Source organism: Lytechinus variegatus, chromosome 14 (genome assembly GCF_018143015.1).
Source record: "Lytechinus variegatus isolate NC3 chromosome 14, Lvar_3.0, whole genome shotgun sequence".
Classification (NCBI taxonomy): Eukaryota; Metazoa; Echinodermata; class Echinoidea; order Temnopleuroida; family Toxopneustidae; genus Lytechinus; species Lytechinus variegatus.
The window spans coordinates 14,302,385-14,416,814 of NC_054753.1; the positions used below are offsets into that span (position 1 = coordinate 14,302,385).

At 36.3% G+C, this 114,430-nt stretch overlaps 3 protein-coding genes and 1 pseudogene across 4 annotated transcripts in view; 2 read left to right on the forward strand and 2 right to left on the reverse strand.

Annotated features, from left to right (window-relative positions):
- LOC121427679 (adrenocorticotropic hormone receptor-like) overlaps positions 1–10,688 on the forward strand; it is a 21,582-nt gene extending 10,894 nt beyond the window's left edge. Inside the window, exon 2 of the mRNA XM_041624199.1 lies at positions 9,089–10,688. Coding sequence (XP_041480133.1) covers positions 9,089–9,799 — 711 coding nt within the window. The 3' untranslated portion in view covers positions 9,800–10,688. The remainder of the gene's footprint in view (positions 1–9,088) is intronic.
- A 42,855-nt stretch (positions 10,689–53,543) lies between these two features.
- Positions 53,544–58,350, reverse strand: LOC121427337 (annotated as a pseudogene).
- A 1,637-nt stretch (positions 58,351–59,987) lies between these two features.
- On the reverse strand, positions 59,988–62,348 carry LOC121427338. Its single transcript, XM_041623681.1, has one exon. The coding sequence runs from the start codon at positions 61,006–61,008 to the stop codon at positions 59,998–60,000; it is 1,011 nt and encodes a 336-aa protein (XP_041479615.1). The 5' UTR covers positions 61,009–62,348; the 3' UTR covers positions 59,988–59,997.
- Positions 62,349–63,776: 1,428 nt separating this feature from the next.
- LOC121427802 (peroxisomal targeting signal 1 receptor-like) lies at positions 63,777–112,608 on the forward strand. 2 transcript variants are annotated; one of them, XM_041624366.1, is made up of 16 exons: positions 63,777–63,867; positions 83,024–83,217; positions 86,246–86,372; positions 87,336–87,476; positions 94,277–94,352; positions 97,391–97,429; positions 97,865–97,967; positions 100,222–100,350; positions 101,252–101,422; positions 103,614–103,757; positions 104,915–104,985; positions 106,105–106,314; positions 107,136–107,301; positions 108,266–108,423; positions 108,826–109,064; positions 110,090–112,608. In XM_041624366.1, exons 2-15 carry the CDS (start codon positions 83,044–83,046, stop codon positions 109,025–109,027), a joined length of 1,911 nt encoding a protein of 636 aa, XP_041480300.1. In that variant the 5' UTR covers positions 63,777–63,867; positions 83,024–83,043; the 3' UTR covers positions 109,028–109,064; positions 110,090–112,608. The 2 variants fall into 2 exon arrangements, with proteins under 2 accessions (XP_041480300.1, XP_041480301.1); XM_041624367.1 differs by lacking the exon at positions 100,222–100,350.
- Positions 112,609–114,430: the final 1,822 nt, after the last annotated feature.

The window sequence follows — 114,430 nt, forward strand, 5'->3', positions numbered from 1 at the left end:
TTTTGATGGTACATAGAAACCCCCTTATCCGACTCGACTACAACGATGCAGTCATACATGGTATAGGTTCGTTGTTGGAAACTAGGCTGAAAACGTAGCCTATAGACTGCCCAGTGGGCAATCAATTTTTGCTGAAATCATCGATTGATCACCAGAGACATAATGAAGAAGAAAATATGTTGTTTGGAAGATTTAATATCATGCAAAATGCAGGAAACATCAATAAAGTAGGCATATCGTTCGCACACCTCAGCCATATGGTGAAAATAGGCCAAAAACGCACGATTTCTACGTGCGCACCATATTGGAAAAGGGGCTGAAATCACAGTCTATAATGTCTTTTTCAATTACTGTTATATATTTTCTTAAAGTAGAGATATAGATGAAGACAATGATATTATGCTTGAGAGAAAAAATATCAAATAAAGTACACTACAAAAGAAAATAAATTTCTAAATTGATTTTTGACATTTTTTTATGCGAGAAATCTCCAAAACTAATGATATGCAAATTTCATTACGTAATTTGCATATGTAAACAATAATTTCTGTTCGTGAAATTTTGCATATCTCTTGTGCACTACTCGAACAATACATTGTGAAAGTTTCATACAAAACAAGCATGATTTGGCTGAGATATTCTCCCTTGACTTCATGCTATGTGTACAATGTCTGAAAAATGGTGAAATAGGGCCATTTTGTAGTGACGTCATATATTACGTCATTTCGGAGGGAAGACCACGCATAGAACCCGGCAGCAATGCATTTTTGTAAACTTCAAGGTCCATGCCATCCAGCTATGGGGTCATTTGCTTGTCCGGCTTTCGGTTGAATAAACCTCCTGGGCTGCCGGACTATAAGCATATACTGAACCGTATGGGGGTAAAAAGACGTAGCTATACAACTATATAAAGTGGCTTGTTAGGGCGGGTGAGACTGTAAATTAAACAAAGAAGTATGTACAGGGTTCAATAATTGTCAAAGATATTTATGCATATATATGTATATATTCAAAAAGTATATATAAGTATTACACAGGATCAGATAATGATAAAATAAGTGGTTACCTATCATTCCAGTGTCTGGGAGTGTGTCGGCTAGGTGTGCAGGTATGAGGTAAAGTGAAGTGAAGTTCATGTGTGTGCGTGCGTGTGTGTGCGTGTGATTATATATACTTTTTTAATATATACATATATATGCATAAATATCTTTGATATATATATATATGCACTCTAAAAAATGAAGTGCTAATTTAGCTCTTAAAGAGCGTGTGAAGTGACTGCAATTCGGAGTGCTGATTTGTCTACTTCAAATTTGAACTAGACAAAGTGTCAAATACCTTTACTTTTCCTTTAAATGACTAATCACAGACATCAATGTAAATTAGAATTTTGAAAGGTGCTTTTCTCAAATTGGACCTTCTGCACATAGAATGGTGTCAAAATTAAATACAACATTGGACCACCCTTGTATTTTGCACTTTTAATCTTGTTACATTAATTGCTTAGTCTGTAAAAACAAAACAAATTGAATAATTATCTCTTATCGTATGCAAATTAATTACACTAGTTAATTAACAATATTTAATTTCACATTTTTGCCCCCAAAATGCCTTTCACTGTTTATGTGCTTGGCAAAATGACTACAACATGGTTTGGAGTTTTTTTGCAATGATACAAAACATTTGTACTAAATATTAAGACAAATTAGATAATTAACCAAATTTCTCCAGTTTATTAATTGATTAGGATGCAGATCAGAGCTGACATACACCCGTATTTCATTCCTACATATTTTCAAAATTGTTACATTTTTATAACATTTAGAAGTTCCTCGCTTTTAAATTGCCTAGAGATAGGAGGCTGACAGTTATATTACATGTTATATTAAGTTGTTAATTAAGTTTAATTAATATGCTATGATTCACCACATCCAACTGTTCCGCATCCACCGGCTCCGCCACCCCTGTTACTTCAAACCTAATGTGCTACAGTTTTTGTTACAGAACGATATTGTATCAGTCTCGTTTACAGTAATATATTTCGCCTACAGTTCTAGCTGTTCAAAGTATTTCCATAATTTCATGAGATAAACGTGTTTTCACCGGTTTCCCACAGAAGCTTTCGCATGGTGAACAAAAGATTTAATGCATGGCTGATCGTCAACAAAACAGACTGTCTCGTGAGTTTGAAAGCCAGGCTGGAGAACCTCTTCATTTTATGAAATTATTGAAATTCAAGCCTTATTTCAAATGACCAGAACTTTGTTTTTTCTTGACCATTTTCTGTAATTTAGGTATCAAATTAAAGAGGAGATATTGAACTTTTCAAAAATGTGGTTTTCTTTTTGAAACCCAGATACCCCCCGCCAAATGAGTTTTGATATCCTTTCTTCAAATTGTATTTGCTCACTCATGCGTGAATGAGAAATAATCTAAATAATATCAGATAAAAGAGCAGATTCTAAGCTTTAAATTGGTAGGTCATTTGTCTATTTTATTTATGATTAAGTAATGATAAATGATCACTAAATCTCGGTTTCGTTTTTTTTCTGGGACGCACGGTATATTGACCCCAAACAGGGATAAAGGACTATATTTCAAGAATTCATTAAGAGTATACATATTTCACCATAGTCATCTATCGCGAGTGTTAAGTGCTTGCTGATTTTGTTAGAATTACATCTAAACACATGAACCAATTGTAGTCATTGTAATCATGATTATCATATGCATCTCACTAATCAAATATTTCAAGCCGCGAAACGCGAGCAGAAAATTTAGGAAATTCAGATCTGAAGAGGGGCATTTTAGGCTTGTTTGTAGGAATTCACAAAGATCATATGTATTTTACCAACCCAATGATGCTAGCGCGAAGCGCGAGCTGAAATTTTTGTATATATTGACCCCAAAACAGGGATATTTAAAGGACTATTTTTTAAGAAATCCATTAAGAGTATACATATCTCACCATAGCCGTAAAATGCGAGTGCCAAGCGCTTGCTGATTTTGTTAGAATTACACCTAAACATATGAAGCACTTTTTGTAGTCATTGTAATCATGATTACCATACGCATCTCACTAATCAAATATCGCGAGCGAGAAGCGCGAGCTGAAAATTTAGGAATTTTAGACGTGAAGAGGGCATTCTATATGCGCTAAGACCATACACGTATTTCACTAACCAAATGATGCGAGCACGAAGCGCGAGCTGAAAAGGTTTTATATTCCGATCAGAAAAAGGGACATTTTCAGGACTGATTTTAAAAAATCATGAAGAGCGAACATATCTCACCAATCCACTAATGCGAACGTAAGCACGGACAGGAATTTTTTATACTGAGACCTTAAAATGTGGCAATCACTTTAAGTAGTCATGAAAAAGAAGCATATTTCACTACATAAAACAATAAGAACTCGAAGTGCGAGGCCGAGGAAATATATCTGGTGTATATTGAATTGAAAACGGTAGGTTTTAGTACAACAGGATTATATATCTCGTTAAACAGAAAATGCGAGCACCAGGAACAATGAAGACATAGGCCCTGAGCAAATCATGTTTCATAATTTTATCAAAAAATATTTCTTATGTAATATAACATAACATAATTATGATGTAATACAAAATTATGATGAGCAATAATGTCTTCTTTCCCACTACGTTTCTCTTCCTTTCTCCCTCTTTTTCTTTTTTTTTCTTGGGGGGGGGGGGAGACAGCCGATGGGGGGGGGGGAGCACGTCCCCCATCCTCCCCCCGTAGTTACGCAACTGGCCGGCCCATATCTTCCAGTTATTGTATTTGTAGTAGTTAAGATATAGGCCTAAAACGTGCAAATTATTTATTTGTTTGCCACTTTAAAGGAAGTCTAAAAAGTCTGAGAACTAATACAGCTATGCTAATTTTTTCCATGACGAAGAATTGACTTATGAAACTAGCCTTAATTTTCAACGAATTTAGTCATCACTATTAGCATGATAAGTATGATTAGCTTAATAACAGCTGTAAGATATAGAATTTTCAAGAATTTTTAGAAAACCTGAGGAAATGAATAACATATCGCTTCTGCAGTTTTCTATGATAAGGAATTCATTTATGACACTAGTTTTCCATTTATATAGAGTTTATTTGTCTAATGCTACTATTATGCTGCTATTACACCCGCACGTGGCAATGTTGCGTGCCATATTCCCGACTAGTTCACGACCGGTTTACGCATTGGCACTACTAGTACATGTTCATGCAGTATTTACGAATAGTTCGCCCACTGAAAGTAAAAAAGTTGGCCCCTCGCGCTTGTTTCCTGTATTCTGTAATTAAAACTTGCTTAACCGGTCCAGTTTTCAGGTTGAATATCTCAAAATGTTTTAGCTCGCGCTTCGCGCTCTCTCTATTTTGCTAGTGAAAAATGTATCATATGCATGATTCAGTGCAAATGGTCATAAACAGGTCCCTTTTCCTACCAGTTAAATAAAACTTTGAGCTCATGCTCATGAATTGCGTAGTTATTTATGCGCATTATTTATAATTATAAAAAGTGTTTATTTTCTGGTCGCAAAAAATTCAGCTCGCGCTTGCTTAATTTTTTATCATTATCAAAAACGTGATTAACCAGTCCAGTTTGAAGGTCGAATATCTCAAAGTTATTCAGATCGCGTTTCGCTCTAGCCCTGCCTGATTGCTGAGAATGTGTTCTATTCATGAGCCACTGCAAACAGTCATTAACATGTCATTTTTCAGATTAGTTTATCAAATGTTTCAGCTCGCATGAATTGCTTAGTAATATACGCATTATTCATAAAGTGCTTAGATTAGTCCAGTTTTCTGGTTGAAAATCAAGTATTTCAGCTCCTGCTTCGCGCTGTTATCAATACTTAAAGTTCAAGTCCACCTCAGAAAATTTTTAATTTGAATCAATAGAGAAAAATCAGACAAGCACAATGCTGAAAATTTCATCAAAATTGGATGAAAAATAAGAAAGTTATGACATTTCAAAGTTTCGCTTATTTTCAACAAAATAGTTATATGAACGAGCCAGTTACATCCAAATGAGAGAGTCGATGATGTCACTCACTCACTATTTCTTTTTTTTTATTGTTTGAATTATACAATATTTCAATTTTTACGAATTTGACGATTAGGACCTCCTTGCCTGAAGCACAAAATGTTAAAATAATGGAATTCCACGTGTTCATGGAGGAATGAAACTTCATTTCACATGACAATGACGAGAAAATAACAATATTTTATATTGTCTCACCTGCGAAGCAGAGCGAGACTATAGGCGCCGCTTTTCCGACGGCGGCGGCGGCGGCGTCAACATCAAATCTTAACCTGAGGTTAAGTTTTTGAAATGACATCATAACTTAGAAAGTATATGGACCTAGTTCATGAAACTTGGCCATAAGGTTAATCAAGTATTACTGAACATCCTATTAGAGTTTCATGTCACATGACCAAGGTCAAAGGTCATTTAGGGTCAATGAACTTAGACCATGTTGGAGGAATCAACATCGAAATCTTAACCTGAGGTTAAGTTTTTGAAATGTCATCATAACTTAGAAAATATATGGACCTAGTTCATGAAACTTACACATAAGTTTAATCCAGTATCACTGAACATCCTGCATGAGTTTCACGTCACATGACCAAGGTCAAAGGTCATTTAGGGTCAATGAACTTTGGCCGAATTGGGGATATCTGTTGAATTCCCATCATAACTTTAAAAGTTTATGGATCTGATTCATGAAACTTGGACATAATAGTTATCAAGCATCACTGAATATTTTGTGCAAGTTTCAGGTCTCATGATTAAGGTCAAAGGTCATTTAGGGTCAATGAACTTTGGCCGAATCGGGGGTATCTGTTGAATTACCATCATGACTTTGAAAGTTTATTAGTCTAGTTCACTAAACTTGGACATATGAGTAATCAAATATCACTGAACATCCTGTGCGCGTTTCAGGTCACATGACCAAGGTCAAAGGTCAATGAACTTTGGCCGAATCGGGTGTATCTGTTGAATTACCATCAAAACTTTGAAAGTTTATGGATCTGATTCATGAAACTTGTACATAAGAGTAATCAAGTATCACTGAACATCCTGTGCGAGTTTCAGGTCACATGATCAAGGTCAAAGGTCATGTAAGGTCAATGAACTTTGGCCATGTTGAGGTTTTTTGTTGAATAACCATCATATCTCTGTAAGTTTATTGGTCTCGTTCATAAAAAGTGGACATAAGAGTAACCATGTATCACTGAACATCTTGTGCGAGTTAGAGTAGTATTCAAAGTCAGCACTGCTGCTATATTGAACCGCGTGATGCAGGTGAGACGGCCAGAGGCATTCCACTTGTTTCATATAATAAAATACAAAAGAAATAGTGAGTGAGTGATGTCATCAACTCTCGCATTTGGATGTAACTGGCTCGTTCACATAACTATTTTGTTGAAAATAAGCGAAATTTAAAAATGCCATAACTTTCTTATTTTACATCCGATTTTGATGAAATTTTCAGTGTTATGCTTGTTGAATTTTCCTCTTTTTATTCAAATCAAGTTTTTGTTGGGATGGACTTATCCTTAATATTTCCATCCTCTTCATAGTTAAAATCGAGCTTTCAGGTTGAAATATAAATATTTTTAGATCGCGGTTCGCGCTCGCATTGGGGATAGATAGATATTACTAATGGATCACTACAAACAGTATTTCACATGCAGGTTTTTTTTGCAGACCAGTATATTAAAAATATAAGCTTGTGGTTCGCGCTCGCATGGATTACTTACTTAGATTTGCAACCAGTTTATGAAAAGCTGCTCAAAATGTTTACTTTTTTAGATCTAGATATATAGATATAAAAAATCGAGCTAGCGCTTCGCGCTCGGATGGTAATTTATAGTTAAACCAAAATAAATACCTTATATTATTTTTAAGAATTGTCTTTTTTAGGACTAACCATTTAAAAAGAATTTTTTAATTTTTGCGGCCGCGACGGGGAAAATGTGAATGAAAATAATTTGCCGTCATCTCCAATTAATAGCAGCTAGATATGGGTATGAGAAAAGAAAATGTGACAGAGGAAAATGGGGAACTCTACCACGACTCATGGTCGTCGGACGTCGCGTCGACGCGTCGGTAATCGATATTTAAAGGTAATCTGGGCCTCCATACCCTCTTTCTGGTAAAGGCCAAGCAATGCCCTAGCTCCAATGAACGCTGATGAATTGAATGACGTGTCCAATATCGTTTCCAGCATCAACTTTTATGGACCCATGAAATGCTCTCTTATTCATTCGGAGCGTTGTGGCCCAGTGGATAAGTCTTCTGACTTTGAAACAGAGGGTCGTGGGTTCGAATCCCAGCCATGGCGTAATTTCCTTCGGCAAGAAATTTATCCACACTGTGCTGCACTCGACCCAGGTGAGGTGAATGGGTACCCGGCAGGATTAATTCCTTGAATGCATGAGCGCTGAGAGGCAGCTCAAGCTAAAGCCGGGGTAATAATAATGACAACGCGCCTTGGAATAGAATATTTCTATATAGATGGCGCTATATAAATGCCTATTATTATTATTATTAGTATTATGGATAAGCACCTGGTGACAGTGCATGAACTATTCGTAAATAGTAACTTTCACTGCAAGCAATGGAAAATCTTTCAAATAAAATTTCTCGTCATAGAAAACTATAAAATAGATGTACAAGTCATGTGTAAGGCTTTCTGGATATAAATTGACAACGAAATCCGTGTATGGTTAAAGTACACTGTATGCTAATTATGCAACTTACGACAAAAGCAGAACCTAAAAATAAAAATCATTGTCATATGAATATCTCGTCATGACATGATAGAAAACCACAGAAGAATGGTATTACTCATGTTTTTTAGGCGGTCTAGATATAAATTGATAAGAAAATCCGTTATATTACACGCTTATTCTTATTATTTAATTATGCTAATTATGCAAATTACGGCACAAACGTTGGTTGAAAATAAAAACCATTGCCATAAAAGAATTCCTCTTCATATTAAATCTTAGAAAAGTTGTATCATCCATGCGAGACACAAAATCGCTTTTGCCTTGTACTTCTAGTCCAGCATACCAGAATATTTATTTAACCGAAAACTGGACAAGCAAAAGACCCCGGAGCGAAATGGCATGGACCTTTAGGTTTACACCAAAAAATATGTATTGCTGGTTGGTTTTATCCGTGGTCCTCCCTTAGAAATGATTAGTATTTTGACTTCATGCTATGTTTAGAATTTCTAACAAATGGTGAAATACGTTTTTAATAATGATAAAAATTTAGGCAAGCGCGAGCTGAATTTTTTGGCGACCAGAAAATGAACCCTTAGTATCTGAGGTTACTACAAAATTGCCCTATTTCACCATTTGTTAGAAATTCTAAACATAGCATGAAGTCAAAAGTAGATATCTCACCTAAACTATGCTTCGTTTTTTTATGAGACTCCCATATATATTATCGATTTAATGCTTAATAGGCTTGCGAAATTTCAGAAATTATCGTTCACATATGCAAATTAGGTAATGAAAACTATCATTATCATTTTTCGAGATTTCTTGCTTCAAAAACTGTATAAAGTCGATTAAGAATATTATTTTCTTTTCAATATACTTTGCTATGATATATTTCCTGTCAAGCATAGTATCATTTTGCTTTTCTATTATCTCTACTTTAAAAAAATATATATTTTAGCAATTTAAAATGACATTATAGGCTATGGTTTTCGCCCCCTTTTCAACTGCGTACAGAAATTGTGCAGTTTGGCCTGTTTTCCCCTTACACAGGCGTGTAAGCGATGCGCACAGTTGATGATTCCTGCACTGTGGCTTGTCATTTAATCTGCCAAACAAGATATTGTCATCTTCACACTCTCAAAAATGTTTGGCAACATACAGAATTGTGACTAGACATATCAGATGCACTCAGGTGACTACTGATCTAGTCAATTTGACTGATTTATATATGATGAGGATTAATCCTCATTCTGTTAATGGACAATATCTAGGATTGTAGGCTATCATTGGTAACAGATCTTCTATTTTTGTTGTCGTAATATCAATACAGGAGCTATCAACGATGTACCTGCAATTGACATTCGCAGTGTCCTTGTCGATGTCACTGGTCACTACTCTTGCCATCGCCGTAGAAAGATTCATCCTCTTTTATCTTGATCCTTTTGGAAATCGCAAAATCATCACCCCTTTTCGAGCGATCCTAGCATTATTGGTGGCCTGGGCCTGTGTAGGCGGAGTGTTTTACTTACTAGGTACCACTTTTAGAAAAAGTGTGTATGCCTATTTGGTGGGCAAGGTGATTTTCTCATTTTCAATTTTTATTATCATCACTGTTACTATATCTCTATATATGATCATCTATAAGAAAGTAACATCTGCGTCTAAAGGCCTGGGATCATCGGACACCTTCCTCCAGCGGAGGTTCAAGATGCACCAGAAGATCATCGTGACATTCAGCCTTGTCGTCGGAACGACTGGGTTGTGTTGGTCCCCGCTAACAGTGACGGAGATCTTTAAGGGGCTACCAGCAGTCAATGACAAAGCCTGGTACTTCGCCCTCGACCGGGTCTTCTTCAGTATTCTATGCATAAACCAAGTCTTGAATCCGATCATCGTGTGGTCCAGATTGACGGAGTTTAGGAATAGGCTCAAGCTCTGCAGGCGAGATGGAACGGGCACAACCAACATGACTCACCTTGCATCCGTATCAGCCAACGTGCCAGTTAATAGCAGGTCTTCTGACAATCCCAATTTCATCTAACGTAACCATGAGCTTACAAGAATAAGAAAATATCACTTTGATGCCCCCGGAGTATTTTTCCTCATGATTGTCGAGTTTGACGACCTAGTATTTAGTTTGGCGAAAGCACAACGCACACCATTGACACCGGTGCACCGCGGTGGTTACTGAGCACTCAACTATAGTTATATTGGTGTACACACGGAACCCGATTTTATTTTTTATTGGTAGTGTTTTTTGATGACGCAAGGAAGCATAGGCCCGTTTGGTATCAAATATGCCCCTGCCAAAAAATGAAGCAAAACAACAAATTATTAAAAATAAGGAGAAATGACAAGTGATTTTTTTTACGGTATACATGTAGAGGCCAACATAAACGGAGAAGGAGAATTGTGGGGTTTATGAATCGCTTCTCCAGAATTGATTTGGAGTATGTTTCGTGCGATCTAGATTTCGTTGATTATGTATTCGTTAATAAAGTGAACAGTATTCTGTGACGGGGAGGGGGTATTTTTTACAAGAAAAAAAAATCGCAGATGATGCAGGATGATATCCAAAGAAAAGAAAAGTGTTGTAGGACGAATGCACAACGATATAAGGTCCTACTCTAGGTTGAATTGATGTTCTTGTATATTCTTGGAATTGGCAATAACCATCTGACCTACTTGCATCGTAATCTTAAAATTGACAAGACTTATGAACTAATAAACCACAAAAAAGCGAACAAAATGTGCAAGATTTAATTTTAAAAGTTGACAAATATATGATTACTTTTAAACAGTTATTCAACTGTTTTAGTACGTGTACCTTGAGTGCGTTATTATTAGCTACAGCTTAACAGGGTCAACCGCGTAGCCAGGATTTCATTTTGGAGGGGGCGGTAAATGCACGCAAAGCGTGCCAACACTTACAGAGCGCGCGAAGCGCGCTCCCTAGGGGGTGGGTGCAGGGAGGGGGAGTTTCCCCCCTCCCGCGCGAAGCTTTTGGTGTTTCATAAATTAAAATGAAAGGAGCCGTCTCTCTTGTCTCTAGTGCCTATATCAGCTCCAATTCAGTTGACTTTATTGTGATTTTGAACATTGTTTTCATGAACCTTAATTTGTTTTCAAAAAGTGATTGTGAACGCACAAAAAAGGAATACATTGGAGGAAATTAAAATAATAATACCCTCGCGCGAAGCGCTGAAGCTAAAGCGTTTTATCATTTTTTTTGCCATGAAAAGGGTCCCGACTAAAGGGTCTTCTCAAAGATATATTGAATACTTCCCTTGGAAAGAGATCAGATTTGATTACAATTTAGCGACAGTGCATATCTTTAACTCACAAAACAGAGGAGAAGAAGTGTATATATGCCGGGAGAAAGATATTCAGCCCCGCGCAGAGCAATGAAACTCTGGAATTTCAAAGGGCGGACGTTTCATCAAATGCAGATACCTCTAATACCACCATCGGCTCTAGTTAAAATGATTTTCTAAGATTATTGAACTTCTTTACGAGGAAATAGTGCGCAAAAAGTTGAAACCTCTGTGATTTATTGAAATTAAAAAAAAGAGGATCCCTAATTTCTTTGACTTATCCTGAAGTGCTTCATTTTGAATGATAAAGAAACTTAAGTGTCATTCCAAATTTCAACTGAGGGCGCAAAACAGGGCAGGAGATGAATGTGAAGGGAAATGACATGAAGTTTAATAGAATTTGATAAAAAAAATATTGTACTTTTTTATTTAATACGACGCGAATTTTAGGAACCTGTTTCCCCAAAAGTTATGGTTGGTTAGTAATGAGCTGAAAAGCAGGAGAAGTTGACTTTATGGAGGTGACGGCAGAAATTGATATAAAATGTTACCCGCCCGGAGCCGACCCGACCAGAAGTTGCGCGATCAATTTAAAAAAAAGATAACGTCATATACTTTGTCCTAACCTTACTCTAATTCCATGCCCTAATGGATACATTTGAACTTTAACCGGTAAGAAACACATATACCTGACGTGGAAAAACAGGGTTAGAGAAAGGGTGGGGGAAACATGGGGAATTGCAATATTGTCATTTAACTGCGCGCAGCGCGGAAGAAAAATTCATATATAAATTTAGAGCAAGAGTGATGGAGTTTCTCTTTTAAGAAAAAAAAGAATAAAAAGAAAAAAAAAAAAAACACAAAGCTACCTTTCTTCCCTTTCCTCTCTCCCTTTTTATTTTCTCCTCTCTTTTTTCCCTTCTTTTTTTTTCTTTTTGGGGACTTTTTTTTTTTGGGGGGGGACCGCCACCACCGATCCGACCCCCCCTGGCTACGCGCCTGAACAGGGTTTTTATATGGGAATGGACCACGTATGATACAATTTATCATGATTTTTTAAAAATATATTTCTTTTACAAATCATATAGACTTGTGTGTAATAAAAAGAACAAGTATATGATGAAACATTGCCTCTACCATGTCGACTGTTCACGGTTGGGTAATAAGTAATAACATTAAATAAAAAAATAACTAAAGATTGAATGAAGAAAGGATATGTTTCGTGCTATTAATGCACATATTTTCTTCAAAAGTCCACCTCTAAATGAATGTTTTCCCCTATAAACATACCGTTTCAGGATTAATCAATCAACTCATTCAGAAAGATCTTTAAGACCTACTGAAAACCTGAGTGTCAAATAAAGACATGAAACTTAATCATCACAGTGACTGTGGATCCCCATTTTCCATGTCATTTCTTTGATTACCGTGTTGAAATATCCTGGATAAAATCTGTAACTGCCTAGCATGTAACAAGTCATAAAGATGTGCGTATCCTGAATTCCTGATGATCTCCGAGCTCAAAACCTAAAATAAGTTCACAAGGCAGGGCCATCTGTAATTATGGACATAAGCTTAGATCAAGAGTGTTTCAAGATTTAGAAACACATGTGAATATTGAGAATAACCGGAATGTTAATTACTAGTACTCTTCTTCATAATGTAAAATTTGAAAAGTTGTAAAATACCGACTTAACCATGAAGAATATATTTGAGATCTTTTGAGGCCATTTCGTTTTGGCCTGATGAGAATTTCAACTAATCGAAAAAAAAAATCATACACTGTCATGCGTGAACGTACCTCAAATATCAACCATTAATTTCCCCCTCTGTCTTTGAGTCTCATGAGATATAGTATCTTAAATATGAATCAGTAGAATACTTTATCTGAAGTAACAAATATATAGCATGACATGGGTAGGCCTACCGTATTCTGACGTGATCACTACTACGTCGGTTGATGTCTCAGCCAAAATTCCCTGTCAATGTCTTGAACTCGTTAGTCTCCATTTTCCTCTCTCTACTGAAGAAAAGTACGTTTTTCGTGATTATTTCTAGCTTTGGGGTGAACATTTCAAAGCACAGCCGGCCCATGCCTCGCTTTTTGAAAAGCTAAATTAAAATTTGTAATTTAAAAATGCCATGGAAACAAAAGTGTGCCCTTCGTTTTGAAAGTGAAGAACTTTTATTTTCATTTGGCTTGTCGATTTTTTTCTGGGACAAAATATCCATAATATTTGGTAAGAAAACATTTTTTTTTGCTTGTCATTTTTTTCCTTAGAAAAATGTACCCAGCCTGGATCCTAGATCTGCCCCTTGTAGTGATAATTAGTTGTTGTGTTTGACATATTATGTTGTGAATCTGATACAAAGAAGTAAATGAGTCTGCTCGTCTCGGTGCACGTATACAGTCAGTAGTATTTCAATGACAGGGCCACTAAAAAGGTGTGAACGATTTGTTTTTTTACTTGGGGTACTGTTGTAAAATTTGACAAGGAAAGAAACATTGTTGTCACTACAAAATGCGTTTCAAATTGGTCGCGAGAAATGTGGAAAGCAAAGGGGGCTCCACTACAAAATGAAGGTAATTTTGTTCGCGTTTCCCCATTTTACACGTCTTACAGAATACCTTTATGTGCTGCCAAATACACAGCACCCCAAGGATTTTTTTTAGGGGGAGGGGGTAAGGTGGGGTTCTTCCCAGAGCCATGTTCAATAATATACATAGTAGTTTTGATTGTAGCGTCTAGCGAGTTGTTATTATGTTCTTACAGTAAATAAATGTTTTTATGATCTGCTTTTTTTGTTTGGCAGATTATGAACGACCTCGCAGTGAATTTTGATGGAAAGTTTTTATCTTAATATTGTTCTGAGAATTTACACCCGTGTTGTATGTATATTCTTAATATTTATGGCTCTTTGCGTTGGTATTTCAAATTGGTATTAGGTGTTTGTAGACAACTAGATTGTGAAGGACGAATTTGTATTTGGTAGTGCCTACTGGCAGGCTTATTGTACACATTTAGTCAAAGTACGGTTGTTACATGTGTTAGGGTCATAGTTAGGGTTTGTTTTCATATTATCGAAGAAGGCCAGTCAACGGTAATATGACAAGTTACAAGACAAGCCCACCCCAACAAAAGTTAATTTTAATAAAACGCGAAAGGTTTACATCCGATTTTGAATGAAATGTCAGCAGTATGCTTGTTTGAGTGTTTTCTAATGATTCAAAGTGAAATTCTTCTAGGTGGACTTGATCTTAAACCATAGATCCCTTGTTTAGAGTTTTCTGGTTTGTAATGTATTTGTTGATGAAACTTTATGTCACCGAAAGATTGAAAGGAAAAAGAAGAGTAATCACGCCAATTAGGCATATGTGTAGTAATTTTTTTGTGGAAACTAGTTGTCATGTTTAGCCCTGGGCCCTGTCTTAAAAAGAGTTACGATCGATTCAATCAACATGATCTATCTAAATAAATTCTATGGAAGTCCATCCATACCATTTTTTTTCAACAGGAAACTTGCACAATTTCCTTACTAAGCAAAAATAATCATACTGATATTTCAAGAGAATGATTAATTTATACATCAAATCTTGAAAATATTTTGAACAAACATACATTTTAGATTTTGAGGTTGTGATCCATCAGATCAATCGCAACTCTTGGTAAGGCGGGGCCCAGATTTCAATAAATAAAACATGTTTTTGTGAAAATCCAATCTGTTGTGTAAACTCCTTCTTTAATTACGAATATATTATTTTAATGAATTGGATGATGATTGTGCCGACGATGATGATGATGTCGACGACGATGCGGGGATGATTATGATGATCATTATTATTATATTGATTGTGATGATCATGATGTTAATGGCGAAGATGATTATAATAATGATGGTGATGATGGTGATAATGGTGGTGATGATGATGATGGTGGTGATGATTATGATAATGATGATAGCGATATGATGATAAAGATGATTATTAATAGTGTCACTTTTCTACTCCTATTATTGTCAATGTTATCGTCATTATAACGAGTAAGGCTCTATCGCACTTTCTCCCATTAGGACCAAAACACTTTCGGTGACCTAAAACTTTTCAAACTGGTGACGAGATCGATCGATATTTCAATGGCTTTCCGAATAAAGTTACTGATGAAGACTGTGTGTTACGGTGTAAAATCATGAAATCGCCGTCTAGGCTGAATGCCTAACAGGTGAATTAGAAATCACAGATATTCTGGTTTGATCCAAGATGAAAGTACTGATGAATTCAACTAGTCTGCTGAAAGAGGATAAAAAATATTGGATTTATTTCAAACACAATTGTGTCTGTTTAAATGATTAGTTCAGTTAAACAAACTGGTAGGGGGACACAGGCTTTGTTTATTTAGTTTGTTATAAATCATCATTTCTTTCATCAGGAAACACTTAAAATTGATGACGATATTTATTTCAATGTGAGCCATACGTACTGAATGTTTGATTATGAAATGCTATTTTAGTGAATTATTCATTCGTGGGCTTTTTTATATTCATGTATTTCAAGGCAATGTCTTGATTAATAAGCAAAATTGATAAAAATACATTTCACTAAATCTTGATGGTCTCATTTCCTCTTGTCAAGGAATGACTTCATGAGATAAAAAAAACAGTGATCAGCCCCGAAGCTAGGGGTCTCAATCAAGAGGTTCGATACCTTCTCTTCACTAAGGTTTGATAAGTAAAAACAAACACAAGAAGTCATCAGTCAAAAATATTTACGAGTTTGGTTGGTGATCATATGGGAGACGCAAAACTGGGTAGAGCGTATAGGCTCACTTCATGTTTTCTTTTTATAAAGTGCATACCTAGTATAATGCATAAAGCATTTCCATATATTTGAAAGCAGGATAAAAGAACATTGTACATTGAATGCCTTGTTCACGGGCATAGGTGCCGCGGCCGGGGATCGAACCCCCGCCTTTCTATGTATACATGGTATAGCTAGGCGCCTAAGACCACTCGGCCACGACACCTTCATGTTGTATAGTCTTGAAACTGCTTGACGCCCTCTGTAGAACATTTGGCAACGGTGACTCCTTGACAAGTTCACATCAGCGGAAGATTACGCCTTCTAAAATCACGCACATCGATATTTACCCTCACTTGTAGTCCAGGGCATCTAGTCATCAATCCCCATGCAGTCTAAACAAAAAAAAATACATACTAATAAACACCCCGTCTGTCAGACGCCCTCTGTAGACTACTTTGCTATATTCTATATTAATCACATACTTTGTTAAGACTTATTCTAATTCCGTTGATTTGAAATCTTTGCAATGTTTTTATTGTCATTCACTGTCTCTCCCTTTCTCTTCTGACTCTCTCCCCTTTTATCTCATGCATGGGGACCTTAGGTCCTACATGTATGTATCTGTTTACAAAAAACATGACAAAGTAAAGAAGCCACACAAGAACATTTAAAAAGTGAGGTTAATTGTAATCATGCAATCTATAAATACACTTTAAGCATAAAAATAAATATAAATAGCAGCTATACTATATTCTCAAATAGCAAAACAAGATAAATTCATATCAGAACAAAACAGGCCACAATCAGCAATAAGTTAAGGGTTGTACAAAGAATGAGTCTCTAGAGTTAGTTACATTGGTCTAGCCTTGTTGATATTTTTAGTGATGATTCAGTTCATTCAGTTCCCCTCACCACTTCTTTTAAAGCAGAATTTAGGAAACTCTCGCTTTTTCGACTTTACTTTACCGTAATGAGCCCAAATATTTAAGGGGGTCAGACACGCAGAGCGTTCCATCGAAGATTTGGCATCTTTTCTTGATTTTGTTTGACAGAGAAGCACTGTTACTATGTAAACTGTCGCAAAGGGGATAAAACTACAAAGTCCTTTCGTGAAAAGCTCCTCTGGCGTTTAGAGCAGAACTTTGACCTTCTAGTTTTTACACATTTTTTTTTACTAAGAATTCAGTCTCCCAAAGTCGCCCCCACGATTCTGTAAGCCGGTGACATGCTTAACAGAATCTGTGACATCGGGGAGCCCGTTTAATAATTGCACTTTAAAATACGCTGTATCTGCCAGGGGAACGTTTCATCAACATTTCCGTCCTATATGTTCTCAGGTCTAACAACTTTCCTTGATTATGAATGGCTCACAGGCAATGTTACCGTAGTAACTGTCAGATAAAACAGTACCTGTCGGATAAAATGTCTGACAAGTCCTTTCATGAAACGTTCTCCCAAAATAAAAAGACGATGGTTTTATGGGCTACGAAGGGTCATCATGGGTACGTAAGCGAAATAACTTATGACGTAATGGTGTATTTTCGCAACCAATACGCAGACGCTTTCTACAACTCACCAATACCTTTAGAGGGCGCCATATGGCACATGGGGCAACATTTTATCTTCAAAATGTCTCGAGCCAGCGAGCGAGCAATAATTTTGGCTTTTGAATAATGAAAAAAAATCATATTGATATCTGTAGTTAAATTCTTTAAAAGTGGAAATTCTAGTTACAATCTGAATGACAAAGCTATAGGGTACCAAGTGGGAACGTCATTTTTATACAACAATTTAATCTTACTCAGCACGAGTAGTATGCCAAATGTAAGAACGTGAAAATATCCATTTATTGTACGGGAGCCTGCTAACCAAATCCTGAAAAAATTGCCATAAATGAATTTCTGATTTCAAGAAAGTATAATTTTTTAGGAAAAATATCGTTAGATTTTAAGCATTGCGTCTGGCAAATCGGATTTTCCAGCGATCGGAAGAGTCTTTTTTGGGAGAGGAATCATCTCAATTCCTTCATCAGATCGTTACAAAGAGACTGTCACATGACCTCTGACATCAACGTTGTCCTTTCCAAATTTCAGCAAAGTATCTTCCAAAATCGGCAGTTTCTACCTGCTGGAAAAAAAGAAAGAAAAAAAAAATTATATTAAAAATTAGATGGAGATAAATACAGTCCTAAGTAAGAACAAACTCAAAAGACAATATATCCTTCATGTCCATTAGGCTCATTAATGCATCCCCTATACTGTAAAAGAGAGCGAGAGAAGCATTAAGGCTTCTTTTTGCAGAAACTTAAAAAGCGATTCCGCTCTAACAAAGCGTTGATTTTAATAGAAATAGTTATTTCTAACAGGAAATACGTCAAATGACGAAATTGGATTTACGTACAAAAGATTATTAAATTTGTCTTTATTTTGCACAAAACAGGAACATGCACTTTGTAAAATGAATGCAACTGACGGAACCGAAGGTGTCACATACCATTTTGTATTTTTACTTTAATTTACACCTTTCCTTGCCATAATGTAAATCACGTTTTGACTCTATTGGGACGTGCAAATAGTTATTATCGCCATTTAGAATGTGATAATGTGATGCAGATGTTATTTATCATCAAAACTTTTTTTAATGAAACTGTCTACTTATTATAAGATAGTTCAACAGAAGTGGGCTGCGTCTTAGTTTTAGAATGGTTGAGGGATGAGTGCTGAGTGTTGTAGATAGAAAATATTGCAAAAGCTCTTGATGGTAACCGCCATGAATATCCACTGCTGGAAACGACGACGTGGATCCCCTCCAACTTCATGACTCAATCAAGACAGTCATAGTTGTATACCATGACCACACGGCATGCAATTATGACGTATACGTCTCGACAACTGATTGACATGCAAATCGGAAGGTCCCTACTGGAATGGTGAAGATGACAGCTACTGTGATGAGGATCGTGGTGGTGGTGATGATGGTAATGATGATGATGGCGAGGCGGAGGATGCCGATGACGTCGATGATGATAATGTTGATCAAGACGATGCTGCTGACGAATATGTTACCAATAGGGCTTGTGTATTAGTAGCTCTGGTAAGAGAGATGGTAATGATGTTGATTGTGATGGTGTTACCATGCATACTCGTGCTGATTACTTGATGATAGTGTTCGGTGCAAGAATTGCATGGGGATGAAAGTGATGAACAACGGCAGAGGTAAAAAAAAAGATCATGGTAAAAATGTAGGGGTAAAAATTGCTGAGGTAAAATTAGGCAGGGAAAGATGCTGATGACGACAATGATGATGAGGAAAAGGGAAAGGGTAATAAAGCTAGAGTGATTGTAATGATGACGACAATGAAGATGGCAATTTTAATGAATAAATTATTGTGATGTTGATCACTGGGAGTGTGTTCATGATGAACATATTGATCGACAATGAAGACGACAATGGTGATGGTGATAATGTTCATGATGATCACGGTTGCCATTCTGACCTTGATAGTTGTGATTATCATTACTTACCACTCGATGATCCCCGTTTATCGGCTTGAATGTTCGACACTCTCGAAGCGATCCCATCCAAACTAAGATTGCTTCCAGAAAGGAGTTTTAGAAGTACTAATTCTTGAGCAGTCTGTAGAAATTGTAAGAAGGAAATAAACATCGATTGAAAATAGTTTTGTTCGAGCTTATAGTACTTTTAAAGTCGTATCATTCATTTGAGTATCAAGATAAATTCAGTAAAATCAAAGTTGTTGAATTTAACACATGGCTTTTCGTACTGTAAGTAGTTGTGGGGAATTAAATGATCTGTAACATTTTTAGATTTTGAATGTCAATCAGAATCATTAACATATGGTATGCATAAAAAGAAAATTTAGAACTTCATTAGGATTTTTCCATTTGTATGTAAGCTTTAATTAACTTGGTGGGTGTTTCATGAAAGTTGTTAGCACTGACTAAATTGTCAGTGCTGACAATGTCAGTGGAACCCATGGTTTTGATTGGCTAAAAAGCACTGGCCTCTGACTGTCACTACGGTAACTGTCGGAAAAAGACAACTTTCATGAAACGGTCTCCTGAGGGTTCCATGACATTTGCTCCGGCGACAATTGCTCCGATTGAAAATCTGCACATCAAGCAAACATATGACCTGACCTCCAAAACTAAAGAAACCCCAATCCTAATCTTTACACTAGTCTGAACCAAAAACCTTAACAATCCTTACTCTATAATCTTGTGCTTTGAGGTTTTTCTGAGGTTTTAAGACCAGAGAGTTGTCGAAGGAGCAAATGTCGTGTCAACGGCCTGAGACATGCTTGCAATCAGAATTTTTAATCAGAAATCGTCGAAAACGGGTGATACGGTACAGCAATTTCATCCTATTTTCAGAGCTGGACGCCGTAAGACAAAGCTTAGCGATTAATCGCTAAATGAAATGACCATTCAAGATCATCGTTGCATGCGCATTTTGCTAGAAAAAAAATCTTTGTTGTTCTTTGTTGTGACAAACAATTAGCAATACAATAATTTTGTGCATACATCCTAGTTTTATGGCCGATCTGCACTGCTGATCCGGCGTATAGTGTGAAAGAAAGGTTAAAGGTCCTATGAAATACAGCAAAGATGCTGATTTATTCGTTAGTTTAGTGGATACTAATTACGATTCCTTCAAAATTTTACCCGAAAAACATCCCACATCAGGTTACAAGGCAGTTTTATATTGAATATTGAGCGAAATTCGCCCCACCCACAAAAATTCAGCCCGATTTGGTTTCGTATATCACGTGACAATTATGACGTCAGGGAAGGAAGCTGCTGAGTGTTGTTGACGTTTAGAGCGTGAAGTGCCTATTGTGGTTACACGTGTGGATTCAAAATAAATAAACTGAATTGCTGGAATAATATTCAGAACCTGAATCTTCAAAGTCCGAAGAATCAGACACAGCTGATGACGATGCTGCAGCCATGATCAAAACCTCATAAAAATCTTTAAAAAAAATCCGTTAAGGATAAGCTCGGTCGTAACAGCAACTACACGAGGAACGCGTACAATAACTAGGGGTCCGGCTGCAACAGCTGGGAAAGCTTTCCTTCGATTACGTCACATCGATTGACAGGTCAATCGGTCGACTCTTCCGAAAATTTTAGTGGGCGTTCCCGTTGAACTTCATTTTCATGGAATAACTCATCACCGATTCGTCGAACACAGGTACCGATGGCAAATTCGTATTGTTCAAGTGAAACTTCATAATAATGTAGGATAAGATGGAATTTGTGTCATAGGACCTATAAAGTTCCGTTATAGCATCGATTACCCTTGCGCCAAACGACTGGTGTACATGTAGAAATATCGGTGCCCGATGCAATTGTGCACCTTCAAACATTTATCCCCGCGCCAAGGGATTTCATGTTGCGACATGCCGCTTTCTTGTTGGTTCATTACACTTTTCAACTTTCTTTTTCTCTTTTTTTTTGCCTTGTTTTCCGTTTAATTTCCAATTTTAGCAGTATCGCGGATGGCTACCTACGCCATTCACATTTTCCTCACATGTAAAAATATGATTCGTTTTAATAAATATTATTTGTTTTATTTTTATTCGGTAAGAATCGAAGTGCGTACGGGAGTCATGTTATCTTAATGTAATGACCATTCTGTCTTCTCGGTCAAGACACATAAATCTCACTTATCAACGATACCGTAATGGGATCGCATGATCATCGTGCAAAGGCTGTGAAGAGACTGTGCGGTGATCAGGCGATATCCATACGATTCGTTCTTGACACAATGTGTACTCAAAATCATCCGATCACTCTACGATTTTCGCAGCCCCCTACGCTGGTAGGCCTATATACGCACCAGGATGTTGCAACGCAATTTTCGACAGGTCACAGGCTGCGGGATCAAGGTTTATGAAGCACTTTTTTTCTCCAACTAAAGCAAAATCGTAGAAAACGTAAAGCCCGTCGCACATTATGCGATCCCATCTCATTCTAAAAAATCGCTCGGCCTTGACTGGGATAATTAAGTTTTTAAGTTAATCAAATAGTGTAATTATTCGGCACACGATTCTAGTTTTATTACGACTCCGGGTACGGCCTAATGCGTATTTGACCGCGTTCGGATTTTGAACATGTTCAAAGTTCAGATGTGACCAATCATGACCACCTCGAGTTCGTGCGACCTTCTACAACGACTGCGAGTACTCGCAAGAATCCAAGAGATCGATCGTGCAACAACAAGAAAGAAAAGTTGCAGGCGGTCGTAAACTGGTCGGACGTCCATGGTGAAAGGGGCTGAACGGTCGCATGCATGCGAATGCAACGGTAGCAGAATGTTGTAAGCCGTAATTTCGATCGGTCTTGCAACAGTCTTATATTATCGCACCCAGTCGCAAAACTGGTCTCTGTACGTCTCTAGCACATGTTGTACGACCTCCAGTCGACTAAATGCGACTATACTTAGTTGTGCCACCTCTCGCACCTAGTCGTACAACTTTGAACAACACTCACTCGATGATCGCCCAACCGATGGTACGACCTGATGCGAGTGAATCAATCGTATTTCATCGCGTTTGGATTTTGAACATGTTCAAAGCAACCAGTGCAGTCAGGACCACCTCCGACCACCTCGAGATCGTGCGATCGTCTACAACGACTGCGAGTGCTCGCAAGACACCAAGGGATCGATCGTGCAACAACAAGAAAAAACTGTTGCAGGCGGTCGTAAACAGGTCGTACGTCAATTGTGAAAGGGGCTTAATGGACGTATACGGTAAATGGTGATTAACATGTTCAACCCGTTCTCCACGTTCGCGTTGATTTGAAGATTTTAAATACACAGCATCATTTCAGGAAGATTCCAATCCTTTTAATGGTTATAACACAATGGAGAGAATGTCCCATTTTTAGGTGGAAACCTTAACCCTACCTAGGCCGAGGTATTTTTTTCATTTTTTTTTTCATTGTTTTTTTCAATGAAATTTGTTGTGGACTCTTCTGAGATCATAAACAGTCATAAAATAAATACATTTGGACCAGTAAAACTAAAAATAATCATACATTTATGATTTTTGGTTGAAAACACAATTCACATTGGCTTTGTACACGAAATTACGAATTTCGAGCGATTTTTGGTCTGACTTGCACTTACAAAATGTTGCGTAATTTCGGAACCGCGTACCCGGTGGTCTCAAAAGTTGCGCAAGACTTGAAAGTAGAAAGTCAGCGAGCAGCGCGGTAAAAAACTTTTGCGCAGCGAAAATATTGTGCGAATCGTTGAGGGGGGGATCTCCGAGCCTCCCCCCCTTCCAGGCGGCGCGTTTCCGTTTTACACCCTGGCGAAGGCATTTTCCGGAAAGTAGCCAAAAAGAACTAGTAGGAAGAGTCTACGTCTACGTTTGTTTACATTATCAGCTGGGCGCGCGATCCAAAGTCCGCACCGAAGTTATCCGCAGAACATACCGTGCAGCTGAGCTTATACTTTCCATCAATACGAATGTTTGCCTTGATCATTTGCCTTGCCGATTTGCTGATATCTGTCTTTCTCTCTATCTGTCTATATCTCTTCACTCAATTCTATCTCTATCTATGTAACTGCAGTATCTATCTATCTAATAATATTCTTCTGTCTCTCTCATTCTTATCTAACATCTATCTCAAATTCTCTCTCTCTCTCTATCCATCCATCTGTCTTTCTCTATTTCTATGTAATGTAACTACAGTATCTATCTGTTAATTTGTCGCTCTTCTCTCTCATTCTTGATCTATCTGACATCTATCTCTCAAATTCTCTATCTATCTATCTCTATCCATATCTATCTATCCATCTGTCTGTCTTTCTCTTATTCTCTCTATCTATTTATCTATTTTTTAACTTAAACTCTGTTAATTTGTTAATATTCTTTGTCTCTCTCCCTCTTTATCTATCTCTCTATCTCTATCTATCCACTGTCTTTCTCTTTTTCTATTTATATCTATCTATCTGTTAATATTATTTGTCTATCTTCTCTGTCTCTCTCATTCTTTATCTGCATGTCTCTCAAATTCTCTATCTCTCTCATTCTCTAGCATATTCTGTCTGTCTTTTTTCTCTCTAAAGTTCTCTTTGTCCGTCCATATTTCTATCTACAACATCTCTCTCTCTCTCTCTATCTATCTATCCTTCTCTCTCTCTCTTTTTCTCTCTCCCCTCTCCCTCTATATATCGACCTCTCTGTCTCTCCCCCTCTCTCTATTTATCTATCTTTCCATCCATCTCTCCCTCTTTCTCTCTCTTTCTATCTATCTATCCTACCTCTCTCTCTCTCTATTTCTATCTATCTGTCTCCCTCTCTATCTATTTATCAGTCTTCTATATCTATCTTTCGGCAGCCTTCTAAGTGTATCAATCCATCAAACTTCAATTTGTCTTTCCATATTATAAGTATCTGTTTATTGATTGATTGTCTGTCATTCATTCATTTAGTTAATAATTTATTAAAAAAAAAACTATCATAAACAACGCGACTGCAATTAAAGCATATTCGGATTTCACTCCTGACTGCCGCTCTCTCTGTACATGAAGTGCCGAGGAACTCTGTGCTCTGACCAGTAACTGTGCAAATTGCATGCGGTGGTGGACTTGCCTGTGTCGCACGCTGTCATGCAACCAGCGACGTGTGTAGACTCTTCACTAGTCGCTTTTTGGCTACTTTTCCGGAAAATGCCTTCGCCAGGGTGTAAAACGGAAACGCGCTTCCAGGCCTGGATAGGGTTAAAACACACACACATATAATAAATCCCTCAAAAAGGTTTTGAAATCTGATTTTGGCCATTAATTTCTCCCAACTTCCAATTTTACACAATGCATTATTGATATCATTCAAAAGATCATTAACTTTTCTTTCAAATAACATGCTTTTTTTGGTTGATGAGGTCTGAATTAAAAAGTTGCAAAATGAATAGAAATACTCATGAAGGTCTATACAGAACAAACAATAGAGATGAAAATCCCTTCTTGTTTATAGATGTTTTGCTGTGGTTTTTGTAGTGATAGTTCTGTCTTCTGTGAGATAGTATGGTTTGAGTCGTGGTTTGAAATACCCATGCATATTTGTCTGATATGTGTTTACTTGTGCAGAGGTTTGTTTGATTCCATAGTGTTGCTGTTAAGGTACACGAAATCAAAAGAAACCGCCGAGAAACTTTCTCATCACCACAGATATAAAAGAACAGTGACTTTCAATATTGTGTCATTTTGCAACTTTTGAATTTTGACCTTACCCCACATTTCAAGGCACCTCCATGTGAACAATAATCATATTATGTAAGGTATCATTTTAAAGAAAATTAAATGATCTGTGTATTGGTATCAATGGCACATTAATGTTCACTAACATCGAGGAGGGATTATCGATCAAAGCCAGATTTCCAAAACATTTTTGAGGAGTTATATATATTTGTGTGTGTGCGTGTGTGTGTGAGTATATACTTTCGCGATTCTCTTTCGCTCGCAATAGTTGCTTCTTGGACACAACAAGGTCTTTATTGAAATGTACTTTCACATATTAATTAGATACCCCTATCCTCTTTAAAAAAATTAACAAAAGTGTTTAGCATTTTCCGTTTTTTTAGTCTGCAACGCGAAAACATTTCAACTCGCGCTTTGCGCTCGGATACTTTTAACCCTATCATTCAAAATATGTTAAAACTGTGTCGTTTCGAGGTCAGAATGTCAAAAAGTTTACACCTTCGCGCTTTTTACGTCAAATGCCCACTCTGTTCATCATACAGTGCTTAAAATGTCAAGTTTTCAGGTCAGAATATCAAGAAAATCTCAGCTCGAGCCTTATCGCTCTCACATATAGTTCATTTGAATACAATATCCTGTTAAATATTACCGGCCAACGGACAAGTGGTGCTGATTTTATTAGATACATGTACTTACCGGATCCTGAATTTCTAATAATTCTTCTTCTGAGCTGTGGAATCTATCAAATGGAAGCGGTCTGGATGCTGAAACTACGATGGCACAATACCAAACAACGAACACGGCTGCGTTTAACCAAAAAGGCGCCATCTCTTCCCCAAGCCCGCTTGTCGAAAAAAGCCCTCGAATGATAGATTCTTCGAGCGGATGACTGCTCAGGTTATCTTTCTTTATTATGTTGTCTCTATGTTCTCGTCGCTAACACTCGATAGTAGCGTTTAGTGTTTTACTTTCTTTAGTTTATTCCTTTTTTTCCAACTTTTTTTTCAAAAAAATAAGTAGTTAACCCTAAAATCGCGAGGATTTAAGTGTTGCTCCTCATAGGAGAGTCAAGTGAACTTCTTCTACTGCTCGAACCTTCTTATAGGAAGTTTCCAACGTCTGACGATAAAAAGAAAGGGCGGACAGAGAAAACCGTAGGAGAGAGAGGCGGAGGAGGGTTGGTTAGAGAGGAAGATGCAAAGATATTATATAGGTCTCCAACTTTTGTGTGAGAATACTAATCGCTTTGTATATCCGCTGTAATGTCTTTCAGAGTTTGCACTTCCTGAAATGGAGTGATACTATATATTTTAGGTAGATGGTATGGCTTCGGTGTTATTGGAGGGTTTTATTAGCCAATGGGCTATTAGGATGAATGATTGGTAGAGAAGTGATTAACATCTGTTCTAAATGGCCCAAGCACGTGTGAGGGTGTGTGGATATTTGGGTGTGTGTGTGTGTGTGTGTGAGGGTGGGTGGGTGTGTGCGGCACTTTTTATATAGCGCTATGTGAACAATAACAATAATATGCATTTATTCTGGATAGGATAGGTATTGGGATAAATGTAATAAGAAAAGAGAGTGGGAAAGACAGAAATGGGGGAGAGGGGGGGGGGGGGGGGGGTAGAGCGCGCGCTCCTATTTTCCCTTAAGGAGACTTGAAAAATTGTTATTATTATCATTACTCATGAACTGCGCTTTTCCATGAAAAAGGCCTAAAAAAAGAAAAGGAAAATGTTTCAAAAATAAAAAGTGAAGCCCCACAATACTTAGATCTGGGGTCCGTTTCATAAAACTTGTTACAATTAGGCGTACAAATTTGAAATAACAGTTATAAGCCACTGAAATCATTCAATCTGATTGGCTGATCGTAGATTTGTTATAGAAATTTTGCATTTGTTATTATAACAAGTCTTTATGAAACGGGACCCTGGGTTGGAGAACAGAAATGTATAAAGTGCCTTTTTAAAAAGAAGCGGTTATGGTGCAGATCTCCAGCCAGTTTCGATGTCAAGACGGATTGGGTCACTTGAGGCTCATACACTCCTGCTACACTGCTAAATCAAAAAGAATATTGAGGTATCTGCTTATTAAGGGATTTAAAAAACAAAGCCAGTATAATGAATCAAGGAGTGGTTTTGAGAAGTGGAACAGTTACTTGATTATGCGAACTGCCAAATTAAAGAGAGGGGAAATAAGGAGAGAGAGAGACAGAGAGGGGGGGGGAGACGAGATGGGGAGATAATGGGTGACAGGGAGAGGGAGAAGAGATGGAATAGCGATATCGAGAAAAATGTTCACATGGATAAAAATCTTACGAAGTATAATTTTCCTTTTCCTCATAATTATCATCGCATGCTTCAATTTTATGATAGTTTATTCAATTTTTGCATGGACCAGTGACCCAGAAGAAATTTCTAATGGAGTCTGTGATGCGGCCGGGTTATCGCCAGGGCACTGAATTTTTGTTTTGGGGGTGGGCGGTAGCAACCCCCTCACCCAAACACAACGCTGGGTTCGGCCTGTGCAGGTTACTCATATGTACGAAAGACTTGCATAGCATAAAGCATCATCCATTAAAAAAAAAGTTTACTTGTAAAAGTTTCGTGTAAACTTTCCTCCCCCCACACACGCACAACGTCGTGCGTGCCCGCACACGCACTTAAATCAGGGGCCGCCGAACGTTTTTTAAGGTTGGCGGTCGGGGGCTGAGGCACCCCAACCCCTAACAACCCCCTCTCCCCTAGGTCCTTCGGTCCCTGCAAAAAATATTTCATTCCTGAGGCAGTTAAAATCACACCCAGCGAATATGATTCGGTCTTCCTCGCTTAAATATTACTTCGGCCTTTTCACATTAAATTTTCCTTCGGAAGCAGTAATCATTGATATTGAATGCAGCAAGCTGTATGTAAATTGGAATGTTCAGTATGTCTAAGCACGCGACGAAAACTTGGTAAGTTATGTCACTCGTCTCAAATTTTAATGTAATTGGGTTTTTATTTTCATTTTCATTTTTTGTTCATTATTTTGTTTCTGTCTATTTACTATCCTTTTCTCTTTTTAGTGGGAAAGGGGGGATGCGTTCTCCCACTTTTTGGAGATTGATTTGATTGCCATCCCTACCCTCCGGAGATCTTAAATACATTTTTTGCATTAATGCTATAATTTCTTATTCATATAGAGTTTGATAGCTTTCCTCCTTTGTTAACGATTACCCCTTGAATCAACTCTGCTTATTGATTGGGCGGGTGTCAGTCAACTTTCGCGAGGTGTAATCTTTTACGAGTTTTGTTTACGACGATTATCGTATCATTTAATATACCTCACGACCTGTAAAAGATTAAAGGGCACATAAATTTTTATTGTTTCTGACAATTGTTTTCTTTTAGAAAAGTTTTACCAATCGGCGAAAACAAAATCTTGATATTACATTTTTTTTGTCAAACCTTTCACTTTAAATGTTAAGAATGTCAGATTTGTTGATTATGACGTAAACGGCAGCACTTCGTCTTCACAATCACTCACTATAAGTGACACAATATTATTTTACCATGTCCGATCCTATTCCCCATGATGCCGTTTCCCCCAGTGATGTGAAGATCGTGCTTTAAAAGGCGATAATCTTTTCCACGTTTTTATCATGATCATCAAATCCTAAAGTTTGCCATGTACCACGAATAGATAATCATAGAGCGAACCAATAATATCGAGCGTGGCGCCTGCATTTAGTTTTAATTCTTTGTATGATAAAATAAACGAACATAATAAGTAATCACGCGTCATAGGAAAGAAGTCATGAAATATAAATGTACATTAAAAGATCAATATCTGAGAGGTCTTCTGAATCTTGTATACCCGAACTATAAAGGTCTATTTCCCAATTAACACACGTATCCATTAACGTTTCTAAATATAATCTTTCATATAAAAAACATTTTTTTACCATGTTATCTGATTAATGTTTTTTGTTGCTCAAAGTAAGAACCCTTAATCAAACATAATTTACTTTATCAGCTGAGCAGGTATAGTTTAGTTTTAAAGAAAATATTAAAAACGACAATACTTTAATTAGAATGTTAATTGAAAATTAATAGAGTCGAGCATTTCTTTGTTAGTTTTGAAATATTTGTCTTTACTCTCTTTATGCTCTTACAGACCTTTATAGTATGTTAGCCGAGTCATATAAAGTGAACACAAGTAATTTGGTTTTGTTTTTTGCTCTAGAAATTTTGATACTGAACTAAGATGTAATAAGTTCTTCAATGTTTGTTAATGAAACAATGCTCATGTTCAACATGTTGTTATGAAATTGATATAAATAAAATAATAAAAGGAAACATATTAAGGTTTTTTGAAAATCAGTCTTATATAAACTTAATATATGTATATATATATATATATATATATATATATATATATATATATATATATACAGTGCGTATCAAAAAAAGTTTACACTTTGAAAGAATCCTGTAAAATTATACATTTGTAATATCCTGAAGGTTTTTCCACATTTTAACATTGGTACAGATCCATTTAAGCAAATGACGATATAACTGTCGAAAAATATTTCCGCTTGAGTGAGCACCACAAACTTTTGAAAAGTTAGTGAAAAATGATTTGCGCAGAACCTTGAAATAGTTATGCAAATAAAAGTCGATCTTAATCATTAAGAAAACGTGGAATTTAGCTGGTAAAATTGATTTGAAGATATCTTTTACCTTTTCAAACTTATTTCCTTGCCCAAAAGACTTCGAAGAGTGCATTGCTCCCCACCCCACTCCCACACACACCGAGACCATCGTGACGATATTTGCTTTGCACTGAGCTGTAATTTACATGAAATGGCTTAGGCTTGATTTTAATTTTGTTAATCATTGTCAAGCTTGGGAAAAGTGTGGAGAACAAGTATTAAATGAAAAATGAAACGTAAACCCACTTTAAATGATAAAAACTCAGTGTAAAAATGCTGGAGATGTCTGATATAAACTTTTGTTCAGGTTCAGTTATGTCCTCAGATCCAGCTGGCACAAAAGGGGTAAAGGTTGTGATTACTAAATGTTGAAATTTCAATTTGGGTGGCAAAATTAATACAGCCTACTTGATTGTATCCGTTTTATTTCAATTGACTAAAAGTGCAAGGGAAATGTGTGAGAAATGTTTCGAAGGATAAGTTTGATTTCGCCCTTTCCCCTTGACAGCGTCAAAATGAGCATTTCTGCGCAAACACATTTCTGCGAGCTTGACAAAAATGGACATTACTCACTCAAGTGTAACATTCTGTCAAAAATTTCACTTTCATTGGATAGATGAGACCCAAACCTAAGATTATATGTGAAAAAATTACCCACATGTTGTATATTTTTGAATTCCCAGGGCTTTTTCAAAGTGTAACCTTTTTTTTTAATACGCACTGTATATATACCTGCATAAAATGTGATTGATGATCCACCAAATTTACGGAAGAAAACAGATAAAGAAAAGGCAAGGGGTAGGTGAAAAATCCTGCGCAGGCCCATTTTCATACCTCTAACTTAAGTGAACCTGTTCATCGAAGCATGATTTTTTTTTCAATTTTTTCATTTCATATGAAAGGTTGGTCCTTTAGCTTTCCATACATATTGACATTTTTAAGAAATAATATATGCTCAATTTGGCAACCATTTCAAAAGTGTTACGTTATTTTTGGAGACACACGGTATATATATATATATATATATATATATATATATATATATATATATAATATATATATACACACACACACACATACATATATATACATGTATAGGTAAAAGAATCCAGGCATGGTCGCTAGACGTAGCTTTTAAATGTATCTCATCAGGCATATATTTATTGAAACGAACAAAACAAAATCGAACAAAACCATACAAATAAAATCGTAATAACAACAATGCAAATAAAGGGTAAAAAAATACCGAACAGAAGGATAACAAAAAAAATAACAAAAAAAATATCAAAAGAGAGGGTAATGAATTAAAAGAGATGGTTGAGTGCAATATAGAAAACGATTTGGTAACTTAAACTGTGAAGAAAAAAAAGGTTTTACCGGCAAATGAGATTAACTGATGTTTCCGCATACATTCGTAATTCCGAAGCTTCGTAATTCGAAGGTTCGTAATTCCGGAGGTTCGTAATTCGAAGGTTCGTCAATCCGAAAACGAAATAAGGTTCGTAATTCCGAAGGTTCGTCAATCCGAAAACGAAATAAGGTTCGTAATTCCGAAGGTTCGTTAATCCGAAAACGAAATAAGGTTCGTAATTCCGAAGGTTCGTTAATCCGAAAACAAAATGAGGTTCGTAATTCCGAAGGTTCGTCAATCCGAAAACGAAATAAGGTTCGTTAATCTGAAAATTGAATAAGGATCGTATTTTCGAAAATGAAAAATTATTCATTTTGGTAACAAAAACGGTGTTGTCATTACAAGATTACACGATATTACGCAGTGACGATCGATGATACATGCATGTGTTGTGGCCAAAAGCATGTATTTCATTAAGAATAGGCGACCTGATCAAGCATATGCTAATTTCGATTTTATCTGAGCAATTGCTGCTTAAGCAAATGGTTTAAAGATGCAGGGGATCAAGTGTGTTGGTCGCGTGCGAGTAACCTCTAGATAATAGGATTTGTATTGGAGGGGATGTCATTTTTAATAACAGCTTCTGCTGGTAATAAAAATAATACTATAATAATGATCCTTGTGAGATGTTGAAAGCGCGAATCGCAAGCTCAAACTAGTAGACATTTCATGTAACAAGACGTTCTGAGCAGTTTTTTAATCGTGAGAAAGATGTGTATCTTTCTAAAGAATTAACTCGAGGGCGAGCTGTAATTTGTTTATATACTGACCTGGGGCCCGTTGCATAAAACTTTTTACCTGAGAAAACTCAGGTTGTTTTTACCTGAGTTTTTGCCCTGTGCTAAAGTCAATGGCGGAAATCAGACTAACCTTAGTTTTCAGTTTTTACCAGAGTTTTCTCAGGTAAAAAGCTTTATGCAACAGGCTTCTAAGTAATCTTTTAAGGACTGCATTTAGTGACTCATGAATAGAATATATATCTCACGAACTAAATAATGAGAGCGCGAACCGCAAGCTTAAAATTTGTGATATTCCACCTGAAAACTGGACATTTTATATTTTTTTGTAACCAGGAATAGAATGAGTTCCTCAACAAACAATACTTGATGCGAGCGAGAAACGTGAGCCAAAATTTTCCGATTTTCCAACCTGAAAACTGGACATTCTAAGCATTCTTGTAAAAAAATAATAATAGCTGGGAGAACAGTTTTCAGAACTGAAGTGGCTTCCCTGGGTAAATAATATCTATATCATTATTATCATTCTAGGCCTACATGAAATTTCCAAAAGTTTGAGCACGTGATTCGCTCGCAACATCTCACAAGGATGCCCTTTTAACAGTAATTGACCAAAAAGGCGAATTTTACATCTTCAGATTTGATTTCTTTCCCCCCAAACCGCTTGCTCGCTACGCTCGCAGAAATGAAACGTAAATATATAATTTATCAATCAGTGATCACTTAATTTTTTTGCTCAATTCAATTACTACAAAACACACAACCTCTTTACACAGATGATGATCTCATGGTGAAAATATACGTTTGCACCAAATTGCCCCTATTGGCCCCTTTTTTGGCCTTGCCCCCCCCCCAAGGAAAATATATTCCGCCGCCACTGGTTGAAACACGCATCGTCTTCATGGCTAACTGCAAAAATTTCTTTAAATGTCCCCTTTAGATCAGGATAATTTCTGTTTGCGATCTTACTCGCAGTTATTATATCTAAATTAAGTTACATAGGCATCTCGTTTTGAAGATCACAAACATATTGCCCATCATATTAAAAAAATATATAGCTCGCGCTCGCATTATTTAAAAAGGGTTTATCATGTTATTACATATTTACTTTATTATAAAGCTAATTATTGACTGTTAGGACTACCCTTTCAACGAAACAAACGAAAATCAACTTTAAGCTGCCGATCGAGGAAAATGTGGCTGAAAAAATATTGCCCCCCCCCCCCCCCTATTTGACGAAAGTTAGATCCGCCGGGAGGGAGGCAGGGGCACTTGCACCCCAAAAATGAAATAAAAAAAACAGGGAAATGAATATTTTCCAAAATGGGAAAGTTCCTTTTTCAAAAATAAATATGCGGTTTTTCGTGTTTTTTCGAAATAAAATACTCTTTTAAAAGTATACAAGTTAAGTTTTCAGGCTGGAATATTGCAAATTTTCAGCTTGCGCTTCGCACTCTCATTCGATTGGTGAAATATGCATCCTAAAGAGGTCACTTAACAGGTTCCATTTCTGGTCAGTATGTTTAAGCTGCGTTTTGCGCTCGTGTTAATTTTTTAGTTAGATGCACATCTTTTTAATGACAGCAGAAATCTGCTCGGATTTTTAAAAACTTGTTTTCATTTTTTATTGAAATACCCTAAAGTTTTAGCTTGTGATTCACGCTCGCAACACCTCGCAATTATGCCATTTTAAGAATAATTGACCCCCCCAAAAAAATTTACAACTTCACCTTTGAATTTGTTTCACCAAGCCGCTCGCTCATTACACTCTCTCCCGAAAAATAAAGCCTAAATATACGTTTTGCCATAATAAATGATCAGTTCAAAAAAGGTTTTTCTCTACTTATAAATCACTATCAAACACACGATGACTTCAAGCAGATGATAATCTTAAGGGGGAAATATCACCAAAGTGTCCATTTTGACGTATGAGTTTCATTTTTTGGCTTTACCCCCCAAACGAAAATTCGTTCGGCCGCCCTTGCCTTCCCATCCTCATAACAATTGGACGGCAACAGTGTTCCCCGCCCCCCCCCTCCCCCTTGCCTCTGCCTCTGCTTTCCCGGTTTTCATTTTTCGGATTAACGAACCTTATTTTGTTTTCGGATTAACGAACCTTATTTCGTTTTCGGATTAACGAACCTTCGGAACAACGAACCTTATTTCGTTTTCGGATTAACGAACCTTCGGAACAACGAACCTTATTTCGTTTTCGGATTAACGAACCTTCGGAACAACGAACCTTATTTCGTTTTCGGATTATCGAACCTTCAGCACAACGAACCTTATTTCGTTTTCGGATTATCGAACCTTCGGAATAACGAACCGTCGGAATAACGCCACAAATGTTCGGATTAACGAACCCTTTTTCGTTTTCGGATTAACGAACATCGAGTTATAGGCAATTTACGCGTTTCGGAATTACGAACCTTCGGAATTACGAAGTGTAACCGATGTTTCAGGCATCTGGAAGGGTGGCTAGTTTTGCGTAGTAGGTACTGTAACTAAAATAAGGGATAATGATTCATGTGAAATGACAACTAGTTTCAGTATTTATTTATTTATTAACGATATTTCAACAGGATACCCATTCAACATAAAAATTGCTCTCCCTTGGTGTCCTGCATATTAAATAAACAATCACAATATATCTTGTTATACACAGTTAACAAGAGAAAATGTACATACATTATGATAGAATATAATAGTTGATGTCAGATAAGATCGAATCTATAAATATCTATTAACTACGCACATCATTAGAAAGAAGGGAATGTACAAACATAGAACATAATAATTATAATTGAATTCGGAGAAATTTACTATTGGAACAAAAAGCTGCAACCGGATTTAAAGGTTATTATTATTGTTATTTTATTCGGCACTTAATAGAAAAGAAAACATGTACAATGCAAGATTGAGGAATATTACAAAAATGCAAATAGTTTTTAGACCTTTTTTCACCCAACCAGGTAGCCTGGGTAGGGAATAGGTCAACTTAATGGCCATGGCCCACAGGCCTTCCCTCCCACACCCGATTGAGCGAAAAAAATCATTACATATAATATGGTTACAAAATAAAAAACAGGTAGGTTGCACAAGAAAAGGAATCAACTTACGTCTAGCATAACCATAGAAAACCATGAGGAACAAATATTTGATTAAAATAATTGTGCCAGAATAAGAAAACAGTTGAAGTAAATAACTTTATAATGCATGAGATAAAAGATGTAACTAAATCAGAATATTGGAAACCGTTTAGAAGAAAAAAAACAATAATAAAAATAAAAAAAAGGAAGCTTGAAAATGTGTTGTGGACCATTTAGACATATTTTTATTTATATTTTAATCTAGCTGGAACTTTAGGATATCCCTCTTGAGGACACCCAGAACATGATTAATGTTTCCTGAGACCATTTCAACTCTGCATTCATAGGGCAGGGTTTCCCATACTATGGGATATCTGTGAATTGCAGTCTGATGGAGTCTCTCTGTTCTTGCCTTTAGGTGTACAAATCTAACATCTACGTCAGAATGCCTTACACGTATTACAATATTATCTCTTGCGACTTCGCAAACTATCAAGCCATACAACAATTTAGCAAAAAAGGACACCATTAAGAAAATCATCCGAGATTTTAACGTGTGCCATTTTAATAATCGCACCCGTTGGTCATATGGCATCTCTTGACGTCGCTGTCTGAGTATCATTCGTGTTACCCTTCTCTGAATGTGCTCAAGCTTATCAACATGATTCTGAGTATAGACCATCCAAGCTGGCACTCCATAATCAAGGATGGGCAGCACAAGTGACTTGTACAGGGCACACATGAGTATTACAGACCACCATTCACTTACGTGTTTATATCTAGCTCATCAAAAAATCATTAAAAATCAATCCCTCGACAGATTTTTCTTTAATTCACTGACATTAGTCACAATTAACAGTACATTAAGACTTGATATGTTAATCAGGTACTTGCCCAGCTCAATCAAAAGTTAAATGGCCTGCAATAAGACAAACCATAATTTCGGCCATTTCATTGCCAGAAAAACCAGAACTGCATTGTGGGTAATAATAATTAAAATGACTTACAAAAATGCAGTCTAGCCTCCCCAAACGTTTCGATTATGAAAGAGTATGAACATAGCATTATGTCTATCGTTTTTCTTTTGATATACAAACATTTGATCTTTTTAATGAATTATTTTAATCAATATAGTCATGTGATCTTTACTTACGCCTGTCCGGCATGTTTTGCGCGCAGTTGAATTACTCTCATGTGCCCTATACTGTGGGTCAAATGACGAAAAGTTAAAAATTTTGGTCTCAAAAGAAAGAGTGGGTTCTCCTGAAGAGATTGATACCTTGCATTCAATACCTAATCTGACTAAACGTGTAAAAGAAAAGAAAACGTCTCATTGACACCCCTCATTTTAATGTAAAAATGCAGTATTCCATTCATATATTTTGTGCGCTTCCTATGGTATTGCAGCTACAAGTTCTACTTGCTTGATGTCCATCAATGGGCTAAATATGTATTGTGTGGATTTACAACTTCTTGTTTACATGTTTAATTTTGTTCGAGGTGATTAATTACCTTTGTATTCGCATAAAAATAAACAAAGTAAATAAAAGAAAATATATATGACAACAAACAAAGAGTGTAAGCATTTCTTTTGCTCATGTCGCCTCTCTTCTTCATTATAACCGTTAATTTGGAGGAAGAAGGGGGGGGGGGGGACAGGGTGCTATAGGCATCAACCCCGCCCTGCTTACAAGTCAGGAGGATGGGGTATGTACCCCGACTCAGCTCCACCCCCCCCCCTTCCTCCCGTAGCTTTTAATTAAATTGAATAGTATTCAAGTGCGTAATCTATGATGTATATCCTCTGACTAAGACAAGTTTATGTATTTTAATGTTTTTGTTCATCTTTCTCTGCGTGCTCTAAATATTGAAAATAGGATCCTGATGATAATTAGAAGTTATTTATCATTTTGAAATCCCTACTTATTTCATTTCACACTCTCAAACCAACTAGATCTGATCTCCTATTGGCAGTAGAAACTCGCATTTCTGCATAATAAAATGATAATAAGCATTGAGTATACATTTGAAAGCGTCATTCCAGCATAGTAAGCGATAAATGCACTAAATGCCGAGTTATATACTTATCAACTGTTTTTAAACATAACCTATCACTTTGCATAAAACTGTTTGAAGCATTCAAACCATCGATTTCTAGCAGACGACGCCCAATTCACTCACGTGTTATATCATAGCTCATCAAAAAATATTAAAAATCAATCCCTCGATAGATTTTGCTTTAATTCACTGACATTAGTCACAATTAACAGTACATTAAGACTTGATATGCTAATCAGGTACTTGTCCAGCTCAATCAAAAGTTAAATGGCCTGAAATAAGACAAACCATAATTTCGGTCATTTCATTGCCAGAAAAACCAAAATGCATTGTTGGTTATAATAATTAAAATGACATACAAAAATGCAGTCTAGCCTCCCCAAACGCCTTGATTATGAAAGAGTATGAACATAGCATTATGTATATCGTTTTTCTTTTGATATACAAACATTTGATCTATTTTTAATGAATTTTTTTAATCAATAAAGTCATGTGATCTTTACTTACGCCAGTCCGGCATGCTTTGCGCGCGGTTGAATTACTCTCATGTGCCCTATAATGTCAGAAGCGCTCGTGAAGAGAGGCCAGCCGACATACGGGTTAGGAGCCCTAGCATACGGTTACACCTTGAAACAACATGATTTACATGGTCATCCCAGTTCAACTGGGAATTGAGAAATACCCCTAAGTACTTGATACAACTGACCTGTTCAATTACCTCATCTTCTATCATGTAACTAGTGTTACCAACATTCTTTTTGCGAGGAGCAATTCTCATTGCTTTGGTTTTACTGGAATTCAACTGCATCTTAAGACTGCACCATGATACAACCCTATCTAGATCTTCCTGAAAAAATCTGGTCTCAGCTGGGTCTCTAATCAATCTATATATCAATGTGTCATCTGCAAAAAGCAGGCAATGTGATTGGACAACTCTGACTAGATCATTGATAACATATTAAACAATCTCGGACCCAGGACACTCCTTGGGGTATACCAGAAGTAACAATTGCAGGATCTGAGCAAGAACCACGGTATTGCACAGCCTGGTAATGATTAGATACAAATGACTTCATCCAATTCCACAGACTACCTTGTATATTGTAATTCTCAGAGAGCTTAATAAGAAGAATGTCGTGGGGCATGCGGTCGAAGGCCTTGCTAAAATCAAGGAACACAGTATCAATAATCGGGGTAGGAGATTTGTCAAGGGCAGTATACCATGTATGAGTTAGATTAATTAGCTGTGTTACACAGGACCTCTTTTGGCTAAACCCATGCTGGTTGGGGCTTATCAAGCCATAGGTTATCTTTTAAATATTTCTTAAAAATTGAGAGCGAATTTATGTTTTGAGATTCAGGTTGAAGACTATTCCATGATGAGACGGCTTGATAATAAAATGAGCGTTTGAATGATTCAGTATGACATTTTGGGAAGTGTAACTTATTTTGTGAGGAACTTCTTGTACAGTAGGAATGAATTTCTTTCCTTAAAGTCAATAGTCTGGACAGACATGTGGGAGCAATACTTTTCATACATTTGAACATTGAAATAAATCTAAAAAATGCGAACTCTATCTTCAAATCTATTCCAGTCTAAGAGGGCAAATAAATTTTCCGAAGGGGTCAAGAAATGGGCATTTAAAATTATCCTTGCAGCTCCTTTCTGTAACTTATTCAATTTTTAAGTATCTTCTTTGTATTTATCCCCCCAGACAATACAACAATAATCTAGAATTGGCAAAACCATAGCATTATATAAAGTGAGTAAAGTATTTTCATTGACAAATGCTTTTAACCTTCGTAGGGTTCGTAGGATACCTAACTTCCTGCTAGCGTTATTTGCTACTTTAGATACATGTTCTTTCCATGATAATTCGTGATCCTAAACAATCAAAGGATTGGACTTGTATAATCTGGTGACTATTACAAATTATGTTTAACTGAAATTCATTGCAATAAATAGAGTTTGCAAGTTGAACACGTGTACCAATAATCATACATGTTGTTTTTTCATAATTCATCATTATACGTTTTTCCTCTAACCAGCAGGCTATATTTTCTAAATCCAACTGTAATTTATTTTGTATTTCAGCTAAACTGTCACCTTCGGCATTCATAGATGTATCGTCTGCGTACCTAACTATTTTAGAGTGTTTCAATACATTAGGCATATCATTTATAAATATGGAAAATCATTTTGGGCCCACTATGGATCCCTGCGGTACTCCTTTCCGCATCTCTTTAATTTCAGAAAGTATCTCATTTATGTTAACACGTTGATCTATTAAATAGATAATAATTAAACCGTTTGATTGAGTCTGACGAGAAATCATTTTTTTTTTCAATTTTAATAACAACAAATCCAAACCTACCAAATCGAAGGCCTTTTTCAAGTCAATGAAAATTACACCGACCATTTTCCCATTATTAATACTTGTATACCAATCATTAACAATATATATTAATGCATTTTCAGTTTATTTTTTTTATAAATCCGAATTGGCTTTCACATAATAATCCAGACACATTCCGAAACGAATATAATTCTGTATTTACAATCTTTTCTCCAATCTTGGAAAACAATACTTAACACTAAAATCGGCCTATAATTACTAATTTCTTCAGTCCTACCCTTTTTATGAAGGGGAAAGTTTTTAGCTTCCTTCCATTCCTTGGGAAAAGAGCAGGATGAAATAGAATTGTTTATCAAAGATACTAAAGAAGGAATAAAAACGTGACCACATAATTTAATTAAATTACAACTTATTCCATCAAGGCCACAAGACCAATTTTGTATTTAAAGTTTTAATAGCTCTTATGACTTGATCGAAATTTACTATCGATAAGTTAAAAAGAAAATTTTCTTGGGATGAGTTTGGATCAGTTTGATGTGGTGAAGAATTAAAATCAGTGACATCACTAAAATCTTCAATCAAGTCTTTGGTAACTGACACAAAATAATCATTAAAATGGTTGGCAATATTCAGTGAATCATTATATTCATTTCCATCAAAAACAATCTTATTCAACGAAGATTTATGTTTTGAAGGTAATAATTCTTTAATACATTTCCATAATTTGCTGCTGTTATTTTTACTATAAAAGATTTTCTTATGAAAATATTTCTTTTTTATAGATTTGATCATAATATTAAATGTATTTCTACTTTGTTTATACATGACCCAGTGTTCTTCTGATTTTGATTTCATAAATTTCTTTAATTTTATCTCGTTGTATCATAACATCTCGTATATCACTTGTTATCCATGATGTTTTTCTTTAACTCTCCGTGACTTATTAGGCAAATGAGTATACGACATTTAATAAAGATTGCCTCCATTTTTGCCATAAAAAGTCAATACCTTCGTCACTTTTGAAAAAAAATCCAATCTGCACTGCATAAATCATGCTTAAAACTATTCTCATTGAACTTTTTAAATGATCTATAAGTGATATATTTGGATTATTTTTTTACCACACAAAATTCAAAAAAATTATAAAAGGATCACTGAAAGATAAGGTCATCACACCATATTCCGTAAATAATTCTGGTTTCGTACACTGTAGTATACATCAATAATACTACTTGTTGATTGCGTCATCCTAGTAGGAGTGTCAATCATTTGAACAAATTGATAGGTTTCATTCAGTGCTTCCAGAGCGTGTGTTTCTGCTAATGATCTATCTTTATCAAAATTGCAATTTAAATCACCCATAAGAACTACCTCAATATTGTCTGGCATTTTATTAAGAACATTGTCAAGTTTGTGGAAAAATTCCCTTGTAGCATTTGGCGGTCGATATAAACAAATGTACATAAAAGGTGAAGAAAATTTTGGTCGGACTTCAAGGCAAATCATTTCTAAGTTTTCACATTCAAGATCAACTTTACGAGATACCGAGAGCTCGGCTGACACGTAAACTAATACATCACCGCTTCGACTGTTGCGATCCTTGCGAAAGATTTGAAAATCATTTAAAGAAATATTGTCATTAGATATATTGTCACTGCAGAAGGTTTCATCGAGTCCGATTATTCCAACATCAGACAGTGCCGTTGAAAAAACAAAGTCATCAAATTTATTTACAGGACCTCTAACGTTGAAAAAACAGTGGAATGCCTTTGTTATAGTTTGGGATTAATCCATGCTGGTCGAATGGGCAGAGTACGGAGTGCACGTTTGCGAGGGGCATTTTTATTGCGTCAAAAGGGCACTTTTTCTGTGCTTCAAAATGGGAGAACATGTGCCCCCGCCACCCCCCCCCCCCCCCGAATCGCCGCCCCTGAGTAGCAGTATATGAAGTGGTAATTGAGCATTGCATATAGGACTGCACTACGAATGCTGATGTTTTAGTTCAAATTTAAACTAGAAAATCAGCCCTCGTAGTGCAGTCACTATAAATTAGCACGTCGTTTTTTACAGTTTAGTAGTGGTGGTGGTGGTGGTAGTAGTAGTAGTAGTAGTAGTAGTAGCAGTAGTAGTAGTAGTAGTAGTAGTAGTAGTAGTAGTAGTAGTAGAAGTAGTAGTAGTAGTAGTAGAAGAAGAAGTAGTAGTAGTAGTAGTAGTAGTAGTAGTAGTAATAGTAGTAGTAGTAGTAGTATTCGTATAGTAGTAAAAGTAGTATAGTAAAAGTAGTAGTAGCAATACTTTCGACAATTGGGGACAGGCTGGAAAATTGTTTCATCTACTTTTAACCCGATCGACCGTAACAGGGATATTCTAGCTGATTTTATTTATATAAGGAAGATGATTAATCTGATGTTTTACAAAGGGAACAGTCCATTTATATTTTGATGAACTAGGCGAGCGCGAAGCTGAAAATTAATATTGATATTTCTAATTGAAACTGAATATACATGTAGAACAATTGGTGTTAATTACAATACGAGTGCGAAGCGCTGATATATTTTGTACTGACTCGAAAACGGGATATTTCGAGCCTCATGTAATCACGTGGACTGGAAATGAAGCTCATGTGAGTGTGTAGCACGGGCGAAAAGTTCCCTTTCATGATGCGACGTGAATTTTTCTTATCATCATTCATCAATCTGCACTCTTTCCCTCCTCTTATTATTTCCTTATCTTTTTCTCACCTCCATCTATTATCTACTTTTTCTTTATTCCATTCTTTTTAATAACGCCAATATGGGTTTGCATTAATGACATATTGGTGCCAGGTAAAAAGGGCAGAGGTAAAAATGCAAAGGTAAAGATGGCACACGTAATAATGACAGAGGTAAGAATAGCAGAGGTAATAGTGGCAGAGGTAAAATGGAGGTTACACTTTGGAATACCGAAGGTTCGTTATTCTTTAGTTTGTAATTCCGAAACACGTAAATTGCCTGTACCTCGATGCTCGTTAATTCGAAAACTAAAAAGAGTTTGTTAATCCGAACATTTATGGCGTTATTTCGAAGGTTCGCTAATCCGCGAACAAAATAGGATTCGGTATTCCCAAAGTCTGATTGTCCGAAAACTAAGTTATTCCGATGATTCATTTTTTTTGTCCGAAAACGAAAAAAGGTTTGTTATTCCGAAGATTCATTCGTACGAAAAGTTCGTTATTCCGAAGGCACGTTAATCTGAAAACGAAATAAGGTACGTTATTCCGAAGGTTCGTTAATCCCCAAAAGAAATTAGGTTCGTTATTTTGAAGATTAGTTAATCCGAAAAATGAAATATTTTGTGGAGAAGCCGGGAAGGGCAAGCGTGGTGTGGAGGGGGGGGGGGTTGAAACACAGTTTCATTTTCAATCGATATACGAAAGGGAAGGCAGGGGCGCGACGGAGCGTATTTTGCTTTTGGGTAACCAAAAAGGGGCACTACGTCAAAATGGGCCCTTTGATGATATTTTCACCATAAGATTATCATCTGCGTGATGCTGTTGTGTGTTTTGTAGTAATCAAGATGAGCAAAGCCTTATGAAGTGATTTCTGATTATTTTTGTATTTCTAGGCTTTTCTGCGCTTTGGAAAAAAATCAAATCTGAATTTCTAAAACTCGCTCTTTTTGTCAATTATAAGGGCTAATTATGCCATACTGTTAAAATGGCATCCCATGCGAGATGTTGCGAGCGCTTATCGCAAGCTCAAACTTTTGGACAAATGAGAAATTAAAATTGAACATTCAGAGCAATTCTCATAATCATGAATTAATGCGAGCACGGAGCGCGAGCTGAAAATTTATGACATTCCAACCTGAAAACTGGACATTCTATGCATTTTTATAACCAGAAAAGGGATGAGTGCCTTAATTACTTCATAATAATTTAGGCGAGCGCGAAGCGCGAGCAAGAACAAAAATTCTGACCTGAAATGTATAATGTCGTACTTCAAATAGAGTATTCGGTTTCGGAAACGGCACATTTTTTAAAGGGCTTTTTTCCATCTTGAAGAAACTGTGGTTTTTTCTACGGGGATTTTTGTTATCATAACCAGCAGACGCTTTCTAAAAATGATACCCCTCCCCTAAAAAAAACCTTATCTGGAGGTTACTCACATGTGACCAAACACACGGTTCCCCAAATTCTTGATACATTCGCTCGATCAGGCTTGCAGCAATTTCTCAGAGAAAATCAAAATTAAGATGTTTGATCCAAGCGCCAATTCTTGATGCAATACATGCTTTGACCACAACATACACGAGTATTATCCTTCGTTGAAACTATATTACTGCATAATATCCTGTTGTTTTTTTAATTACAACACCGTTTTTGTTACTAAGATACGTTATTGTCGGAAATACGACCCTTTTTATGACTAACGAACCTTCGGATTAACAAACTTTATTTCATTTTTGGACCAACGAATCTTATTGCTTTTTCGGAGTAACGAACCTTCGGAATTACGAATCTTATTGCGTTTTCAGACTAATGAACCTTCAGAATAACGAATCTTATTATGTTTTCGGAGTAACGAAATTTCGGAATTACGAACCTTTGGAGTAACGAACCTTCGAAATAACGAACCTTCTGAATAATGCACCTTCGGAATTACGGATGTAACCTAAAAAGGGCAGCGGTTAAAATGGCATAGGTAGTTTTTTTTAAGTATGCATGATCATGGATAACAGAAAAATAAGAGAACGTTTTGTAATAAAATTAATTTTCTTTATTTTCACAACATAATGGATCCGAAAAAATATTGATTTGACACGTATAGTTTTAAATGAAGCAATTATAGCAATTATTGCTTTTCTTTTTATAGCAATACCTCGTTGCAGCTACATAGTTCAAGTGGATGTCAGGTTCCCAAACTAGTTTCTATGGTTACCGCATGAATTTGGAAATGTGAAGCGAATTACACTGTAAAAACCGTGGTGTTAAAACTGACACCAATTGGTGTTAATAGAGGAACACACCCTGAGGTGTTAAAATAACACCCTAGAGATTGAACATAACACCAAAGAGTGTAAATGTAACAACCATAGGTGTTGTAATAACACCTATAGGTGTAAAACTAACACCACCAATTTCACACCGGTGTAAAATAACTCGTGTGGTCCGGTTAACACCACAGTTTTTGCTGTGTAGGGATTCAAATTTTTGCGTGCTTCTATCCTAGGTACCATTCTATCAACCTTTTCTGAAGGGGAAATTCACCCTGACAAATATTGTACAGAAAAATAACAGGAAAAACATATTGGTGTAGTTTTGAGGAAAATCCATCAAAGAGATAAAAAATTATTGATATTTAACGTTTTTGATCTGTAATTTCATATACGAGCAGCTGCCCCATTATGTTATGCGCTATATAAAATGCATACTTTTCAATCTTTTAATGGTTCACGATGGCAAAACAAATTGTTTTTTCAGGAGTGAGCGGATGTGAAATTATGTGTCTGTTGATGTACTGACGGTATAATGAAAACCGTTTTTTTTTCTTTCTTTTAAAGAAAATGACATTCCATTGTTCTTTTTTAATACGCGATGTATGAAAAAGCTGTTCGCATATGACGTCAACATCGAAAATAAAACTTTTAAATTTTTTTAATGGATTTCCTCAAACCTTCACCAATATTTTTTTAAATTATTTTTTCGCCTACATTTTACAATAAACTTTATGCCAGGGCGAACTTCTCCTTAAATAAATCAAGTGCAATACTTAATTGGCAGGGGCGGCGATCCGGGGGGCACAGCCCTCCCACCCACACACTCACTCACTTATTGAAACACTGTATAAATGCCAATGTCCCCTTTTTTGCGCAAGAAAAATGTCCCCTCGCGAACGTGTACTGTTCCTCTTTAACCTGAGGAGGTGTTACCGAGTGCCATGGAATCAATGCTATTTTTTTTAATTCCCCCTCACAGACGTGTTCTGTGCCCTTTGAGAATGGCCCATTATATGTCGTTAGCAAGTACCTCATTTGCCTTCTAATACATGTAGGCACCCTTCTCGAATCAGTGCCCCTTTTACCCCAAAAGAGCCGCTCACGAACGTGTTCTGTACTCCTTTTACCTCATAAGGGCCAGTTTGGTGGTAACGAGTGCCCCTTTGAACAAGAAAACAATATACTAATTTTTAACTACTTTTGAAGAAAAACATTTGTAAGGATAATCCTACCTGCCTTGAATTTCATGAGTCACGTGAGTGGGGGTAGATAGGTAGTGGCGCACAGATGGAAGGAGGGGGGGCTTCCCCCACCCAATATCATGTCAAAATCTATCGCAAAATTGGATTGTTGTTATGAAAATGTAAAAAAGGTGCTTGCTTTCTTCGCTCGCTCGCAACTTTCTCCTTGTGCCCCCCCCACACTTTCAACTTCGCTCTATACCGCCCCTGATACTTGGGATCTAAAATGTGCTTCAAATCAGGTAGAGTGATTCGATGTGAGAAAGCTGCAAGTCCAGGGGGAAATACGATACCAAATACAAAAAAAAAACGCTTTCCATTAGTCCAACATTATAATTTCAATTCTCTTCTCAGTAACTTTCTTATTTGATATATATACATGCGGGGTAGTTACTTTAAAATTTATATTGCATGGGGGTAAAAGACCGACCATTTTCTGCCATTTTTACCTCTGCCATCTTTACACCGAACCGACATATTTGCATCTTATTTGATTCATTCTCTATATCTTTAATGATAATCCTTCAATGTGAGGATTTCACATCAATAAAATTACTATAAAATTTACAATAAATTTGTCTGAATTTGAGTGATGAAGTCATTACATATTTGGTAGGTAGAAATTGGTTAGATAGTTTAGATGAATTAGATCCAATTCCAAAGAAGAAATTTCTAATTGCCTTTCCAATGTGACCAGGGGCCCGTAACACAAAACTCAGCAAATGATCGTAGAACATTTTTCTATGTTTGATTCCACTGACTACAATGTTCAATCAATCGCAAGAAGTGAGCGTACGATTAATCGCCAGCCTTTGTGTTACGGGACCCACTCCTTAACTAGAATGCTAAATTCCAACATGTAGTTTTATGCTATTAATCAGTATGTTGTGTTTGCCAAGAATATCCATCTCTGTTTATCTCTAAAAAGTATATAATTGCCTTTGGTGAAATCATACACGTTTTTACCCTCATTTTTAAAAATTTCTTTCATATGCTTAATTGCTAGATAAGTTATCACTGGATGTTTCTAACTATTGATATAAAATATATAAATTCCGTATTCATAAACCTGTTTAGACTAAACATAATCTTACTGCTATTAAACACCGTACACAATATCTCAATGAAATTCGAAGATTTAATTCAATATAGATGTTTCTTTTTGTTTCACTTTTTCATCAATTTGAATAACATCTAACTCAAACGTACGCCAATTAGATATGCATGCAATATAATACTAAATTATGTAGTTTATAGCTTTTCATGACGTATGTGTTTCATGATTATGATAACGATATTGATCTCTATGCTAATTGTTATATATGATAACTGTTATATAGTAATGATTATAATAATATAGCATAATAATACATGTAGTGACGATATGTTTATATACAGTGACAATAATGATATAACCTATAATAATACAATTTACAGTACTCTATGCCTCATTTCCCGTATGTCAGATGTCTTACATTAGCCTTAAAATATATATATTTCAAAAACATAATTCCATTTTTATTTCTCAATGTGAACCTTCCACTTTGCGATTTAATTTTGTATCCCAATCTCAACCTTCTCCAGAACTTATAGATTTGTTTATTGAATTTAGTGCATGTATTTTAGTTATCATTACCATATCATAGCCTTTTTTTATATAAATATCTTTGGAAATAATTTTGTAACGTGCTCTAATCTAGAATTACCTTGTAAGTGCATTATACCAACATCAATTAATTAATTATTACTTTAATTTGACTATTTCATTTCACTTATGTAACTACGAAATTTATGTTTACATTGTAATCTTTGAATGTATCAGTCTCCCAACTGTTTTAACAAGGAAGTATTTTGTACAATAAACCGAAATGAATGAATAGATGAATGAATGAATGAATGAATGAAAGGTTTCGAACCTCGAACGGTCGACTGCACTTCCCCCACAATCTAACCTGGGCCACGCACACGCCACAGCATCCAGTTACTAACGTTTTAAAACAAAAGAAAATAGCTTTTTCACTCTTTGGGGGCAATTTCACAGATTTATGACATGCAAAGCGTTCCCGGATGGTTTGCGCGTGCAGATGCTTATCGATCTTTATTTCTTACCTTTAAACATGCACTTGTCATCCTTGTACTTGAAGATATTTTTCCTTTTTACTCAGATCGTTTTTTTTTAGGGGGTGCTGGTCCTTCCGTTAACAATGATACAAAAGTTTGGTCCGTGTGTTATGATATAGTCACACCGATGAAGCGGGATCCTGATCGATGAACGTTATTACTATACAGAGTTGCCGTGATGGCCGAGTGGTCTAAGGCGCCTGAATGGCTAAAAATGGAAAGTCCGGGGTTCGATCCCCGGCCGCGGCACTTAGTCTGCAATGCTCTTTTAACCTGATTTCAAATAAATGGAAATGCTATATGCATTATTGGTAACTAAGTGTGCCCTTGTTTAGAAAAAAAACTATCGGTCGGTTTGGAGTCGGTTTAATTGGTGTGACTGTAGACAGCGTTAAAAAGCTCGCACGACCGACACGATAATCGTTGCATCACTGCAATAACAATGATCATTACACGAGGGAGGAGAATTATAGGAGTTCATCAAGGTTTATCACTCAACGGTGTTATTCAGCAGTAAATCATTTTGGTGGACTGTTTATTTGTGGAAATGTTTTTCAAAAAAAGGGGATCAGCCGGGTTCTGACGATCTAGAGAGATGGATAGGTCTGGGAAGGGAGGGTAAGAAAGAGGGTGCAGGAGAGTGCCCTAGATTTATTTTTTGGCTGGGGGTGCTGAAGCAAGTCTAAATTCATGGGCGGATCCAGCTTTTGTCAATAGGGGGTGGGGGCGAAAAAAAATCACCCCATTGTATATTCCCCGATCTGCCGCTCAAAATCTATTTTGTTTGTTTCTTTGAAGTGGTATTCGTAACAGTCACTTCTTTTAAAACATTTTTTTGGGTGGGGGGGGGGGGTTAATGTATTTTGTCCTGAAAATTTAACATTCTGGGCAATGGCCTGAACACTATGTAACTGATCGAAAAAGGTACCTGTTAAGGACTGTTTGTAATTAGCCGAAAAGGCAATTACGACCTAGGAAATGAACATTCTAAGCATTTTTTTTTTATCATGAACAAGATAGGTATATAACCAAACAATGCGAGCGCGAAGCGCTAGCGAAAAAATAGACCTTCAAACGGGTAACTCTATTCATTTTTGTAAATCATAAAAAGAATGGGTAATTGGGTATCATACTCTAATAATGTGAGCGCGAAGCGTGAGGAAATTTTTTTTGATAAGGTCTATTCTAATCTGAAACTGGACAATTCAAGCATGTTTTGAATAAAGAACAAGCTGCGTTTCTCAATAAACATCCGTGTGTGTGTGTTAAAGATTTATACATAGTATTTGGGCATTCTAAATATACGTTTTTATCATCAAAATCAATAATACAAGCGCGAAGCGCGAGCTAAAAATATTCGATATTCCGATCTGAATTCGTCTTTAAGCACTTATTTAAGCACTGTAAGAAAATTGTGAAGTGTATAATTATGGATTGCACTGAATAAATGATGCAAGCGCGAAGCGTAATTATTATCATTTTGACCTAGGACATGAACATTCTGAGGGCATATTGTCATCATATGGAATGATGACTATTTTCATTTTTTCTTTATCTCAGCGCGAGATATTCCATTCTGAAAGAAGGACAATTTAGTAAGGAATTTTTGAAAATGTTATTGTATAATGACAGCTCGATATTTGTTGGTATTAAGCCTGGAAACTGAACATTTCAAGCACTTTTTAATTATGAATAGGATGCATGGGTTGTTAACAACAATGCGAGTGCAAATTGCGTTGTCATGAAAAAGGGGTTGAAGTATAGTTTGTTACAGAATTAGATGTAATTGTAGAGTTATACATTTCTTCCAATCAATATGCGAGCGCACAACACTGGCTGATAGGTTTTGACAATCAAACCTGAAAAGGGATATTTTGAGAACTTTATGAAATGCACGAAGAGATAAGGTACTTTATAAATCTGCGCGCGAGCCCAAAATGTTGATACCTATTGATTTGATTTGATTTATTCAGACAGGAAAATAAAATATTTACATGTCTCGGGTTACCAAACAATTTTTAGGAAAACCCATACAAGTTGGCATCCCTAACGAAGTACAAAACATATCGATGACATGAACCAAATAATACAAATACATAAAGACAGATAAAAGATTATAGTTTAAATACAACATCGGGGGTACAAAAAAATATTCTTTAAAATGTAGGTTTTCCCGTCCAATTTCGTCAAAATTTCAACCGATTATAAGTGATGTAATAGTTCAATTTGCAACAATTTTGAATGACCTATGAGATCAACATTTAAATACCCAAATACTTAATTCAATTTAATTCTATTGGCATCCGATATCACGGTTATCTCATTTGAACAAGTATAAAGAACGATCAAATTAAATAGCTGAAGAAGTGTTTTCAAATTCGCACCGGTACCCTCTTCGCGAACTTTAGGAATTCAAAATCATTAATATGCAATCACTTATACGATATATGGACAGTGTTTTTCGTTGTTGTTTTTTCGCTCATCCGGCCCGAAGGGCAAGATGAGCTAATATGCCGTGGCGTGGCGTCCGTCGTCTGTCGTCAGTCCACAATTTCAAAATGCTACTTCTTCCCCTTTTCAAGTCCGATTTCAATTCTTTTTGCTTTATATGATAGCACCAGGTGGGGGATTCAAAACTTCTTCACAGAATTTTGAAATTCATTAAATATGCTAATTTATGCGCATTTTTCAAAATTCACAAAAAAATGCTTCTTCTTCTTTATTTGTAGACCGATTTTGAATTTTTTTTTGCTTCCATCTGATAGAGCTTCATGAGGTTTACCGAACTTCTACACAGTATTTTGAAATTGTGACCAGAACAATTTTTATCTAATTTATGCGAAATTTATTTTGAAAAATTTACATAAAATGCTTCTTCTTTTTATTTATTTGTTGACCGATTTTGATTGTTTTCTTCCATCTGGAAGAGCTTCATGAGGTTCACCAATCTTCTACACAGAATTTTGAAATTTTGATTAGAACAATTTTTATGCTAATTTATGCAAAATTAATTTATGCATATTTTAAAAATTCACATAAAATGCTTTTTCTTCTTTAATTGTTGACCGATTTTTAGTTTTGTTCTTCTTCCACCAAACTTTAACACATAATTACAAAGAAATGTTTTTTCTTCTTCATTTGTTGATCAATTTCAATTTTGTTTGCTTTATATAACAGCTCGAGGTGGGGGGGGGGCACAGCCAGCTCGTGCCCCCCCCTTGAGAAACACAATTACATTTTTTTCGTGGACGAACTTATTCATGTTATTCTTTGGTTTATAAAAACCCTTTTTTGCTCGTCTAATTCCTAGGAAAAATGTGCCTCCTATGGGAAATCCTGGATCCGACCCTGCACCCACTCACTGATCACTTAAAAAACAACCGCTTACAACCAAGTCCTATAAGTGTTACATGAAAGTCTTTATTAGACGTAATGGAATAAAATGATTCTAACTGAAATGATCAGAAAAAATAGAAAGATATAGTAAGTTTGGAAAAAAATATTGTATAACGTAATTTAAAAACAATGCACAGAAATATGCTATCTGCATTTGGACGTTTAAAGTGCAAATATGTGTGCCGATAAATGAAATTGAAAGTAGCATTTTATTCGAAATTAAACGATCAGTTCGTCGTTGCGAAATTAAATGACAACTTTTGGCCATTAATTTAAACGAATTTCTCTCTAAATTGAATTTCTACAAAATTCAAAGAAATGATATAAAACGGAATCAAATGCTGAATAAATACAAATGAACCATGTGCAGGGGCGGATCCAGCTTTCGCCAATAGGGGGGGGGCCGAAAAAAAATTTCATCAACATTTTTTCCCGATTGGCCGCTATAAATTTGATTTTTTTTTTTTGGGGGGGGGTTAGGGGTAGTCCTATCTCAAGACTGAAGATTTAGTTTTTATTGTTGGTCTTCATATAAAATGCGAGCGCGAAGCGCGAGCTCAAATTCTTGTCCTTAGACCTGAATATCATGATCAAAGATAAGTAAGTATCCAACTAATCAATGCGAGCGCGAAGCGCGACTATTTTAATATAGTAATGTACGTGAAAAGGGACTTAATTATAGGATCGACTGTTTTTTTAGTGATTAATGAAGAGTGTACAAGTATCATCAATTAAATAATGAGCACGAGCTAAAAAAATTTGAAATTCCGACCTGAAAACTGGACAGTCTAAGCGTGTGTTTATTTAAATAAAGAACAAGCTGTGTGTCTCAAACAATTAAATGCGAGCGCGAAGAACGAGCATGAAATTTTCATATACTCACATGATAAACGGACATTTTGAGAAATTTTGGTAAGAATTTCCAGAGAGGATAGGTATCTCACAAATAAAACAATGCAAGCGCGCAGCGCGAGCTGAAAATTTTGATAGATATTAACAACATATCGAAAACTTGCATACAGTGTACCGGACATGTAAAAACATAGCAGACGACGTTTGCAGACCTCGCGATCATCGTATGACTAGTGGTGCAGAATGTTCCATTGCGGCTTTATGGGGGAAATAGCATTACAGAGGGATAAAAGGTCTTCACAAATAATGTTTCAGCGTTGATTTGCAATATCTTATGTCGATTTCATAAATTATCCTTACATTTAACATCATTTAAAGTGAAATGAATAGGCAAACTTAAATTTCAGACTTACCAATGCAGCGATAAGCTAGGATGCACCCCTCGTATACATAATGGACCCGTCACAACATTCAGAGACATATCCAATTCAGAGAATAAAATTGATTTTTGTTGGCAAAAATAATGGTATCTGATATATTTATATCCATAGTTCGGACTGACAAGGTATATATATTTATATATTCCAAATAAAATGTTCAGCACTGCAATGGAAAGAGCTAGAAAACCACTGTGACTCGAACAACACACCGACGTACACAAAAGCTCTGTCCAGCCCTATGTGTTGAATGCACGTCGAGTGTAGGTTTGCTCACTCTTCGGACATCAGTATCACAAAGAAAATCTCCTCTGATTTGATGATAAAAGTGCACTATTTCCTTAGTAACCAATCTCCATGGTTCTTTCATGAGTATTTTCCTTACAATGTGCCCTTTATCATAATCTGGGCGGAAATTCTTGATACCATCACCCAACGATGTGACGACGGATGTAATCCACCCGGGTACTATAAAAATGTCCCAATAACCCATTATCCCAATACATATTCCTGACTATGGATGGTTTTTAGTGATTTTAATGTAATAAAGTGCCATATTTCCCACCAATTGAATGTAAAAAAAATTATGGTCATCTGATAGAAGTAACATTCATTTCAGGGGGGCGGAAATTCTAACTGAATCAACGCTTGTCCTTGATACACCGATTTGTTTGTGGAAAAGGGGTATGATGCAAGGGAATTCTGCGTGTTATAAGGGTGCGCGCGTGCAGCGAGGACCTTCTGTCCGCTAGTTTTCCATTTTGTAATTCAAACAAAATAACGAACGCTTAATATGCGAGCTAAAATATTGTGTGCAAATTGATGTCAGAATTGGATATATTCAAGGGGAAGTTCACCCTGACAAAAAGTTTATTGTAAAAATAGCAGAAAAAATAATAAAAAATATTGCCGAAGGTTTGAGAAAAATCCATCAAATAATTAAAAAGTTATTAGAATTTCAATTATTTGATTTGTGACGTCATATGCGAGCAGCATTTCTACATAGTGTTGTGTTGGGATCGTTTATATCTTAGTTGGGAGCATCAATAACCACGCAGGAACGTTCGATGTACATTTCAATCAAGAAACTTTATTAATCATCAATCTTCAGCAATATATGTAGAGTTGAAAAGCATATCACAACGTACGACGATGTAGATCTTAACTCTGTGATGATCTTAAGTTATCTCCCTCAACCCTTGGGTGTACACTCAATATATACATGTATTAAAGCTTCTACACAAATTATAATCCAAGGGTTTGGATATAGGACTAAAGGGGGTTTAATTATTGGGAAGGGGAAGGCAGTTCTTTGTTCTCTGATTGGAGTTTGTTTGACTATGAACAATAAGGGTTTTAATGGCTTGGATTAAATTAATGATAAGGGTACTGAGAAGGGGGTTGAAAAGGATGGTTCTGAGAAGGGGGCATATACATTATGAAGTCTAGACTGTGTATATGTAGTGATTTATACAATCACTACATTACATCCCCTTTCTTTGGAAAATTGAGGCTCCCCTCCTTGTGGAAAAAAATTTCAAAGTAAGCAAAATCAGAGGAATAGATACCCTGGGGTCAATGAACTATATACATTATAAAGTCAATACATAGAAATAGAAATGAAAATATATACAACATAGAGTAAATACAGAAAAATAGAAAAGAAAACGATAAGTGAAACATTGACCATTGTTCCGTGTTCTCTTACGCTCATTCTCTCTCCCAAACAAATACTTCAAACCTATATACATATTTACAGTAAATTCATATTAAATAATTAGCATAAATCTTTCCATTATTGTGGTAATGATAAACTGAGACATAATGCTAACCTTACTCAAAATTTCACAACATAAATTTCATTTTTTAGAAACCAGTGCAGATTTATGCACTTCAACTAAGCAAAATTAATCACAAATTGTGCAGACTTATGCACTTAAAAGACAAAGTAAAATGCAGAAAAAAAGAAAAATTAGATTAACAATCAAGTATCAATAACATAATGTACATGTATCAAATATCCTTATTACTAGCCAAGGAAATTCAGCAATGGATAACAAATGCTTTTATAATGTAAGTGAAACAAATCTGGTACAGTTGTAGGTTTAAGTTATGTAGATAACAATGTCCTGTATATGTAATAATTTACAATCAATATATAAGCCAAGTTTGCTAGTGTGTCTCTCTTCACACCGCTATCGACCATGAATTAATAAATTCCCATCATACTCTGATGATAAACAAACCAAAGATACAAATGTGATATTCCAACATGATTATATATAAGAAAAACAGGTGCGCTCTAGGTATTGAAAGTGTGTCTATGTCCAAATAGGCCATATTATACTTCATACGAAGCATCAACATAGAAACCTGAGTCACTAACAACCTAACCTGTCAAATATCTCTTTTTACAATCATATTTAATGAAAAAAAAAAAGTTTAACAAGTAATTCAAACTTGTTCAGTATCACTAACAAGAGTATGTTTAAACCTTGTTATGTCATTAAAATGATGATCTATGATATATAACTTTGTTCATGAACAATTTGCATTCTAACACGTGTTCAATTCAACACAACAACAAACATACCGTCATCAAGATTTTGACTACAAATTGCTTGCAGGTCTTATTCAAACCATTGTGACTTAAAACATTATCTAGGAAGTAAACTCTTCCAGGAATAACAAAGGTACAATATATCTATAAAATTACAATAGGGGATACACTATAATAAAGAGATTAAAGCTTACGCATACAAAGATTTGTAAAATCTTGCTGGGGACCCTGTTATTGGTATTTGTCTATTAGTCAATATGTCATTAATTAAATCGTCCGTGCCCCTATACAAATCGACATTCCACCAAAATCTTACTTGTTTGGTGGTGTTATTAAGGCTTTGGTCGAATGAGGTCAGTAATTGTAAATGTCCATTCTTAAAACGTCCTCTATGTAGAGTCATGTTCTTATCAATGGGGGCATTCACAAGCATTTCAAACTGTTTTTCCAGGTCGGTCTTTGTCAAAGGTCTGGGGGCAGCTATACCATTGTTGTCCGCTAATGCATGCAAGTAATCTGAATCATGGATTGGGTCTGATAATTGGGTACACATAATTTGCTCAGCATTGAACTCTGGAAGTTTCTCATCATTCTCATTGATGAAGTTCACTGATGGTTTTTCAGTGTTTTGTTTCCCTTGTTCTTGAGCAGTTGTGTTCTTCCCTAAAGCTTCCTTCAGCTTTTGTATGTGTGTAATATGTTTCCTCTCATCAGATGCTTTCATGAAGCAAGGTTTTAATCTATTGAAATTAAACACATCTCGCAAGACTTCTCCTTTTAATGTAGCCAAAATGTAATGTGTTCGATCTAACACATCATGAACAACTAATGGCCCAACCCATTCAGCTGCAATCTTTTTAGAGTTTGCAGTCAATGAAGATGAGGTAGGCTTATACAAATAGACTAATTGTCCTCTGGAGTAAATGGGTGATTTTCCCAGTTTGTTTCCAATTTCTGCATTTTGTTTATCTTGCTGCTTTCTCTGTAAAGAGAGCATTGTCTTCGAGATATGGTCAAATTTCTTTTTCAAATGGTCAACATATTCACTGTATGACCGTGATAGACCAGACATAGGATTGAAAGACAAAGCAGTCAAGTTTGGGGGCTCCCTACCAAAAACAAGCTGATATGGACTGTGGTCACCGAGGTGTGGGGAAGAAAATGAATTGTAGGCATATGATGTAGTAGAAATGTATCGAACCCAATCGGTGCCAAACTGATTTAAGTTGACCTTGAGGAAATTCGAAAGGGTGCGAATGTGCCGTTCTACGTGCAAACTCCCATGATTCTCTACACTAATGACCTTCTGGTCAATATTCAAAGCTGAACACAAAGTCGTCAGTAGTTTGCTAGTCAGTGAGGATGCTGCGTCAGTCACTAGACATGATGGTGGTCCAAAAATGCAAACCACTTTCTGGATCAATGCCTCACATATCGTCTCTGCGTCAAGAGATTTCAGAGGCGCACAGATGACAAAGCGAGATATTTCATCGCATATCACCATCAGATGTCTAAATCCAGTCCCAGAAGTCGGCATAGTCTTAAAGTCAAGACTAATGCAGTCAAATGGTCTGTACGAGTCTGGTACCCTTGCATGAAATGGTCTAGTCTTATCAGGCTTGCCGCGGAATTGTTGGCAACGTAGGCATGCCTTAACGTAGTTATTAATTCGTTCGAACATATTTGGCATAAAGAAGTTGCGTCTTATTGTCAAGTATGTACGTTGGGTCCCTTGGTGATTACTTAGTAGGTTGTCATGGTATTGAGATATAATAGTGTCAGTCAAAGTCTCAGGTATTGCAAGTTGCAGTCTAAAGTCCTCATCCTTAACAAAGAATAACCTAAAAAGAACACCATCACAAAGGATATATTCTTCTGCCTTTAATTTTATAGCCTTTGCTGCCTTCTTGTCATTAGGCAGAATATCATGGGCTAAGAAATCATATACAGGCTTGAAGAATGGTGATGACTGCTGTTCTGTTTTAAGTTCTCTCAAGTCAATGGGAAGGTTGTAATCTCTGATTATCTTTCGTTTTATGATGTCAGTAATCCTATCTAGCTCCTGTTGTTTAGGGATATGTCCAGCTATTATGTGTTCTACCTTTGTGGTCAGTGGCTTAGGTGGGGTGTAAAGATTAGGAGGTACATCTCTGTAGTGGTCGTTATTGTCTTTCTTAGTCTCATTATGCCTGTCAACTAGTCTAGGCTCATGTGTAGTGTTGGAAAAGGGGGAGTTTGTCTAGAATGTGAACTTGCACTGTCTAGGCCATCAAATATTGGCGCCTGTCCGGTGGATGTGGTAGGTGCTGGCCTGTGATTGGTTAGTCGTTGGGGTTGACTGATAGGCCTGTTAGGAGGTGTTGGGTTATCTGGTGTTGTGGGCGGACCCACGCGTGTGTCTGTGTTAATGGGGCTCTGAGATTTGTTAGGGAAAATCTCAGGAATATCTATCCCCATTTTCTTAGCATAAGCTCGCGTTACCCTCCTATCACAAGATTGAACTGGGTGGAGAGTGTCCACCTGAACTAAATCACTCTCATCAAACAGGCAGTAAGAAATGGGGACAACCCTGTCAATCTCATCATGGTCCCCACAAGGGCCCGAGAAAGAAAATCTGCCAAAACAATGTCAGTTCCCTTTTTGTATCCAATTTGAAAGGAGTATTCTGATAATTTCATAATCAACTTCTGCAACCGTGTTGTGCACGGTGCTTCTTTTGATTTCAAAATCTGAACAATTGAGCTGTGATCGACAAAAGCATTAAATTCACATCCCTTAAGCAAATGCTTAAAGGCAGAAATGTTGATCAACAACCCAAAAAGTTCTAGCTCTGTCACACTATACCTTTCACATGCGCTTGGTAGTACTTTTGAGTAATAACCAATGATTCGTTCCTTACCATTGATAAGTTGAGTTAAGTACGAGCCAGTAGCAGTCCGAGAAGTGTCACTATATAAGGAGAATCGTCCTGTACTTTGGGGCATATGTAAGATAGGGGGTTGGTCATTAGCTCTTTTACTTTATTGAAGGCAGTTTCATGTTGGTCAGTCCAAACAAACTTGTTTTTCTTCCTAGTCATTTGATGTAGTGGTTTTAGAACAGATTGTATATTTGGGAAAAATCCAGCAACATAGTTAACTGCTCCCACTAGTCTCCTAACTTGTCTTGGGGTCTTTGGTCTGGGCATGGTATGAATGGCAGCGCACCTATCACGTAGGGGCTGAAAACATGCCTCTCCTGTTTCATTAATGGTGATTCTGTGTCCCATATAATCAACATCAGTGCGGAAAAGTTTGCACTTCTTTGGGCTAACCTTATAAGACCATTGTCAGAAAGGGCCTTCAATACATCTACTAAATGTGACTGATGGGTGGTCTTGTCACGGCTAAATAGTATAATGTCGTCATGATGAGCTATGAAAAATTGTCGAGAATTGGGGATCGACCCCAAAATATCATCAATCTTTGCCTGAAAGATAGCAGGGGAAACATTCAAGCCTTGAGCTAATCGCTTATAAAAGTAATGTTTACCACCATGATATGAGGCGATGCCTGTGTATTTTTGAGCTGATTTGGACAAGGGAATACAATGGAAAGCTGACTTCAAATCAGTCACACTAAGAACTCTTGTATTAGCATTGCCAATGCGTTTGAGTGTTTCAGAAAGTAGGGAGAATGGGTGATTTATTCGCTTGATTCTCGAATTGAGATAGCGAAAGTCTGTCACAACCCTTTTGTCAGTGGTGTTTTTCTTAGAAAGAAGGAGTACAGGTGAAGTATATGATTGATGTCCTACCTCCAAAATTCCCAATTTGACAAGTTTGCTAAGCTCATACTCTATCTTAGTCTTGTCAGTTTCAGTTGCAAAGTAAGGTCGTATGAACAATGGTTCATTGTCAGTCAGTTCAATATCTACCTCAAAATTTGGACAACTAGATAGCTCGCCATAGAGAGAAAATGCATCCCTGTTATCCATCAAAACGCGAACTATTTCCTGCCTTTCATCTTGAGACAGAATGCTTCCTGTCAGGTCAATGTGTTTCTTTATTATCTCCTCTTCTGTCATGTCAACAATGGGATCATTTGGGTCAAGGTGGGGGTATCTCTCCAAGTTATTAATTCTAACAGCATCTGTGTTGGAATTCGTCTGTGTCGCATCCAGATTGTCCATGGAGTTTAAAGTCATGTTAATGTCATTAATTGGCAAGTCATGGGTCACATTTATAAGATCGCTAGTATCCAAATATGCAATGGGTCTACCCTTTGCAAAATGGAGTGGTTTGTCTGTTGAATTAGTCACAAGTAGCTGTGTCTGTCCCTTAACCAACTTGACTATCATTGTAGATGGACAATGCCTGCCTAAGTAACTGTTTGCTGTCAATATGATATCAGAATTGCGCAAGTGGGGTGGGGCTTTGCCATGTATTGTCACAAATTTAGAGGTGCCAGGGTCAATGGTCATTTTGCTAGTGGGGGAAAATGAGACCTTCTTAGATTTAATTTGAATACATGATTCCTAAAATGGAGTGTACCGTCTAAATCAGAAAGGGAATTGTTGCCCAAAATCATGTCTACTCCCACAAGATTGTTCACAACCAAAGCAGATATTTCAAACTTGTGACCTTGAATGAAGACATGTAGTTTGATAGCAGAAAACGCCGTTAGGAACTGACCGTTTCCGATTTTAAACCTAACTGGTCTTACTTTCTGTTTAGGGAGGCTAGAAAGATAGGAAGACGATTGGACATAATTAGTGGAAATTATAGTCTTGGTTGCTCCACTATCGAACAAAATGAACACATTCTTGCCATTTGGTAAGCGACCTTTCACAAAGTTCCTATCTGTCAACTTAAGTTCTACGTCTTCGGTACCTAAATGAGTCGAAGTCAAGTCAATGTCAGGCCTGGTCTGATTTTTATATCGGGAAGGAAGATAACGAGCGCTGTTAATTGACTCCTTCCCGTCTTAAAAATCCTGTTGCTGTTGGCCGTAGCCCGTCCGTTGTCTGTAGAATTGTCGCTGACCATTGTAGTCACGTCGTGGCTGTGTCTCAATGTCCCTAAGTCGTCGTCGGCATTCTCGCCAGACATGTCCTGGTATGCGACAATAGTCACATGTCAGTCTTGGTTGCCGGTCATTAAAGTTACGGTTAATGCGGTATGGGCTCTTACCGCGTCTAGTATCATGATGATAGTCACGATACCGATCACGACTTCGGTCTTGTCGTCGTTGGGGGAAACTACGGTCGATACTCCTATTATGGTTGTTTCGTCGTGGTGTTGGAGATCGTCGGTTAGGAGCTCTGCCACGGTCTCTGTCGTTACTGGGGGTGTCGGTCATTTTCATTGAATTGATCTCCTCCCTGAGAAGATCAATTTCTGCCTGGGCAGAAAAGGTCAGTTCTTTTGTCTGTGGAGTCGAGTCCTTTCGTAAGTCAAGAAATAGCTGCGCCTTAGCTGCTATTTCATCACAAGTTATGTCAGAGGCTGAGGCAGACATCAATATTGTTGCACGGCATTCATTAGGCAGAGAATCAAGCAATCTGTGCTTAATCTGTGCCTCGCCGTAATTGATGTAAGACGCAGTCTGTCGAAGTCGTTGGAGATACGCCTCTGCGCTCTCCCCGTCAGTCATCGTCATTGTGTTAAAGTCCCTAACATGGCTGTATGAAGACTTAGCTGGGCTAAACCTCCTTACAAACCCGTCTTTCAAGTCGTCATATGAATTAAAAGTCAGTCCGTCTATCCATAGCCTAGCCTGTCCCTGCAATGTGCGACGGAAAGATCGGAGTATAGTCTGGAATTGGTTGGGGTCAGTTGAGTCTATATTGTGTGCGTCCAGGTAATCATCAAAAGTCAGACAATGTGCGGTCGAGTTGTCCCTATCTAGCTGATCGCCAGAAAAACGGGATGGAAGAAAGTCCGTCTGTCGTAGTGTATGTCGTGGCATATCCGATGTTGATGTTGTGGTAGTCATATTAATGGTCAAATTATTCCTGTTCAATAACTTTAAGAACTTTAAGAGGGGAGATCTACTAGTACTCTGTTTAATACAAATATAGCGAAATTTAAATTCTAGGATAAGGAATTAAATTTAACATTTGCGTGTAATTGTCGAAATCAATAAATAAACCATATAAGGAATACTTAATATCATCTCTCACTCTCACTCATGGGATGGAACAATGAAGTGTTTCACTTACCAAAGTAACGGAGCAAAGGCAGAAGAATATCGAAATGAAATAATTAAACTGGTTTCATAAAAGTTATTAAAAGTCATATGGCCGAATAACAATCACATCCATCCAACAAAGTAGTCAAGCATCAAAGTCCCTCAGTTCTGAGAATGGTCCGTCCGTTGATGTTAAGGGTGTCGCCGTGCAGTTGCAGTGTCATATATGGTTTTCGTCTGTTGCAGTCATCGTAGCTGTCGAGGTCCTTCTGGTAATCTGTCGTCCTTCTGATCATCTGTCATCCTTCCAGTCATCCGTCGTTGGTGTTTCATCTATTTTTGGCCGTAACTCTCAGCATTAAGAAGTAGTTTGGCTGAAGATTAGTTCATTGTAACTAGTCTTGGAGGTTCCTAAATTTTGTACTTCATCCAGTGAGCTGAGTAAATGTACTGTTGTATTGCCGTCGTGAACATTGGTTCAAACAAGCTCTCTGTCTTTCCTCCTATTTCATTATTAACTTGTGAAGATATTGATGAACATATATGCGTTAAGATGACAAGTCCTCTTACACACAACTCTATAGGCTTTCGACACCTACTTCAAGGGTAAATAAGTGTCAGTCCTCTATTGCTCTATCGAGTAAAAGCCGGGTTCTCCACCATGTTGTGTTGGGATCGTTTATATCTTAGTTGGGAGCATCAATGACCACGCAGGAACGTTTGATGTACATTTCAATCAAGAAACTTTATTAATCATCAATCTTCAGCAATATATGTAGAGTTGAAAAGCATATCACAACGTACGACGATGTAGATCTTAACTCTGTGATGATCTTAAGTTATCTCCCTCAACCCTTGGGTGTACACTCAATATATACATGTCTTAAAGCTTCTACACAGATTATAATCCAAGGGTTTGGATATAGGACTAAACGGGGTTTAATTATTGGGAAGGGGGAAGGCAGTTCTTTGTTCTCTGATTGGAGTTTGTTTGACTATGAACAATAAGGGTTTTAATGGCTTGGATTAAATTAATGATAAGGGTACTGAGAAGGGGGTTGAAAAGGATGGTTCTGAGAAGGGGGCATATACATTATGAAGTCTAGACTGTGTATATGTAGTGATTCATACAATCACTACATTACAATAGCGAATGGTAAAAAATCAATGAAATGTCATTTTCTCAGAAAATTGAAAATGGTTTTCACTGTAACTTATATCAATAGACAAATCATTTCACACCCGATCATGAAAAGAAAAGAAAATTAAGTCATCAGGAACCATACAACATTTGAAATTCGTACATTTTATATTACATAACACATGGGCAGCTGCTCGTTTATGACGTCACAAATCCCAAATTTTGAACTCTAATAACTTTCTTACTCTTTAACGGATTTTCCTCAATCCTTCACCAATATTTTTTACTATTTTTTTTGCTATTTTTACAACAAAGTTTTCTTCAGAGTGAACTTCCCCTTTAAGTGCCATTTAATCATCTTGAATGACATTCATTACACAGGCAATTAATGCGAGCGCGAAGCGCGAGCGATTTTTTTTAATATAAAGTCTATTTTCCAATTCTCCCCCTCACCTTTTTCTTGTTTCCTTTCGGGGTCGGGCCGGCCGTTACGAGGCTGTAAATTACACATCATGGGTATAATATCTCTTTCTTACTTTTCTTTCTGTTATTCATCGTTTCGATGAAGTTAACGATACACTTTTTTTGCAGGTTGCCAAAAATAGGGGGGGGGGGCGGGGCCGGCTCGGCCCCCTCCTGGATCCGCGCCTGATGTGTGCAGAGGGTTGACAAACTATTTCGAATTTGAACGTCCTTTCATTAATATAAATGCAACTCTGATGAAAACGGACGGAAAACCTATGACAATGATTGCTTTAAATAATAACTCAAATGTCTAATTGGAGATGTTTGTTTCATTGAACAGGGACGATTTAAATGCATTGAGAGATAGGCTATTAACTACAATTTCAGGGAGTTGATTCCACTCATTGATTGTTTGAGGATAAAATGATTTCATATAATAGTCTGTTATCTGGCATATGGAACATTCATCTTAAAAGTATCATGATTTCTTCCTATTCTATTCGCTTGTGTGTTCCTAACATTAACAATCTTATTTACAATTTCATAGTAGGAAACAAGTCTATGGTATTTCCGTTTTTTTCGAGTGATTTCAGTTTAACCTTTTTCTAACAATACGTTATATAGCTGGTAAACCAATCTAATTTGCACGTCCTCATCATCACGTAGCCGATTTTTTTTAATAGGTTCAATCATACCGTGCGCAGCTCGATAAGGATCTCATGCCGTACAATACGTGAACGAATGCCATTGATTGATACTGAAAATCTAACAAAATAAGGAAATAATGTACTGTGACACATACAGACTCGAAAAAAAAATTGTTGCCATGTATACCCCCCCCCCCCGGCCCCCTTCATTAAGCAAGGACCCCGGCCCAGGCACATGCATGTGGGCCACGCGGGGCCACGCATCGGGGTGATCGACGTGGGTACGGCCTGGATTAAATACCACATTCAGCTCAGCATTATTCGGCAATTGCGTAACGGAGACTGAGATCAATTCTTGATGAAGCTCAGTTCTGGAGAACAGTTTCGACACATTATTACCATCATTTTTCGGTAAGCAAGACGGAACTTATTTTCAACGTGGATAAACGATATCGAGGTTTTTGACGTCGACTTTTTTTGTATGACCGACCTGGCTTAATCATTGATGCAAGACAGATTTTTGCTTAATTTGTTTATGGCGTAGAATCTATAGCTACACTGTTGTCCCACACGAATATATCGGTGTCTGTACTCTTCTTCCTCCGCTCCCCTTGTTCACTGCTACCACCCGGCTGTGGGGAATCTAGAGGTAGGACTATGGTATGCCAATGTTGTACAGAGCACAAACTTTAAAAAATCATTAAAATATCACTTTTGTGACCAAAATTACTAATTTCCATACAGTTGCAATTTATTTTTCACTAGTAATTGGGAATATTTTTTTTCATTCACCAGAGGCAGAGCGCTCAAAAACTTGAATTTTGGGCATATATTTGTGTACGCCCTCTATTGGTGGAAAGTAATATGGCAAGAAAATTTTCATTTTTTGATCTCTATTTTTAATTAAGAAAAAAAGGATTTAAAGAATCAAATTTAAATAAGAGCCAAGTTGTATGAATAATAGATGTAATGGAAACTGTCAGTGTAAAAAAATCAAGCATTTGCACCAAAGAAAAAGAGAAAATAAGCCAAACATTGCCACCCTTATTTTGCCACACATGGAGATATAACTGAGAACAAGGTTATAATATTATAACCTTGTTCATTGAATGAGTGGCTCCCCTGCTGATCCCGGAGATCATACAGCTGTTTGCTGCATTATTGGATTAAAAGTATCACGGTGGTCCCCAAGTCTGCGCACCTATCGATTTAAGATTTAACATGGATTTCATTTTATTTCCCAAATCTTTCAGTTGATAATGTTCCTTATATAATTATGAATATGAGTACTACTACTACTAGTTAACCCAGCCCGGCCGGCACTCTATATACTCTCCACATACGTGCACGAGCCATAGACCCAACGTCAGCTTAAAGGGCGACGCCATATTGCCAGATTCTGGCCAGATTTGGCGCGGCCCTCACCCGGCTAACGTTAAGCGCCATTCATCTATACACAAATTCCTCTTGATTACCATTGATAAAAACCTCGTTCAAATCTTTTCCGGAATTATTATGAATAAGCGATTGATGTTTTTCCGTTAATCAAATATCCGTTATTATACCCATATTTTTGTGATATTTATAACATTTTTATTTTAATCACAATTTCAGTCCAAACGCGGGTCAGTTTTTGAGAACCCACGTTGTTTGTGCATGCCCACGTATGGCCTTACGCGTATTGAACGGAATGATGTTGGGTCGAACACCAGAATATTGTTGTGATTGTTTGTTCCGTGTTTGTTGGGGATGAAGCTATGATGGCGACCAGTCACGTTTGACAGTACCGCCAAATCGTTAAGATTAACTAATTAAGGTCAAGGTGAGATAAGAGAAATGAGCAAGACGCTTTATGGGGGGGGGGGAGGGAGAGAGAGAGAGAGGGGGGGGGAGTTAAGAGGACCCAGTGGGGATACAGTTTCATCATCAGTGCAGGCATCGATGAACAACTTAATTTTTTTTTCTTCAAAATGTGGAAAGTGACAGAAAAAGGTTAATTGGTTCTTATTTTTTGAAAAAAAAAAACCCAGAATTTATCAAGATTGCTGTTTATTCTTCATCATGGTTGTAGAATTTAATAAAGTATAATTCTTTCAAACAACTCAAATTGTGATTAATCGTATTGGATTTATTTCACTCTTTTCTTTCGCCTTGTTTTTTTTTCTTCCAAAAATCAGGGAGATGAAAAATATGAGAGCTAGAACGTAAACATATGGACTCCGTAACACAAAGGTTTACGATGAATAGCAAAAATGAAAGAACGCTTCTGATTGGTTCTTGGTCAGTATTTTGCGACAAATGCACGTGTAACATTGATCTTGATTAGCCAATTCATTTAGCGATTGATCGCTAATCTTTGTGTTACGGAGCCATGGTGAAGTTATGACGTTGGAGAGGGCGCAGCCCCATGCACTTGCAGATCCAGATTGATTTTCATGGGGGACACTTAGAGTGCCCCTATATTTCTTCAGTATTATTTTTACACGCAAAAAAGTCAAAGAAGACATCATGCCACTCATGCCACCGACAGCTGCCTCGTCAAAGGGGGGCGGTCAATTATATTGATTTTTTTTCATTTTGTCCTCGATAGGGAAGCCGGGGGGGGGGTCAATTCATTTTATATACATTTATATTGTGTTTATATATGGGAGGGGTCTGCTACTGAGCATGTTTTTACAAGGGCTTAATATAACAGAAATGGCACGATTTAACACAATAAAATGTATCATGGAGGTTAATACTAAATTAATACATAATTAATAATTGTTTTAATTGAAAATGAAAATAATGAAGGCACCCATAGATCTTAAAAATATCTCATAAATACAGGCCTAAACCTGTATGAAGTTGAACAGGCATAAAGTATAAATGTTTAGCTATAGCTGAATTGATCCCGCAACCAAATAATGTTGGCATAAACTAGCTGTTATATCAGTGGCGTAACGACATGAACGAGCAAAAAAAAATGGGGGTTATACACGATATGGCGTATCGATCAGGCAAAATTTAAAAAGAATTTAGTAAGTTGCAACCGACATGAGCATAATTTGATGTTTTGGTTACAAAATTCCAATTGAACAAGTTCGCAAGATTCTCTTTCTTTTTCCTCTTTTTTTCTGAATTGGAGGCATATGCACGACCCCCCCCCATTAAATTACAAAGCACCACTCTGTTCTGCCACTGTCTAAAAGTGGATTTAATCTTTTAGAATTTTAATCTCTTATCTAATTAATCTAAAGGGATAAGAGTAAGACAAAAAATAGTTGCAGATTACTTATTTCAAAGTATTTTTACTTAACTCCCCAACTCTGCTCTTGCTGCACTGCACGTAACGGCCCTCCACCAAATTGCCAGGCCGACTCGCCCCGTGAGCAAGTGACCGCGTTTGCGTAAGTTCACCCGAAGCCATGACTAAATTCTGACCATAAACATCACCTAACTAATCACTCTCTGACAATATTTCAAAGTGTATTTTATTACAGTCGATCCTCTGGGCCATTAAACGATAATATTTTCAATGTTATCATGACAAATAATTTTAATGAGTTAGTGGCATTGTAGAAAAAACAAATTTATAAGCAAGAAATGGCACCAGATATATCATCAAACATACAGCGCAGCGTTCGGGACTGGTGAGTGGGACGGCTCGCTTGGTGTTTTCGCCCCAACGAAAAACGTTACCATTGCGCCGTGCGAATGTTAAATCTGCGGCTCTCAATCAGAGACTTGAATGTCTCTTTTTGCATTATCGAAAATAAATCATAGACTTTGTTTGATTTATTTACAAGTAAGTTGCATATCCGTCGTGATAATTAGGAAAATCCATGATGTCTTCTAATTCTGTAAAAACTATGTCTTCAAAATGCCTATGTCAGAAAATTGCCGGAAATCATAAAAACTTGCCTAAAATATCTCTTTTTGAAAGTTCATCCATGGTCTGGAAAAAAATGTTATAACTTTTGTAGACGTATACCGTAAACAAATACATCCTCGATCACTGAAATAAAGTGTTTGCTAAGCTTTTTTAATTCAGGCCATGTTACCATGACAACTTGGGAAAACCCTTATTTTTTCGAAAAAAAACTTTGGTTTTAAGGGTCATTTTACAGACATAAAACTAACCCAATTTTGAAGAATTGTGTTTAAATTTCACATAAAATTAAATTATCTATGTTTATACTTTCGTATATGAATATTCATATTTCTTATAGAATCTTAGTTTTTGATTGGTCAATGTTTCAGTCATGGATAAAGACTGAGCGTAAAAAAATCTGAAAATGCGCATTTTATCGGCAACCAACAAGCAAGATGGCGGAACACATTAAGTTGGCGCTTTGCACGTACGTGTCTCTAGGCTACTTTACTGAGTCTACATGTAGGCACTGCTACCACCCTGCCTGTGGGGAATCTAGAGGTAGGACTATGGTATGCCAATGCTTTACAGAGCACACACTTTAAAAAATCATTGAAATATCACTTTTGTGACCAAAATTTACTAATTTCCATACAGATGCAATTTTTCATTAGTAATTGGGAATAATTTTTTCATTCACCAGAGCGCTCAAAAACTTGAATTTTGGGCATATATTTGTGTACGCCCTCTATTGGTGGAAAGTAATATGGCAAGAAAATTTTCATTTTTTGATCTCTATTTTTAATTAAGAAAAAAATGATTTAAAGAATCAAATTAAAATAAGAGCCAAGTTGTATGAATAATAGATGTAATGGAAACTGTCAGTGTAAAAAATCAAGCATTTGCCCCAAAGAAAAAGAGAAAATAAGCCAAACATTGCCACCCTTATTTTGCCACACATGGAGATATAACTGAGAACAAGGTTATATTATAACCTTGTTCATTGAATGAGTGCATGTAGGCGACACCCCCATACTTACCTGTGTTAAGAAACTGGGACTCCATTCCATTCAAGCGCATTTGGGCCGCCCTAGCATAGAACTAAGCTTTATATCACAAAAAAGCAAGTAGGCCTACTCTCACAAGTAAATATAAGTTATGGAATACATGGTTAATTGGTACTCACCAGTTCTTTTCTTGAATTTTCTGGAAAATTCCCACGTTTCTGGCTCCAATCTTGCGGTAAGCCTTGTCGCGGTAGACAGCTATACATGCAACTTTATTTATAAATGGAGCGCCCCTTGCAAGAGTTGTTAATGCCGCAGAAAAATTGTTAGGCATTTTGGCCTGTGTTCAAGGCGTTCTTCTGTTCTATTTTTTATAGGTTACTATGAGATTGAAATCACAGCGACTATTCACACTGTTCCATAATGATTCCGAAAGGGAGGCGCAACACCCCCACCCACATTTGCGCAAATCCCAGGGGGGACACTTACCCTAACCCAAAATAGTAGGGGGCACATCATATGTCCCTACTATTTTTGTTCTTTTACATATGATGGAAAGAAATACATCATTTAAATCGAAATAAAATATGTATTTTGGACGAGACAACCTTCTTTTGGGGGTGATAAATTTTCTTTTTTGTTTTTGTTTGTTTGTTTTTTGTCTCACCTGCATAGCAGAGTGAGCCTATAGGCGCCGCTTTTCCGACGGCGGTGGCGGCGTCAACATCAAATCTTAACCTGAGGTTAAGTTTTTGAAATGACATCATAACTTAGAAAGTATATGGACCTAGTTCATGAAACTTTGCCATAAGGTTAATCAATTATTACTGAACATCACACGACCAAGGTCAAAGGTCATTTAGGGTCAATGAACTTAGACCATGTTGGGGGAATCAACATCAAAATCTTAACCTGAGGTTAAGTTTTTGAAATGTCATCATAACTTAGAAAATAAATGGACCTAGTTCATTAAACTTGGAAATAAGGTTAATCAAGTATCACCAAACATCCTGCATGAGTTTCACGTCACATGATCAAGGTCAAAGGTCATTGAGGCTGAGGGTCAATGAACTTTGGCCGAATGGGGGTATTTGTTGAATTACCATCATAACTTTGAAAGTATGTTGGTTTAGTTCATTAAACTTGGACATAAGAGTAATCAAGTATCACTGAACATCTTGTGTGCATTTTAGGTCACATGACCAAGGTCAAAGGTCAATGAACTTTGGACATAATTGGGGTATCTGTTGAATTACCATCATAACTTTGCAAGTTTATTGATCTGACTTTTGAAACTTGGACATAAGAGTAATCAAGCATCACTGAATATCCAGTGCAAGTTTCAGGTCACATTATCAAGCTTGAAGGTCATGTGAGGTCAATGAACTTTGGCCACATTGGGGGTATTTGTTGAATTACCATCCTATCTCTGTAAGTGTATTGGTCTAGTTCATAAAAGGTGGAAATAAGAGTAACCAAGTATCACTGAACATCTTGTGCGAGTAACAGTAGTTACGGCCAGACGGCCAGAGGCATTCCACTTGTGTTGGACTTTTTTTGCCTGTTTACCAGCCCTGGTCACCTAAGATTTCCGCCGTTGCCTCCCACTACTTTTGATATTGTTTGCGAATCTGTTTTAAAGGGGAATTTTTACCCTGATAAAAAGATGAGGAAAATATGAGAAAAATCATTTCAAAATATCGGTGAAGGTGTTATTTGACAAAAAATGGAGTTAATAGAATTTAGAATGCTTGATTTGTGACGTCTATAATGAGCAGTTGCTCTATCCTAAATATAAAATGCCCAAATTTCCCATTTTTAATGGTCCGTAACGACCCACTTTTTTCTTTTTTAAACAAGTATGAAGTTATATATTGATATACTAAATGTACCATAAAAGTCATCATGTATTTCTCGACATTTCATTTACTTTTTTTACCATAATTATATCCAATATAGCTGCTTGCAAAGGCTTACGCCGTCACAAAAAAATCTTACCTTTAAAAAAAAAATTGGTGGGGGATAAATTTTCCTTGAACGCACACCAATTTTTTTTTTCTGCTATTTTCATAATAAACTTTAAATGAATTCACTTTGCACTACTTAATTTTTTCAAAGACAAAATAACAAAATTGCATCTGATGTCATCATCATCACCACTATCACCATCATTATCATCACCATCATCACCACAACCATCATCACCAAGATAATTTTCATTATCAATCATCATCTTTCTTTTTTTTTCCTTTATTTTTTTCCCTTTCCCTTCTTTTTTTTCTTCCAATATTCCTCCTTTTTTATAGAGCGGCACACCATCATGCTCCCTCACTGATTATCCACCTCTATATGTTTGTTGTTGTAAAAATTGGCGGATACCTCATAAAATGAAATAAAAGAAAAAATAAGGAAAGGGAAAAAGGAAGAAGAAAAAGAAGATGAGAAGAAAAAAAGAAAGCCAAACAAACGAGACCAAACAATGTCAAAATTTCGTAATAGTCTTCTACATCAGTTTAATAATGATGTTTTCATTGAAATGAGAACAAAAAAGAATTGAAACAATGAAGTAAAAAGGACTACATCATAGTGTAAAGAAATAGAGGGAAGCTCGAGACAATAAAAAGGTTGAAAAAGAAAAAAATAAGAAAACACAAAGCACTCACAACACGAGCATAATAACAAATTGGGAATAAGCGAGGACAAGTTATGTAGCTGAGGGACCCCTGCCCCCCAACTCTCTCTCTCTAGTTATCTATCTATCTATTTTATCTATCTATCTCTATCTATCTGTCTATCAAACTCGCATAATTATATAAGAGAAGAAGTTACTTATCAAAATATTACAAGCAAAAAGCACGAGCTGATATTTTTTTATAAATATTCAAAACTGATAGAGAGACGCATTTTAAACAATATTCATGAAACTTATTAATCATTCATTAGCTTACCAATCGAATCATTCGATTGCGACAAATGATCTGAGAATTTAGTGTTTTTAGAAATTCATTAAAAGCATAAAGTTGTATCTCAACATTAAAATATGGCAGGCGCAAAGCATGAGCTAAAGCTTTATATACATGTACATGTACACCGATAAAAAATTTGGACATTTTAACTTTTAAGTATTTATGGTAATCATGAAAAAGATTGATATTTCATGAAAGAAAGCTCAAATCCTGAGGAGGAATATTTTCATGAATTGACTTTAAAAAAACTGTGGTAAGCCGGACTAAGCCCCATTTAATATTTGATTATAAGTCGAATAAAACAGTAAAAGCTGAAAAAATAAAGTATTTTGTGTTCATCTAGCATAATTCTCTTTCTCTTTAACCCTGGTTCCTTTTTGTCTCACCCACCAGAAGTGAAGGCAAGACTTAGGGATCCAAATGTCGTCCGTCCGTCACAAATCTAATGACACATAACTCCACAACCGTAAGGTGCTTTTCAACCAAACTAGGATGGTAGATGGACTTAGGGGACCTGTATGATATTAGGGGACCTGTATGATATGCTGCAGTCAGAGGTCATATGGTAAGGTCAAAGGTCATTTTCAGGTCAACGTTAAAGTTTACATGCAAGACTCTCTTATTACACCTAACTCCACAACTGTAAGTCGCTTTTCAACCAAACTTGGATGGTAGATGGACTTGGGGGACCTGCATGTTATGCTGCAGTTGAAGGTCACATGGTAAGGTCAAAGGTCATTTTCAGGTCAACATTAAAGTTAACATGCAAGACTCTCCTATTTTGGTCTTTTGTACATTTGATATTCTAATTATGTACATGTAGTAGATTTTTACATCATAATCAGCAAATAACATCATATATATGTCATTGTTTTCCATGCAGTTTCCTTTTGTCGCCTCTTTCGCCCGCCCACCCCCCCCCCCCCCCCCGTAGTTATGCATATTATGGACCAAATGATCCTTCATCCTCCCCCCCCCCAGCTGTGGGACCAAGCAACCACATCCCCCCCTGTACGCCATTGATTCAACGTAAAGCTAAATGCGTGAAGAGTCCATACAGGGGCCCCGTTATAGAGCCCTTTTGAAGGTAAAATAATCCTATGTGCAATTCTGTCTATGGAAAGATTTTCACAAGTTACCTAGGCCAGCTACCTCTGTAACATTTACTGAGAAGAAAAAGAAAGAGGATAGTCAAGAACAGCACCTTCCAATCCAGAAGTAGATGTAAATGAAATAAGAAGTAAAGTTTGCTATGCAGAAGTATAAGGGAAAAATTCTTACAAGTCTCATACAAAATATGTTAGATGCGATAGGTATTTGTTTGAAGAAACACGGTAATGTTTCAAGACATCAATCAAGACCTATCTTTTTTCATTGTTGTAGCGTATTATAGTTTGATATAGTTTTATTCAATATGTTCAGTGCCAAATTAATACCATGTAATGATACATGTATGTCATGTAATATATTATCATGTGTATAAAGCACAATAGAATGCAGTGTAATGTAAATTTAATGTACATGTTTATCAAAATGTAGCACAATACTTAGATTATTATTTAATATTTTAATTTAATGAAAACCATATTAATTTGCTTGATTTCTTATGTAATAAATACTTCATTTGCTGAGCGCATAGAGATCACCAATGTTACACACTATATCAGTACAATATATTATTGTTATTATTATTAATTGCTTTGCAAGATTTCTTGAAGAAAAAAGTTTCATCAATCAAGAAAGTGATGGTAAAAGAAATCATTGAAGCAAATAACAGATACCGGTACATGTATATGCATCTGTGCATTTATTAGATAAAAATTCACAAAATTAAAGTCACATGTTGTCAATCCATTGCAGTAACTGAGATGAATAGTATGTATCCCTATTCCACAACCGTAAATTTTTACTCACATTCTTCTACATTATGTATTTCACAACCCATTGCCATGAAATATTACTTGTGGTTTTTTTTCATGAATAATATTGAAAGTCATTTAAAGTCACATGTACATGTACATGCACTCGCAGGGAATAATTTTCCTGGTATCGCATCACAATTTGCTCCACATTTTTGAAAGAATGCTATGCATATAGTCTTTTGTATATATTTTTACATAGGACTGTACATGTACATTACTTAGTTTAGAGCTTTTTTCTCATTACCTAAAATGCTATTCAAATTTGTAAAGCAAAATTATTTCTTGACTCGGCATTTACATATCATGATTTCAACAAAGGAATACTGTAGGCCTACATGTCTAACTATAATGTGTTAACACTTGATATGGTATTGCCCTTCAGTCAGGGAATAGTGTTTCCTGTTATGAATATTGATGTTTTGCTAGAAACTGCAGAAAATTACTATTCATTATCTTTTCAAAATGTATCTCAGTGTTCTAAGAATACTGCTTGTAACTTGTACATGTACATGTATGTACCACAACTTTATATTTGATATTTAACCCTACATGTATCTAGGCCGGGGTATTTTGGGAGTTCCTATGGCCAGGGGGGGGGGCTCCCAGGCTCCCCTAAGATCTCGGCCGTCGACCGCGTGATCACGCCAAAAATTGGCACACGGGTTGCCTGGGACATAATCTACAAGATTGTATAGTAATTTATTTCATGCGAATCACTATTAAGTGATTATGCTCATTTATGCGTAATTAGTATGCGAAATCATACTTTTTCCTCTAACTCCCTAAATAAAGCTCCAAATGTACTAATTTTTGGTATAGAAATTCTTTGTGGTGTCCTAAGCAAGAGTACATGAAAAAAATTGTGATATCAAATCATTTTTTTATGTATTATATTGTTTTTTGCAATTTCTTTTGTATTTCTTTGTTTTTTTACCTTTTGTTTTTCATTGTTTTTTCAATGAAATTTGTTGGGGACTCTTCTGTGATCATAAAAAGCATAAAATGAATACATTTAGACTAGCAAAACTAAAAATAATCATACATAAATGAAATTTAGTTGAAAACACGATTTGCATTGACTTTGTACACGAAATCACGTTTTTGAGCAATTTTCGGTCTGACATGCACTTACATAATGTTGCGTAATTTCGGAACCACATACCCGGGTGACGCAAAATTGGTCTCAAAAGTTGCGCAAGACTTGAAAGTAAAAACTCAGCGAGCGGCGCGGTCAAAAAATTTTGCATGGCGAAAATATCGCGCGATTCGTTGAGGGGGGGGGCCTCCGAGGCCCCCCCGGCCTAGATAGGGTTAAGCATTTTTGGCATTTTCTCAAGAAAATACATGAAGATCTATTTAGATCTAATTGTGCATCTGTTTTCTAATACATGAGCACTTCAAAGAAATTTGTATTACCGGGAGACTGCTCGGTGCATGTTATATTGCTTTTTTATCTCAAAATTATTACTTTTGCGCTTCTGCATTACTACTTATTACATGTACTTTAAAATATTGGCAGCTCTAGTCTCTAATATTGGAGATTATCTTCCACATGGCAAGGAGACCGTCTCCAATATTGGCTGTGTACTGTACCTCTACTGATGATTCATTTATGTGTTATGTGACCATGGATCATACATAACCATCATAACAATCCTGCAGTCGCGTCACAGAGTTGTAGGTACTTGAAGTTACATGTAGGCATCCTTTACATTTTGCTAAAAATTTGTAACTTGGAATTTGTTTGTAATAGTGTACGCTTTGAAATATTCGTAATTATGTACAAAAATCTGCATACAGTAGTTCATGGTTTTGAAACCTCTTGGGAATACACACCATATCGACCTTATTGTGAAAAAAATGTATGTCATCTGTCTTCATGTGTGTTTGTTAGTGTGTTTGTGTGCTAGCTGTGTAGGCCCACAGCAAAGATCAATGAACTGAGTAGTTCATTGTCGCATAGATGTGTTTTTGTGAATACATGTAATTATTCATCTAGTTGTTTACAAAGTCAGCACTGCTGCTATCCTGTATAATTCAGGCGAGACTGCCAGCGGCTCTCCACTCGTTCTTGTTTTTTTTTTTTTTTTACTTGCAAGAGTGATTTATATTAAACAGTATCTCATACCTCAGAAGGAGCTTCAAGTTCAACCCTTATTTTTAGCTCATCCGGCCCGAAGGGCAAGATGAGCTTATGCCATTGCGTGTCGTCTGTCGTCCGTCCACAATTTCAAAATGCTACTACTTCGCCATTTCAAGTCGGATTTCAATTCTGTTTGCTTTATATGATAGCACTAGGTGGGGCATTCAAAACTTCTACACAGAATTTTGAAATTCATTAAATATGCTAATTTATGCGCATTTTTCAAAATTAAAAAAAAATGCTACTTCTTCTTTATTTGTTGACCGATTTTGATTTTTTTGCTTCCATCTGGTAGAGCTTCATGAGGTTCACCAAACTTCTACACAGAATTTTGAAATTTTGACCAGAACAATTTTTGTCTCACCTGCGAAGCAAAGTGAGACTATAGGCGCCGCTTTTCCGACGGCGACGGCGGCGGCGGCGTCAACATCAAATCTTAACCTGAGGTTAAGTTTTTGAAATGTCATAACTTAGAAAGTATATGGACCTAGTTAATAAAACTTGGCCATAAGGTTAATCAAGTATTACTGAACATCCTATCAGAGTTTCATGTCACATGACCAAGGTCAAAGGTCATTTAGGGTCAATGAACTTAGACCATGTTGGAGGAATCAACATCGAAATCTTAACCTGAGGTTAAGTTTTTGAAATGTCATCATAACTTAGAAAATATATGGACCTAGTTCATGAAACTTGGACATAAGGTTAATCAAGTATCACTGAACATCCTGCATGAGTTTCACGTCACATGACCAAGGTCAAAGGTCATTTAGGGTCAATGAACTTTGGCCGAATTGGGGATATCTGTTGAATTCCCATCATAACTTTGAAAATATATGGACCTAGTTCATGAAACTTGGACATAAGGTTAACCCGTTGCCAACGGGAGCCGGATATATACGGTTCCCTAAAACTTATTCATGTACGGGAGCCGTATATAGTCGGTTCCCCAAAGGCTATTACTCGCATCCATTTGCAGGCTTTAAAAATACAATTTCATACTATGTTTCTGCCTTTTCTGTGTTATAATTACAATGTCCATTAATTAAACTACACATTCCAGAAAGTCATACGTTTTTACCTTTTGTTTCTATAGTTTATAAAGCATTATAAAACGAGTTATGCTTCGAAGAGAGTCCAATATTGGCGTACAGTGGGCATTGCCGCGATGGAAGCTTGATTTCAACGATTTTCAGTTTCGCAGAACCACGTATATACCGTAATCAATAAAAGTGAGGGAAAACAATGGGAGCAGCGAAATGCAACCCAAAACGCACGCAGAGCTGCGTGCGTGCGCTGATATGATCAACGATAGATCGAAAACGATCGATACTTTATAAGATTGCTTGTGAGGTTTCAAAAAGTCCGGGGTTCGATCCCGGCCGCGGCACCTATGCCCGTGAGCAAGGCATTTAATCTACAATGCTCTTTTATCCTGCTTTTCAAATAAATGAAAATGCTATATGCATTACTGCTAACTAGGTGTGCACTTCTTTTTAAAAAAATGGCGCCGTTGATAAAATATAGGAAGAAGAAAAATCATGGTTTCAGTTTATAACACATCGATTTTTGTTTTCTTCTTTCATTTAGGTGCATTATTTTGCCTCTTGAAAATGGCTGTCATAATATTCAACTTCATGAACTGATCAAGCTAGATCAAACTAGAAGAGAGTACACGACTTTAAGTTGATATCGATTTCTATAATCCTAAACAAAAAGTGTATACAGCTGGCTATTGAGAATACCTCGGATCGTACGTACACTCTATTTTGTTCTAACGATACGGATGTGGTAATTGATGGAGGCATGGCCCCCTTTCCTTTGAAAATCACAAAAGGGCATCCAGCGAAGGTCAATAAAGTTGCCACTTACTAACAATGTAAGAGTGACTTGAAAGGGAAGGATGTACGGATGAATTCACACTTTGTCAGTTTGGTTTAACACCAAAGAGTGATAAACGCCGTGACATAGGCATAATCATGCTAATGAAGACTAATATGTGTTATTTACGATGTACAAAGTATATGAAGCATGTTTTATCCATATCAGTAATCTCATATGAATTTTCGAAAAAAAATCTAAGGTTTCCCCAATTGATTTTATTCTGATTGAGTATGTTATCGTGGTTTGGTTTGACCTGCATATAAAAAAAATGTGATGCGATAGGAATCCAGAGCATGGAGTAAATATGCATTCCATGGATATATTATTCGAGAAGATAGAGGGAATGAAAAGCAGAATATATTAAAATAAAATATTTATGTTTATGTCTGCAAACAGGCCTATAATGCTTTTCACGGAACAAATGATGTAAGCCGGGTAATGAATAAGTAGAGCGCCTTGATCACAATGTTTAGTGGATATTATATGAATTATTAATCATTATCATCATGCGGCTCGTTTAATTTTTTTTTAATTGCTTGTTAGAAGGGTGCGAGAAACACGGCATAAAGCATACTGTGATTCCATATACGTCCATTCAGTTATTTGTTTCATTTTTGGCCGTACTCCATAGAATATAACAGACGTTCAACTTTGATAAAGATAAATATGAGATAAAGCAATCAGTACATGAATTGATTAATAAAGACAATTAATTAATTAGAGATAATATATATCACTTAATATGAGCTGGAATATGATATTTAGGCAGGCGAGAATGGCCTTTCTATGTATCTCTTTTGAAGCACGCTCTTCCTCTTACAGTTCTCTAATCAACTCGTTATATTTGTATTTTCATCGGAGCTCTTATGGATTGTTGGCTACAAGGAAAAAGGAAGTGGAGAAATAAAACATAAGAATTATTTTAATACATCGAAATTCTGTAAAGGTGAATGTACCGGGTGAGAAATTATATACACTTACGACATTTTAGAATTATACTTTGGCAATGCAGGTTATTATTTTCAGAGTCCTTTTTTCATCTTGACGAAATTGGATATTAAAACAAACTGAACGCAGGAAATAATAATTTCCGAACGGAAAGTTCCTAAAATGTTAATCAAATCATATATTGTCCGAAAATTTGACAGTGAGTGTGGCGAAACAAATGGGGGTGGGGGGTTAAATGATGGAATATAATTTATATGCACTAGAATAAAAAAAGGGTATAAAATAGTAATGGTGTAACTTGGGTTGCGATTTCATTGCTGACCTCTATTTCTCCCCCCCCCCCTTTGCTTGTCAGAAAAAAGTAAAGAAAAAGTAGCGCATTTATAGTCCCCTCCACCAAGAATTCCTTGGTTCACCGCCAATCTCTGACAACTAGAATACCAGCAAAACCGAAAATGTCTTTCTGGTCACACTCATTTTTTCCATTTTAAATTGACCAACATATACTTAAGTTATTTTTTCTTGCATTTTCCATGAATTACTAATCATTTGTTGATCATTAAATCCTTTGCACATAAATGTCAAGAAAATAACCACACACGTTCTAAACTAGTGAAATAAACTGAGAATTGAGTAAGTTCACAATAAATAAAACGGTTTGCAGGGACTTATTGTATATTCTTGGATAATGAAAGAAAGGCAGAATGTCTTGTTTTTAATACAATTTTAATTACTAGAATCATTTGATACATAATATTCATTTTTTTACACAAATACATGGCAACGTCTCCGTTGGATTTTGAATTAAGGAAATAATTTGGAGGTTTTTGTTGAACATTTCTCGACGACGTATAAAATCTAGAAATCATTTGAAATTGATTATGGGCCGAATATGCCGGGCACCTATCCTAATGTAGGTTCTATTTTTTAGTATGGGTTGGGCTTGGAGGGCCGGGTTTGGACATATTTCTGTGATGACGAGAATATACTCAGAAGGGAAAAAATAGAGAGAGGGCCGGGGGGCACGGAACGGGAGATGAAGAAGAGAGAGAGAGCATAACCCACTTGTCTGCGCTGTGTTGTAGTACATTTTTTCGATTAAAAGCGCCCCGTATGAAATTGAACCCTCTCCCCCCTGCGTAAGCTACTGATTGAATAGAAGGGAAAAAAGTAAAGGGAAAAGAGAGGAGAGAGAGAATATAAGTAGAGGTTGACTAGAGGTAAGGGGATTAGAGAGAGTAGAGGGGATGGCATTCATGACAATAACAATAATATTTTTCAATCGAATTAAACTAATTTTTTTTATTCTTTACATGTAAAATATTCAAATGTTTACATAATATCAATGATAACAATTATAAACATTACTATCAACACTAACAATGATAATAACAAATAATAAAAGAAAATATAACAATCGGATAATAAAAAAAAATAATAATAATATTGATAATAATAGCAACAATGGTTAAGATTATGAATATAATAATGATAAGACAAAGAAAAAGATAAAATAAAAAAGCAGACGAAACAGAAAAAAGATGAAGGGAGAAGATAATGGTGATCATGGGGGATGGGGTGGGCTAACTTAAGTAATTGGATGATAAATGATAAATAATCTTCATACTAATTGTCGTATACCACCTTGCAAATTTTAATCGAGAAGATTATGATTTCTTGTTCAGAAAGTATTACTTGTATGCATATAACGATATTTTGAAGATTCATGTTTTGGGGGGCATACTTTTAAAAGGAAATATCATATTCTTCATTTTTTTTCATTTTGCATGAAGAGAAAAACAGAGAGAACAAAATTAAGCAAAATAGGACGACGGGAGTAAAAGAATGAGAATAGGTATAAAGAGAAGATAAGACGACGAAGAAAAAAGGCGAAAAAAGAAGCACAAGCAAATTCATAACAAGAATAAATAGAAGGGAAATAGAAAGAGAAAACTTAGGAGATGGAGGTGTAGGATTACACAATTATCAGTGAAGAAGAAGGAGGAGAAAATGAAAAGGGAGCATTATAAAAAAGGAAGAAAAAACAAGGAGGATTTCATTTGCAAGAGGAAACAAAGCAAGACTATATCAAGGGAGAAGGGGGGGGGGTCTATAAATAGGAAGTATAAGAACAAAAAGATGAGACAGAGATCGAACAAAAGAAGAAAGGAAATGAGGATGATAAGATAAGAAGAATATCGAAAAAAAAGAATATGAGAAGAAAAGAAATGAGAATAATAATTTTGATAATAAGAAGATCGAAAAAGAAGAAAAGGAAGAAGAAAGGAAGGGAGAATATTATGATAATAGTAACATTATGAGAATATTATGATAATAGTAATATCGAAAAAGAAGAAGTCCAAGAAGAACTTCAAAACCCACATCACCAACAATACATTCTCAAAGAAGTCACTCTGTACGGACATAATAATATAGCACTGGAGCGACAGGTGAGCTCTGAACTCCGTGCAGCCAAAACAGGAAATGAACTACGCATGCGCGAAAACTATCGATCGATCAATTCACTCATCGTGGATCGCACACACGCTTTTGTAATCAACGATCCAGCTCGCACGCACGGAACAATGGAGCTGTTCGAACTTGACATGGCCGGCTGATTAATCTCGTTTGAGGTGTTAGAACCTATTCTACTATGCCGTCGCGAACGGGTTAATCAAGTATCACTGAACATCCTGCATGAGTTTCACGTCACATGACTAAGGTCAAAGGTCATTTAGGGTCAATGAACTTTGGCCGAATTGGGGATATCTGTTGAATTCCCATCATAACTTTGAAAGTTTATGGATCTGATTCATGAAACTTGGACATAATAGTAATCAAGTATCACAGAACATCCTGTGCGCGTTTCAGGTCTCATGATTAAGGTCAAAGGTCAATGAACTTTGGCCGAATCGGGGGTATCTGTTGAATTACCATCATAACTTTGAAAGTTTGTTGGTCTAGTTCATTAAACTTGGACATTAGAGTAATCAAGTATCACTGAACATCCTGTTCGAGTTTCAGGTCACATGATCAAGGTCAAAGGTCATGTAAGGTTAATGAACTTTGGCCATGTTGGGGTTTTTTGTTGAATAACCATCATATCTCTGTAAGTTTATTGGTCTAGTTCATAAAAAAGGGAAATAAGAGTAACCATGTATCACTGAGCATCTTGTGCGAGTTAGAGTAGTATTCAAAGTGAGCACTGCTGCTATATTGAACCGCGTGATGCAGGTGAGACGGCCAGAGGCATTCCACTTGTTATGCTAATTTATGCGAAATTAATCTATGCATATTTTTAGAAATTAACATAAAATGCTTCTTTTTCTTTATTTGTTGACCGATTTTGATTTTTTTTCTTTCATCTGGTAGAGCTTCATGAGATTTACCAATCTTCTACACTGAATGTTGAAATTTTGACTAGAACAATTTTTATGCTAATTTATGCAATTCATTCATTCATACATGTACATGTATGTATTTTAAAAATTCACATAAAATGCTTTTTCTTCTTTAATTGTTGACCGATATTTACTTTTTTTCTTCTTCCATCTTGTAGAACTTTATGAGGTTCACCAAACTTCTACACAGATTTTTGAAATTTTCAGTAGAAAATTACTTATGCTAATTTATTCAGAAATCACAGTAAATGCATCTTCTTCTTTATTTGTTGACAGATTTTGATATTTTTTCTTCCATCCGGTAGAAGTTCATGAGGCCCACCAAACTTCTACACAGAATTTTGAAAATTTTCAGTAGAAAATTATTTATGCTAATTTATGCAAAATGTATCCATAAATCACAGAAAATTCCTCTTCTTTATTTGTTGACAGATTTTGATTTTTTTTTCTTCCATCTGATAGAGCTGCATGAGGTTCACCAAACTTGTACACAAAATTTTGAAATTTTGTCTGGAAAATTATTTATTCTAATTTATGCAAAATTTATTCATAAATCACAAAAAATGTTTTTTCTTCTTCATTTGTTGATCAATTTCAATTTTGTTTGCTTTATATGATAGGTCGAGGTGGTGATACAAAATTTTAACATAGAATTTTGAAACTCATTGAATCTACTATTTATTCATATATTTTCAAAACTCACAAAAATTACTTACTTTATAATTTGTTGATTGATTTTGGTTATTTTTGTTCCATCTGAGAGCTACATTAGGTTCAGCAAGGTTCTACACAGAGTTAAGAAACCTTGACTAGATAATAATCAATACTTAATTCATATGAAATTTATTCATAGATCACAAAAACTGCTTTTACATGTATGTCATTTCTTCATCAATTTCAATTCTATTTCCTTAATTTATGTCACTAATATAATTCACTACAGTGTCAACTGGGCTGAAATTAAAATTGCGTTAAATTGTGTTGCGAGATGCCGGATGAGCTCCACATCATTGATGTGCTAGTTCTCCTTCAAATTATTTTATTGAATAAAGTTCATGTACTTCCATGTAGTGTTGGTTAGTTCCTGATGATCTACATGTTTAGTGTACAGTGCATGTACATGTATATCATTTTAAAAATTAAAATCTGCTCTTATTTTTTTGCAAAATATACGAAAATGTTAAATTTAATGTTGGTTGACTCGTGGATTATGAAATGGTGGTCACTAACAGATTCCTATAGAATATATTTTTTGAAAGCAGGTCTTGGCTTATTGAGCCAAAATGAACTTTTTAGGATAAAAATCTAATATTGTAAATAGATTTTGATATTCATTTTCTTGTTTGTGGAGCTTTTTTTTTTTTTGGGGGGGGGGCGAACACCCAAAGTCCTCCATCTATACACCAGTGATGAATAGTAATTTGTTTGTATTTTCATCCACAGTAAGAAACTCATCTGTCAACATGGCAATGAGAGATCTTGTTGAGGGGGAATGTGGTACGGCCAACCCCTTGATGCGTTTAACATCTCACTTCACCCAAGACAAATCTCTCCATCAGGAGGGTCTCCAGCATCTCCCAGGGCCTGGTGGGTTTGTGCAGGGGGCAAGACCCTTCCTTGAAGCTCCAGACCAAGAGGTAAGTGGATACCGGTATTTACATCTGGGTCTCGGGGGGAAAAATGCACAGGGGCTGGGGGTGATTCTGCCCCCAAAAGTCTCAAAAGAGCCCTGGAAAATCGCAATCATTGCAATGTTAAAGCTAAATGACAGTAGTTGCAGTAAACACTGATTTCACAAGAAAGTGTGTGAAACCAAGCTAATTGTCACTATATCATTGAGGATCTAGATCTGGTACAGTTACATGAACTGTGAAATCTTGAAATCTACGCTGAAAAATGGTCACGCTGAAGATCACCAACACAGATAAGCGCACATGGGACAGTTTATTATTCCTTTGCATGTCGCGTGCTTATTTTCTAATTTCTCAGCAATTACACAATTTCTTCCAGAATCCTTTGGCACATGTTTTTTGTATTCATACAAACAGACACTTTGGTGGTCTTTTCATTGGATTCTGTACTCATTTTGAAATCGTTACTGGATCGTCGAAGACTCAGAGATAACAGACACCAGAAAAGGCCGCTTTAAACTGTATAGTCAGGCAGGCTCACTACCTTATTTTATTCAATCTGTAAAGACAGAAAACGGAAAAGCATCATAAACATATGTCCAATGATTTGACACAAAGAATTATCTGTTGTCATTACATACCAGAAATACTTCTTTTCTTCTTTTAAAATAACTTGAAATATAAATATAAATATTCATCTGTATATAGTGGATGATGTAAACAAATACTAAAACCTCATCTATATAAGAAAAAACGGTTTATAATTAATCCACATAATCTTTAAAACGTCTTGAAAAGAGACTAGAAATAAACCTCATTTGCATATGTATTTGCATTAAGTCTTAGTCAAATGCTTCATAAATTTCCAATACATCAGCTTTCCGTTTACAATATCATATTTCTTAACTTACTATTAAATAACACAATTAACAAACAAATATATCCGTTATTAATTTCAGTTATATCATGAATGAGCCTAATGATAACTTGCCAAAAAGCTTTATTAACCAGATAAATAGTTAAGCCCGACTAAATTTATAAGAAACCCTTTAAAAACATTCAATATATATTCTCAACTTAACAGGCATCCTTCTTAGCTAGCGTTTGCAAACTAATATTAAAAACACAACAGAAAGGCAACGGGTGACCCTGAACTGACCTTGCATAAATTAAAGCTTCGTTTGTTTGACAAAACTACTGAACTAAAAGTTCCTAAAAATCGGATAATTACTCAAACTGTCATTGTACAACCTTTTAAATGTGCCTTTATACACCTTTATACACCTCACCTATCTTTGGTAGAATTAAAACGAAAACAAACGTCAATCAATACATGAGACCACGCCCATATGCCTGCCCTAACGAATCTCGCCTATGACGTCATCACGCCGCTAAATTCAACATTTGTTCCCTTCAAAAACTCAAATATTCATACGACTCTCATATTACTTTTCCTGAATTAATCTATCAAGCTTATGTCTTTATAACGTTCAAATATACTCTTAAAACTTCACACTTCGGCTCATAAAGTACAACTACCTTGCCGAATCGAGTGCGCACCGCAACTCAAGTTCATTTCACATCCATTTACTGTACATTACACAGACACGCATACTGCGAGCGTTTATTACACGCCGCACGTGTTTATTACAGTTCAAGAATCTCTACACTATCTTAAACGTACTTTTTCTTAATACTCTGTGGAAATTATCTTTATATCTTATTACTTATATAATATATAGTATTTTAATCATCAAACTTACTTCTTGGGCGGCATTTCCTGGCCAACTTGATACAAATTAAGAGACTTTCGTCCCTCGAACGTCAGTGCTTGACAAAATCAAAAATGGCATCTAAAATTTACACATTCATGAGCAGAATCGGCAAAAGATAAACAAAAACTTCATGGTAGCACGAAAGTGACAAAATCGAACTTGAAAAATACAAGGAGCAAAAATCGACAAATTACAAAATATAGTTTCAAGGTTTGCTCTGCAAACCAGTTACCACAACTGGTTTTTATCTTTAAAGCCTATATTAGCTAATGTTAGAGATTTGGCAATAAGTTGTGAAAAGGGTAAATTGGCAATTCGTCTACTGCCAACTCATCCACTCACCACATGATCTAATAGTCTAATGCCATTCCATCCATCATTTGTCTAATAACCATTTGGTCCAATTGTTACTTCGTCTAATCACCTTTTCGTCTAATAACCAATTGGTGTAATATCCATTATATTTATTTTGCTCAATTTAACACTTAGTCCAATTAGCCCAAATGGTGAATGGACTAAATGGCTATTGGACCAACTGGTTATTAGACGGAATGGCATTAGACTAAATAAAAGTAGACCATGTGGTGAGTGGATGAACTGATGGTAGACCAAATGATAGAAGACAAGTTGGCAATTGGATGAATGGGCATTAGACGAGTCAGAAATTTACAGTGAAAAGTAGCCCCTGTAATTAATGATTTAATTATTTGGCTGATGGGTCCTGTTCCACAAATACTATTTGTAAAAAAATACAGATATCAGCCAATCAAATTGAAAGATTTTGGTAGCTTTAAACTGTGATTGCAAATTTGATATGAAATTTATTATAAAACAGGGCTCTGGATTTTGAAAGCAGTGCATGCTGATGTACAATACCATTATCTACATGTATTTTATGTCAATCTTCCTGAAACTGAAAGGTATAAGTTTTTTTTTTTCAATTGAAGGATGAATGTGCACTTGAAGTACAGGGCACACTATGTTGAGTGCACACGTGTATTGAAATTGTTTTGCAAATTGTATATCTAAAAATTATTCCATAGCCCTCACCTGTTTTACATGTACATCCACTGTGGATGAACTTTGTCTAACTTTTCCTCTTTTTTTGCATAAGGGCTATTAAGAAGTGTAAAAAAAGGAAAAAGAAAGGGGAAAAAATCCACCACAACCCCCCCCCCTCCCCTCCTGCAGAAAACCAATGCTTAATGGTCTTTCTGTCAAACACTAATTGTAATAAAATCTTCACATTTGATGTTCAGTTGGTCAATGAGTTCCTGTCTGATCAGCATCGCCATGCCGGTCCACCTCAGACGTTCCGTATGGATGCCCTTCTTCAAGAAATGCAGGAGATTGAAGGCTTGCATCACCGCCAAGCCCTAGCCCAAGGTATGAATGGGTGACCTGGTACATGTACAGTAGTTGATCATCCAGGATTTTTCTTGTCTGAATGATCCAGTTTGTTGATAGTTCTAATCAGGGCATAAGGTTCATTTGAACAATGAATTGAAAATGAAGAAAATATGTCCTGTCTGAATGAATCATGTCATAGATATAATCTGAGAATGTGCAGATCAGGGTTATTTTAACTTGAAAATAAGAAAACTTGCCCTGTCTGGATGAGCTAGATCATAGATAGCATCTGAGCATGTGGAAATATTGGTCATTTTAAGAAGAATTAGACTAAGGAAAACTTATCAAGTCTGAATGAGCTAGTTTATGGATATAAAATCTGAGCCTTTGTATATCAGCTTTCTTTGAACAAAGTTTTTGAAAATAGAGACAGTTGTCTCCTGTCTGAATGACATGTTTAATCTGAGCATGTGTAGATATATATTAGTATAGAGAAAATTTAAACAAAACTTGAAAATAAAGAATCTCTCTTACAATGTAACTCGTAAATATAGTCTGAATATTTGCAAAGGAAATGTATCTTGTGTGAATAAGTCACCTCGTAGATTTTGCTGAGCATGTGCAGATATTGTCACAGGTCACAGAGATGATTTACTAGTATTTAGATATTGGGTGTGTATAGAGTATATCCTAGATGTAGATTCTGACTGCGAGCATTTGAGAATAAATCTAGATTAAATGCTGTAATGTCAAGAAATTAAAATATTAGATATTACATTTCTTTATTGCAAGGAAGGGAACAACAAGTATGAAAAGGAATAAGAATATGAAAACAACACATTGAATAAAGAATACAGGTGCAATTATCATTTATGCCTATGTTTCTGTATGGTGAATACTTCACTCAAAAACTTTAAATAATAAAACAAAACAGAAAAAAAACTCAATTTATTTTGTCAGGTCAAGAAAATACAAAATTCAGTCTCATTTTTATCTCAGCCCCAGGGGTAGCAGACCTTGCCTCCAGGGCAGATTGGGCTGCAGAATTTCTTGAGGCGGAACAGAAGAGGGCAGAGGAAATTGTTGATGACACTGATCTCAACTGGACAAAAGATTTCTTGGACTCGCAAAGAGAATCAGGTGAGGCAGAGCTGCCAACCAGTGTCTTTTTGGTGTATTTCGTTCTTTTTTGCAACCAAAATTCAACAGCACAAAATAAGACAGTACAAAATCATACAAATTACAAAACAAATTGTAATTTATTGAGAAAAATCGTCTCAATATGTCTCTATTTCCTAAAACTTACAGAAATATGGTTATTGGATCAATGTAATTTCAGGTAACTTGTTGTTTTTTCAATCATTTTGTTAAAAACCAGGGTGAGATATACACATGTTTCAATGTTTTTTTTTTCATCAGCAAGAGCAATGCACATTTTAGCTCGCATGCATTTTGAGCGCCGCGATGAGCGTGCGCGCCATGCCTTTTATTATGAAATACATTTTGAGGGGGGGGGAACATACAGTTTTTTTATCACAAAATGCAATCTTTTATTCTCAGAGGTTGGCAGGTCTGGAGCCCATAACACAAAACTTAGCAATGAATGTAAAACATTTTTCTACGATTGATTCCATTGTCTACAATGTACAATTAGTCGTAAAAATCAAGGGTACGATCAATTGCTAGCCTTTGCATAATGGGACCCAGGTGAGGTCCTCATGTTTAAGTTTGCTGTTTGGGACCCTGGGATTATATATTTATTCTTCATGTCTACTTCTCACATAGTCAAATTACTATATCGGCTATTACCCATTGGCCAGTATTCTGAAGTTGGCTTTAAACTCAGGTTTAAAGTTGTGATTTAAGTATGGAAAGCCAATTGTTACATAAATCACTAACAGTAGAGATATGATATTTCAGCTCATTTGGCTTTCAAATCATTCATAATTGTCCAGGAAGTATACCGGTAAATAGATGATTGTCTTCACCATCGATGAATCAGGAAAGAGCACAGTAAACATAAGAAACATACAACTTAAACATTTTGACACTTTTGGCTTCCCATAATTTTAGCACAGAGTTAGACCATGGTCTAAGTTAAACCTGACTTCAGAATACGTGCCATTTGGTCAATAATCATATAATACTACTAACTGGCCTTAAGGGGAACATCAACTATATTGCCCGCAATACATGTAGAAACATTTACGCCTGAGTCTTTAGACGAGGGCAATATATATTACGATCCCCGAAAGAAAAGCCAGTCAATATTTTTTATTATTATCCAAAGTAGACATCTGCAGTGCGTATGAAAAAAAAGGGACGGATTTGAAAAGTCTATAATTTTTTTTGTTTCTAATTATGATCTCTATATTTTGGTGTCAACAAAGGTGCTCTGAAGTTTTATCCTTCAAATGCGATTGAAATAATTTAGTTTCATTCATGCTTGAGCGAACACAGAATGTTTTTGTCTGGGGTTAAAAAGTAGGCTTGCGCCAAAATAGCATAAAATGATGATGGTTGGACTGCTTGCTAATCAGCAGACTTCCTCCTAACCTTTTCATTATCTTTGCCATAATTTTCGAATTATGCTGTCAAAATTCTTTTCCAAATGTACTTATTTGCTTGAATTGTCCTGTTGTTCCTCTTTAACATGTTCTCTCTTTAGCTTTGAATATTCCTTCTTCAGGCAAGAACATGTTTTTTAACCGAAGTATGGGAGAGCATGTGTTTTTCTTCAAATCCTTTGATTGTGTGCTACAAAGGTTATGGTTCCTTTGAACAGTGGCCTGCTGATGGGTGGGGGCTTGGGGTGCTCCCCCCCCCCCAAAAAAAAAAACATGACCAAGAAAAATTTGAAAAGGAAAATAACAGAAAACAGAGAAAGCGAATTATGATATCATTTTCTGAATATTATGTCAAAATCACAAAATTTTATATTTTAATAAAACTAGCGGAAATTTTTGCTTGATGGCTTCACAACTTTTTATTTTATGCATTTTACCCGATCTGCCATATCTTGCTCCTTCAAAATTGACTCAATACACCATTGCCGTTGAAAGACATGAATCCTTTCCTGTTTGTCCTGTCAACCACATACACTTGGTGAAGGATTCCATTACCCCCTTGAAAGTAGGATTCATGTCTTTTATAGGTACCATAACATAATTTGTTTCACATAATAAAAGGATTTGAATAATTACAAATTCTCCCAATTAATAATCCAAATCTTCTTACGTGGGTTGACAAAAAGTCTTCTTTTCTTACTTATGACGGAAAATTCAAAGGTAAAAGAAGTTTGAATGACAAACAAAATAATTCAGGTAAATGAATATATTTGTAAACAAAATTTGACAGCATAATTTGAAAATTATGGCAAAGACAATGAAAAGATTAAGAGGAAGTCTGCTGAATAACCAAAAGTCTAATCATCAAATTTCTACTTTTTGCCATTTTGGTGCAAGCCCCTTTTTGAATCCCCAACAAAAAACGTCCCGTTTGCTCAAGCATGAAGAAAATGAATATTTCAAACATAACATCTCAGAGCATCTATTAACATCAAAATGTAGATATGATTTGAAACAAATTATTGTAGACTTTTCAAAACTGTCCCGTTTTTTGTCTCACCTGCATAGCAGAGTGAGACTATAGGCGCCGCTTTTCCGACAGCGCCGGCGTCAACACCAAATCTTAACCTAAGGTTAAGTTTTTGAAATGATAGCATTATTTAGAAAGTATATGGACCTAGTTCATGAAACTTGGTGGTAAGGTTAATCAAGTATTGCTGAACATTCTGCCTGACTTTCATGTCACATGACCAAGGTCAAAAGTCATTTAGGGTCAATGAACTTAGACCATGTTGGGGGAATCAACATCAAAATCTTAACCTAAGGTTAAGTTTTTGAAATGTCATCATAACTTAGAAAATATATGGACCTAGTTCATGAAACTTGGACACAAGGTTAATCAAGTATCACTGAACATCCTGTATGAGTTTCACATCACATGACCAAGGTCAAAGGTCATTTAGGGTCAATGAACTTAGGCCGAATTGGGGGTATCTGTTGAATTACCATCAAAACTTTAAAAGTTTATGGATCTGATTCATGAAACTTGGACATAATAGTAATCAAGTATTACTGAACATCCTGTGCAAGTTTCAGGTCACATGATCAAGGTCAAAAGTCATTTAGGGTCAATGAACTTTGGCCAAATTTGGGTATTTGTTGAATTACCATCATAACTTTGATAGTATGTTGGTCTAGTTCATAAATCTTCTTCTCTATAAGTACAGGCCACCGTCTGGCGTATACTGTGAATCTTGGACATAAGAGTAATCAAGTATCACTGAACATCCTGTTTATGTTTCAGGTCACATGATCAAGGTCAATTTTGGTCATGTTGGGGGTATTTGTTGAATTACCATCATATCTCTGTAAGTGTATTGGTCTAGTTCATAATACGTGAAAATAAGAGTAACCAAGTATCACTGAAAATCTTGTGCGAGTTATAGTAGTTTTCAAAGTCAGCACTGCTGCTATATTGAATCGCGTGATGCAGTTAAGACCACCAGAGGCATTCCACTTGTTTTTTATACGCACTGTAGAGCAAAAATCATGAAAGTGTAGATGGTTTACCCTTTAAGAATGGGAATCTATTTTGTCATGTTGAGCAGACTGGGTCTCTGAGCTTAACAATTGTGATGTAATTGAAATGTATCCAGCGTTGTCTCATCTTGATTAACGTTATGACCTATTTTGTTAGTGCGTGGTATAATAGGACGTGTAGGATACCGGGATGTTACATGTAGCTCTGCCTTTAAATTGTCCGCTACGTTTGTATTTTCTCTGTGTTTTCCCTGGTCTCACATTCAGGCATCTCAGAATGTGTAGAAAGAGATACGCATACAAAATGTCAATCAGGATGAGACAATGCTGGATACTAGTACTGTGACATACATTGAGCTGCCTCTGTAGATAATGAGTAATAGACCATACAGGATGTACTCCTTTCACTCTTTTGCCCCCTGTCTTTGGAACAAACTCCCTCCATCTCTTCGAAACCTCTCTTGTCTTGACCTCTTCAAAAACATCTCAAAACACACTTATATAACCATAAACCTTAACTTGTCCATGCAATCAACAGCGCTTTGTATCCTCTGGAAAAAGCGCTATATAAATCCAATTATTATTATTATTATTACATGCTAGGGGACAAACTTGGTACAAGCATTTTTCTCTCATAGAAAGCACTGTATGATGATTCATACTGTGGATGATGTTGGCGAGTTAGACTTTTAAAAAAAAAGGGTTAAAAAGTTTAAATTCCAGCCATGGCTTAATTTCCTTCGGCAAAAATTTATCCACATTGTGATGCACTCCACCCAGGTTAGGTGAATGGGTAACCCAGCTTAAATGACTTCCTTGAATTTTTAGCTCTGGGAAACGGAAGCTCAAGTTAAAGCTGTGGTTATTGATAAAACTGCAGGTTAGAAAAGATTATTTGTAGCACTTTGAAAAGCTTATTATAATCTATATTAAGAAGGAAGAAAATAATTGGCAAACATACTATGAATATCTCAGAATACTGACAATCCAGAAATATTTAGCAAGAATTCACAGAATAAGGAAATATATTTTTGTGGTTTCTTGTTTGTGAGCTGAATCAAGTAAGGCTTCCATTAATGAATAGGGCTGTTCTTGTATGTATTCTTTTCGTCAACCTCAATGCAATAATTAAGAAACAGTTAAACTCACATCCGCTCTCACAGTTCCCGCCTGTGCCCACTGCCTCTCGCTGCCATGCTTAATTATCCATGGGATCATAGATTTAATCCTCCAGCTCGCTGCTGCGCTGCCAATGCTACCCCCTCTACTGCGAATTGGCGCTAGTCTGAAGAAGCCTGCAGAATGAGTAGGCAAAAGCTCACAAGGTAAAAACAAAATTGATTATGGAAAGATAAAAAAATTGTTCTATTGAGTTCTACCAATAAGATGAATCTCTTAATGGATAACATGTAGTTATTGCTGTTATCGCCTAAATGATAATTACATGTATGCCAAGTTAGGTCACTCAATATTTTACTATTAAACTGTACTCGTATTCTAACCGCCTTTATTGCTTAAAAAATCATAATCAAATGAAGTTGAGGTCAGTGGTAACTTATTATTATTAATTGTTATCATCTATAATCACATTCAACTTTATTATTCACAGCCAATTTTTCTTGGGAGAATTTTGTTATGCAAATCATCTAAAATATCTGGTATAAATACTACACAAAATGTTCCCTTTCCAGTCCCAATGTGCACATTATATTTCTAAAAGTAAACAGGGTACAAAAACATATAGGCCTACATGTACATTTCTTTTTGTACAAAATAATTGAATTTATCTCAAAGAATGTATCATAAAATAGATTGTGCATTAAAACAATTATTTGTGTTGCTAAGTATTTTAACTGGTATCAAAGAAAGTTTCTAAAATGCTCTTTCATCTGATTTCACACAGGCTCCAGTATGCTTTGGTGTGATGTCATAAAATCTTAGTTTAGCAAAATTTTATTCAATGAAAAATAACTTTCAACCTTTTTGTTTTCACTTTACGTACCCAAGATTGATATATGAGTTCACATAAATGTAACCAGCCATTTTTAAAATGTATATCTTGCCAAGGGAAGATTTTCTTGAAATAGCCAAAATAAAGTTGGTCTTCAAAAAAGTAAAAATCCAAAAATTTGAAAGAGTAATTCCTCTTCATTCTGTTGAATTTTAAAGTTATAAAATTAGATAAAAGACAAGATTTAAGAGGGTAAATTGCCAATTCGTCTACTGCCAACTCCTCCACTCACCACATGGTCTACCTTCATTTAGTATAATGCCATTCCATCCAACATTTCGTCTAACAACCGTTTGGTCCAATTACATGTATTAATTGGTCCAATCATCACTTCATAAATCAAAGGTTTGTCTCTGACCATTTCATCTCATAAACAGTTGGTTTAATATCCACTTTATTTTCATTCATTTTGCCCAGTTAATACATACTCCAATTAGACCAAATGGTAATAACTAAATGGACTGGCCCAACTGGTTATAAGACAAAATAGTGAGTGGACAAAATGGCAATGAGATCATGAAGATAGTGGACGAACTGATGTTAGACCAAATGATAGTAGACGAGTTGGTCTGGTGATGGTGATTGGTAATTTTTTTTACCTGATTGCTAAGAAAGCATGAATGCTTGTAAGCAAGCAACCAGAAGACCGACGGCTTAAGGTCCCCTCCGAAGGACCTGGTACTGAGGATTAATGCCTTACCAAAGGACACTAGCGCATCTTTGCTACGATTCTTCATGTTCTGCTTCACTGATATTGCACTGAGACAGCACAGTGTTCACATGTCAATGCTTGAGTGAACCCTGGGGACCGTTTCATCAACATTTTTGTCTGACAAGTTGTCAGATCTGACATCTTTCCTTGATTGTGATTGGCTGAGAGGCACTGTTACTATAGTAACTGTCGGATAAAATGGGACTTGTCGGATAAAACGTCCGACAAGTCCTTTCATGAAACGCTCCCCTGAACTTCAAACCTTGTTTTCTAATTCTTTGAAGCTGTCATTGAATTTCTGAACTCTACAATGATCTACTGCCTGACTTGGTTATTGGTGATCAATTTAGAAAGTGTAAAGCTTAGGATGTGCTTTTCAAGCTGAATAAAAGTCTAAACTCAAGTTGCTCAACTTGTTGGACTTACATGTAGGATGGCACATCACAAATGTACTGGTGTGTCCCGAGTTCCATGCATGTACATGTATTTTTGTTTGAACAAAAATAAAATTTGTATTGGACTTGTTATACCAGTAAGTTTATTAATATAGTCAATACAAGTTTCTAGTCTTAATTTATACAAATAACTGCTCATTTTGTTTTTATTATAGTGGGACCAGATATTATACCCACAACTGATACAAAATGGGCAGAAGAATATCTGGAGCAGACAGAGGATAAACTATGGTAAAGATTAATATTTCTTTGTTTTTTCTTTCTTAAGCATATCATACAAGTTCTCAGCTTTATTGTTATATCCTTTCTATCAAGATCATGCCTTCTGATTTTTTTTTCATTATGCAAGGTATTTTTTTTGGTTTTTCTTCTTCTTCATCGCTGTTGCGGCTGTTGTCATCTTATTTGTCATTTTATACTTTGTCTCCTTCATCGTCTCCCTCTTCTTCCCCTCTTCTATTTTTCCTCCTCCTCCGCCTTTCGTTATCCTCTTTCTTTTCTCTACCATCTCTTCCTGTTGTCACCCCTCGTCTTCCTCAAAGATTTGCCTTTCTTGTTTGTCTCCTTTCTCTCTCTCCTTCCTCTGTTCCCCCTCCTCCCTTTCTTCTCTTCCTCCTATGCCTTACCCTCCCCATTCCTCTTCTTTCTTCTCCTCTTTCTCTCTTCTAATTTTCTCCTTCCTTCCATCTCTGCCTCCACATCTCTTAATTTTTCTCTCTCTCTCCCTCATGCCCACCTTCTTCTCCCTCCCCTTCCCTTTGTATTGTTCCTCCTTTCTTTCTTGTCCTCTCACTCTTTCACTCCACTTCTCTTTTTTTGTCTTTCTGATTCTTTGCCACCTTCATGGTTTTCTCTGGCGTCTTCTTTCTTTGTTGTGTTGTACTCTTCACATGTGCTTGCTCTATCTCTTATATTTTGTCGTCGTCTCTTATTTTTTATTCCTTCCCCTTTTTCTCATGTTTTGGGGATTATCAGTGTTATGGTTGACATTTTCCCCATATTTAATGGAACATTGAAGGAAGAATACTTCTTCAAAACATGGAGAAATAATTGAACAGTGTTGATGAAAGACAAGTGTCATTATACATGGATAGTTCAAGTAGATCAAGAGTTTAACCTTCTTATGAATGGGGGTGGCAATATCTACAGAGACAAATCTAAGAATGTTATACACCTTTCATAAACCAAATTATGCTAACCAATTATGCAGCTAATCGTGCTTGGTAGTAAAATCGGAGGAGGACCAGAGTTATCCGCATTATTTTGATGCTGCAATTTTCCGCATAATAGCAGCATCGGGACCAGATTTTGACTTTATGAACGCATTTCGAAAGTAATGCGGATAATTGCCATGGAGCAGTCACAAGGTCACCCTTTCCAACACAACCGCATCGGAGGGGGTGTGTGTGGTTGCCATGACGATATCTTCCTTTTTCAGGACAGGCGCTCGTAAAAAAGAGTGTGGATTATTTTTTGAGTTCATGAACGCAATTTTTATTGAATTATCCGCATTACCCTTAGGTGGCTAATTGGAGGATAGGTTTATGAAAGGGGTATTATAGGCCCAGGGATGTGAAAGTCTATGTGCCATTCAAACTGCTGATACCATGCACTCCCATTGAAACCATACACAGCCATTGAAGCCATACATTTGAGGCCGGAAGTTTACATACACCCAGGAAATTCAAAGAAAAGCTGACATTTGTCAAACGTCATAGAATTTACTGTATCTTATAAAATATTTGTGCTATCATGACAAATTTGATATCAAATTAATGAGTATGTCATGCCCCTTCATCACATTGCTTTGTCACCAGGAGCTGAAAAATATTTAGGTGAAATTTTTTCCCCAAAAATCTTCATATTTTAGACGAATTAAAAATAAAAGCTTGACAAAAACATTTCATATTTGTGCTAGTTACTTCTCAAAACAAACATTTCAGATTACACATTTTTGTTCAGTGGTGACATATCATGATAGAAAATGTAATATAAATCATAGATTTGACATCTATATATTTTTATGAAACAATGTTTGAAAATATAAAAACTAACAATAGAATACAATGGCATTAATATTACTTTTTTTCTTCAAAGAAAATTTCACCTGAAATATTTTTTGATCTCAACGGTATTCCAATCATGTGGAAGAACTCAATATGCTCTTTCATTTGATACCAAAATTCTTCATGGTAGTATTCATATTATTGAAGATACAGAAAATTTAATGATGTTTGGCAAGTGAACAAACTTCACTGAATTCCATGGGTGTATGTAAACTTTCGGCCTCAACTACATCCCCGAGACCTGAATTTCTTAACTGATCATCGGGTGTCAGTATGTCAGTTTGAATATTGAAAACCATGGTGAGAGTAGCAATTGTAGCATGGCTGAAAATTTCCCTGTCGCATGATACCAATCATACACATTTGTCTGGATATTGATTATTCTTCCAGGCGTATTGTTCTGAAAGTCTACTATGATACCATAATCTATTCACGGTTAACAAGGCATGACAAACAGTATCTACATGTACATGGAAATGTTGAGGGTTCATATCATTTGGTACTATACTCTTGAGAAAGAAAATTGTCACATAAAACCATTTGGTCCTATTTTCTTGAAGCAGTTACTGTAGTATTTAATAAAAAATTTTAATATTCATATTTCTGGAAAGTAATCTCAGTAATTTTTCCCTACATTTCTTTGCTGTCAAGGATGGCAGGAATGCAATCTACATTGTACAGTATGTACTATACATGAAGGCTTTATATTTGACCTAAGCACTAGCACAGGCTGTATGCATAAAAAAGGACACATTGATAATGTGATTTTCTGTTTCAAAAATTAGTCTTTTCCGTTTCTGAAAATCTGGAATTCTGTTTCAACTTGATATGAAAATAAGTATTCTATTTTGTCACTGAAAATGTAAAAACAGCAAAAACCTGAATTCCATTTTGCAAAGGTGAATTCCATGAATTTTTACATGAAAAGTATAAGAACCAAACAGAATTTCCATTTTATTTACAGGTAAAACAGAAAATCACTGTCCGGACACTACTAACTGATATTATAGTAGGTAGGGTTACATGATCCTCAACGGTATCATTAAATTACATTTGGGCATGCTTTAGCGACCACCTGCCTTTTATTCAGACCACACTCAATGTTTCCTTAACCCTAAAAGGACTGGGCTATTTGAGCTGTACATCTCAAAGAGCCCAGTCCTGTTAGGATTAAGCTATTATGATATTGATTTTATTCAACAGGACTGATGAATTCAATAGCCAGACTGAAGATGCTAGGTGGTAAGCTATTTCCTCTCTCTTTTTGGTTTTGAATTATTTCCATGCTTTTGAGAAACTTTGGTAACCCCCCCCCCCCCATGTACTGTATGTATGCATAGTATTATCATTAATATTAAGCAAAAGGATGGGGGGGGGTGGCCAACACCTGCAAGAAAAACAACATTGGTCGTGAAAAAATAATATACTTTGTCTGAGCCGACTGTAGCGCAGATGTGATTGTGTGTAAATGTTCACAAATATTGGTATAGGAAGCTGGAAGTTGTGACCGAGTTCTTTGAAGATGTGTTCCTCCCCCTCCTCCTCTCCGTTCCAACATTCTCCACATGTATTTCTATTACACTGCTAGTTACCACTGTACATTGTGCATGACATTGCTAGTCTACATTGTAGCTTTCCAGCAGTGATTTTCTCACATGCATGTGTTTGTCAACATAGGATTGACGAGTTCAAAGGAGAGCAACAATCAAAAGACGAGCTTGCCCAAACAGCTACTCAGCTCCTGGGCTCCATGGATGATCCCAAGTTCCAGAGTTCAGAGGTGAGATTACATGTAATCTGTATCCCGCCCTCCGCCCCCCAAAAAATAAGCCCTTCAAACGAAAGATACATACATGTAGGGTGGTGTTTTTGATTGGCTAAGAAGCACTGTTACTATGGTAACTGTTGGATAAAAAGTGACTTGTGCTGTTGTGGTAAAAATCTAAAAACAATCTTTAAAAGAAGAGTTTGAATAGAATCCAATAAAATGACCACCAAAGTATTTCTATGAATGAAAGTACATGTAAGTTTCAAATACCCGGAGAGGGTTTCATGAAAGGACTTGTCAGACGTTTTATCTGACAAGTCCTATTTAATCCAACAGTTCCCATAGTAAAAGTGCTTCTTAGCCAATTAAAATACAGAAAAGTTTTCAGATCTGACAACTTGTCGGACAAAAATGTTGATGAAACGCCCCCTGTTGTGGTAACAATCTAAAAAAAGAGTTTGAACAGAATCCAATAAAATGACCACCAAAGTGTTTCTAAGAATGAAAATAAGTGTGAAACGATTCTGGTATGAATTTTTGAGAAATATACCTGACATTCCAGCTGGGTGCCGGGTCTTTTTGCAAGCAAGACACTGTCCCACAAGTGCTTATATTATCTGATAGGCTGGTCTTCATTTTAATCGTTTTCAGCTGAGATTTTCATGATTTTGCAAAGTCAGGTTCATGCTAGTGTACTGTACCAGGCCTAGACCTACGAGTATATTGTGGCAACTTACCTTGAATTTGAAGATTTCATCATGAAATCTTTCTTTGCTGCAACTACAGTTCTTTAGCTTGATATACCGTGCTATTCCCAAACATTTTTTTATTTCATGCATCATGTAAATATGCTATTTTTTGGCAAAATATTTGAATGTAGTAGTTGCATTCCATTCATATCTTTATTTGACTCATACCATCTTGCCTGTAAGATCAGAGATGTGTTTCATGAAGCTCTCCATATACTAACAAATTTGCATAAAATGTAATCTCATACATGTAGTTACCCAAGAAATTATAAGAACTGTACTGTCTTTCAAATATTTTATTTGAGCAAGAGCAGGAAAATACTTTGCCCTATGTGACCTGCTATGCAGTGTATGTAACTTTGAAATAACTCTGTGAAACATTGCTCCATTATCCTTCATTTGTAATCCATCTTTTCAATTAAATTGTAAATTCATTTATGTTGACTTTGCAGTTTCATGCTCTCTTTTTCCTACATTTGCACATCAGTTATTCATCAGTTATTAGTCCAGTGTGATAATGAATATGTTGTATTCGGGGGCTATTCTCATTCATTGAAAAAAGAAAATTTATATTGAACTAGCAAATTCCGGAGGGCTCTGTTAAGCTTGGAGACAAGAGATTTTTTTATTGCCATTTTGTTTGGAATAGCAGCATACCCCCCCCCCCTCCCCTTCCACCACTCTACACTAATACTGCTTTTTTGAAAGGGTTGCTCTGTGTTCAGTTGGTAAAGTTTGAAAATTCTTTAAAGGAGAATGAAACCATTGGAACAAGATAGCTTGTGTGAAAACAGAAAAATCGAAAGTTTGAGAAAAATCAGACAAATAATGAGAAAGTTATGAGCATTTGAATATTGCGATCACTAATGCTATGGAGATAGCAAATTGGCAATGCGACAAAGATGTGTGATGTCACTTGTGAACAACTCTCCCAATTACTCTAGTATATATTTCACTAGAATTGCCTCTTTTATCACATCTATCCATAAATCATGTGTTTTGTCTACATGAGGGCATGTAATGCATATTTTTTAAGAATACATCATGGATAAAGAGTTTGTATCATCATAAGAAAAAGCAAAAAGAGACATTTTTAGGGTATTTTATAGTCCACCAAAGGGAAAGTTGTTCATCAGTGACATCACACATCCTTGTCGCATTGCCAATGTGAGGATCTCCATAGCATCAGTGATTGCAATATTCAAATGCTCATAACTTTCTCATTATTTGTCCGATTTTTCTCAAACTTTCTTTATTCTTATTCTTTGATTTTTCTGTTTCTACTCAAGCCTATTTGTTCCAAAGGATTCATTCCCCTTTAATATCCTCAGTTTCATTTTCAATTTATATTAAAGAGGAATGAAAGATATCAAAGGGTATAATGGTTTTGCGTGAATTATTAATTACACAATAGTTCTACCTCACAAACTACCCAAAAGTGTTTTAATGAGCACTCCAAAATGGAAAATGTAAAGTACTCTACAACCCCCTCTTATACTTCTAAATCCTCTTTTCAGTTTATGAAATTTATCAAGAAGTTGAGTGATGGTGACATAACGGTAGAAGGGAATGAGGTTCGGAATAAAGACGGGTCATCCACCGATGCTACCGCGGAATCGTGGTCTTCTGAATTTGCAAATCAGCAGGTGTGTGTAGTACTCTCTCATAATAATGATAATAATAGCTGGATATATGAAAGCGATTTTTGCCAAAGAATACAATTCGCAACTATTATTACCCTAGCTTGAGCTTAACTGCTTGGGCTCAGCTACAACCTACATCAGCAGTGCCTTGGTTCATTCAAGGAATCAAATCGTAGCGGTTACCCATTTAACTCACCATGGTCGGATGCAAAATGTGGATCAATTTCTTGATGGAAATTACACCATGCCAGGGATTTGAACCCATGACCTTTTTTTTTAAAGTGAATGTACACTCTATAGCTCAGGTTGGGCGTACTTTCGGCTTAATTACTATTAAAGCACAATATTTAAAGCACTATTGATATGTCTGGTTATTATGTGCGATGAAGGGTATCAAACTATACTTGTACTAGGAATCAACCTCCCAATGTCATAAAGGCTTTCTCCATGTGCTTTGATACATTTTTGTGTTCCCTGCTTGTGCTCATAAACATGCTTCAAATTTCAGGGTCTATGACTCTGAATTTTTAAAAAGCATTTCCTTATTTTACTGGCCCAACAATGTGCTGTAAAGGCCAGTAACTGACAGTATTGTTTGGGCACTGATAGACATACCAGTTCAGCTCAGGCATATTTACTAACATTAGTTACACGTATGTATCCCATTGCCGTACAGTACATGTATATCAAAATGTTTACTATATTATCATTCATTTATTTAACCCATTTGCTACTGAAGTTTATGATCCACACACATTTTGTACACGGACCACCAGCTCGATTAGGCAATGGGCTAGTGATGTTGCTACTAGGTGAATTATTTTACAAATCGCGTGTGTATAAGCAATGCATTAAATTGTTTGAGAAGTTTTTTTTTCACAGTATAATATTTCTGTTACATCAGGAGTACACAGCAGAGGAATGGGCTCGGGACTTTGACCAGGAGAAGACGGTACCCGCGGACCAGGAATTCTGGGATAGATTGCAGAAGGAATGGGAGGATATGGGTATGAAAGAATCAAGGGAAGAACACCCGTGGCTGGATGAGTTTCATGCTGATCAAACCGGTGACCAGGTACAGGAGTATTAAAGAATGCTAAAGCGATGACATCTCCAAAAACTTTTAATGTATTTCAGCGTTTTTGATACCATATCTCAGTGGAGCATGATGAACATCATTCACAACCCAAATTTGCCAAGAATCGGTTTATCTGGGCCCAATACCTAGCAAGCGTTATTGAAATTAGTGAAAATTGGCCATGTCCTAATATGATAGGTAGGGACAGTGATTTTCTGCAATCGCGGAAAACGGACGGAATTCACGGAATAGGCCTTTTGAAACGGAAAGTGGCATTTCAAACGGAAAATGTATTTTCCCTCAAAATACACAGAATAGCAACAGAAATTACTCCAAAATAACAACAAAATGAGAATATTAAATGGCCACAAAACCTCAGAAAAGGTCAAAGGTCACAGCTCATTAAATATGCGAGTTGGTTTCCGCACAATAACTCGACAAATGTTTTAATGGATTTAAAAATGTTTGGGTGTGTAGATAGATGATGCCAAAATACAGGTTAAGGTTGAATTTGGAGACCAAAGATCAAAGGTCACAGCCCATTTAATATGCGAGTGTTGGCTCATTAAATATGCGAGTTGGTTTCTGCATGATAACTTATGAAATATTCAACAGATATACAAAAATTTGGGTGTGTAGGTAGATGACACCAAAATAAAGACTAAGTTCAAATTCGGAGTCAGCAGGTCAAAGGTCACAGCTCGTTGAATACGCGCGTTGGTTTCCGCGCAATAACTAAAAAAAATATTTAATGGATCTGAGAAATTTTTGGTGTATAGGTAGATGACACCAAATTACAGGCTAGGTTTAAATTCATAGCCCACAGGTCAAAGGTCACAGTTCATTAAATATGCGAGTTGTTTTCCGCATGATGACTTATGAAATATTCAACAGATTTTTAAAAAATTTGGGTGTGTAGGTAGATGACACCAAAATACAGGCTGAGTTCAAATTTTTAGTTTGCAGGTCATAGGTCAAAGCTCATATATGTGAGTTGGTTCAAAAGTCTAAATTTGTTCATTATATGCGTATTGATTTCTGCACGATATTAAGTTAAATCATATTGAATGAATTTCTGATCATGTTAAGCAGGGGCATCTATGTCCTTTAGACACGTCAATTTTTTTTTTTTTATTCAAGCCACTCAAAACACCAGAACAGTTCCTGTCAAGCAAGTGGAGAGAAGAACAAACATCCTCCAAACAAACTTTTCTCACTTTTCAACTTCCTAAGGGATGAAAATCTACTGCCAATGGCTTGCGGATATGCATGCACATGTACATGTGTCTTGTAAAAAAAGATTAAAGTAATCATAGGTTTAATTATACCTTGGTCACATTTACTCTACGGCGGCCGTACGGCAAGTCAAAAACAGCCGTTTTAGTATTCTAACCACCCAAATGGAGTTGGTACAAAAAATGTTAACATGGCTGTTATCGACTCGCCGTACGTCTGCCGTAGAGCAAATGTGACTAAGATACAATAATCAGAGACTGTTGTGATAAAATCCCACAGTAGAACACTGTAGGTGCTATTAATTTTATCTTTTCTTTTTGTCTCACCCACCAGAGGTGAAGGTGAGACATAGGGATCCAAATGTTGTCCGTCGTATGGTAAGGTCAAAGGTCATTTTCAGGTCAACATTAAAGTTTACATGCAAGACTCTCTTATGACACCTAACTCCGCAACGGTATGTCACTTTTCAACCAAACTTGGATGGTAGATGTACTTGGGGGACCTGCATGCAATGCTGTAGTCTGAAGTCAAATGGTAAGGTCAAAGGTCATTTTCAGGTCAATGTTAAAGTTTACATGCAAGACTCTCTAATGACACCTAACTCCGCAACCGTAAGTCACTTTTCAACCAAACTTGGATGGGAGATGTACTTGGGCAACCTGCATGTTATGTTGCAGTCAGAGGTCACATGGTAAGGTCAGAGATCATTTTCAGGTCAACATTCAAGTTTATGTGCAAGGCTCTTATGACAAGTGTTATTCCATCCCAGTCATTTCACGATGGAGTTTCAATATAATTCTCTTGCGTGCCCTCGCAAATCACGATATTTCTGGTTATTTTCAAAAGTGGGCGAGACACAAATTGCTTTTGCCTTGTTTTTTAAATAACTTCCAATTAGCATTTTATTCCTTACAGGTTAAATTGCTATTTATATTTTTGTAATTTCCTTTAGCCATATTCATTTGAGAGTGAAAACCATCTTCTCGATCATCCTTCACCTTTTGAAGAAGGCCTCAAGAAATTAAAAGAAGGAGATCTTGCGAATGCTGTCCTTCTCTTTGAAGCGGAAGTCCAGAAAAATCCTACTCATGTGGAAGTGAGTCTCTTCTGTTTGCGTGAGATATACTGTAAACATGTAAAAGCAAATAATGCAAGTCACCCGCTGTATACATAAATAATCCATACTGATTGATACTATCAATATTATGGCCAAGAAGGGAAAAAGAATACCCTGATACATTTGTCAAGCACCCTATCAAAGTGAATTTTCATGCTAACCTTGATAAGAGTAGGGTATTTTGGAGGCTCTTTTTCATTTATCACTAACATGAAATCAATGGATTTTTATTAGTAAAGGTAAAAGTAATGATATGGTTATGAATTTTGGCAAGAAAAAGAATTTCATTTGATTTGTACATTAACTTTTTAGCAATTTTGGGTCTAACATACAACTTAATGTTGCATAGTTTTAGGCTTGCGTGCCTGGGCATCACAATTTTTTATGTAAAAGTTTGTTGAGAAGGGAAAGGAAAAACGCAGTGCAAATGTTCTACATTAATACATGCATTGCAAAAATGTGGATGGGGTTGATAGCCCCACCCCCAGTCTTTTGGGAGTCTAACTATTAAAGTTATTTTGTATTTATATCATATCTTTCACCTCAACAATTCTTTATGGTATACTCATTCATATAAATGTTGGGGATATTAATCGAAACTATAAAAGGGCTCTAAATCAGAGTGAATTGATAAATGAAGCCATAGAAAGTTGTTTGCCATCATTAATGATTACATTTTAAGCCTAAGAATTTAAATGAAGCCTCACAAAGTTTTTCTTGTTAGCCTGTTCTTGCCTTGTTTATAGAATAAAAAACACTTTTGAGTTACTAAGGATCTGCTTAATGACGATTTTTAACTATAGACAGCAACATTAATAATTAATCATTAACAATTAATCAAATGGCAGTATCAAAATGCAAATTCAATGACAAAGGGTGTGTTTAATGCCCCCATTTCCAGTCATAGATATAAATGTCATTCAGGTCTCGAGATGGAAATAAGAACGACGAAAAAGCTTCCAAGAATTTAAAAAACACTGAACATATTTGATGTGGGAAGCTTATGTAAAATGATTCAATCAATTAATTTTTTTTTCATTTGTTTTTGTGTAATTAATTAATTCATTTATTGATTTATATATTTATTTATTCCTTCATTTATTTTCAAAATATTTTATTTACCTATTTGTCTTCAGGCATGGCAGTATCTCGGAACAACTCAAGCAGAAAATGAGCAAGAACAAGCAGCAATATCAGCCTTAAGAAAGTAAGACATGAATCCCTTATTCTGTAATCTGACTTGAATTATAAACCCTATCTAGGCCGGGGGGGGGGGGGGCGATCCTCATAGGTCCCCCACGACAATTCACGCTGACTTTTTACTTTCAAGTCTTGCGCAACTTTTGAGACCAATTTTGCGTCAGCCGGGTCCGTGGTTCACAACATTATGTTAGTGCACGTGAGACCAATAATCGCTCAAAAACGTGATTTTGTGTACAAAGTCAATGCAAATTGTGTTTTCTACCAAAAATCATAAATGTGTGATTATTTTTAATTTTGCTGGTCTAAATGTATTAATTTCATGCTTTTTATTATCTCAGAAGAGTCCCCAACAAATTTCAATGAAAAAACAATGAAAAACAAAAGGTCCTAAAAATAAAAAAAAATACATAAGAAATTGTAAAAAACAATATAACAGGAGAGCTTGTGTGTCACAGACTAAAGCTGTTTTTAGACTATAGGGTTATCCTTCGACATTGTGCAAAGCCATCAAGTGATCCACATGACTGAAAGAACCTTACTCCAGTCACGGGGGGGGGGCTTATTGTAAAAAGGAGGGTCCTCGGAACAGGCTTCGGAACTATAAATGTTTGTGAAAACGGGGGTCCTTGGAACGGATCGCCAGCGTGTAAGTGCGTCTGAATAGGCTATGGAACGGTCATGTGTGCATGATGCAGCTAGCGCAGCCTCCGTCGGGTGCGCTCGCAGAGAGCTGAGGCGATGGTAGGACAGCGCTCTGTGGCCGCTTTTCACCAAAATCGCAGCTCAATGTAGCAGATTAATGCGATCGGAACGGAGTAACGAAAAAAATGCAAAGCTTTGGAGCGGATTTCTTTCTTTTTTTTCTCGATAAGAAGAAAATGCTATGCCTTGGAGCAGCTTTCTTTGTTTTTCTTCTCAATAAGACAAAAATGCTATGCCCTGGAGCGGAAATTTGAGTGTAAAAATGGGGTTCACCTCCACGGCACATACCCGCTATGCATTATATACCCACCCCCGGGACTCCATTATAATTCACATTATTGATGTTCTTTCTACCAAACTCTACACAGGCTTTGATGATGAAACATGTTGACAACATAAGGATTCCTTTTGATTTTTACAGATGTTTAGAATTGAGTCCGGCCAATCCTTCAGCACTCATGGCTCTAGCAGTGAGCTACACCAATGAGGCTATGCACAATAAAGCATTAGACATTTTAAAACAGTGGATCTCTTCGAATTCCAAGTATTCAAGTCTTGTCAAACCAGAGGGAGGGGATCCAGATGGTGCAACAGCTGCTCGACATGAGTTGACATCACCAATGATGTCCTTGTGAGTTGACTCAACTTAACCTATTAAGGTTAAGTTTTTGAAATTACATGACCAAGGTTATTTAGGGTCAATGACCTTGTTGGGGTACTCAATATCGAAATCTTTACCGTTAAGTTTTGAAATGTCATCATAGCTTAGAAAGTATATGGACCTAGTTTATGAAACTTACATATAAGGTTAATAAAGTATTAACATAAACATCTTGTCTGAGTTCCAGGTCACATGACCAAGGTCAAAGGCACTTTGGGTCAATGAACTTTGGGCATGATGTGTAAGAGTTTCATCGTGGTGAAGGATTTAGTAGAAGTAATAACCAGCTGTCTCACAAAGTATCAATCGTTGTATGAAACTTTGCACATGTTGGAGGTATTGTTGAATTAGTATCGTAACTTTAAATTTTTATGGATCTCGTTTCGCTGAACATCCTGTGCAAGTTTCAGGTCATATGACCAAGGTCAAAGGTCATTTAGGGTCAATGAACTTTGGCCATGTAGGGGGTGATTGTTGAATTACCATCATAACTTTGAAAGTTAGTGGATATAGTTAATGAAATGTAGACATAGGGGTAATCAAGTATAATTGCTCATCTTGCACAAGTCATGGGTTACGTGATCAAGGTCAAATTTCATTTTGGGTCAATGAATGTAGATGCATATTATTGTATGAACGGCGTTTTTTTTATAATTATTTTATAGTCATTTTCATAGTCAAACACTGTTGCTATTTTGAATTGTGTAATGCAGGTGAGACTGCCAGAGGCACTCCACTTGCTATTATTATTATTGTTGTTATTGTTATTATTATCGTAATTCCTCATGTAGGTCACTACACACAAGTGTTCAAGACCTGTTTCTAGAGGCTGCTAGGAAGTCACCGGAAGCTGTAGATGCAGACATCCAGAATGGTTTAGGGGTACTCTTCAATCTTTCTCAGGAGTATGACAAAGCCGTTGACTGCTTCAAATCTGCTCTCTCAGCCAGACCTGAGGTAGGTCCACATTCACCAGGAGAATCCATTACATATTCGATTCACCATTTTTTGTCTCACCTGCATAGCAGAGTGAGACTATAGGCGCCGCTTTTCCGACGGCGACGGCGGCGGCGTCAACATCAAAGTATCACTGAACATCTTGTGCGAGTTTCAGGTCACATGATCAAGGTCAAAGGTCATGTAAGGTCAATGAACTTTGGCCATGTTGGGTTTTTTTGTTGAATAACCATCATATCTCTGTAAGTTTATTGGTCTAGTTCATAAAAAGTGGACATAAGAGTAACCATGTATCACTGAACATCTTGTGCGAGTTAGAGTAGTTTTCAAAGTCAGCACTGCTGCTATATGGAACTGCGTGATGCAGGTGAGACAGCCAGAGGCATTCCACTTGTTTATTCTTCAAATTTGCTAAAGCCATAATTTGAGAGCATAAAAACGTATGTGTAATATGAATTATAACACAAAGAAATATCACCTCTGGAAGGTCTCACACATATAGGGAATTGGACGTGCCCTCATGTGCCATATATATATACTTGTAGGGGTTCTATTTCGTTGAATTTGATCAGTAAAAGTTTTTAAACATGAAGTCAAACCAGATGGAAATTTTTTAAGAAGAAAGACAAATGAGAGAAGTAAAAAAGTCTAAGTTTGCAAATTGAACAAACAATAGAGCATTTATGAGTACCTACATGTATTGGAATCATCAATAGGCTACATAGGCCTGCTTTCTATTTTTTTCTCTTTTTATTATTAAAACACCTTTTTGCTTGTATGCATATGATCTATTATTCATAAATGTGAGGATTTTCCATCTCCCATCTGCCATCTACGTTTATCTCAACTAGAGTAAAAACATAAATAAATAATTCATTGGCCTTGATAAAATATTTACTCAAAATTAGTTTGACTACCCACGTTAACATTATGATCCTCCCTATTTGCTTCCCTCCGTATTCAGGATGCCTTGCTATGGAATCGCCTCGGAGCGACGCTCGCCAACAGTGGGCGGAGCGAGGAGGCCGTAGATGCCTACCACAGAGCTCTGGAGATTGCCCCTGGATTTGTCCGATCAAGATATAATCTCGGTATCAGCTGTGTCAACCTCGGTGCACACAAGTGAGTGGACAGTTGAGGACCGGGCAGGGTGTCACAAAGCTGTTTGTAATTAAAGGGGGACACAAGAGGAAACAAACCGAAAAGAAGAAAGACAAGATAAAGAGCTAGTCACCAAAGGCCAAAGAGAGAGTAATCAGGCATATAATGGTAATTTTAGGGAGATACGTTGTCATAAATATTCAATTTTAGGAGATATGAAGCATGTGATTTGAGAAATGATTTTTTTTAGAACGAAGGGATGCACTATTAATAATTTTGTCACCTGTTCTTGGCTTTAATAAAAACTTGTTATTTTTGTTGTCTCTTTAAGCTGCAAGATGCAGACATCCAAAACGGTTTAGGGGTACTTTCAAGTTTTCCCAGGAGTATGACAAACAATCGATCTTTATTATTTTCTTCTAGACAAGCTGTTGAGCACTTCCTGCAAGCGTTGAACCTTCAGCGCAGCGGCCACGGACCACAGGGCCAAAAGTCCCAGATGTCAGAGAATATCTGGAGTACACTACGAATGGCTGTATCACTCATGGGAAGGGTACAGTTATACGATGCTGCCGACAGACATGATCTAGATCTGCTCAATAATGAATTCAACGTTTCAAAGTGACTGGAGCCTTATCCTAAAGTGCAGCCAATTACCTCAGGTAAATATATACTTATAAATATAAGCATTTATTTATATGTTTGTAAATGGAAATTTGCATGTATATCAAATGGTAACAATAAACATATATATTAAATTATTGAATGATCAGTCCATATCAAGAATAATAAGCCTGTAGTAAATGCATAAAAGTGTTTAGCAGAACTTGTGAGAAGTGTGATAAGTATTGTTAAAAGACATTTACATGTACATTCACATGTATATTTGAAATAGGTGATTTGTTTGCAATAATTTGTGAATTGTCTGTATATATGCATTTATTTTGTAATTATTTTACAGTCATAGGCCACAAATTTGGTTTATCTTAAATAGATTTCCCCATTAAAAAATGTTTTACCAGAACTTGTCTGAACAAAACACCTATTATAACTGCAATAGATGGTCTAGATATAGACAAATTTCACTCTAATTTTTTTTTTATTTCATTTATCAAATATGTTTATTAACTTGACTAATGATTAAGCTCTTTTGTCACTGGGTATTATTTGTCAATAGTTAATACTTGACTTACACTCAGAAAACACCCTTTAATATTAAAGCCTTTGGGTTCTCATTCTATGATTGTTTTACCCACATTATGCTGCTCTCGACCCAGGTGAGGTAAATTTGTACCTAGGTGGTGTTTCATGAAGCTGTTCGTAAAGTTACACACAACTTCGCACAACAGGAACCTCTTCTTAGGCGCTAAATCAGTTACATTGAGATATATCATTTGCCACAAAAATTATCACTAGCCGTGCGTAAAGTCATTCGTAACTTACGAACAGCTTTATGAAATGGGCCCCTGTTGGGATTTATTCCTTGAATGCTTTAGCACCTACTATTATACGGTGGCTCAGCTACAGCCAGATATTAATATGATACCACGTATCAAGTGCAGTAGAGTATATGCATTTATAGTAGCTGCGCTATACAAATGGAACATCTTATCATTTCTTAGCTGAAATATCATATGACATGACTTATGAATTGAATTTGAGAATCTTTCAATGTTTTACTTTTCAGAATATAAAAGATCCTTCAAAAGGTTGATCCATGATTGGCGACGTTGCTGTGAATGCTATTATTGCATCCATGCAGACTGTGTAAGGTCATCAATTCCAACACTTAACTGGTGGTTCTAATCAACTATTGGGTCAATCGTCTCCACTGCATGCACGTTTTGGAGAACTTTGCCCTGTCTTCATGAAGAGTGATTGATTCAGATGAATTTCAGCTATGGAAAGCCGTTGAAGCCTTGATTGGTAATCTACATGTATAGCTTACAGTACACTGTAGTCCATAGCTCTTGAGAGACAATGTGTAATCAAGGATGGGATTAATTAGGATTAATCATAAGTATGGAAAGACAATGAAGCCTTGATTGGTCATTTATAGCATACAGTACATAGCTCTTAAGAGATAATGTGTAATCAATGATGCGATTGATTCAAATATATTTTGTCTGTGGAAAGCCAGTTAAGTTATTTATAACAATGCCATCGGCTAATGCTATTCAGTGCAATGAGTTCAAATTCAAGATCAATGCCAGTTTTGGTAATGATAACAAAATCAGTATCCAATAAAATGACCATCCACTGTCTGCATGCATAAATAAAACTGTGCCAAAGTTTTCTGGAAGAAATGTGTAATTGCTGAGAAATTAGAAAAATAAGCGTGGTATTCCTAGATGCTGTGTTCTTGTCCAAGCATTAGTATACAAATAATGCAAGTAAGTGCATGCATGCAGGGCCAGGTAATTAACGATGTGAGAGAAGAGCCAATGGGTATATCGTACTGAGGTCCACAGGACAGAGCGCTGTATATCCATTTGGCGAGTCGAGCACAGAGTTCATTATTTAGGTCCTCTATGCCCAAGAATGCGTGCATTGTTTTAATTCGCTGAATATGTGATCCGCTTAGGACCAATCAGATTACAGAACATTTTGGGAGTTGTATAATAATACACTCTCCCACATGTCTTGTGTTGGCAATCTTTGGTGTCGTTTTTCAGTTAGGATTTCGAGATTTCACAAAGTCCGTTTAGTTAACTCTGCCAGGTTCCTATAACACAAAGCTTAGCAATGTTTGTAGAAAATTTTTCTACGATTGATTGCATTGACTACAGTGTCCAATCAATCATGAAAATCGAGCGTACGATTAATCACTCATCTTTGTGTTACGGGACCCAGATATGGATCTAGGATGACATAGTAACAATTAAACTTGGGTTTACATACTTTCTCATTGTTTACTGCATCTGCATTCATTTGTATTCAATTTTGACTCTGGAAATCCATTAGAGCCTTTATTGGTCATGTACATGTATTTCATACACTGTACACCATCGCTTAATTAATGTTGTTGGTATCTATCATCGAATCGAGAATGATCGGTGACCTGAAATTACTTGTGCATGCTCTTGGAATAATCTTTAAGGTGTGCATTGTATAGCCGACAGTATTATTCTACCTGTAAATGAAAGTGTGATGATTTGGGTTAGTGTTATAATTCTTTGATCTTGCCAATCCTTTTTCCATTTACATGTACATATGTTATACATGGAGAGGGAAGAAATGCTTTGGTGCAATTATCTTTATTTTCTATTGCTTTTGATTATATGATAATGTCCAATATTTGAGTTTTAACCTTCAATCCAGCAAAGAGGAGTACAATATGCATGTCGCCTGTAATGTTATCTATAGAACCGCATTGTTAATTTTTTTCACAATTATTTTCATTTTTTGGGGTGTTGAATTATGCTCATTTATATTTAAATATGATGTATTATTTTGCAATAAATCATTGGAGGGAGCTTGGGGTACTCTTAAAGTTTGTCTCATGTACTATTCCTGACAAATAAGCATTAAAAATTGATATTTGACACATATTTTTAAAATTTTCCTAACAATGTTTTTTTTTATACCCCTTTGAAACAAAGTTTGAAGGGCATCATGTATAGAAATCAGTATACGGTCGGGCATTAAACTACTTCCTCAGGTTTTTACCTGGCATTTGACATAAGATGCAGAACCCCTCCAGATGCCCAAATAATGAAAAAAAAATGTATTATTTTGGTTTTTTACCATAATTTGGGCCAAAGACCACTTTGGAAATTCAATAAGGCAAATTTTAGATTACTTCTTTGCTTTTTAATGATTTTAAAGTGCCATCATTGAAAATGTCAGTTTTAGATACATGCAGACATTGAAGTGATCTTATTTTTTCCAAACATCCATAAAAATACACATTTTTACCATTTTCCACAACACTTTTGAAAAACCTTTCTGACCTTTAACAAATAATTGTTACCAAGATGATTCCTCTAGATAGTAGACTGACATGGTCACTTTAAAACTAGGAATACAGTACTTATCATGAGAAAATTTGTGGGAGTATTAGAATGAATAGGTTTCATATAAAATTTATCGATGATAGTATCCCGGGTTATCTTACAGATTATATATATATGTTTTTATTTTCATGCATCTCAATAAGTGTATATGTTTGTTATAAAATAAATTGCTCAATCGAGTGCACAGAAAGAAAAAAAATCAGTGTTACATTGTCAATTACCCCGATGTAGCATACATGTAATTACTCTGGCTGTAGCAGTGCACAAGATCAAATGTATGTCCACATGTGTGTTAGGTTAATGCAGGTTTTTAATGATTTGTTGTAATGTTTACAAAGCAGGGCTTCCATTTTCAAAACAGATGTATGCTGCTTAAATACCTTTTGTTTGAATCTTAGAAAGAAAAGTACAAGTACAGTATACATGTATGTGTACATGCAGGTAAATTTTGTTTTAAGGTGTGTAACATGCACATTCATGGACATCATGCCTAATATTCATACTTGTATGAAAGATACATTCTTTATATTAATATGATTGGCTATTTATATAGCACAATATCAATCACAACTGCTCAAAGCGGTTCAAAATTATTATCACTTATTAGTCGCTGAATTCATAGCTTTTCTAGCAGCCTGTTACATGTAGGTGCTCATTTGCAACTAAACCAACCACAATGACAGTTGTTTCCTACGGGTACACAAGTAGCTCTTACATTTTGTAGTATTCATAATCAAGAATGTTATTTCTTTTTTTTTTGATAGATAATTATGTGTATGACTTGCTCCAGTGTGTATCCTGCACACAGGTTTACGTTATTTTTTTTAGTAGTACCATCAATACTGGTGTGTTTTTTATGTTAATGTGGAAACTACATAACATATACAATAAAAAATGGATGGTACAATTGTAAATGTACATGTAGCACATGTTATATATGTACATTTAGATGTACTGATATTTTCTCTTGAATGTGAAATGTAATACATGTACATGTTTGTCACATGTTTCTTTAATAGTGGAGTTAAGGACCTTTTTGGTTCCTTTTTTTTTGTTTTTCACATTTTATTTTCTGCTATATATAAATGTATTTTCAATATGCCTTTTGCATGAAAAGTCTCACCAGTTGGTATTAAGCTCAAAATTTATATTTCAACAGTGTTGAATATAATCGTTTACCTGAAGAAGTTAATGGTTTGCTAAAGTGCTATGATAATCATGAAATTTGATTATTTTTTTTACATTTAAAGGTGCACATGTAAATAGCATTTGTTCTTGAATAGTATATATACTTTACTTCTTGTTTGTAATATCATTTCCTTTGATATTTTCTTGATGCTTCGTCTCATCATTAACACTTCCCATTGTCATTTCCCATTGTACGTTCCCTTTTGATTTTACCCAACTCCTTGTTCTCTTATCCATTCTCTTCAACCTGTCCACCCTTCCCCTTCCCAAAATTCTCCCGTTCTTTCTTTCACTCGCATTCTCTCTTCATAGGCTCTTTTCTATACCCCTTCTTTACCCACTTTCTCTCCCTCCCCTTCTCTCATTCTTCCGTCATTGGCTCCTCCCTACACACCAATACCCTTGTCTCCACAACCCCTTCTTTCTACACCCTTTGCACACTTTCCCCTCTCTCTCCCCTACCCCCCCCCCCCCCTCTTTCCACCTCTCTTACTTTAACACCCATTCTCTCTCCCCAGTCTCCTCTCTACATCCCCACCTTCTCTCTTTGTGACTCTCTCCCTCTCCCCCCCACCCCCATGCCTTTCTCTGTTAAGGCCCTGTCACATTCCATGCAAGCCCTGCAGGTGATTACCTGCAACTCACCCGCAGCAAAGCTTTGAGCATGTTCAAAACTTTTCTGCATGCAAATCTTGCGTGCGCTTCTGCGGGCAACTGGGTGTGAGATGTCAATCCTTACCTGCAGGTTTAAAAAATATTCACTTACAAGTCACAGGAAGGCTTGCACGGAACAATGTGACAAGGCCTTTAGTATAGGCCTCCTT

Bases quoted from the DNA above. Each gene is read 5' to 3' on its own strand.
- LOC121427338 (XM_041623681.1), bottom strand. From the start codon at position 61,008: ATGACTACCACAACATCAACATCGGATATGCCACGACATACACTACGA.
- LOC121427802 (XM_041624366.1), top strand. From the start codon at position 83,044: ATGGCAATGAGAGATCTTGTTGAGGGGGAATGTGGTACGGCCAACCCC. The intron at 97,430-97,864 runs GTAAGCTATTTC...TTGTCAACATAG, and splicing joins CAGACTGAAGATGCTAGGTG to GATTGACGAGTTCAAAGGAG. The intron at 108,424-108,825 runs GTGAGTGGACAG...ATTTTCTTCTAG, and splicing joins GTCAACCTCGGTGCACACAA to ACAAGCTGTTGAGCACTTCC.